General features: G+C 37.4%; 17 protein-coding genes and 3 long non-coding RNA genes across 25 annotated transcripts; 11 read left to right on the top strand and 9 right to left on the bottom strand.

Moving 5' to 3' along the window:
• Nucleotides 1-3,387: 3,387 nt before the first annotated feature.
• On the bottom strand, nucleotides 3,388-6,477 carry LOC120008625 (sugar transport protein 5). The gene is made up of 4 exons (XM_038859008.1): nucleotides 6,219-6,477; nucleotides 4,889-5,208; nucleotides 4,182-4,811; nucleotides 3,388-4,084 (listed from the first exon to the last, which is right to left on the bottom strand). The coding sequence occupies exons 1-4, from the start codon at nucleotides 6,349-6,351 to the stop codon at nucleotides 3,650-3,652; spliced, it is 1,518 nt and encodes a 505-aa protein (XP_038714936.1). The 5' UTR covers nucleotides 6,352-6,477; the 3' UTR covers nucleotides 3,388-3,649.
• A 4,647-nt stretch (nucleotides 6,478-11,124) lies between these two features.
• Nucleotides 11,125-14,523, top strand: LOC120009720 (MDIS1-interacting receptor like kinase 2-like). Its single transcript, XM_038860410.1, has 2 exons — nucleotides 11,125-13,951; nucleotides 14,051-14,523. The coding sequence occupies exons 1-2, from the start codon at nucleotides 11,140-11,142 to the stop codon at nucleotides 14,353-14,355; spliced, it is 3,117 nt and encodes a 1,038-aa protein (XP_038716338.1). The 5' UTR covers nucleotides 11,125-11,139; the 3' UTR covers nucleotides 14,356-14,523.
• A 944-nt stretch (nucleotides 14,524-15,467) lies between these two features.
• LOC120009521 lies at nucleotides 15,468-16,271 on the bottom strand. The gene is made up of 2 exons (XM_038860142.1): nucleotides 15,998-16,271; nucleotides 15,468-15,910 (listed from the first exon to the last, which is right to left on the bottom strand). Exons 1-2 carry the CDS (start codon nucleotides 16,269-16,271, stop codon nucleotides 15,468-15,470), a joined length of 717 nt encoding a protein of 238 aa, XP_038716070.1.
• Nucleotides 16,272-21,489: 5,218 nt separating this feature from the next.
• LOC120009721 (MDIS1-interacting receptor like kinase 2-like) lies at nucleotides 21,490-24,982 on the top strand. Its single transcript, XM_038860411.1, has 2 exons — nucleotides 21,490-24,420; nucleotides 24,514-24,982. The coding sequence occupies exons 1-2, from the start codon at nucleotides 21,612-21,614 to the stop codon at nucleotides 24,816-24,818; spliced, it is 3,114 nt and encodes a 1,037-aa protein (XP_038716339.1). The 5' UTR covers nucleotides 21,490-21,611; the 3' UTR covers nucleotides 24,819-24,982.
• Nucleotides 24,983-30,829: 5,847 nt separating this feature from the next.
• LOC120009722 (MDIS1-interacting receptor like kinase 2-like) lies at nucleotides 30,830-34,305 on the top strand. Its single transcript, XM_038860412.1, has 2 exons — nucleotides 30,830-33,792; nucleotides 33,886-34,305. The coding sequence occupies exons 1-2, from the start codon at nucleotides 30,984-30,986 to the stop codon at nucleotides 34,188-34,190; spliced, it is 3,114 nt and encodes a 1,037-aa protein (XP_038716340.1). The 5' UTR covers nucleotides 30,830-30,983; the 3' UTR covers nucleotides 34,191-34,305.
• Nucleotides 34,306-39,095: 4,790 nt separating this feature from the next.
• Nucleotides 39,096-42,663, top strand: LOC120009723 (MDIS1-interacting receptor like kinase 2-like). The gene is made up of 2 exons (XM_038860413.1): nucleotides 39,096-42,127; nucleotides 42,227-42,663. Exons 1-2 carry the CDS (start codon nucleotides 39,325-39,327, stop codon nucleotides 42,529-42,531), a joined length of 3,108 nt encoding a protein of 1,035 aa, XP_038716341.1. The 5' UTR covers nucleotides 39,096-39,324; the 3' UTR covers nucleotides 42,532-42,663.
• Nucleotides 42,129-43,511, bottom strand: LOC120009724. The gene is made up of 2 exons (XR_005470732.1): nucleotides 43,299-43,511; nucleotides 42,129-42,406 (listed from the first exon to the last, which is right to left on the bottom strand). It is a non-coding gene; the product is annotated as an uncharacterized LOC120009724 (long non-coding RNA).
• A 636-nt stretch (nucleotides 43,512-44,147) lies between these two features.
• Nucleotides 44,148-48,835, top strand: LOC120009342 (MDIS1-interacting receptor like kinase 2-like). The gene is made up of 2 exons (XM_038859896.1): nucleotides 44,148-47,168; nucleotides 47,268-48,835. The coding sequence occupies exons 1-2, from the start codon at nucleotides 44,273-44,275 to the stop codon at nucleotides 47,570-47,572; spliced, it is 3,201 nt and encodes a 1,066-aa protein (XP_038715824.1). The 5' UTR covers nucleotides 44,148-44,272; the 3' UTR covers nucleotides 47,573-48,835.
• A 1,976-nt stretch (nucleotides 48,836-50,811) lies between these two features.
• LOC120009350 (annexin D1) lies at nucleotides 50,812-53,921 on the top strand. The gene is made up of 5 exons (XM_038859908.1): nucleotides 50,812-50,970; nucleotides 51,760-51,905; nucleotides 52,175-52,393; nucleotides 52,781-52,993; nucleotides 53,390-53,921. The coding sequence occupies exons 1-5, from the start codon at nucleotides 50,895-50,897 to the stop codon at nucleotides 53,684-53,686; spliced, it is 951 nt and encodes a 316-aa protein (XP_038715836.1). The 5' UTR covers nucleotides 50,812-50,894; the 3' UTR covers nucleotides 53,687-53,921.
• A 697-nt stretch (nucleotides 53,922-54,618) lies between these two features.
• Nucleotides 54,619-61,097, bottom strand: LOC120009343 (putative pumilio homolog 7, chloroplastic). 2 transcript variants are annotated; one of them, XM_038859899.1, is made up of 6 exons: nucleotides 60,050-61,097; nucleotides 59,359-59,965; nucleotides 59,117-59,279; nucleotides 56,993-57,156; nucleotides 55,087-55,342; nucleotides 54,619-54,995 (listed from the first exon to the last, which is right to left on the bottom strand). In XM_038859899.1, the coding sequence occupies exons 1-6, from the start codon at nucleotides 60,738-60,740 to the stop codon at nucleotides 54,891-54,893; spliced, it is 1,986 nt and encodes a 661-aa protein (XP_038715827.1). In that variant the 5' UTR covers nucleotides 60,741-61,097; the 3' UTR covers nucleotides 54,619-54,890. The 2 variants fall into 2 exon arrangements, with proteins under 2 accessions (XP_038715827.1, XP_038715826.1); XM_038859898.1 differs by having other exon boundaries at nucleotides 59,359-61,097.
• A 735-nt stretch (nucleotides 61,098-61,832) lies between these two features.
• LOC120009351 lies at nucleotides 61,833-65,054 on the bottom strand. Its single transcript, XM_038859910.1, has 5 exons — nucleotides 64,615-65,054; nucleotides 64,456-64,529; nucleotides 63,103-63,238; nucleotides 62,682-62,972; nucleotides 61,833-62,331 (listed from the first exon to the last, which is right to left on the bottom strand). The coding sequence occupies exons 1-5, from the start codon at nucleotides 64,741-64,743 to the stop codon at nucleotides 62,071-62,073; spliced, it is 891 nt and encodes a 296-aa protein (XP_038715838.1). The 5' UTR covers nucleotides 64,744-65,054; the 3' UTR covers nucleotides 61,833-62,070.
• A 1,734-nt stretch (nucleotides 65,055-66,788) lies between these two features.
• Nucleotides 66,789-70,873, top strand: LOC120009346 (uncharacterized methyltransferase At1g78140, chloroplastic). 2 transcript variants are annotated; one of them, XR_005470687.1, is made up of 9 exons: nucleotides 66,789-67,032; nucleotides 67,589-67,692; nucleotides 67,777-67,917; nucleotides 68,424-68,505; nucleotides 69,001-69,194; nucleotides 69,345-69,456; nucleotides 69,950-70,057; nucleotides 70,339-70,584; nucleotides 70,625-70,873. XR_005470687.1 is itself a non-coding variant. In XM_038859903.1 (8 exons), exons 1-8 carry the CDS (start codon nucleotides 66,853-66,855, stop codon nucleotides 70,477-70,479), a joined length of 1,062 nt encoding a protein of 353 aa, XP_038715831.1. In that variant the 5' UTR covers nucleotides 66,789-66,852; the 3' UTR covers nucleotides 70,480-70,721. The 2 variants fall into 2 exon arrangements, 1 of the variants encoding a protein (XP_038715831.1); XM_038859903.1 differs by having other exon boundaries at nucleotides 70,339-70,721.
• On the bottom strand, nucleotides 70,568-74,541 carry LOC120009345. Of its 2 annotated transcripts, none has more exons than XM_038859901.1 (3): nucleotides 74,145-74,541; nucleotides 71,955-72,706; nucleotides 70,568-71,412 (listed from the first exon to the last, which is right to left on the bottom strand). In XM_038859901.1, exons 1-3 carry the CDS (start codon nucleotides 74,430-74,432, stop codon nucleotides 70,884-70,886), a joined length of 1,569 nt encoding a protein of 522 aa, XP_038715829.1. In that variant the 5' UTR covers nucleotides 74,433-74,541; the 3' UTR covers nucleotides 70,568-70,883. The 2 variants fall into 2 exon arrangements, with proteins under 2 accessions (XP_038715829.1, XP_038715830.1); XM_038859902.1 differs by having other exon boundaries at nucleotides 71,955-72,781; nucleotides 74,145-74,283.
• Nucleotides 74,542-77,129: 2,588 nt separating this feature from the next.
• LOC120009348 lies at nucleotides 77,130-79,810 on the bottom strand. 3 transcript variants are annotated; one of them, XM_038859905.1, is made up of 2 exons: nucleotides 78,597-79,810; nucleotides 77,130-77,846 (listed from the first exon to the last, which is right to left on the bottom strand). In XM_038859905.1, exons 1-2 carry the CDS (start codon nucleotides 79,461-79,463, stop codon nucleotides 77,736-77,738), a joined length of 978 nt encoding a protein of 325 aa, XP_038715833.1. In that variant the 5' UTR covers nucleotides 79,464-79,810; the 3' UTR covers nucleotides 77,130-77,735. The 3 variants fall into 3 exon arrangements, with proteins under 3 accessions (XP_038715833.1, XP_038715835.1, XP_038715834.1); XM_038859907.1 differs by lacking the exon at nucleotides 77,130-77,846 and adding an exon at nucleotides 78,191-78,488 and having other exon boundaries at nucleotides 78,597-79,809; XM_038859906.1 differs by lacking the exon at nucleotides 77,130-77,846 and having other exon boundaries at nucleotides 78,191-78,749; nucleotides 78,831-79,808.
• A 2,585-nt stretch (nucleotides 79,811-82,395) lies between these two features.
• Nucleotides 82,396-85,596, top strand: LOC120009352. The gene is made up of 4 exons (XR_005470688.1): nucleotides 82,396-82,821; nucleotides 84,005-84,055; nucleotides 84,358-84,671; nucleotides 85,062-85,596. It is a non-coding gene; the product is annotated as an uncharacterized LOC120009352 (long non-coding RNA).
• Nucleotides 85,597-93,113: 7,517 nt separating this feature from the next.
• LOC120009344 (inactive TPR repeat-containing thioredoxin TTL3-like) lies at nucleotides 93,114-96,009 on the top strand. The gene is made up of 5 exons (XM_038859900.1): nucleotides 93,114-93,564; nucleotides 93,731-94,638; nucleotides 94,738-94,933; nucleotides 95,040-95,212; nucleotides 95,289-96,009. The coding sequence occupies exons 2-5, from the start codon at nucleotides 93,776-93,778 to the stop codon at nucleotides 95,752-95,754; spliced, it is 1,698 nt and encodes a 565-aa protein (XP_038715828.1). The 5' UTR covers nucleotides 93,114-93,564; nucleotides 93,731-93,775; the 3' UTR covers nucleotides 95,755-96,009.
• A 2,081-nt stretch (nucleotides 96,010-98,090) lies between these two features.
• On the bottom strand, nucleotides 98,091-99,533 carry LOC120009347. Its single transcript, XM_038859904.1, has one exon. It carries the CDS (start codon nucleotides 99,373-99,375, stop codon nucleotides 98,314-98,316), a length of 1,062 nt encoding a protein of 353 aa, XP_038715832.1. The 5' UTR covers nucleotides 99,376-99,533; the 3' UTR covers nucleotides 98,091-98,313.
• A 1,682-nt stretch (nucleotides 99,534-101,215) lies between these two features.
• LOC120009353 lies at nucleotides 101,216-103,033 on the top strand. Its single transcript, XR_005470689.1, has 2 exons — nucleotides 101,216-101,636; nucleotides 102,188-103,033. It is a non-coding gene; the product is annotated as an uncharacterized LOC120009353 (long non-coding RNA).
• Nucleotides 103,034-104,338: 1,305 nt separating this feature from the next.
• LOC120009519 (NDR1/HIN1-like protein 13) lies at nucleotides 104,339-105,076 on the top strand. Its single transcript, XM_038860140.1, has one exon. The coding sequence runs from the start codon at nucleotides 104,339-104,341 to the stop codon at nucleotides 105,074-105,076; it is 738 nt and encodes a 245-aa protein (XP_038716068.1).
• A 4,883-nt stretch (nucleotides 105,077-109,959) lies between these two features.
• LOC120008630 (probable trehalose-phosphate phosphatase D) lies at nucleotides 109,960-112,432 on the bottom strand. Its single transcript, XM_038859013.1, has 8 exons — nucleotides 111,988-112,432; nucleotides 111,749-111,889; nucleotides 111,585-111,656; nucleotides 111,375-111,464; nucleotides 110,922-111,080; nucleotides 110,624-110,842; nucleotides 110,401-110,493; nucleotides 109,960-110,314 (listed from the first exon to the last, which is right to left on the bottom strand). The coding sequence occupies exons 1-8, from the start codon at nucleotides 112,258-112,260 to the stop codon at nucleotides 110,255-110,257; spliced, it is 1,107 nt and encodes a 368-aa protein (XP_038714941.1). The 5' UTR covers nucleotides 112,261-112,432; the 3' UTR covers nucleotides 109,960-110,254.
• Between the last annotated feature and the right edge of the window lie 4,616 nt (nucleotides 112,433-117,048).

The raw sequence follows: 117,048 nt of genomic DNA, 5'->3' as shown, positions 1-117,048 counted from the left end.
TAGAAAACGCAAAAAGTAAAATCACTTCAAAACAGTTTGAAAATGGAAAAGGGAAAAAAATACGTACGTGAAACAGATGAGAAAGAATTAAAAGCTTCCTGGGAGGGCTGAGCCACCCCTTGGATGAAGAAAGCGGTTCATTGCATTTAATTATGATCGAAGCTGCTGCGCGCAGTTATGGTTATGGTTTGTATGGATGGATGGGGGGTCGACGTATTTAGGTACACAAGATCTAACAGCATGGGTCCCATCTTTATTGTACAAAACCAGAATACCTGGATAGGGTTATTATATGCACACGATACTACACTTCCACTTAGTTTTTTATGGTCTCCTCATTCTCTAACCACGATGTCACCCCTCTTTTTCTACCCACAATATTATTAATATATATATATATATATACACACACACATACACACTCCTCATTCTCTTGGATAAAATGCAAGAACAGATCCGTTTTGCTAACTGATTTTTTTACTTGTTAAATTTATATTTATAATGCTTTCCCAGTAAGAAATGTTAGGGCATGGCAGTCACATTTTAGTGAGCCACACATTCTCCATAATAAATAAATGGTCACATTGATTTGATTGGACCAAATATTTTTATGGTGCTTGTGACCAAACTATATGTCCAGATTATTAATAACTAAGCCGGTTGACTACCCTTAAATGTCTAGGGATTGTGAACCTTCCGTTGAATGTAACAGATGTGCACGGCGGATAGCTCATCGAGGGCCTACCTGGTTAAATTCAAAGCGGCCCAAAAGAGTGATTGTGGACCAATGTCATAACCTTAAATGGGTTAGCATTTACGGGACATTTGGCTCATAATTGTGTGAGGTGGGCATGAGTGTGAGATGAGTGCGGGATGAGCGTAGTCATGTTTGGTATAAAATAAAGAGTGAGCATGAAATGAGGGTGAGAATATTAATAGTACAATTTTCATATTACTATTTTTTTCCTTTTTAGAAAATAAGACAATATTTCATAATAAGCATAAAATAGTTTTTTACACATCAAAACTCATTCTCCTATGTGGACAATAGCAAAGCTCACCAAAATTGATATTCTCCACAAGGGAAAATAGAGGGTGGAATGAGTTTAAGATTTTACTCCCCAAAACTCAACCAAACAAGAGAATATATTAATTCCACCCTCATTGCCCCTCGAAACACGAATCAAATGTCCTGTTCGGACTTCAGGTCTTATTTATATCGATACATCAATCTTCGTCTTAAATTAGAAAAATACTCGAGACACCAAGTTATGATCATAATTTTACCCACAATTCATGTGGAGTATTGGATATTAAGTGGGTTCTACATATGTATTCATAACTAATTTATCACACATGCCACATAGGATTGGGACTAAAATTGGGGTTTGTAACATTACTAAATTAATGACCATTTTCACTCCTATATATTCCTTATTGTTATGGCAAATCATATTTCACAGCCACTTGGATCATTTTAGGGCAAGAAGTGTAGCCATCCTTGGAAATACAGAAGTTATATACTTATATGTATATATAAAAAAAAAATTCTTCTTAACTATGCACTTTTACAGTATATACATATGGGGCACACTCTAAAACCATAATTCTAGATATATAGGTGATAGTATACTCCCACACCATATATGGAGAACTTGAATCAAAACTTGTGAAGTGCCACCCAATTAATTATCACATGTATGGCAAAATGTGAATTAATGATCAGTGGGGATCAGACTTCTGAACAGTCCAAATTGATTGTAAATCTTAATTAAAGCTCAACAAACATTTCATATTCATATGGTAATTTCTTCTTATTCACATTGGGTATCACTAAATAGGGATACTATAAGAGGGAAATGAGAGTGACCCAATTAAGTTAGGTGGGTATGGTTGGGAGGGATTTTAATATTGGTTGCAGCCTTCATACCTGAAACCAATTATCAGCTTAATTAATTACACTACTACTCTATTATTAGTTCTGGTAAACATCTTTTTAAGCTTTTCTTCCACACCTCTTTGAAAATGAAATTTGGGGAAAGAACAGATGCACAAAGGTAGTTTGAGTATAACAATTCAACTTCTATTAGCCAACCGGCCAAAATAATTAATGCTGCTTGGTATCAACATCCTAGAACAGATTTTTCGGAACATAACAGTGTTTTCAATCGATCTGTAGCCTTTGCAGACAACCGAAACGTGTGTTACATTAATTATTCAACTAAGCAATCAACCAACATTTTTGAGCTTAACCGAGCTCGACTGTCAAAGAAAAAGCCAGCAAGTGTACTGAAGCATGCATCAACACAACAAAGAAGTTTCGGTTGAGATTGTGAAGTGAACTGTGATAACTCCTTGTAAATGCAAAAGGCCACAAGTTCAACTTTCAAATCCGACAATTTTCCGTATTATTTACTTGCATGGGCCAAATGCGCATGAGAAGTTTTGTACGGACTACGGAGTAAACTATCATTTGAAGGCATTGACCTCGTTTTTCCCGTAAGGGTTTCAATCCGGTTTTACATATCACTAACATAGTAGGTTAGGTTCTCAGCCCGAGTTTAAAGTCAGCCCAACTATCTAATGGACGTGTTGAGCTGGGGAATTGCTGGTTAAAAAAAAAAACATAGCATGAACACAAACTGAATTACCTGCAAATTGGGCTTTTGAGCCCTTTCATTTTTGGGCCGGCAGCTTATGCATTCTTATGTTAGCCCAACTTAGTTCCCTGTCACCGATCCAGTAAGCTTTCTCAAACTTTAGGCCTGCAAATGATGTCCGACCCAATAAGGCCCATCACTACCTAAACAAAGCCCAATTCAGTATCTTGTTAGTTATATATAATAATTAGGGGTGTCCATTCGGTTTTTAACCATAACCGAAATGATAAGGCTGCCATGAGTTTCAACTAATCAATCTTAATTTATAATTTGTGTAATAATTAGGTTAATTGGTATCTAAATTTATAATTTGTTATGAAAATATAATCAGAGTTTTAATCTAAATATGTAACTTATATATATATATAAAAATATTTTTTCGGTTTTTTGTTATAACCATAACCGTAACCGAAAAAATATCCGAAATTTTATTAAAATCATAACCATATCCGAAACCGTAACCTAAAAAACCGAACCGAAAATCGAATAACCACGGTTATGGATAGGTTTTCGGTTTTCGGTTTGCGGATCGATTGTGGACATCCCTAATTGGTACTTCTTCTTCCGGCTTCAAAATGCTGTTATGTTTTCAGAAATACCCTGATCTCCTGCTCTACTCTAACCTTGAATTTTCTTGAGTTCTGCTTCTTTTTATCAAAATTCACATTCACAGTAGTTGAAAATGTATTCGAAGGCCTGAAATCTAACTTCATCCATGATCAACTGATCAAATTAAAATAGGAGGTTCATAAGCATATGCATAAAACAGCCGCAAGAGTTGTGACATAATTAATCAGTCTAGTGTTCTTGGACACATACAAACTATAGAGTACAGAACTACACAGCATACATAGAGACAATGACTCCAATGGAATCCCTATCGTCTCTGGTCAATTTACAAAACAATAGTACAGAGTACAGATTTCTTTAATAATCATGCCCTATTGTTGAGCAGGATGTATCTACACAATACAGAAACATATGATCAGCTACATTTCGTCAATCGCTGCCTTTCGAACAAACCGATTCCAGTACCAATGCTGCTCCCAGACAGCATTCATAGACTCCAATGGGATCCCTTTTGTCTCTGGCAAGAAGAGTACAACAAAGACAGTCATTACTGCAATCCAACCACCATAGAACAGGAATGTCCCAAATTTGAAGTGACATAGCATTGTCAGAAATGTTTGTGATAGCACAAAGGTTGTCCCAAAATTTACTGCCACACTTATGCTTTGTCCGGTTGGCCTAATCTTCATAGGAAATATTTCACTAGGAATTAGCCAACTTAATGGACCCCAAGACCACCCAAAACCAGCTGCATAGATGCACATTAGTACAAGCACTAATATGGTATAACCCTTGGAGATTTGCTTGTCCCCTGAAACCCCCGTCGTAGCAGCAAGAACACAAGCCAACGCAACCTTAACGGAAAAATAAACAAACCCAGATCAAGAAATGAGTGAGATTTTCCAACACAGTTGTTAACTAGACTAAAAAATAAAACAAATATGTTCATACCTGGCAAACACACATCACAGTACCACCAACTATGAACAAAAGTCTACGGCCATAGCGATCAACCACGCCCGTAGAAACAAGGATGGAGCCAAGATTAACCAGTCCTAATATAATTGCAGCTAATAGAGCTGCATTATTTCCGAAACCAACTGATTGAAAAAGTACTGGAGCATAGAAGGCAATAATGTTAATCCCGGTAACTTGTTGAAAAAATGGTATGGCAATTGACATTACTAGGTGAGGCCTATATTGCCTCTCAAATATTGTCACACAAGGTTCTTGATTTGCAGCTTTGGCTACTTCGCTTGCCTTAATAAGATCGTTCAGCTCTGCTTCCACATTCGTTGTATCTCCTCGTACTTTGATGAGAGATTTCTTAGCTTGCGCGATCTTGCCTCGCTCAACTAGACTGCTAGGCGTATCAGATATAAAGACTGCACCTAGAGTCATAATTAAAGCAGGTACTATAGCAAGGCCAAGAGAGAGTCTCCATCCCCAGCTATGCTTCGCAGTTCCATAGTTTATGCAATTCGCTGAAACAACTCCAATGCCTATAAAGAACTGAAATCCTGTATTGAATGCGCCACGCCATTTCGATGGAGCGACCTCCGAGAGATAAACAGGAGTTGCCTTCATTGAAACACAAAGGAATGAATAATGCTAATTAGCTTAAATTGATGAAAAGTTGAAATTTTGCTAACACTAACCTGGTTGGTAAAACCAACTCCGAAACCAAGAAGAATCCGGCCTAATAAGAGCATGGCTACATTGGCGGCACCACCATTTACTGCTGAGCCGGCGAGGAAGGTGCAGCCTCCAATTACCATAATGTTCTTACGGCCAAATGCAGCTGTAAGGCGACTAGCAGCCAGGGATGCTGCTAGTCCTGCTATGTAAAGTGAGGATGTGAATGCTGTTAAAATATGGCTATCATACATACAATACAAATTGGTTTTAGCCTCTGTTGCTTTCCTTAGCACTGATGGAAAAAACTTCTCCAGAAAAGCTTGCATTGTTGTTACACCTCCTGTAGATTGGTGGAGCCATAGAAATTAGAAACAAGATATTAGCAAATGTTTTTTGCAAACTGAAAACATCATTCGAAAGTGGTGTCCAAGCCCAAACAGCCCAGTTGTCAATTGGGCCAAAATATGCAGGCCTTTTAAGAGTTTAGGGCCTTGACTTGGCCCACTAGAGATATTTCACTTTTAAGAGATTCCTAGTGAATTGAAAATTCAGATTTTCAGTGCAGCCATTGGACAATAGCTAGACGACAGATAGTGATTTGATTTTAGTGACGAATGATAATGAAATCTGGGGCCGGATATCGATGCATCTACCAGTCACTCAGTCAGCACCCCATTGGTTTTTTTAAAGTTCATCCTAGCTAGCTACAATTCAACGGGTGCCCGGCTCAGCTGTAGCTTTAATGGTGTTTAAAAATATTTCTGAAAAATTTTAAAAATTATATTCATATTTTGATTGTTTTTATGACTCTATTAATATATTTTTTTGTTTGAAATAAAAATTAAATTCAACATGAAAATTGTATAAAATATTTTTGGTTTAAATATCCAATAATACAAAATTATCATGCATTTTTAATGTTAAATTTAATTTTTGTTTCAGAAAAAAAATATTATTGAATCCCTTAGGTTGTTGAATAGTACACATTTTTTATTTCTTTAAAAAATAAAAAAATTTGGTGCCCTAGAGGTTACTATAGTGGGAAGAAGAAGAAGTGCCTGCCCGCCTCCATAGCTGAATAATGATAACAGCTAAATTTGAGTGAGATTTTCGTGAATTTCTGCTAACTTATTATTAACCAATACGGCAATACGTTATCTACAACCTCCCAAGTTTCCCTTCCTTAAAACGTGGAACTGATTAATCTGCAACTATTTATAGTTTTCAGGAAGAAAAAAAACAATTTGTGGTTTATCTTCAAAGTCCAAAAATAAGTTGTAATTTTGAGAAAAATATGGAGAAGCGAATCATTGAGACTGCTCTTGACTTGACAATGTAAGGAAAAGGTACCTGATATTCCGATGTCGTAACCGAATATGAGGCCACTGGTGGCGGCGACGATGCAGGTGATCACCACGGACGTCGTTAGTTTGCCGTTATAATTACCGACTGGTCCATCGGTAGCGAAACCCCCCACAGCCATTCGCTCTTTCTGTATTTACAACAGAACAAAGGGTTGCGTTGAGACCAAAATTGGTAGAAAAACTTGTTGATTTGATGTCAGAGAGAAGGTGAAAGAGTAGAGGTTATTAATTTATAATCGATGAGAAAGCTAAAGATGGGGTGTGTTCAACTATTTGGTTATTTTAGTTTGAGGTTGGTGTATTTTAAATTAAAAAATAGAAAAATAATATATATTTGTTACTAGTTAAGTATTTGATTGTCACCTAAAGTAGTAATTAAGTGTATTTTTTTTTTCAAATTCAATAGGAGATTTAAAATTCCACATTGAATAGGAGAGGAAAATGAGAGACCAAAATCCCACAAGTTATTGTGTTTCAGAGGGGTCGAGTCAAGAAAATCATATTGCACCTATTCTGACGATAAAAAGGATTTGAAGAGAGCTCGAATTTTCTTAAATAGAGCAACATATTTGTGCCTAAGTCTGTTACGATCGTAATTCCATTTTAACGACAAATTTTCTATTGTAATTTGTTTCTATTTTTTATATTATTGTACATTATGCACTAATATTTGGGTCGTGATTTAAAATATTTTGGGTTTATGTTTTCTCATCATTATATTTTTATTTAATAATATATGTGATCAATGTTAATATATTAATATTGATTAATGTAATCAAGCGTCTCTTATGAAGAATTTCAATTTGATTAAGACCTTAAACTATTTAACTGATAAAATGAACCGAATAAATTTTGGTTTCGTTTTTTAGTTCAATCAACAAAATAACTTTTGTCTGAAAAAATTATTTTTAAATTTGGAATCTATATTTAATTTTTTTGAATTAATTAATGCAAAATTGTTCTTAATATTGTCATTATTGGATTAAAAAAAATCTGTTTTCTCGATAAGTTTTTTTTTTCCCAAAATTTAATTCCAACACCAAAATAAATTTTCTAAAAAGATCACCTTTATTTCTTAAAACACCATGATTAAAAGGAAAAAAGAAGTAGTTTTTTTCCCCACAAGTTGGAGATTTAAATAATACTACTTCTGAAATCATTGAAGTAGTTTGGTTTGGTTTGGTTTGTTCATGAGATTTTTGTGCATCTTCCATTCCTTCATAAGATTAGGTGGTGGAATAAGAGCAACGTGGTGCCATGGTTAATCTAACAAATAAGCTCATCCAACAAAACTTATAATATATTTAATTAATTAATGTGGACGTTTTTATAATTTTCCTCTAGAGTTGTTAATAGGTCAATTTTATATTCTAGACTTGTAGTAAGTGTCAAAATTAAGAGGAAAATGATCACCAATATCATTTTCTATATAAGCCCTATGATTGTAATGGTGATATGGTGGTTTCTTCCCTTCTTTCTATCCTTTTAAATAATATGGTCTTCCTCTTCTTTCTGGCCCAAACCCAACCAGAAAACCCAGTACGTGGGAGTGGTCATATCAAACTGGAGGAAGGAATCAATATATCAAAATAGACCCATAGCGAAAATTCCAAGTAGAGGCCCAATATATTGTTCATGGGCCGAATAGGCCCAAAGCCCTTTACTGTTCTCAATTTCACTCATGCTCTTCCTATTTAAGTCCTATTTGGTAGAGCGGTTGCCCGCGCAATGCAAGGCAAGCTGTGCTTCGAAACGGGTCAAAAACGGCAGCGTTTTACGTTAAAAAATAAAATCGATGTGGCTTACACCAAACTGATGTGGGATACAAGTATGAATACTCCCCTCCGAATTGTGGGCTTGCGTGGTTATGTGAGGCCCAAGAAATAGACACGAGGTAGAGGTTTTAAGATCGAGTATTCCCTCTGACATTATGTCATAGATCAGATACTTTTGAGAGCACCACATAAATTCAATCTAAACGGCTCGAAGATGTATTATCTACTTTGGACTTGAGGCTCACACGGTTTTGTCCTTAAAAGGACTCGATCTCTTTGTTGAGAATGATTGAATCTTTACTTATAAATTATATCGGTGATTTACACTAATCAATGTGACATACAATTGTTAACAGAATGTAGTATGATGGAAAATAAAATCAACGAGTCGATGACTTCCATTGCACAAGTCACAGTCGATCAATATAATTAGTCGCATTTCTCCACTCTTCACGGCAAATGGAAAGTAAGAACTACGAACCCTTAGTCAAGTCTTTACGTAGAAAAAAATGATCTTAAGTCATGTATGGCAGATTAGTTGCTCCAGTATGTGCTCTCTTTTGTCTAACTTGTATGTGCTCTCAGTTTGTTTGACTGTCCATTCACGCTGACTTCCTTCTGCAATAATAATCGTGGACTGGGTCCTAAATAAATATTCTTTTATTCAGGGCTGGTACTAATCATTTGGTGCCCAAAGCGACACAATAAAGTGGTGCCCTATTACAAAAAAATTATAAAGTGAGATGATACTTACTTGCGATATCCATTGAGAAAGAAGACTAGGAGAAGCGGGGGTGGATCTAGAAAAAGGCTTGAGGGCGGGTTAAATTAGTGGCTCTGCAAAGAATTTATAGGAGGGGGCCAAAGGTTAATAGGGGTTTGGAGATAGCTCTCCCGATTTTATTTTAAGGATTATTAATCGATATATATGTCAACAAAAAGTAATCAAAAGAAATCTACATATTAATAATATGAGGATGAAGTCTTATGATATAATTTTCAACCTGAAGAGTCCAAGTCTCTAAAACTCCAACTATATATATATATCTATAAATTAAATAAAATTTTTACAAAAAAAAAAAAAAACTACAAGGGGGCTTGTAGGAAAAATAGATGGGCTTATTCTAGAGTTTGGGTAACAAAGCCTCTAAAACTCGAAGTATACATATAAAAAACAACTAAATAAAGTATTTACAAAAAATTATTAAGACTTGTGTTAAAAATAAGTGGACTTATTTTGGGATTTGGGTATTTATTTGTATACATGAAAATTTTTTGCAAAAAATTGAGGGTGGGTGGGCATCAATTGGATTCGTCTTTGGGGAGGATGAAAGTTGGAATTTATTTTCAATTGAGCTTGTAGTGTAGCGTAGATTTTGAATTAAGTATTAAAAAAATTGGTGCCCTGGAACGGCCAAGGGTTCAAAGCCCTTGTTTTGGTGATTTTGCCCAAAGGTCGACCCTGCTTTTATTTGTGGATATATTTAATTTAATTATTTCATTCAATTTTTTTTAAAATGTAAAAAATTCACTGTTAAGACAAAATATTTCACAAAAACAACAATAACGACCGATAAATATTAAAATTAAAGAAAAATAAATAGCACAAGTAAGAATTATAAACTCTTTTTTTTGAAATAAGGGTTTGGGGAGGGGTAAGATTCGAACCCACAACTTAATGGGTGGGTGATCCCTTACATGTTCTGTGATTGTCATTTAATCAACGGCTCACTTGCAAGTAAAAATTATAGACTTGAAAACTAAGCACAAACAATAATCGATCTTTATTTATACTGCAAGCTTATAACTAATTTGAACAAAATTATAGCTTGTGTCTTGTAATCCGACAAGCCCAACCAGAAAACCCAGTACATGGGAGTGGTCATGTCAAACTGGAGGAAGGAATCAATAAATCAAAACAAACCCATAGTGAAAATTCCAAGTCAAGTCACCAAGTAGTTGCCTAGCGGCAACGCTGGGCAAGTTGTGCTGCCAAACGGGTCGAAAACGGCAGCAGTTATATTAAAAAATCCAACCGATGTCGCTTACACCTAATTTACATGGGATACAAATATTAATACTTCCCTCCGAATTGAGGGCTCAGTTATGCGAGGCCCAATAGGTAGAAACGAGGTAGAGGTTTTAAGATCAAGTCTTCTCTCTGAAACTATGTCATAGATCAAATATTCGTGAGAGTACTGCATAAATTCAATCCAAAAAAGGTTGAAGATGTATTGTCTACTTTGAACCCGAGGCTCGTACGATTATGTAGTGATTGAATCTTTACTCATATTTGTGGTTTAGACGTAATTAATGTGAGATACTAATCTTAACAAAATGCTAGTATGTAGGAAAATAAAATCAATGAGACTATGAGAGTCAATGATTTCCAGGACACAAGTCACAGTCGATCCCTATAATTAGTCGCCTTTTCCCACTCTTCGCGGCAATAGAAAGCAAGGACTAAGACCCTTAGTCTTGGGTCTTTCTGTAGAAAAAGAACAATCATAAATCAAGTAGGCCAGAATTTAGTCTCTAGCATGTGCCCTCTCTTTTGTCCAACTTGTACGTGCTCTCTGTTTGTCTGACTGTCCATTCACGCTGACTGACTTCTGCAATAATAATCCTGGACTGGGTCCTAAATAAATCTTCTTTTATTTGTGGATATATTTAATTTAATTTAATCATATCATTCTAGTTTTTTAAAATATAAATTAAAAAAAAATTTGTATTTTGAAGTCTCCCCGAAATCTCTCCCATCTACGATTTGTGGGCCTTCCATTTAGATTTTAGACAAAGTTGTGGCCAACCATTTAATGCAAGCAAAATGGAACCAAGATCTGCTCAAACCCAAGAAAGTGCATACCTTCCCTACCGGCGTGGAAATTTTGAACCAAAGAAACACGGAGACAGAGATTTTGAACCAATCATAATGAGAAATGAGAATGCCATTATTAAGTCAAAGTCTTCACAAACAATCAGTGTAGTCGCCTTCATCTTATTAACGAGAAATTGAAAAAAAAAAAGACATTATGGGACCTTCTTTGAAATCTCTGATAATCGGGTGTGAAACTATGAGTATAAAAATGGAGTTTCAACCCATAATTTTGCAAATCACACTGCCAACCAAAAATGGGGAGAAAGGAAAATTTATCTTTGGAGAAGTCACTCTCCCTCCTCTTCCTCCTCCTCCTCCTTGTTTTGCTGAATAGCAGAGTCAATGTTGTTTCTGACTCTGTTGATGAAGCCAAGGCTCTTCTCAAATGGAAAGCCAGTCTTCCTAGCCAAACCCAGTCTAAGCTAGCGTCATGGTCTCTCCTCTCTAATAATGCCACCGTCTCTGGACCATGCACTTGGCGTGGAATTTCCTGTGCAAATGGAAGTGTCAACAGATTCAATCTTTCAATTTCAGGTATTGAAGGCACACTGGATCAATTTTCATTCGCATCATTTCCTAATCTTGCATACCTTGATCTAAGCATCAATGGTCTCAATGGTTCCATTCCACCCCAAATCAGTCAGCTTACAAAGCTCATATATCTTGACTTGTCGGCTAATCAGTTTTCTGGGAATATTCCACCTCAGATAGGCTTGTTAACTCATCTTGAGGTCCTACATCTAGTTGAAACTCAGTTGAATGGTTCCATTCCTGAAGAGATAGGGAATTTAAAGTCCCTTAACGAGCTTACTCTATATAGTAACCATCTAGTTGGACCAATTCCAACTTCTTTGGGAAATTTAAGCAATCTAGTTAGCTTGTATCTCTATAACAACTCAATATCAGGTTCTATTCCTCCACAAATAGGAAACCTCTCAAACTTGGTTGAGCTCTGCATGGATACCAATCTCCTAACTGGTCCTATCCCTTTCACTTTGGGAAACTTGAAGAACCTAACTGTGTTGTATGTGTTTCACAACCAACTTTCTGGATCTATTCCCCCAGAGATAGGGAATTTGATATCTCTTCAAGTGCTAAGCTTCCATTCAAACCATCTTTCTGGTCCAATTCCAACTTCTCTAGGTGGTCTCACAAATCTCACCATTCTTCATCTTTATCATAATAACCTATCTGGGCCAATTCCTTTGGGGGTAGGAAATTTGAAATCACTCTATGATCTAGAGTTGAGCCAAAATAAACTCAATGGTTCTGTTCCAACTTCCCTTGGCAATTTGAACAACTTGGAATTTCTTTTTCTCCGTGACAACAAACTTTCTGGATCCATTCCTCAAGAAATATCAAATCTCACAAAGCTGACTGTGCTGCAACTAGATACTAACCAGTTCACTGGTCACCTGCCTGCAAAGATTTGCCAGAATGGAATACTTCAAAACTTCACTGCAAATGACAACAATTTGACAGGTCCTATTCCCAAAAGCTTGAGAAACTGCACAAGTTTGGTCCGATTGCGCTTGGATGGAAATCGCCTAGTTGGGAATGTATCAGAGGACTTGGGAGTCTACCCAAAACTAGATTACATTAATCTAAGTGGCAATAAGTTCCATGGCGAGATTTCATCCAACTGGGGAAGATGTCCACAATTACAAAGCCTACGAATATCTGGGAACAATATTACTGGGAGAATACCATTTGATATTGGAAACTCTAGTAAGCTACATGAACTTGACTTCTCTTCCAATGGTATAGTTGGCGAGATTCCAAGGGAAATAGGAAGGTTGACTTCTTTGCTGGAAGTGAATTTGAATGGAAATCTACTCTCTGGTGGAGTACCTCAAGAATTTGGATCCTTGACTAATCTTGATCATCTGGATCTGTCAGCAAATAGATTGAGCGGTTCAATCCCAAATAATTTCCAGGAGTTCATGAAGCTGAACTACTTAAATTTGAGCAATAATCAATTTGGCCGGGAAATTCCAATGCATTTACTGAAGTTAGTTCACCTTTCCCAACTAGACCTGAGTAACAACTTGCTTGTTGGTCATATACCATTGGACATAAACTCTTTGGAAGACTTGGAGAAGCTGAATCTCTCCCACAACAATCTCTCAGGTAACATTCCAAACAGCTTCACGAAGATGCCTGCCTTGTTGCAGATTGACATATCATACAATGAGTTGGAAGGTCCCATACCGGACAGCAAAGCATTTCGAGATGCTGGCTTTGAAGCATTGCGGGGGAACAAAGGTTTGTGTGGTGACGTCCAAGGACTGCAACCATGCAAACCTAAAATGCAGCAAAAAGACAACAAAAAGAAGAGCCACAAAGTCCTGTTTTTAACCGTTTCCCTCTCTCTTTCAGGATTACTTATACTTCTATTTGCCCTCTGCGGAATTTTCTTCATCAAAAGAAATAGAAAGGCATATTTCCAAGCTAAAGATGTCAGCCCACCTCAGAAAAGTTTCTTTTCCATATCAACTCACGATGGAAAGCTTATGTATGAAGAAATCATCACAGCAACCAAGGATTTTGATGACTCATATTGCATTGGAAAGGGTGGATTTGGAAGTGTCTACAAAGCCATGTTGCCATCAGCTGGCATTGTAGCCGTGAAGAAATTCCATTCTTTGTCTGATAGCCAGTATATATCCCAAAAAGAGTTCTTGAACGAGATAAACGTGTTATTGGAGATAAGACATCGAAATATTGTGAAGCTTCATGGGTTCTGCTCGAGTGCTCGACACTCATTTTTGGTCTATGAGTACCTTGAAAGGGGCAGTTTGGCCTCAATTCTGAGCAAAGATGCAACAGCTAAAGAATTAGATTGGAATAAGAGAGTGAACATTGTTAAATGTGTTGCCCACGCCCTCTCTTACATGCACCACGATTGCTTTCCTCCAATTGTCCATCGAGACATTTCAAGCGGCAATATTTTGTTGGATTCCAACTATGTGGCTCATATATCTGACTTTGGCACTGCAAAGCTTCTTAAACAGGACTCATCCAATTGGACTGCATTTGCTGGCACATTTGGATATGTCGCTCCAGGTAACGTATTCTATTGTTCTATTACTTCAAACAACCAAAATGTGTATGTACAAGAATATACATCGTAAATTTGTTGAATTTATTTAAATTCTTATGCAGAGCTTGCTTACACGAGGAAGGTAACCGAGAAATGTGATGTGTATAGCTTTGGTGTAATAGCACTGGAAGTGATCAAAGGAGAGCATCCTGGGGACATCATCGCCTCTCTACCATCTCCCTGGGCTATGGAGAACACATTACCAGAAGAAGTTTTTGACCAACGTCTTGCACCTCCTGTACTTGATGTTGTGGATGAAGTTTTCATGGTCGTGAACATAGCAACTCAATGCTTGGATGCTAATCCACAATCTAGACCGACAATGCATATGATTTCCAAGCTATTTTTATCCCAATCACCCCCATAATGAAAACTAGAAGAGGCCGAAATGTTGTTAGAAATGTGATGTTGTTCCAAAACTTTTTGAGTAGCTGAGTCGCCCACGTCCATGGTTCGGTGAGTTAAAGCATATATCCATGGAAGATTTCATTTCGTTGCATTCGATGTAAGCTCGGTTTTTTCTTTTTGATTTAAACGGGGATTCCTTTTAGATTTGATATCCTCAAATTGCTATTGTGTTGTTAGTGTTCTGGAGTCGATGCTTATGACCCCATTTCCCTGTACTGTTCTGAATTTTAATGATGCTGTTATTATGAAGTTGCATATTCTGATTCTTTGGCGTGACTTTTATGTTCAATTTATAACCCCTTTCCTGAGAAGTCTTAACCCTGGAACAAGCCTTGCTTTGATAGTAGTATGCAAGCTTTGTCTAAGGGTATGTTTGGATTGAGGGATTTAAAGGGGAATGAGGGAAGAGTAGGTAAGAGAAAATATAATATTTTTTCCTAATAAAATAAAAGAAAGATAAGGAAATTAGTTTAATTTACTAATTTATTTAAGTATTATGTACAATGATAAACTAATTCATCTTTCCCTACCATCCAAATAACCTCATTTTGGAAGGAAATATTTTGGTAAAAATATGATGAAATCTTCGCCCAATTCTCTTCAAATGCAATATCCAAATAACCCCAATTTTTTTTAAGCTATCCAAACAACGAAATTGGGAAGAAACTCATTTCCCTTCAATGTCCTCCCCTCAAATCCTTCAATCCAAACACACTAGTGTGAATGGATGCGTATACAGGTGGCAAAATTGTTGTTGTTGCTCTTGTTCTAAACTTGACTATTTGACTTATTTTTCTATGGTTTAGAATGGGTGTCTATGCTTGGTTTAATGTTAAAAATTATCTGGAAGACAAATCATCACCAAAAATTAAAAAAGAAAAAGAAAAGAAGAAGCTGGATGATCAATATTGAAAGACCCCAACTCGTCGGATCCTAGAAACAGCTAATTAAGAGGTGTATTTCTTGACCATTTATCTGTCCAAAACAACTTCACAAAAGTATATAAGAGAAAGATATAAAGAGAGGCTCGATAACAATCTTAACTCTCTTTTTTAAGAATAAAAGCTTTCATTATGAAGAACGAGCGAGACAATCAGTCCCAACTACATGGAGGAGGAAGGCGGGGTTCTCTCCAAAACACTCATAAGAGTCAGAACTAGATAAAGCATACTTAGTTAGAGTGTCAACAACATGATTTGCTGATCTTTTAACATGAGAAAACCTGACATGGGCAAAGGAATCAAGGAGGGTTTTTGCGCTCCCAATACATAGATCACTCTCCGAAAAGTCCATCTCGTTTCCAGCCAAAGCCTTGATAACCAACGGAGAGTCCCTTCCCAGAACAACATCTTGACAGTTGAGGGACTTGGCAAAAACCAGTGCCTCCCTGGCTACACTACTTTCCGCAAAAAGGGGATTCAAAGGCCCTGGAGCGCAGATTGATTTGGAAGCAATGTGAAAGCCTTTCGCATCATGGGCAATTAAGCCAATTCCCACCTTGGAGTCCCGAAGAGCTGCATCGAAATTGATCTTGATAGCTAAGGGTTGGGGAGGCCTCTAGTTTATCGAGGAATGACTATTTCTGGTTGGCCCAGACAGACTAAGGGAATGAGCTTCTTTGTAATATGCTAACAGGATTGCAATCCGCCTCCCTACCTCCTCAGGTTTAGCCGAGATGTTATTATGAAGAACTTGGTTTCTCATGCGCCAAATCTGCCAAAGGCAAGAAAATAGTCTAGTGAATTGATCCTTGGATAGTTCCTCGACAGCCTCACTCAACCATTGCTCAATTGGACTCCTCCCAGAAGAAGAAGATGGACGAGAAACTCCAGCTTCCTTGAAGGCTCTCCGAACCCAACCACACTGAAATAACATGTCTCACTGAATATGAATTATTTCCACACATAAGACACCAGGGTGATAGTCAATGAACCCCATTCTAGGACTTGAGAATGAAGGGATGAAATCGTGACAAAATCTCCATGCAAAAGATTTAATTTTTGGGGGAGCATCCATTGACCAGATGTGAGGCCATATATCAGATCCAGATTGACAACTTGAGGCAGGGGCGTAAGAGGAGAAGCGTAGCCATTGTTCATATGTATTATAACCACTTTTAACCGAATAATAGCCCTTGGCATCAAAATGCCACCTCCGAGCATCAGAGGCAGTAACATTACCCAAAGCAATATTCAAAACAACCTCAGCATCAATGGGTAGAAGTAATTTCCTAACAACACTTTCTTTCCAGCATCTTCTTTGACTATCAATAAAGTGGCTAACCCTTAGATGTCCCCAATTAGGATTAATTGGAGTAACGAGATTAAACTTCCATGGCCTGGGAATCCATTTATCGAACCAAATTGAAACTTACTGACCATTTCCCCCCTCCAAATCAAACCTAAGTCCAGAATCTGACGCCTCGCACAGATGCTTCTCCAAGATAATGAAGGCTTATTTCCCACACACGCCCTCATGAAGTCACAAGGAGGAAAATATTTGGCTTTAAGGACTTTAGAGCATAGAGAGTTTTCATTTTGAATTAGCTGCCACCCTTGCTTTGCTAATAGGGCTAAATTGAAAGATTCGAGACTCCTAAAACCCAACCCTCCTGAAGCTTTCAGGGTGCACAACTGCACATCGATTGCCATTTCGCCCAATAAATCCCCTTCTCACATTTGTTTTTCCATCAAAACTTGTTCAAAGCTACCATAATGTCCTCAAGAAAAGACTTTGGGAGTTGGAATACACTCATTGCATAGGTGGGTATACAATCTTAACTGTTTTACATGCAGACTTCTCTCTTTATGTGATTTGTGCACAATTGTCTTTTGTTTATCTTGTATGTTTCATAACACAAACCAAAGGCACTATTATAATTTTCAGCCCATATACACATCAACAATATTGTCCGTTTTGGGTTGTCCGATTCCTGTTAATACATCTGGCCTGCATGGCTTTGTCTTCCCAAGATTCAGAGGTCACCCATCCCAATAGTGTTCTCGCATAAACACACTTAACTATGGAGTTACCACATGATGTTAACCTCCAAAAAAACGCATTGTTGATAGGAAGGGCATCTCCAACAAGGGTATGCAAAATGGAGATGCATAATTGTACTTTGCATACCCTTTTACATATTTTGACAAATACTCACTCCAACAACAAAGTATAAAATGAGTTCTTATGTAGTTTTTCTATATATTTTAATGCATGGCCCATGAATATATTAATCTGGCCCAATACTATAACCCTTGGCCCATAAAATTTGTAGTTCAATAATTTGATTAATCTGGCCATTTTATTTCTAAAACCTTTTTCATAAACCCATTAAACAATTGAAGTGTATGGGACAATTTAAACAATATAAACTAGTTTAAGCCCAACTATGTGAGTTAAAACCGTGGCCCATCTAATAAAATTAGCTCAACCCAAATTACAGAACCTTAGCAAACCCTAGCAATTCCACTCCAGAGTCCAGACAGCAGCCGCCAGAGAGAAGATGGGTTTGAGTCTCTGCCGTTGTCAAATATTGACACCGTAGCCGATGATGAAGATGCTAACTGATACGAAGGAGATGGGCTTGTTTAGACAAAAATCTGTTGGGTTCGTGAAGATCTTTGTTGTATATATAATCTGCGATTTTCAGAAAATGGTGGAGACGAAGATCTGGGTTCGTGAAGGTCTCCAACGACCGACTCCATCCATAACCTCAACGTTATGAACTCCCGCTGTTTTTTGGGACTCCATCCTCTCTCCTCTCCGAGTTCGTAATTTTGGGAACCAAAACTGAGTTCGCAAATTTCCAACCCCATTTGCGAACTCTGTTGGCTTGCCAAAATCTCTGGAATGAGTATGCATATCAACGGTTATGGATATGCATATCCATTTAAGGAATTGAAATTATCTATATATGATAACAGACAATGAACCATGTATTGATGACGTATGTATTCAACCCCGGGGCATCTTATTCAGCTATGCTTATGTTGAGTAGAGTCGAGTAAGATTAAACCGTAATCTATATAATAGGATAGCTAAGTTGATCATAATGGTCAATGTATCTCTACTTTTTGCAGCTGCTAATGTTAAATATCTTACCTGTACGGTGACATTTTATTCATACTACAACCATAGATGGGGTTGAAAATACAGTATCTCAACTTTGATATTGATTTGCCACTCACTGGGTATTAGCTCAAGCAAAATGGCTGCCCAAGGTCATTTGTTATCTTGGAGAGAAATGTAGGGCTCAAATAAATTTTTTACTTGCTAGATGAACTCTTTAGCCTTTGCTGTACAATCTAATAATCTTTTGAAAATATGAAAAAGCTCAATTACGTACGTATTTATCTTTAGCTAGGGAACATAAATGATTCAATTGTGAACTCTGAAGTACTAGCTACGATAAATGGTGGAATGCAGTAATGACTTAAGATGCCCAACAGTTGATCGTCTATCGTTGACATGCTAGTTTAAAGTACTTGCTATTAAAATTTAACTAGGTTTGACACAATTTGCTTACGTCATCGGGCAAAGAACAACGAAGAATTCCATTAATATGAAGAAGACTACAAAAGAGACGAGTTCTTGAATTAACGAACTAACAAACAAATATCTGTACTGGAGTACTCTCTTTTCCTGCCTAATACCCTTGGTGCTGCGACTACCAAGCTCTCACCTCTCCCAACACATACTAAGAAAATCAAGTGCCGTGTTGCCTCCACCAAACAACAAAATGAAGAAGAAAATTCAAATTTGTTTTGTTACATTTTTTCTTCACGTAGATTCACAAGCACTTTCTTTTTTTTTTCTTTCTTTCACATTAACTTCAGCTAGGCCTCGCTAGTCTTTTCCTTTTAATGCCGGAAGACTTTGAGCAACAAACAAACTTAATTCAAAACTTTAATCAAATCCCAACATGCCCGGCCCCCTTATAGCATTCTGTGCTTCTGCGTGCTGCACGAGAGGGATAAGCCGACCAGCGACCGTCCATTATATGTTTGTGAAAAACTTCAATTAAGTAGATGCATCTATTTAAGCCACGAAATTTAGTAGCCGAGTTGACATCAAGATCAACTATTTAGAACTCTATATCAAGTATTCCCATGGAAATGTCTCTTCATAATGAGAGTATTGATGTATCATTAGTGTTAGTAGCGGAAAGAAGCTGCAAGTAAATGTCTCTTTAGTCGTCGTGAGGGATGACTTAATTGATGCCTTGATGGATTACAGTTATTGATTGTTGTATCTCACATTGGCTTACACCTAACCAATGAATGTGAGATGCAAATCTGAACAGAATGCTAGTATGTTGGAAAATAAAATCTTCATGAGAGTCAATGATTTCCAGTACACAAGTCACAGTCGATCACTATAATTTGTCGCATTTCTCCACTCTTCATGGCAATAGAAAGTGAGAACGAAGAACCCTTAAGTCAAGTCTTTCTGTAGAAAAAAATATATGTTCGTCATAAATCATGTAGGGCAGATGATTAGTTGCTCTAGGCTCCATCAGTCAATTACTTGGTGTGATCTCTGCTTGTCTGACCGTCCATTCTTCACGCCAATTAACTATGTAAAGCAGATTAGTTGGTCTAGCAATATAAATCCACTTGTATGTGCCCCCTGTTTGTCTGACTGTACATCCACTCTGACTGGGTCCTAAATAGATATTCTTTTGTTTGTGGAAACATTTCATTTAATTTGATCATTCTAGTTTTTTAAATTATAAATAAAAAAATGTATTTAACATGCTCTAATGTATCACTTTTAATTAGTCTTAATGCACTTTCGTTTTCTTACTAACAACAAGTTTATCAAGACTTTGCATGTCCCTGACTGAGGTCATAGGTTCTAGTCTCACCTCCTCCGAATATTTATAAGGAGGTGTGTGGGTTTAGTCTGCCCCTGCGTGGGCTTGATAGTTTGCCCCTGCGTGGGTTTGATTTGTGCCTCCTGCGTGGGGCCTGTTGACACCTGTACTTTCATAGGCTTGATATGGTGGTGTGTCGTATATTGTATTTGTACTTGTATTCAAAAAAAAAAGATTTTTTTTTCTAGAACCACGAGTAACTCAAATGACACTCATGTGTATGGTATCTCATAGAGGTCTCGAGTTCGAACTTCCTTATCTTCTTCCTCTGTATTAAAAAAAAAAAAGAGTTTATCAAGAATTTTATGTCGAGATTAAGTCAACTTTTCAATTATTTTGTTTTTTTTTTCTTTATCCTAATTTTCAAATTCACATTTAAATCTAGTCTACAATATCTGTTATGTTCAATGCGCAAGATTTTTTCACCACATCGTCTCCTATGGGGATGAACTTTGATTCTTCTCATCAAGCTGTCGTTGGTGTGTTCCAGCGACACATTTGCTGCATAGTGATGAGGCTCCTAGATCTGGTGAAGATGATCTTTCTTGATGAAAGGGAAGCCAAGAATATTGATTCAATTCATTTGTGTTGTTTTACTTTCTTTTTTTTTTTTTTCAATCTGTCCGAGTTTAGCCCTTTATAAAAAAATAAAATTAAAAAAAAAAACACCAACAAATATATAAGTTTTTATAAAAAAAACTAAATAGCACAATTAAGAATTATAGACTTGAAACTTAAGCACAAACAATAATCGTTCTTTTTTATTTTTGATTCAATAATCGTTCTTTAATTATACTACAATCTTATAACAAATTTCAACAAAATTATAGCACGTGTCTTCTAACCTGACAACTAGTAGAATATAGCTTGACAAATTTTGAAGTCTCCACACGACACCCACCCCAAATTCATTCCCATCTACAATAAACACGAATTGTGGGGCCTCCCACTTAGATTTTAGACAAAGTTGTGCACTAAGGAGAGGAATGAAAGGATACGGGAGTGGGGATTTTCATTATCTCATGTCTGAATCAATTGTTTATTTGGATCTTTTTCATGTGTTATGGAATTGTTCATCTGGTCTACTGCCACTACATAGTGGAACTGAAAAAAAGAAGAGAGAAAAGACTTTTGAACCAAGCCTGATGAGAATGTAATTATTAAGTCAGTCGTCCAAAGTACAAACACAACAAATATAGTCTTCATCTCAATGATGAGAAATTGAGAAAAATAAAAAGACAGTAAGGGACATTCTGCGAAATCTCTGATAATCGGGTGTGAAACTGTGAGTATACAAATGGAGCTTCAATCCATAACTTTGATCACACTGCAGACCAAAAATGGGGAGAAAGGAAATTTTATCTTTGGAGAAGCCACTCTTCCACGTCCTCTTCCTCCTCGTTGTTTTGCTGAATAGCAGAGTCAATGTTGTTTCTGACTCTGTTGATGAAGCCAATGCTCTTCTCAAATGGAAAGTCAGCCTTCCTACCCAAACACAGTCTAAGCTAGCTTCATGGTCTCTCCTCTCTAATAATGCCACCGTCTCTGGACCATGCACTTGGCTTGGAATATCTTGTGCAGATGGAAGTGTCAACAGAGTCAATCTTTCAATTTCAGGTATCGAAGGCACACTAGATCAATTTTCATTCACATCATTCCCTAATCTTGCATATGTTGATCTAAGTATCAATGCTCTCAATGGTTCCATTCCACCCCAAATCAGTCAGCTTACAAAGCTCATATATCTTGACTTGTCGACTAATCAATTTTCTGGGAATATCCCACCTCAGATAGGCTTGTTAACTCATCTTGAGGTCCTGCATCTAGTTGAAACTCAGTTGAATGGTTCCATTCCGGAAGAGATAGGCAATTTAAAGTCTCTTAACGAGCTTGCTCTGTATAGTAACCAGCTAGATGGACCAATCCCAACTTCTTTGGGAAATTTAACCAATCTAGTTAACTTGTATCTCTATAATAACTCAATATCAGGTCCTATTCCTCCACAAATAGGAAACCTCTCCAATTTGATTTTGCTCTTCATGGATACCAATCTCCTAACAGGTCCTATCCCTTCCACTTTGGGAAACTTGAAGAACCTAATTGTGTTGTATGTATTTCACAACCAACTTTCTGGATCCATTCCCCCAGAGATAGGAAATTTGATCTCCCTTCAAGAGCTAAGCTTCCATTCAAACAATCTTTCTGGTCTAATTCCAACTTCTCTAGGTGGTCTTACAAATCTCACCCTTCTTCATCTTTATAATAATAACCTATTTGGGCCTATTCCTAAGGAGATAGGAAATCTAAAATCACTTTATGATCTAGAGTTGAGCCAAAATCAACTCAATGGTTCTGTTCCAGCTTCACTTGGCAATTTGAACGACTTGGAATTTCTTTTTCTTCGTGACAACAAACTTTCTGGATCCATTCCCCAAGACATAACAAATCTCAGAAAGCTGACAGTGCTACAACTGGATACTAACCAGTTCACTGGTTACCTACCTGCAAAGATTTGCCAAAGTGGAATACTACAAAACTTCACTGCAGACGACAACAATTTCACGGGTCCTATTCCCAAAGGCTTAAGAAACTGCAAGAGTTTGGTCCGATTGCGCTTGGGAAGAAATCTTCTAGTTGGAGATATATCAGAGGACTTTGGAGTCTATCCAAAACTAGATTATATTGATCTGAGTGGAAATAAGCTCCATGGTGTGATTTCATCCAACTGGGGAAGATGTCCACAATTACAAACCCTAATAATATCTAGGAACAATATTACTGGGAGATTACCATCTGATATTGGAAACTCCAGTAAGTTACATCTACTTGATTTCTCTTCCAATGGTATAGTTGGTGAGATTCCAAAGGAAATAGGAAGGTTGACTTCTTTGCTAACGGTGAATTTGAATGGAAATCTACTCTCTGGTGGCATACCTCAAGAATTTGGATCCTTGACTAATCTTGAGCATCTAGACCTGTCAGCAAATAGATTGAGTGGTTCAATCCCAAATAATTTCCAAGAGTTCGTGAAGCTGAACCACTTAAATTTGAGCAATAATCAGTTTGGCCGGGAAATTCCATTGCATTTACTGAAGTTAGTTCACCTTTCCCAACTAGACCTCAGTAATAACTTGCTTGTTGGTCATATACCATCGGGCATAAACTCTTTGGAAAGCTTGGAGAAGATGAATATCTCCCACAACAATCTCTCGGGCAGTATTCCAGACAGCTTCACGAATATGTCTAGCTTGTTGAGCATTGACATATCGTACAATGAGTTGGAAGGTCCTATACCAGACAACCAAGCATTTCGAGCTGCTGGCTTTGAAGCGTTGCGGGGAAACAAAGGTTTATGTGGTGATGTCCAAGGACTGCAACCATGCAAACCTTCAGTGCGACATAAAGACAATACAAAGAAGAGCCACAGAGTCCTGTTTATAACCATTTCCCTACCTCTTTCAGGACTACTTTTACTTCTATTTGGTCTTTGCGGAATTTTCTTTATCAAAAGAAATAGAAAGGTAGATCGCCAAACTGAAGAAGTCAGCCTGCCTACTAAAAGTTTCTTTTCCATATCAACTTATGATGGAAAGCTTATGTATGAAGAAATCATCACGGCAACCAAGGATTTTGATGACTCATATTGCATTGGAAAGGGTGGATTTGGAAGTGTCTACAAAGCCATGTTGCCATCAGCTGGCATTGTAGCCGTGAAGAAACTCCATTCTTTGTCTGATAGCCAGTATATATCCCAAAAGGAGTTCTTGAATGAGATAAAGGTGTTACTGGAGATAAGACATCGAAATATTGTGAAGCTTCATGGGTTCTGCTCGAGTGCGCGACACTCATTTCTTGTCTATGAATACCTTGAAAGGGGCAGCTTGGCCTCAATTCTGAGCAAAGAAGCAGCGGCTAAAGAATTAGACTGGAATAAGAGAGTGGACATCGTTAAATGTCTTGCCCATGCCCTCTCTTACATGCACCATGATTGCTTTCCTCCAATTGTCCATCGAGACATCTCAAGCAGTAATATTTTGCTGGATTCCAACTATGTGGCTCATATATCAGACTTTGGCACCGCAAAGCTTCTTAAACCGGACTCCTCCAATTGGACCGCATTTGCTGGCACATATGGATATGCCGCTCCTGGTAACGTATTCCATTGCTCTATTACTTCAAACAATCAAAAAGTCAAATTGTACTAGGACATGATTTGTTGAATTTATCTTCATTCTTATGCAGAGCTTGCTTACACGATGAAGGTAACAGAGAAATGTGATGTGTATAGCTTTGGTGTAATAGCACTGGAAGTGATCAAAGGAGAGCATCCTAGGGACATCATCCCCTCTGTACCATCTCTTTGGGCTACAGAGAACACATTACCAGAAGAAGTTCATGACCAACGCCTTGCACCTCCTTCGGCTGATGTTGTGGATGAAGTTATCATGGTCGTGAAAATAGCAACTCAATGCTTGGATGCTAATGCACAATCTAGGCCGACAATGCATATGGTTTCCCAGCTATTTTTATCCCAATCACCATTTTAGATTCACCTCGCATTCCTATACTTGTATAACAAGGTAAAAATTAAGTGTTTATTCAGGACATCACAAGGCATCAAATACGGATATTTCTATGTTATTGAAGCATAGTTTTTCACAAGTAGCCAATAAATATGACGACTACTGCAACAAATTTAGCCAATCTTCAGCCTAGTTTCAGCACTTAGTTTGAATGTGATTTTCATTTATCTCCGGTTGGCAACTATCACAGAAATATCCTTTAAACAAGTAATTAATGGATTAATTTGCAACATTTTATGGTTTCCAGGAAAAGAAAATCATGACTCAACACTTTGTTTGATTTGCATTTTCACATCTACCAAACTCCAAAGATAAGCGCTAGCTTAAGTTCTAATTTGTAAGATGGTAGTAGTGGTCGATTGATTTCTAATAGCCGAGGCTGCTCTAGCATGAAATGTTAAGAAAGAAAAGGCACTTGATAATCCGATGACGTAAACCAATACGAGCCCGCTTGTGGCAGCGGCATGTAGGTCATCGCCACGGAAGCGGTAGTCTGCCGTTCAAAGAGGTTTGAAGAAATTAAGAGGATATCTCTCAAACAGGTCCACAAGATCAACTTAATAAACAAGGCTTGGAACGAGGTTGAAGTTTGTTAGTAGTGTAAGGGCTGAGCCATGGATAGCATTGACAGCCAAAAACACGAAGTTTTAAGTAGTTAGGATGTTGTTTGAAGAGAAGTTGAAATGGAGTGACCGGTGTAGTGGAGTGAATGGGTAATCTGTTGATTAAATATGTGGCTGTTTGAAAAGCACAACTCCAAAAGGTAAGAGGGAGGTTGGTTGAATGAAGGAGGGTCCGAGCGGTCTCTGTCAAGTGACAATGTTTCCTTTCAGAGAGAGCATTGTGTTGAGGAGTATAGGGAGGATTTTGGAACCAACTAATACCAGATTGTGAAAGATAGGATTTGAGTTTGACAAACTCACCACCATTATCAGTGTACAAGGTTTTAATAGAAGTTTGGAATTATTTTTCAACTATAGTTTTAAACTGAATGAACACAGATGACACCTCTGATTTTTGATGAAGCAAGAATAGCCACGTATAACGAGTGAAGTGATCAACGAAAATCACGTAGTAACGATAACCATCAAATGAAGGAGTTGGGGCGGGACCCCAGACATCACTATAAACTATTTGTAATGGAGTACTAGTGTGGACGGTGGAATCTCCAAAAGGTAATTTGTGAGCTTTATTAATATGGCAGGAATTACATGGCAGAGAGTTTGATGGAAAGTGCTGAGTACAAGGAAGCTTAAACGTGGTGAACACTTTGGCAAACAATTTGGAGGAAGGATGACCGAGACAACAATGCCAACCATCGACGGATGTACGAAGACCTTGTTGAGCAAGAAGAGTAGCATAACAGGAGATAGTGGGTGGATCAAGAAAGTAGACACCTTCACTGCATCTGCCCTTTCCCATGGTCTGTCCAGTAACCTGGTCCTTAAGAACACAATGGAAGGGGGAAAACGCAACAGATATGTTATTGCATTTGGTAAGTTCATGCACAGATAACAAATTTTTATATAGTGAGGGATCACGCAAGGTATTATTAACAATTAAGGGTCGTGTATGTGTGTGAATTTTGGAAGTGCCAAGGTGAGTAATATGCAAACCTGTACCATCACTCAGTCATGGCTCTTGGATTCGGGTGCTAGTCATAACATGACTCACGATGCTCACAACCTCTCTAATCCAACTTGCTATGACGGCATCGATGAAGTCAAACTAAGTGATGGTAAAGGTTTACATATTACTCACCTTGGCACTTCCAAAATTCACACACATACACGACCCTTAAAGATGATATCTCTCAAACAGGTCCACAAGATCAACTTAATAAACAAGGCCCAATCATCCAAGCCCATATATAGCCCTTGTAGTATACAGCCCAGTTAATTAATTGTAATTTGAGTTCTATTGTTAAGACTGGTCCAACGGTTCGTTGGTCAGACTCTGTCTTGTCTTTGCTATCTTGCTCAGAGCTCTGATACCATAAAGAGGTTTAAAGAAATTACTTTCATTGCATAGAAGATGAATTACAACCAGCTTAAATACAAATAACACTAACGGCTATAACCTGAAAGCTCTGAGCAAGATAGCAGAGACAAGACAAAGTATGTCCTAATCTATGTTGATGACCTAATATTAACAAGTTCTTCCTCTACTGTCCTTCACAGGGTCACTACCGCTTTGGCAAATCAATTCAGCCTCAAAGACCTTGGTGACCTCTCATATTTTCTAGGGGTCGAAGTCTCTCCTACTCCGAATGGCCTTTTCTTATCTCAGCAAAAATATACTCGTGATCTCTTAGAGCGAGTGAATATGGATGGTGCGAAAGCGGTCAATACTCCCCTACCCTCTCACTTTAATGTTGGCACTCCTCTTTCAGACCCCACTTTATAAAGAAAACTGTTAGGCAGCCTCCAATATTTAAGTATCATGTGGCCTGATCTCTGTTTTACTATAAATCGTCTTGCCCAGTACATGAGCAAACCTACAGATGTTCACTACTCTCTCTTAAAACGGCTTCTCTGGTATCTCAAAGGCACTCTCTCATGGCATAAACATCACAAAAGCTTCAAACCGTGCTCTCACTGCTTATACTGACTCCGACTGGGCGGGTCACCCCGACGATCAGACGTCTACCTCTGACTATATTATATACTATGGTACCAGTCCCGTCTCGTGGAAATCTCAAAAACAACGTGCAGTTGCTCGGTCATCAACAGAGGCAGAATATCGTGCACTTGCTTCCACCGCCTCTGAAGTGGTCTGGCTTACACACCTGCTTCGTGATCTTCAGCAACCGCAGTTTCTACGCCCGGTTATCTAATGTGACAATCAAGGTGCTACAGCTCTCAGTCTCAATCCCGTTCTTCACTCTCGGATGAAACATATCATTGTTGATCTCCACTTTATGCGATATTTGGTTAATCACGGCACTCTCTCCGTTCGTAAGATTTTCGCCCATGATCAATTAGCTGATCTTCTCACTAAATCGCTACTTCGTTCACGTTTTGTTCAGCTCCGTTCCAAGATTGGTATGACCTGCCGATCCCCAATCTTGAGGGAAGGTAAAGAGGATATCTCTCAAATAGGTCCACAAGATCAACTTAATAAGCAAGGCCCAATCATCCAAGCCCATATATAGCCATTGTAGTATACAACCCAGTTAATTAATTGTAATTTGAGTTCTATTGGTAAGACTGGTCCAACGGCTAGTTGGTCAGACTCTGTCTTGTCTCTGCTATCTTGCTCAGAGCTTCCAGGTTATAGCCGTTAGTGTTATTTGTATTTAAGCTGGTTGTAATTCATCTTCTATGCAATGAAAGTAATTTCTTCAAACCTCTTTACCGTTATAGTTTTCTAGGGGTCCATCGACGGCGACACGTCTCAAAGCCATTTCTCTTAACGTCAAAAGGCTCTCGACCATTTGTGTGTCAATCGGTCGGAGTCCTACGAGGGCGACAACTGATAACGGGTTAACGATAGCGTAATTTCGGCCTTTCAGAAAGAGCCCATATTGAAAATAAGAGGCCCAAAGGTTGTTTGTGGGCCGGATAGGCCCAAAACTATTTACTGACGACGTATGTATTCAGCCATGGGGAATCTTATTCAGCTGTGCTTCAGTTGAGTAGATGAGTCAAGTAAAGATTAACCAGTAATCAATGTAATAGGATATGTAAGTTGATTATATATACCGGCCATTGTATCTGTATTTTTCCTTATGGTGACATTTTATTCCTATTACACCATAGATGGTGTTGAAGATACAGTATCTCAAAAGTGATTTAACCCTTGACAATTTTCTTTCGCCAAGAGGATATTGATTTGTCATTCACTGGGTATTAGCTCAAGCAAAATGGCTACCCCAAGGTCATTTCCCAGCTCAATTACATATTTAATTTAATTTAATTTAATTTGATCATTCTAGTTTTTTAAAATATAAATAAAAAAATTGTACTTTACTGTTAAGACAAAATACTTCACAAACACAACAATAGCGACCGATAAATATCAAAATTAAAGAAAAATAAATAGCACAAGTAAGAATTGTATAGACTTGAAAACTAAGCACAAACGATAATCAATCTTTATTTATACTGTAAGCTTATAACTAATTTGAACAAAGTTATAGCTTGCGTCTTGTAATCCGACATACCCAACCAGAAAACCCAGTTCGTGGGAGTGGTCATGTCAAACTGGAGGTAGGAATCAATAAATCAAACACAGACCCATAATGAAAATTCAACTGGTTGCCTAGCGGCAACGTTGGGCAAGCTGTGCTCCCAAACGGGTCGAAAATGGTAGCAATTATATTAAAAAATCCAACCAATGTGGCTTACACTTAATTGATGTGGGATATAAATATTAACACTTCCCTCTGAACTGTGGGCTCGGTTATGTGAGGCCCAGCAAATAGACACGAGGTAGAGGTTTTAGGATTAAGTCTTCCCTCTAATACTATGTCATAGATTAGATACTCATAAGAGCATCGCATAAATTCAACCTAAAACAATTTGAAGATGTATTGTCTACTTTGAACACGAGGCTCGTACGGTTTTGTCCTTAAAAGGACTCTCTTTGTTGAGAGTGATTAAATCTTTACTTATAAATCATATTGGTGGCTTACACGTAATCAATGTGAGATACAAGGGGTTAGTGCATATAAGTCACTAAAAAATATCTCCGTTTGCAATGAAATCATTGAAAGAAAAAAAATTTCAAATTGGGTACTCAATGTTTTAAATTTAAGCAATTAGGCCACTCTGGTCCAATTCCGGTCAGATGCTCGTTGAAAATTGTTGAGCTGTCATTTAACTGTCACGGTGAAATATAAAATTAAAAATAAAAATAACACCTGGATATAAGAACAAACAAGTTGAATTAAAAGAGAATGAGAGGTAGTCTGGTTGGTCGGGTTGTCTGTCAAGGACCTTGAGGTTCAGGGTTCCATTTTCATCAGGGGGTTTGGGATTTGGGTAGTTTTCCATCCGCTGTGGTGGCCTTCATGCCCCTCGGGCATGGCTTAGCGTGTGTGTGGCATGTGGGTCTTTCAAAAAAAAAAAAAAGTTGAATTAAAAGATGAAAAAGGGAGAAAATTTTTTAAAAAAAAAATTAAACTTGTTAGATCTGAATGTCTGGATCTGGTCATTTATATTCCACTGTGACACTTAAATGACAGCTCAACAATTTCCGGCGAGTATCTGACCGGAATTGGACCAGAGTGACCTCATTACTTAAATTTAGAACATTGAGTGATCCAATTTGAAAAATTTTCCTGTCAGTGATCTAATTACAAACGGAGTATCTTTTCGTGACCTATATGCACTAAACTCGAGATACAAGTATTAACAAAATGCTAGTATGTCGGAAAATAAAATCAATGAGAGTCGATGTTTTTCCAGTACACAATTCAAAGTCGATCCCTATAATTAGTCGCATTTTCCCACTCTTCACGGCAATAGAAAGCAAGGACTAAGAAACCTTTGTCAGGTCTTTCTGTAGAAAAAATAACGATCATAAATCAAGTAGGCCAGATTAGTTTGTCTAGCATGTGCCCTCTCTCTTTTCTCCAACTTGTATGTGCTCTCTGTTTGTCTGACTGTCCATTCACGCTGACTGACTTCTGCAATAATAATCCTCGACTGGGTCCTAAATAGATCTTCTTTTATTTGTGGATATATTTAATTTAATTTAATTTTATCTTATCATTCTAGTTTTTTAAAATATAAATTAAAAAAAAATTTGTATTTTGAAGTCTCCCCGAAATCTCTCCCATCTACGAATTGTGGGCCTCCCATTTAGATTTTAGACAAAGTTGTGGCCAACCATTTAATGCAAGCAAAGTGGACCAATATCTGCTCATACCCAAGAAAGTGCATTATAATGAGAAACACAGAGACAGAGATTTTGAACCAATCATAATGAGAAATGAGAATGCCATTATTAAGTCAAAGTCTTCACAAACAATCAGTGTAGTCGCCTTCATCTTATTAATGAGAAATTGGAAAGAAAAGACAGTATGGGACCTTCTTTGAAATCTCTGATAATCGGGTGCGAAACTGTGAGAGTATAAAATGGAGGTTGAACCCATAATTTTGCAAATCACACTGCCAACCAAAAATGGGGAGAAAGGAAAATTTATCTATGGAGAAGTCTCCCTCCCTCCTCTTCCTCCTCCTCCTCATTGTTTTGCTGAATAGCAGAGTCAATGTTGTTTCTGACTCTGTTGATGAAGCCAATGCTCTTCTCAAATGGAAACTCAGCCTTCCTACCCAAACACAGTCTAAGCTAGCTTCATGGTCCCACCTTCCTAATAATGCCACCGTCTCTGGACCATGCACTTGGCTTGGAATTTCTTGTGCAGATGGAAGTGTCAACAGAGTCAATCTTTCAATCTCAGGTATTGAAGGCACACTAGCTCAATTTTCATTCACATCCTTCCCTAATCTTGCATATGTTGATCTAAGCATCAATGCCTTCAATGGTTCCATTCCACCCCAAATCAGTCGGCTTACAAAGCTCATATATCTTGACTTGTCGACTAATCAATTTTCTGGGAATATCCCACCTCAGATAGGCTTGTTAACTCATCTTGAGGTCTTGCATCTAGTTGAAAATCAGTTGAATGGTTCCATTCCGGAAGAGATGGGCAATTTAAAGTCCCTTAACGAGCTTGCCCTGTATAGTAACCATCTAGATGGACCAATTCCAACTTCTTTGGGAAATTTAAGCAATCTAGTTAACTTGTATCTCTATAACAACTCAATATCAGGTTCTATTCCTCCACAAATAGGAAACCTCTCCAATTTGGTTGTGCTCTTCATGGATACCAATCACCTAACAGGTATTATCCCTTCAACTTTGGGAAACTTGAAGAACCTAATTGTGTTGTACGTGTTTCACAACCAACTTTCTGGATCCATTCCCCCAGAGATAGGAAATTTGATCTCCCTTCAGGAGCTAAGTTTCCATTCAAACAATCTTTCTGGTCTAATTCCAACTTCTCTAGGTGGTCTCACAAATCTCACCCTTCTTCATCTTTATAATAATAACCTATCTGGGCCTATTCCTGAGGAGATAGGAAATCTAAAATCACTTTATGATCTAGAGTTGAGCCAAAATCAACTCAATAGTTCTGTTCCAGCTTCACTTGGCAATTTGAACGACTTGGAATTTCTTTTTCTCCGTGACAACAAACTTTCTGGATCCATTCCTCAAGAAATAGCAAATCTCATAAAGCTGACAGTTCTGCAACTAGATACTAACCAGTTCACTGGTAACCTGCCTGCAAAGATTTGCCAAAGTGGAATGCTACAAAACTTCACTGCAGACGACAACAATTTCACAGGTCCTATTCCCAAAAGCTTGAGAAACTGCACAAGTTTGGTCCGATTGCGATTGGGAAGAAATCTTCTTGTCGGAAATATATCAGAGGACTTTGGAGTCTACCCAAAACTAGATTATATTGATCTGAGTGGAAATAAGCTTCATGGTGAGATTTCATCCAATTGGGGAAGATGTCTACAATTACAAACCCTAATAATATCTGGGAACAATATTACTGGGAGAATACCATCTAGTATTGCAAACTTCAGTCAGTTACATGTACTTGATTTCTCTTCCAATGGTATAGTTGGCGAGATTCCAAAGGAAATAGGAAGGTTGACTTCTTTGCTGAAAGTGTATTTAAATGGAAATCTACTCTCTGGTGGAGTACCTCAAGAATTTGGATCGTTGACTAATCTTGAGCATCTAGATCTGTCAGCAAATAGATTGAGCGGTTCAATCCCAAATAATTTCCAAGAGTTCGTGAAGCTGAACTACTTAAATTTGAGCAATAATCAATTTGGTCAGGAAATTCCAGTGCAGTTGTTGAAGTTTGTTCAACTTTCCCAACTAGATCTGAGTAATAACTTGCTTGTTGGTTGTATACCATCGAGCATAAACTCTTTGGAAAGCTTGGAGGAGTTGAATATCTCCCACAATAATCTCTCAGGTAGCATTCCAGACATCTTCACGAAGATGCATAGTCTGTTGCACATTGACATATCGTACAACGAGTTGGAAGGTCCTATACCGGATAGCAAAGCATTTCGAGATGCTGGCTTTGAAGCGTTGCGGGGGAACAAAGGTTTGTGTGGTGATGTCCAAGGACTGCAACCATGCAAACCTTCAGTGCAGCAAAAAGACAAAAAGAAGAGCCACAAAGTCCTGTTTATAACCATTTTCCTCCCTCTTTCAGGTGTGTTTTTACTTCTATTTGCTCTCTGCGGAATTTTCTTCATGAAAAGAAAAGGAAAGGAAGATCCCCAAGCTAAAGAAGTTAGCCTGCCTTATAAAAGTTTCTTTTCCTCATCAACTTATGATGGAAAGATGATGTATGAAGAAATCATCACAGCAACCAAGGATTTTGATGCCTCGTATTGCATTGGAAAAGGTGGATTTGGAAGTGTCTACAAAGCCAAGTTGCCATCAGCTGGCATTGTAGCCGTGAAGAAACTCCATTCTTTGTCTGATAACCAGTATATATCCCAAAAAGAGTTCTTGAACGAGATACATGTGTTACTGGAGATAAGACATCGAAACATTGTGAAGCTTCATGGATTCTGCTCGAGTGCTCGACACTCATTTTTGGTCTATGAATACCTTGAAAGGGGCAGCTTAGCCTCAATCCTGAGCAAAGAAGCAGCGGCTAAAGAATTAGATTGGAATACGAGAGTGGACATCGTTAAATGTCTTGCCCACGCCCTCTCTTACATGCACCACGATTGTTTTCCTCCAATTGTCCATCGAGACATCTCAAGCAGCAATATTTTGCTGGATTCCAACTATGTGGCTCATATAGCAGACTTTGGCACCGCAAAGCTTCTTAAACCGGACTCATCCAATTGGACTGCATTTGCTGGCACATATGGATATGCCGCTCCAGGTAACGTATTCCATTGCTCTATTACTTCAAACAATCAAAAAGTCAAAATGTGCTAGGACATGATTTGTTGAATTTATCTACATTCTTATGCAGAGTTTGGTTACACGATGAAGGTAACAGAGAAATGTGATGTTTATAGTTTTGGTGTAATAGCACTGGAAGTGATCAAAGGAGAGCATCCTAGGGACATCATCCCCTCTCTATCATCTCCTTGGGCTACGGAGAACGCATTACCAGAAGAAGTTCTTGACCAACGCCTTGCACCTCCTTCACCTGATGTTGTGGATGAAGTTATCATGGTCGTGAAAATAGCAACTCAATGCTTGGATGCTAATGCACAATCCAGGCCGACAATGCATATGATTTCCCAGCTATTTTTATCCCAATCACCATTTTAGATTCACCTCTCATTGCTATACTTGTATAACAAGGTAAAAATAAGTGATTATTCAGGACATCACAAGGCATCAAATACGAATATTTCTATGTTATTGAAGCATAGTTTTTCACAAGCAGCCAATAAATATGATGACTACTGCAACAAATTGAGCCAATCTTCAGCCTAGTTTCAGCACTTAGTTTGAATGTGATTTTCATTTATCTCCGGTTGGCAACGATCACAGAAATATCCTTTAAACAAGTAATTAATGGATTAATTTGCAACATTTTATGGTTTCCAGGAAAAGAAAATCATGACTCAACACTTTGTTTGATTTGCATTTTCACATCTACCAAAGTCCAAAAGATAAGCACTAGCTTAAGTTTAAATTTGTAATTTGTAAGATGGTAGTAGTGGTCGATTGATTTCTAATAGCCGAGGCTACTCTAACTTGAAATGTTGTGCCAAAGAGCACGTTCCGCGGGGCGTTACCGCCCTCAAAACGGTGCGGTAACGCCCCAGTTGAAAAAGCTTCAATTTGAAGCTTTTTCAACAGCGGTTGGCCCTTCTCTTTTTCTTTTTTAATGTGGGACCCACATGGCTCCCACAAATTAAAAATTATTTTTATATTTAAAAATGATGGGACCCACCTGTATAATATTTAAATAATATTTATATAAATTAAATTAAATTCTTAATAACATAGAAAATGTACTATTAAATTAAATTCTTAATAACATATTTATATAATAAAATTAAATTCTTAATAAGATAAATTAAATTTTTAATAACATACAAAATTCTTAATAATATTTTATATTTATTAATTTATAATTATTATAATTATCTATTAGAAATTATATTTAGGGTTTAGATTATATATATATATATATATATATATTATATTTAATGTTTAGCTAAAGTAATTATAATTTTTACATAATAAATTATACTTATAAATTAATAATAATACAACTTTTTTTTTTTTTTAAACACCTTAGAAGCTACAAACAGCTTTCAGTTCACCAAACACCTTACAGCTTATTTTAGAGCTTTAAGCTCAGTTTTTTTTTTTCACAGCGTAACAGTTAGCGTTGAAAATCAACACAACCGCTCTACCAAACGGAGCCGTTAAGAAAGAAAAGGCACTTGATAATCCGATGACGTAAACCAATATGAGCCCGCTTGTGGCAGCGGCATGCAGGTCATCGCCTTGGAAGCGGTAGTCTACCGTTATAGTTTTCTAGAGGTCCATCGGCGGCGAGACGTCTCAAAGCCATTTCTCTTAACGTCAAAAGGGTCTCGACCGTCTGTCAGTCGGTCTGAGTCCTACAAGGGCGACAACTGATAACGGTTAATCATAGCGTAATTTCGGCCTTTCAGAAAGAGCTCATAATAAAAACAAGAGGCCCAATAGGTTGTTCTTGGGCCGCATAGGCCCTACCAGACTACCAGTTAAGCCCTTGAACCATGGACGGGAATCTGAGACGTTCATTTATAGACGAGATTTATTTTGCTCCCGTACGGCGTTCGGATGGGCGAAGGAGAAGGTTCCAAAACTTGCTGAGTTACCCACGTCCATGATTCGGTGAGTTTAAGCATCCATGGCATTTTTCATCTTCTTTCATTTGATGTAAGCTTTGTCTAAGTGTGAAATATATGGGATGTCTTTACTGCTGGCAAAATTGTAGTACATTGTAATGTAATTTTACTGGTGTTTGATCTAATATTGATTTGTCATTCACTGGGTATTAACTCAAGCAAAATCGCTACCCCAAGGTCATTTGCCACCTCAATTACAAATTTATCTTTAGGGTGCATAAATGATTCAAATGTGAACTGTGAATTAGGTGGGAGGAATGTAATGATGTTACTTATAGAGTATACTGTAGAAACTTGTTCAGAGTTTGTAATGGTATTATTGTTTCTGTATGAAATTGTGGAATGCAGTAATGAGTTAAAAAATGACTTGACTTGAGCATTGTCAAGTCTTGCAATACTTAACCCAAATCACTTCCCATCCATTTGTGCCCCTCTTACAGCATTCAGCCATTCAAAAAAAGCTGATCACATAAATTCAACCAAAACAACTCAAAGAGATATTATCTACTCTAGATTTACGTTCGCACGGTTCTATCCTTAAAAAGACATTTTTTATTGAGAGTGATTGAATCTTTACTTATAAATTATAAATTATATCAGTGACTTAAACCTAATCAATGTGAAATACAAGTTTTAATAGAACGCTAGTATGTTGGAAATTAAAATCAATGAGTCAATGATTTCCAGAATATAAATCATACTCGGTCACTATAATTAGTCGCATTTCTCCACTCTTCACGGCAATGGAAAGTAGGAACTACGAACCCTTAGTCAAGTCTTTTTTGTAGAAAAAAATGATCATAAATAATGTAGGGCAGATTAATTGCTCTAGCAATCAATTACTTGTTCCCACTCTCTGTTTGTCTGATAGTCTATTCTTCACGCTAACTTCCTTAGTCAATTCTTTCGTTGGAAAAAAATGACCATGTAAAGCAGATTTAGTTGGTCTAGCAATAAATCACTTTTGTGTGCTCCCTCTTCATCGACTATTCATTTACACTTAGAGTGTGTTTGGATTGAGGGATTTGGAGGGAAGGGAAGAGAATGGAAAAAGAATTTCCTTCCAATTATCTTGTTTGGATAATTTATAAAAAATTGAGGGAAGGGATTTGAGGGGATTTGGGAGGAAGATTTCATTAAATTTTTGTCAAAATTCTTTCCTCCCAAAATGGAGTCATTTGGAGGGAAGAGATTATTAATTAAGTTACTTATAAGTTTAAAACCAATTTTACCCTTTAACATAACACTTAAACATAAAAAATAAGGATAAACTAGTAAATTAAACTATTTTTCTTTCCTTTCTTTTTGTTTATCTATCCAAACATGAGAGAGGGAAATGTATTTTCCCTTCCATTCTCTTCCCTTCTCTTCCTTCCCTTTCCCTTCCCTTCCCTTCCCCCCAAATCCCTCAATCCAAACACACTCTTAGAGTTTTTGGATTGAGGAATTTTTGGAGGTCATTTGGAGGGAAGAGATTATTAATTAAGTTACTTATAAGTTTAAAACCAATTTTACCCTTGAACATAACACTTAAACATAAAAAATAAGGATAAACTAGTAAATTAAACTATTTTTCTTTCCTTTCTTTTTGTTTATCTATCCAAACATGAGAGAGGGAAATGTATTTTCCCTTCCATTCTCTTCCCTTCTCTTCCTTCCCTTTCCCTTCCCTTCCCTTCCCCCCAAATCCCTCAATCCAAACACACTCTTAGAGTTTTTGGATTGAGGATTTTTTGGGGGGGGGGGGGGGGAGGAAGGGAAAAAGAATGGATGTATCTTTCATTCTCCCATGTTTAGATAGATAAAAAAGAACGGAAAGAAAATTGATTTAATTTATTAATTTATCCTTATTTTGTATGTTAAAATATTATGTATAAGTACAAAATAGGTTTTTAACTTATAAATAAGTTAATTAGTTACTCATTCCCTCAAAATGACTCCATTTTGAGAGGAATAATTTTGACAAAAATTTAATGAAATTTTTCTCCCAAATCCCTCCCCTTACTATGTTATAAACTATCCAAACAAGAAAATTGGAAGAAAACTCTATTTCTCTTCCCTTTCCCTTCCCCCAAATCCTTCAATCTAAACAACACATTCTTAGGCATGTAAAAAATACAGGGTCTCCGCATGACTCGCCCCAAACAAACAGAAACGCCCTGTTAGTTAACGGGTCGGGACGAGTACGAGTATTTTGTGGGGAAAATACCAACGATATTATAACGGGGATTAGTAAGGATTTGTCTAATGGGTACGGAAGACGGGCAAAGAGATCCCTTGCACTAAACTCCACCTGTTGACATCCCTAATCACGTTGCTAGCTGGGTCCTAAATAAATATTCTTTTATTTGTGGAAACATTTAATTTAATTTAACCACCAACAAATATCAAAAATTTTATTAAAAAACACTAAATAGTATAAGTAAGAATTACACACTTGAAAATTAAGCACAAACAATAATCGATCTTCAATTATACTATAAGCTTATAACTAATTTGAACAAATCCACAGGTTCTTATTATTACTCTTAAGGAGGAAAAAAAACCATAAAAGAGAGAGGGAGAAAGACTTGAAGAAATTTGAAGTCTTCACAACACCAACCCCAAAGTCACTCCCATCTACAGTAAAGACGAATTGTGGGGCCTCCCACTTAAATTTTTCATCAACTGATGCGAGATGTCTGCATCAATTATTGCTTATTTAGTCTTCTTTTTGGTATGGAATTGTTCATCTAGTCTACTGCCAATATATAGTGGAATAGAAAAAATCAAGGTTTTTAAAACCGGACCGGTCATCAAACCGGAAAAGTCTTCGATTCACGGTTCAAAGGTTCAACCGGGGTTCGAACCGGGTTTGAACCGATTTTAACGTAATGAATTATTTATAAATATATTTATATTATATGCATATAATATATAAGAAAATTTCATAAAAATACAATATATTCAAATAAAGTACCATTTTAAGCAAAGAAAATCTCATAGCCTAGTTGGTTAAAGCCTTTTTTAATGAACAAAAGGTTTTGAGTTCAAACCCGACAAATAACAAAATTTCAAAAATATTTTATTAACTTTAATAAATGACCGAACCGGTCAAAACCGGTCCGGTTCTGACCGGTTCAACCGATGAACTGGTCGGTTCAACCGAAAATATCCCGGTTCATCAATTACCGGTTCTGACACCTCAACAGGACCGGACAAGTGGCCGGTCACCGGTTGGACCGGTCCGACCGGCCGGTCCGGTCCGGTTTTCAAAACCTTGGAAAAAATTTCCATTCATACAAAGACCAAGACATCAACCAAAAAAAAACAGAGAAAGAACTACCAAGCCTGTTGAAATTGTAATTAGTATGTCAAAGTCTTCGCAAACAACAAATATAGTAGCCTTCATCTCATTAATGAGAAATTGAAAGAAGAAAAAGAAACAAAAAAAAAAAAAAAACACCAGGCAGTATGTGACCTTCCATGAAATCTCTGAAAATCTAGTGTGAAGCTGCAAGTATAAAATGGAGTTTAACCCATAATTTTGCAAATCACACCGCCAACCAAAAATGGGGAGAAAAGAAAATTTATCTTTGGAGAAGTCACTCTCCCTCCTCGTCCTCATTGTTTTGCTGAATAGCAGGGTTAATGTTGTTTCCGACTCTGTTGATGAAACCAATGCTCTTCTCAAATGGAAAGTCAGCCTTCCTACCCAAACACAGTCTAAGCTAGCATCATGGTCTCTCCTTCCTAATAATGCCACCGTCTCCCAACCATGCACTTGGCTTGGAATTTCTTGTGCAGATGGAAGTGTCAACAGAGTCAATCTTTCAATTTCAGGTATTGAAGGCACACTAGATCAATTTTCATTCACATCCTTCCCTAATCTTGCATACGTTGATCTAAGCATCAATGGCCTCAATGGTTCCATTCCACCTCAAATCAGTCAGCTTACAAAACTCATATATCTTGACTTGTCGACTAATCAATTTTCTGGGAATATCCCACCTCAGATAGGCTTGTTAACTCATCTTGAGGTCTTGCATCTAGTTGAAAATCAGTTGAATGGTTCCATTCCGGAAGAGATGGGCAATTTAAAGTCCCTTAACGAGCTTGCCCTGTATAGTAACCATCTAGATGGACCAATTCCAACTTCTTTGGGAAATTTAAGCAATCTAGTTAGCTTGTATCTCTATAACAACTCAATATCAGGTTCTATTCCTCCACAAATAGGGAACCTCTCCAATTTGGTTGTGCTCTTCATGGATACCAATCACCTAACAGGTACTATCCCTTCAACTTTGGGAAACTTGAAGAACCTAATTGTGTTGTATGTGTTTCACAACCAACTTTCTGGATTCATTCCCCCAGAGATAGGAAATTTGATCTCCCTTCAAGAGCTAAGTTTCCATTCAAACAATCTTTCTGGTCTAATTCCAACTTCTCTAGGTGGTCCTACAAATCTCACCCTTCTTCATCTTTATAATAATAACCTATTTGGGCCTATTCCTGAGGAGATAGGAAATCTAAAATCACTGTATGATCTAGAGTTGAGCCAAAATCAACTCAATGGTTCTGTTCCAGCTTCACTTGGCAATTTGAACGACTTGGAATTTCTTTTTCTCCGTGACAACAAACTTTCTGGATCCATTCCCCAAGAAATAGCAAGTCTCAGAAAGCTGACAGTGCTGCAACTGGATACTAACCAGTTCACTGGTTACCTGCCTGCAAAGATTTGTCAAAGTGGAATGCTACAAAACTTCACTGCAGACGACAACAATTTCACAGGTCCTATTCCCAAAAGCTTGAGAAACTGCACAAGTTTGGTCCGATTGCGCTTGGGAAGAAATCTTCTTGTCGGAAATATATCAGAGGACTTTGGAGTCTACCCAAAACTAGATTATATTGATCTGAGTGGAAATAAGCTCCATGGTGAGATTTCATCCAATTGGGGAAGATGTCCACAATTACAAACCCTAATAATATCTGGGAACAATATTACTGGGAGAATACCATCTAGTATTGGAAACTTCAGTCGGCTACATGTACTTGATTTCTCTTCCAATGGTATAGTTGGCGAGATTCCAAAGGAAATAGGAAGGTTGACTTCTTTGCTGAGAGTGAATTTGAATGGAAATCTACTCTTTGGTGGCATACCTCAAGAATTTGGATCCTTGTCTAATCTTGAGCATCTGGACCTGTCAGCAAATAGATTGAGCAATTCAATCCCAAACAATTTTCAGGAGCTCGTGAAACTAAACTACTTAAATTTGAGTAATAATAAGTTTGACCAGGAAATTCCAATGCAATTAGTGAAGTTAGTTCACCTTTCCCAACTAGACCTAAGTAATAACTTTCTTGTTGGTCACATACCGTCGAGCGTAGACTCTTTGGAAAGCTTGGAGAATATGAATCTCTCCCACAACAATCTCTCAGGCAGCATTCCAGACAGCTTCAAGAATATGCCTGGCTTGCTGTACATTGACATATCGTACAATGAGTTGGAAGGTCCTATACCGGAGAGCAAAACCTTTCAAGATGCTGGCTTTGAAGCATTGCAGGGGAACAAAGGTTTGTGTGGTGATGTCCAAGGACTGCAACCATGCAAACCTTCTGTGCAGCAAAAAGACAATACAAAGAAGAGCCACAAAATCCTGTTTTTAGCCATTTCCCTCCCTCTTGCAGGACTACTTTTACTTCTATTTGCTCTCTGCGTGATTTTCTTCACCAAAAGAAAAGGAAAGGAAGATCTCCAAGCTGAAGAAATCATCCTGCCTGATAAAAGTTTCTTTTCCACATCAACTTATGATGAAAAGATTATGTATGAAGAAATCATCACAGCAACCAAGGATTTTGATGCCTCATATTGCATTGGAAAGGGTGAATTTGGAAGTGTCTACAAAGCGAAGTTGCCATCAACGGGCGTTGTAGCCGTAAAGAAACTACATTCTTTGTCTGATAGCCAATATATATCCCAAAAGGAGTTCCTGAACGAGATACAAGCGTTACTGGAGATAAGACATCAAAACATTATGAAGCTTCATGGGTTCTGCTCAAGTGTTCGATACTCATTTTTGGTCTATGAGTACCTTGAAAGGGGCGACTTGGCCTCAATCCTGAGTAAAGAAGCAACAGCCAAAGAATTAGATTGGAATACGAGAGTGGACATTGTTAAATGTGTTGCCCACGCCCTCTCTTACATGCACCACGATTGCTTTCCTCCAATTGTCCATCGAGACATTTCAAGCAGCAATATTTTGTTGGATTCCAACTATGTGGCTCATATATCAAACTTTGGCATCGCAAAGCTTCTTAAACCAGACTCATCCAATTGGACTGCATTAGCTGGCACATGTGGATATGTCGCTCCTGGTAACGTATTCCATTGTTCTATTACTTCAACCAGCCATAATGTGTATCTACAAGAAAATACATCATAAATTTGTTGAATTTATTTAAATTTTTATGCAGAGCTTGCTTACACGATGAAGGTAACCGAGAAATGTGATGTGTATAGCTTTGGTGTAATAGCATTGGAAGTGATCAAAGGAGAGCATCCTGGGGACATCATCCCCTCTCTACCATCTCCCTGGGCTACGGATAACACATTATCAGAAGAAGTTCTTGACCAACGCCTTGCACCTCCTTCACCTGATGTCGTGGATGAAGTTATCATGGTCGTGAAAATAGCAACTCAATGCTTGAATGCTAATGCACAATCTAGGCCGACAATGCATATGATTTCCCAGCTATTTTCATCCCAATCAGCATTTTAGATTCACATCGCACTCCTATACTCGGTATAACTAGGTAAAATAAATGAGTATTCAGTTCATCACAATGCATCAGGTACGGATATTTCTATGTTATTATAGTGACTTATTAGTTTACACAATATTTACCTTAATCATTCTTATTTGCTTAACTGCACATTATTTCTCTGCCTTGATTTACAATGTCAAGGAAAATACTACTCTTTGGAGCTACTCATATAACTAATTCAGGCCTGGATCTATGCAAGATAAGACAGTACCTAATGCAACAAATTGAGCCACTTATAAATATGATTACTACTGCAACAAATTGAGCCAATCTTCAGCCCAGTTTCAGCACTTAATTTGAATGTGAATTTCATTTCTCTCTGTTTGGCAGCAATCAGAGAAATAATTTCTAAACATGTAACAGATTAATTTGCAACAGTTATGATCCTTGGCTTGTTTTCTGTTCCCTTCCTTCCGTCTTTTCTATTTTCCTAGAAAACGTCGTCTTCTTTTTTCAAGCTGTTTCCAAGCAATTTTCTGCTTCTGTATTTCCTAAATTGCGCAACCAAACCTGTTTCCCCATTGTTTTTTTGTTTTCCAAACAATGAAAACAGCATAGAAAACAAGCAGAGAACCTGATACTTTCCACGAAAAGAAAATTATGACAACATTTTCTAATTTGCATTTTCACATCTACCACCAAAGTCCAAATATACTAGTGGTTGATTGATTTCTAATAGCAGAGGATGCTCTAACTCGAAATGTTAAGAAAGAAAAGGCACCTGATGACGAAATTGAATATGAGCGCACTTGTGGCAGCGACGACGCAGGTCATCGCCGCGGAACCGGTAGTCTGCCGTTATAGTGTTCTACAGGTCCATCGGCAGCGAAAGGTCTCAAAGCCATTTCTCTTATCGGCTACAATCAAGCTGGGCTTGCTTGCTTAGCGTCAAAAAGGTCCCGACCTTCTGTCAGTCAGTCAGACTCGCTGGTCCTACGAGGGCGACAAATGATAACGGGTTAACGACAGCGTAATTTGGGCCTTTTAGAAAGAGCCCATGATGAAAATTAGAAGAGGCCCATTATATCTTGAGTGTTATTGAGTTTAATACAAATCCACAAATTATTATTATTACTCTAGGAGAAAATTTTGTCAAATCAAGACTCATATAATAAAAAAAACATTAAAAAGAGGGAGAAAAAAAATTTATAAAGAGGTTCTGTGACATGTTGGAGAAAAAAAACCCCTCATTTTTAGGAATTTATATCAATTAAAAAATTTATATTGTTCAGAGAAAAAAACAGAAAACAAATATGAATAAAAATGTTGTGGGTCTAAGGCAATGTAGCACTTACCTTAGAATTTGGACCGGCCATGAATGGTTTAAATTTCAACAATTTTGAAGTTTCACTGTTTGAAGTCAATAGCACCAAAAACTTGCCACTTGAGAGAAATTAAAAAGATAAGGAAGTATGAATTTTTTCTTCGTATGATGTATGCATCAATTGTTTATTTAGTCTTTTTGTTTGGTATGGAATTAGTCATCGAGTCTACTGCCAATATACTACAATACAACCTTTTTCAATTGATTCAAGACAAAGACTTAAAAAAAAAACAAGAAAAAGAGACAGAGACTTGGAACCAAGCCTGATGAGACCGTCATTATTTTAAGTCAAAAGTCTTCACAAATATAAAATATGGTCGCCTTCATCCAATTATTAAAAGAGAAATTGGGGGAAAAAAAAAAGAAACGGTATGAGAGCTTATATGAAATCTCTGATAATCGGGTGTGAAGCTGCAAGTATAAAAATGGAGTTTCAACCCATGATTTTGCATATTACATTACCAAAAATGGGGACACAGTCTCACTCATCTTTGGAGAAGTCACTCTGCCTCCTCGTCCTCATAGTTTTGCTGGATAGCACAGTCAATGTTGTTTCTGACTCTGTTGATGAAGCCAATGCTCTTCTCAAATGGAAAGTCAGCCTTCCAAGCCAAACCCAGTCGAAGCTAGCTTCATGGTCTCTCCTTCCTAACAATGCCACCGTCTCCCAACCATGCACTTGGCTTGGAATTTCTTGTGCGAATGGAAGTGTCAATATGGTCAATCTTTCAATTTCAGGTATTGAAGGCACACTAGATCAATTTTCATTCACATCATTCCCTAATCTTGTATACGTTGATCTAAGCATCAATGGCCTCAATGGTTCCATTCCACCCCAAATCAGTCAGCTTACAAAGCTCATATATCTTGACTTGTCGATTAATCAATTTTCTGGGAATATCCCACCTCAGATAGGCTTGTTAACTCATCTTGAGGTCCTGCATCTAGTTGAAACTCAGTTGAATGGTTCCATTCCTGAAGAGATAGGCAATTTAAAGTCCCTTAATGAGCTTGCTCTGTATAGTAACCAGCTAGATGGACCAATTCCAATTTCTTTGGGAAATTTAAGCAATCTAGTTAACTTGTATCTCTTTAACAACTCATTGTCCGGTTATATTCCTCCACAAATAGGGAACCTCTCCAATTTGGTTTTGCTCTACATGGATACCAATCTCCTAACAGGTCCTATCCCTTCCACTTTGGGAAACTTGAAGAACCTAACTGTGTTGTTTGTGTTTCACAACCAACTTTCTGGATCCATTCCCCCAGAGATTGGAAATTTGATCTCCCTTCAAGAGCTAAGTTTCCATTCAAACAATCTTTCTGGTCTAATTCCAACTTCTCTAGGTGGTCTCACAAATCTCACACTTCTTCACCTTTATGTTAATAACCTATCCGGGCCTATTCCTGAGGAGATAGGAAATCTAAAATCACTTTATGATCTAGAGATTAGCCAAAATCAACTCAATGGTTCTGTTCCAGCTTCCCTTGGCAGTTTGAACAACTTGGAATTTCTTTTTCTCCGTGACAACAAACTTTCTGGATCCATTCCTCAAGAAATATCAAATCTCACAAAGCTGACTGTGTTGCAACTAGATACTAACCAGTTCACTGGTTACTTGCCTGTAAAGATTTGCCAGAGTGGAGTACTTAAAAATTTCACTGCAAATAACAACAATTTCACAGGTCCTATTCCCAAAAGCTTGAGAAACTGCACAAGTTTGGTCCGACTACGCTTGGAAGTAAATCGACTAGTTGGAAATGTATCAGAGGACTTTGGAGTCTACCCAAATCTAGATTACATTGATCTAAGTGACAATAAGTTCCATGGCGAGATTTCATCCAATTGGGGAAGATGTCCACAATTACAAAGCCTAAGAATATCTGGCAACAATATTACTGGGAGAATACCATCTGATATTGGAAACTCTAGTCAGCTACATGAACTTGACTTCTCTTCCAATGGTATAGTTGGTGAGATTCCAAAGGAAATAGGAAGGTTGACTTCTTTGCTGAAAGTGAATTTGAATGGAAATCTACTCTCGGGTGGCATACCTCAAGAATTTGGATCCTTGACTAACCTCGAGTATCTGGACCTATCAGCAAATATATTGAGCAGTTCAATCCCAAACAATTTCCAAGAGTTTGTGGAGCTCAACTACTTAAACTTGAGCAATAATCAATTTGGCGGGGAAATTCCAGTGCAGTTACTGAAGTTAGTTCACCTTTCCCAACTAGACCTGAGTAATAACTTGCTTGTTGGTCATATACCGTCAGGCATAGACTCTTTGGAAAGCTTGGAGCAGCTGAATCTCTCCCACAACAATCTCTCAGGCAGTATTCCAGACAGCTTCACAAATATGCTTGGCTTGTTGCATATTGACATATCGTACAATGAGTTAGAAGGTCCTATACCGGATAGCAGAGCATTTCGAGATGCTAGCTTTGAAGCATTGCAAGGGAACAAAGGTTTGTGTGGTAATGTCCAAGGAATGCAACCATGCAAAACTTCGATGCAGAAAAAAGACAAAAAGAAGAGCCACAAAGTCCTGTTTTTAACCATTTTCCTCCCTCTTTCAGGAGTATTTTTACTTATATTTGCTCTCTGCGGAATTTTCTTCATGAAAAGAGAAGGAAAGGAAGATCCCCAAGCTAAAGAAGTCAGCCTGCCTTATAAAAGTTTCTTTTCCTCATCAACTTATGATGGAAAGATAATGTATGAAGAAATCATCACAGCAACCAAGGATTTTGATGCCTCGTATTGCATTGGAAAAGGTGGATTTGGAAGTGTCTACAAAGCCAAGTTGCCATCAACTGGCATTGTAGCCGTGAAGAAACTCCATTCTTTGTCTGATAACCAGTATATATCCCAAAAAGAGTTCTTGAACGAGATAAAAGTGTTACTGGAGATAAGACATCGAAATATTGTGAAGCTTCATGGGTTCTGCTCGAGTGCTCGATACTCATTTCTTGTGTATGAGTACCTTGAAAGGGGCAGCTTGTCCTCAATCCTGAGCAAAGAAGCAGCAGCTAAAGAATTAGATTGGAATAAGAGAGTGGACATTGTTAAATGTGTTGCCCACGCCCTCTCTTACATGCACCACGATTGCTTTCCTCCAATTGTCCATCGAGACATTTCAAGCGGCAATATTTTGCTGGATTCGAACTATGTGGCTCATATATCAGACTTTGGCACCGCAAAGCTTCTTAAACCTGACTCATCCAATTGGACCGCATTTGCTGGCACATATGGATATGTGGCTCCAGGTAACGTGCTCCTTCATTCTATCACTTCAAACAATCAAAATGAATATCCACAGGAACATACATAATAAATTTGTTGAATTTATTTGAATTCTTATGCAGAGCTTGCTTACACGATGAAGGTAACCGAGAAATGTGATGTGTATAGCTTTGGCGTAATAGCACTGGAAGTGATCAAAGGAGAGCATCCTGGAGACATCATCCCCTCTCTACCATCTCCCTGGGCAACGGATAACACATTATCAGAAGAAGTTCTTGACCAACGCCTTGCACCTCCTTCACTTGATGTCGTGGATGAAGTTATCATGGTCGTGAAAATAGCAACTCAATGCTTGAATGCTAATGCACAATCTAGGCCGACAATGCATATGATTTCCCAGCTATTTTCATCCCAATCACCATTTTAGATTCACCTCGCTCTCCAACGCTCGTATAACCAGGTAAAAACAAGTGATTATTCAGGACATCACAATATATCAAGTACGAATATTTCTATGTTATTAAAATATAGTTTTTCATAAGTAGCCATAGCCTAATTCACATATTTTACCTTAATTCTTCTTATTTGCTTAACTGCACATTATTTCTCTTCCTTTTTTTCAATGTCAAGAAAAATACTACAGTATGAACTATGAAGCTACTCAGATAACTAATTCAGGCTGTATCTATGCAAGATAAGACAGTACCCAACGCAAACAACGTGAAGACAGCAAATTGAGCCAATATTCAGCACTTAATTTGAATGTGATCTCATTTATCTCTGTTTGGCAACCATCACAGAAATATCTTATAAACAAGTAACGGATTAATTTGCAACAGTTAGGGCATAGTTTCCAGGAAAAGAAAAGAAAATTATGACTCAACATTTTGTTTGATTTACATTTTCACATCTACCAAAATCCAAAGATAAGCTCTTTAGTTTTAATTTGTAAGATGATATTAGGGCTTGATTGATTTCTAATAGCAGAGGCCGCTCTAACTTGAAATCTGAAAGGAAAGGCACCTGATAATCTGATGACGTAACCGAATAAGGGCCTACATGCGGCAGAGACGATGCAGTTCATCGCCATGGAACCGGTAGTCCGCCGTTGTAGTTTTCGACAGGTCCATCGACGGCGAAACGTCTCAAAGTCAAAGCTATTTCTCTTATTGGGTCTCGAGTCTCGACCATCTGTTTGTCAGTCAGTCTCTGCCTCAGGTCCTACAAGGCCGACAACTGCTAACGAAGCGTAATTTCGGCCTTTCAGAAAGAGCCCAATATGTTGTTTGTGGGCCGCACAGGCGCCTACCAGTTAAATTCTTGAACCGTGAACGGGAATGGCGAAGGGGAAGACGCCAAAACTTGCTGAGATGCTGAGTTTCCCACGTACATGGTTCGGCGAGTTTAAGCATCCATGGAAGATTTCATTTTCTTTCATTCGGTGTAAGCTAGGTTTTTTCTTTGGATTTAAGCGAGGATTCCTTTCATATGTGATATTCTCGAATTGCTATTTTGCTGTGAGTGCTCTCACTGCTCTTGGAGTCTGGAGTCGATGCTTATGGCCCCAGTTCCTTTTACTGTCCTGAATTTCACTCATGCTGTTATTATGAAGTCGAATCAGTATTCTGATTCTTCGGCATTGTTTTGTTCTTCAATTTAAAACCGCTTGCTTGTGAACTCTCAACCCTGGAATAGTCCTTGCTTTGATAGTAGTATATGTGTAAGCTTTGTCAAGTGTGAAATATATGGCATGTCTTTAGTCTTTACTGGTGGGAAAATTTGGTTGATTGGAAAGCTCAGGCAGGAGTAGGACATTCCATAAAAATCTTTCTGACTAGTTGTTGCTCTTGTTCTGAACTTAAACTATTTGATTTATTTTTCTATGGTCCATAATAGGTTTCTGTGCTTGTTCATGTGTTAAATCTTTCTAGACAACAAATCAGCACCAAAAAAATTTTAGCACATTGTAATGGAATTTTGTTGAAGTCTGATTAAATATTGAAAGACCCCAAATCATGGAATCCAAAAAAAAGCTAAGAGGTGTTTTTCTTGACCATTTATCTGTCCAGGACAACTGCACAAAAGTGCAAGGGATATATAAACAGAGGCTCAATCTTACTGTTTTATATGTAGACTTCTCTCTTTATGTGACTTGTACCCAATTGTCTTTTGTTTTTATCTTGGATGCTTCATAACACAAACGAAGCCAATGAACCATGTATTGAGGACGTATATAACGAGGAACAAGCAATGTCATTTGATTGGATTAAAAGAGTGAATGTTGTCAAAGGTGTAGCCAATGCTATTTCCTATATGCACCATGATTGCTTGTTTCCAGGTACCAGAACATGCAATGCAATAAAGTTTGTGTAATGCCTGTTTGTCTTACTGCCCCTTGCACTACGTAGATACTGATACATCCCAATACTTGATTCTCGTTAAGGATTACTTGACTTGAGCATTGTGGAGTCTTGTTGGCCTCCCTCCTTTCCCTCAAAGAGAAAGTCGCATTGTTGGCCTCCCTGTCTCCCTTGTAGCATTATGAGAAAGCTGCGCTTCCGCATGCTGCGCAGGAGGGTTAAGTCGACCGGTGACCGTCCACTGTCCTATATGCATCCACTATGTGATTTGACTCCAAGTAATTGGAGTGGGAGGGTATGGAAAATGTCTACAAAGCTGTATTATCAACTGGACAGTTTGTGGCTGTAAAGAAACTTCACCAACTCTCAGACTGTGAAATTGCTAATTCAATATCTTTTACGAGCGAAATTTGTGCTTTGACAGAAATCTGGCATCACAATGTTATCAGGTTCTATAGTTTCTGCTCACATCACAGCACTCACTTTTGGTTTATGAGTTTTTGGATGGAGGAAGCTTGGAAAAGATACTTTGTGACGAGGAACAAGCAATGTCATTTGACTGGATTAAGAGAGTGAATGTTGTCAAAGGTGTAGCCAATGCTATTTCCTGTATGCACCATAAGTGTTCATCTCCTATAATTCAAAGGGACATATCAAGTAAAAACGTTGTGTTGGATAAAGAATATGAACCTCATATCTTTGATTTTGGCACTGCAAGAGCTCTGGACCCTACTTCATCCAATTGGACTTCTTTAGCAGGCACATTAGGGTACATAGCTTCAGGTAATTTCCATCTCAATTTTTCTTCAAATTAAGCTTCATTATCACTGTTGTGAACAATGTTGGATGGCTTGGCGCGTCAAGTAATTGATTTTGTTTGTAGAACTTGCCTACACAATGGATGTGAATGGAAAATGTGACGTTTATAGCTTCGGGGTTTTGGCAATGGAAATACTGGTGGGGGAGAAGAAAAGAAGTTGAAAAACTGTGAGAAGAAAAGGAAGCAGACGGTGAAAATGGTGATGGAGAAGAGAGTAGAGTAACTTAGCTAACAAGGTAGGTTTTCGGTTGAATTTTGTACAGTATAAAATAAAGAAATACTATTAAATAGAAATATTAAGTTATTACTAATAATGCCAGCAAGAGAAAAGGACAAACTGCCTTTTTCCTAAAGTGGCATATGTGGCACACGCGTCAAAATAAAGAGAAATAGCCAACGCAATGCATATCCGGTATCCCCGATCCCAAAGGCCAAATCCACGTCGTTGTCTTTGACCTTTGCGAATATAATAATAATAATGTCGACCACTCGCTGCTTCCTCACATTCCATTCACTCACTCACACACTCGCCCTTTCGTTTCCGCGTCTGCAACCTACAGAGACCAAAAATGTCGACTCTCTCGGTTCCTGAGCCTGTGCCTTCTGTGACTGAAGACTGTGAGCAACTGAGGAAAGCCTTTTCAGGTCTCTTTCACTATGCCTTTCCACAGTTTGATGATCCGATTCACGAAACGATTTACAAAGACTTTGTACTTTTTTTGCTGTTGTATATGGTGTTGATGTGTTATATCTTGTCTGATCTTCTTATCGTAAGACATTTTGTGTAGATCGCCACATGTTTGTGCGTGTATTGAAAGGAATGTTTTATATCTACGATAGACCAGTTTAATGGTGTTGAATCTATTTAGTTTCTTTTAAAAGGATTAGATCTGTATATTAGATCTGAATATTGATGCTTGATAATCTTATCGATGGGATTAGATGTAATCGTATCTTCATTTTCGACTAAAGCTGCATATGTATGTTGAATTTCGACATGATGCTATGTTACACTGATCTATTTTAAGTTTCTTCTTGTCTACTTCATTCGATCATGATTTTTTTCCTATCCGCAGATACGTTTCTATGATTGAATTTTTTTGGGACTCAGAGTTGGTAGGATTTCAAACCAAATATATATATATGCTTGTATATGAGAATTTGATTATTGGACTTTTGGACATGCCTCTAATTCAGAGGTGCAATTTTCATGCAAACCAGATGGATCTTCAACCATCTGGAAGGGATTTGTATGAGAAAATTACAATGTAACAGAAGCTATTTCACAAAAAGGCTTCCTGGTTTCTGTCTTTTGTCTTAAAGGGCACTATGTCTGAAGTTTTTGCTTGGCAACTAGTGGATTAATTTAGATGTGTTGCAGATCCAATGGTTCATAATACTTTTTCCGCTTCCTTTTCATTTAAACTGTTGCAGGATGGGGAACTAATGAGGGATTAATCATCTCCATTTTGGCACATAGAAATGCTGCTCAAAGGAAGTTGATTCGAGAAACATATGCTGCAACTCATGGAGAAGATCTCCTGAAAGCACTGGAGAAGGAACTTACTAATGACTTTGAGGTTTGTTTACGAATAAACTCACTTCTTGTCCAACAGTGAATAATCTAACTGTTATAGATTGCATAAGTGCTCTGCAAGAGAAAGAGAAAAAGAAAAAGAAGAAGAACATGACAAAGGCAGTACAGGCAACAATAATCTAACTTTTTTTCCTATGAGCTGTTTAGTTTATTAGATGTTAACTTATAATGCTACTTATATTTGGTGGACTAAGCAATCAGTGTTCTGCTTAACACTAACAAAATATAAGTTGATTTATTCCCCATGATCAGAGGGCAATATTGCTTTGGACTCTTGATCCTGCTGAGCGTGATGCACTTTTGGCTAATGAGGCAACTAAGAGGTGGACTTCAAGCAATCAAGTTCTCATGGAAATAGCCTGCACAAGGTCTTCCAATCAATTGCTTTTGGCAAGGCAGGCATACCATGCTCGTTACAAGAAGTCCCTTGAAGAGGATGTTGCCCATCACACAACCGGAGATTTCTGCAAGGTACTGCATCTCAACATTTTTAAAACTAAGAAGGAACATAAGTATTGATTGGGAAACAATTTGCTTGATGTATCTTTCATGCAATGTTGCTCTGCTACAGAAAAGGTCAACAAGGCTGTGGGTGAATCAAAAACACAGATGGTGATGTGATGAACTCTACTGTAATTCTGTTTGAATAAGATTGCATGATAAAAAGCTATAGACATTTTTTTTAATTTTTTTTTCTTTTGAATGGAACTATGCAATAATACACCCTTTTGAAGTTATTGAAGTGAATGTTTGGTGAGAAATGTACTGATACTCTGTGTTTATAAGTCACTTGTGACTTGTCCGTTTTTATCATAGATCGAAACTGAACAAATTTTCCATTATGTTCGGTCATCTCAGCTTTTGTTCCCTCTTGTGAGCTCATATCGGTATGAGGGAGATGAGGTGAACATGACTCTGGCAAAATCAGAGGCTAAGATTCTCCATGAGAAGATTTCAGAGAAGGCTTATAGTCATGAAGATGTGATCAGGATTTTGGCTACGAGGAGCAAATCACAGATTAATGCTACCCTTAACCACTACAAAAATGAATATGGAAATGATATCAACAAGGTATGCTAGTGAGCCATATGGTGATGGTTTTTTGGAATCTTGTGAGACTCTTCAAACCAATAGTAGTGTTGCGACTTGCAATGGCTCCCAAACCTTTAGCTTTCCTTACTGCTTCTACAGAGTCTTTCATTTTTTATTTTATTAGTATTTTTTCCTTTTAAAACAGTTTCAAATACCATAATAATAATATTATTTTTTGGTTTATAACTTCTAAGTTTAATCTGCTCTCATCCCATGAGTCCCACCACCTCCCTCTTTCGTTGTAATTTAGGGAACGACTTGTTGGCTCTGAATTAGTAAACTATATATTATCCTTACTAGTAGTATCAATCTCTCATTGTGCCTATCCATATTGGTCTTTTTGTGTAGAAGTAATCCAATGATTGCCTATTTCAGGACTTGAAAACTGATCCCAAGGATGAGTTTCTTGCACTACTGAGGGCCACAGTTAAGTGCTTGGTTAGGCCAGAGAAGTATTTTGAGAAGGTTATTCGTCTTGCAATCAACAGGCAAGGAACTGATGAAGGTGCTCTCACTAGAGTTGTCACTTCGAGAGCAGAGGTTGACATGAAAATCATAGCAGAAGAGTACCACCGAAGGAGCAGTGTTCCTCTGGATCGTGCTATCGTCAAGGACACAACTGGAGACTATGAAAAGATGCTCTTGGCACTGATAGGGCATGGAGACAATTGAGTTAGTCCTTTCATTGACTAGCTATTCTATTATGAGGCTACTTATCTGGTTTTAATGATAATCTTACTATTAAGGTGTCCTTTTTATATTTGGTTTGAACTCATTTCGTGTGTTTTAAGGGTTGCCATATGCGGTTTCTTTCATTGAGTGCTATGATACCGACTCTGAGAGCTTATAATTTACCATATTAATAAAAATAATGTACTCGTTTAGAGTTGCAGATATTGCTACTTGCAATTTACCTCTACTTTTTTGTATTTGTCATGTATTCGTAGTGCAAAAATGCGGTATGGTTCTTGCTTTGAGTGCATTCTACAAGGGTTTTCGAAACGAAATAGTATGAATCAGTGCAAAGAAAAAAGAATTTCAATAAACTCCGTAGAAATTAAGGCTATGCTGGTAGAATTCGACTTCGTACAATTTGAGAAAGCAAGGATGGTATGAGAATCAGGCAAGGTTAGAAGCAGGAAAACGAGATAAAACCATGGCACTTGAGCAAACAATACAAAAGAATTCAGTGAAAAGAATTCTTTGTGCATGGTTGTACACTTCTCAGAAGAAAATCAGGCACCTGTTTTGAGTTGTTGATAATTCTACATCTAGCAGCTAAATATAGGCGAGATCAATGAATCTCACTCTTGTAAAACCCTTGCCAAGAACATCCATATATAATGACATCACAATCCCTCACTTCGCACATTAAAAAAAAAGGAAAAAAAAAAAAAAAAGGACAATCTGGGCTGAAACGTTTTGGAATCGAACCCTGTATTCTGCAATCATCGTCGTTCCCTCACTTGTGAGGATGCCAAAATCTTATGGCATTCATGCAAACCAGACCAACCTCCTCCGGTCAAAGGTTAGGGCTTCAACTCTCAACTAAGAAGGGGGGGACCAAATCAGACCTGGGAAGCAAAATAAACGTGGAAAGGCGATATCCAAACATCCCGTTTACAAAACTCTGAAACAGACAGATGAGACTCTGGCCATGTACATGGAAGTTTAGAGCAACAACATGACAACAGAATAATACATAAAGTATCTACATCATAAACAGCTGCAATGGAAACCTTCTCTTCCTATGCAAGTTACAGTCATCTTACTCTGATGCATAATCTACATAATGGAACAAGATGGTTATAACTAGCACACATGACCACTTAAAAACTTCTGGGAATAGCATAGCTGGGCACTGGAAAACTGTACATCATTTCTTCAAGACATTCCGGGAGAAAATCCTCTTGCAGTATGGGCTCGTACGTAAAACTGCATGGGGACTAACTGCTTCAACCAGCAATGCATTTAGGTGACCCTGCATTGATAAGGACAATATAAAATCAAAAATCATAATTAAGAAAATTCTGCTTAATTGTGCAACTGACTTGAATGTTTAGTTCTCAAACCTTTGTAACTCCTAAAGCCGACTGAATTACATAGTTGGCGTATGGATCTTGCAATAACCGGTCAAAGTGAGAGACAGAGAGCAATTCATGAACAATTTTTGATCTGCTGTCTGCGAAATGCTTGAGACATTTTTCGACAACATGGCTACCAAATTTCTGCATTGAGAGCTGAACGTATTGGCCGCTGAACTGAGAAATCAAAATAGCAAAGGCAGCTGGATTCTTTAGCTCTATAATATACTGAATGACATAATTTCTGCAGCACAAGGTGGGAAAAATAGTTTCAGAATCAGAGAGCCAAACAAAGCCATGCAACACAATGAATTGTATAGTGACATTCTAAATAGTCAAGAAAAATGAATTAACGAGTAAAAAAGGTATTTATTCTTACGAAAAATTAATAGAGCATGTTTTCCCTTCAAAATTCAAAGTTTCCAGACCAAGTATGAACTGCAAAAGTTACAACTTACAAGGTCCTGATCAAGTATCATATGGATATTTACTGAAGAGGTTAATGAAGACTGACAGACAAAAAAATAACAACAATGCAAATCACTCATTGGCTAATTGAACCTAAATAACTGAAGAGCGGTCTTGAAAACCAAGTTGGATGAAGAAACCACAGTCAAGAAACTTTGGATCTACAAAGCAGTCAGGGAGAAAAGGTAGATGAGTGAGATGATAGAAATTTGTTAACAGTAGGGCTATAGCCAAAAGCGGGGATAACTTCAAGCATAGGTGAACATTCTAACACAAATTCTATATAAATAACAGCTATCCAATCAGTGAAAGAGCTACAATCTGAACTCAACTTGGTCTTGAATCTGAGTTAAGGATAGGAGAAATGCAATGTCCAAATATCTAATTCATATCATTTTAGAACGGATGGCCCTGGACTGCTTTGCCAACACCATCAACTGAGGTCCCAAACATTAAATTTCATTGAAGGAAAAGTGCCCGGGAAATGAAATTATTTCCGTACCAGCTGCTCTACAGGTAATTGACAACATGAAAAGAAGACTCAGAACTCATATATTAAAACTCATTTGAAAAATCACTGATGAACGACCATGTTAAGAAGAAAGTTGACTGGTAAAATCCCACCTATATTTAGGCAATTAAATGGAGAAAGTCAGTGTGATACTGAGATTAACAAAACGAGCTTTGTTATGATGTCATACCATATGACATTACCGACCAGAAATATGCAGCCAATCCTCCCTCAGAGCACAAACATTAAGTATTTATACCAAACGTAAACAGCTGTACATATTTTTGGGTGAAAAAACGACTTAAACAGCTCTACATTTAAAATTAAGGATACGTAAATAATGGAACAGAGTAATTCCAATGTGCAAGCAGTTATCACACTCCTACCAAAGTTGACTACTAACCAATGACAGTCCAAAGAGAAAGTGGAAGTGGTTAAATCCTCAATGAATATGGCTGGTTAACTAATGGATACAAACAGCAGCAGGACATGGAAAGTATGAACACAAGAGGCTCAATATACCATGCTAGAACTGATGTAAATGAGCTATGCTGACCACATTATATAGTGAGACAATCAAATGTGATTTATCATTAGGATTTAGCACTTAAAATGGCACAAATATTTTTCACGTGGTAATCTTTAGACAAGGATCTTTGTAAATTTTTGACTTAGTAATTTGATTATGCAACGACATTGAGTGAAAACTTGTCTTCAACTAAATATTGGGAGCATAAAAATTTAGTCGAAGCTGGATGGTGGCTTATTTTGAGGCGCAAAATAAACTTGCTGAAAAGAAATGTATTTAGTTTGTCAAACAAGACAATTAGCATCTATTTGGATAGCGAATGATACTGGGAATGTAAGTAAAACAAAGGAAAAGGAGCAAAAATATCAAGAGTTCAAATGAATTACCCAAAAGGATCTTGAGCAAGGAGAAGCCCATTCTTGGATATTTCAGTAATTAACTTATCTTGATATTTTCCAGTGGAATGTGCAATGCATCGTTGCAGCACGCAACATCCATGTCGATGAGTCGCAATATCAACAGAAAACTTTGCAGCAGTTTCAAAAATGAACTGCAAAAGATAGTAATTAACAAAGGACAGAAAGATAGGATCTGTCATGAAAAATATACTGAAGGCTCGATGAAAAGTGTGAGCTACATAAATATTGAAAAACAACTATAAACTCTGCAGATTGTAGTGTTAAAAAGTGCATGCATGAGAACACCATGTTAGGGAAACGTTTTATCTTAAAAAATCACCACTCATCATTGTAAATGCTTATGATGCACGTTGGTTGTATTGATTCTATTGAACATTTTGAGGTTAAGTTTTACATCAGTCAAACCTAGTTCATGTGAGGTCCGGAGTTGAGACAAAGATTACCTACATTTTGAAACACATCAAGAAGGAGATGCCTATCTTGAGCATTGTTTCACAAAGTTTACAATTGGAAGGAGATACATAATTATAAGAAATTTGGCAGTCTTCCTAACGAATCCAAAAGTGCCAGATATTATCCTTCCAACTGCATCAAGGATTCTCTCAAGTTCTTGCTACTGATGATCCTATGTCTGGCATTCAAACCTATATACAGATAGGCTGATCCAGATATATATTTTCTCTTTTGAATAACAAAGGATATATTAAGGAGGACAGAAAGCAGGAGCCACCCACGTACAACTAGAATGGACAGCTACAAAACTGCTGAAAAATGAAACAGAGAACTACAGTTACATCATTTACTCTCCCCGTTATTCCAAAACTAAGAGTGTCCGACCATATTTTCAGAACTCATACATCGCAATTTAGAAACAAACATGCACTTTCATTAAATCGTACGCTTCCCTTGTGGCTTTCTTAGTTCTAACGCACAGGCAACTCTACATTCATAAGGCTTATATTGTTAATCTTGGGGGAACCATGCTATTCAGCCAACAGTATGCACAGGTCTTAACATACTTGGGTGCATCACACTTTCAAGTTTCAACAATAGTTTAGAGTTTCGGTACTCTTTTCCCCATCCAGTAGTTCTAAGGAGAGGATGGGGTCTGCTTTCCTAAACTTAATTCTCCACACATTATTAGAACTACCAAGTTAAAATGGATTGCTTCAGCCCTCAAACGAGATTACAAGATTAATAACTGAAATACTTTAGAATGTTTTAATATTTACAAAACTGCTAATTGGGATTTGATTGGTACACATTCATGGTTTATGTAAGATTCACTCCATTGCTCACATTTAATGAGGGTATGAAAAGGTCCAGGTTGAAATGTTTGCCTAACAACCAGGAGTAATCACGATTTACCATTGGACCAAATTAACAGCATTTGTATAATACAACTTCCTCCCTTCTTCTTTTTCTTACACTTTTGGCATGCATGTAGAGAATAACTATGAGAAAAGTTTCATATTGCTCATTAAAAAAGCTGGTGCTTCTTTCACTCAGTGATGTTTGGCATCCTTGGATGCAAAACCCACAAGTCCCATACCGAAAACTGACTTGATAAACATACCTAATAAGGGGTGAAATATGACCTATCATAGAGCAACAACGTGAATAAAACTTCCTCAAATGTTCTGTTTGGAGCACAATATTACCAGGATATAGTCAAGATTATTCATGCAAAGAATGTTGTCTCAACCAAATAGGTTACAAAAGGCAACCATTTTTCAGCCTTACTGATATATAGTCGGCATCCTCAGATGCAATTTAGTAAATTATATAACAACAACTGAAATAGAATGCCATTTTCTTAAAACATATCTGCAAAGTGACAATGTCTATATTGCAATAATTGAATTATAGAATTTTGCTTAAATGGCTTAAACAGTAGAACTATGCTTGAAAAGTGTTTCACCTATGAAACATCAACACTCCAACACTCTAGGAGATATGTATGTTGTAACGCATGGCATTTGAGAGAACTAAAGGATGCCCAAAAGAAATAAGTAAAAGCACATTTGTTATAGAAAACATTCAATATGAAAAATAAACCCACATTTGAACTAAACAAGAGTAGATTTTCACCTTATTTTCCTCATTGCTAAGGCATTGCAAGCAACGCTGGATCACATGATTTCCATTCAAATCCATAATAAGGTCAAGAACACCAGGTTTTAGGGCTGATATGACTAACAAGATTTGTTGCCTGCTTTTGAGAGTCTCGATCAGCTTCTGCACCACACGTGTGCTGAAACACAAAGTACAACAGTTACAAAAAATATTTTGCACCTATTGAAAAGAAGTAACTCGGTATGAAAGATTATTACCCATATGTGTTCAAGGATATTCTGACTAGTTGTCCTGGTTCTCTAGCCACCATGAGCAGAATCTGCATTCTTTGTCCCTCATTGCATACATCCAACAACTTCTGCACAAGGTAATTTCCAAAAGGCTTCATAGTGAGTTCAACAACGTGATCAATAACTTCATCGAGTATTATTTGCACATCTTGACTGGTACCCTCATCAAACATCCTCTGCAAGAATCGACAACCATTCTGATCCTGTGCCATCGCATATATGTATCCCTGGACCTCAGCCAAGGAAGTGGTACTTAGCAGCGTCTGTGATGGACAAAAACTACTTGGCCTCCTGACATTTTCACAAATTCCTCCGTACCATGAAGGACTCTCCGGTAGGCTGTTTGTCTCTTGTGGATTTCCTATGACAATTTCATTGCAGGAGTGCTTCTTGGAACCCTTAGACATATCTTTTTCCCTGTTGATGATATGTTTCAAATTATTCCCTTGTATTATCAAACTCTCCTCACAGTTAAAGGCCTCTATGTCCCCAGCACATTTCATAGAAGCTAGACACTGAGGAACTATCCTGCCGTTAAGGTCCTTTTGGATTGTTCTAGTATTCGATTTTACACCTGAACAATTGTACAATGAAACGTCAGCATCCAAAGCCAGGTTTTGGTGCATCATATGAGGGGTACCAAATGAGTCTCTGATACCTGTATCTCCTAAAGAATTCATTTCACATTGTTTTGATCCACCAAAGGCACCATGAATGTAAGGCCTTGAACTCAATGGGTTCTGTAATTGAAATCCCCTACCACAGCTACAATGAGAGTCAGAACACAGATTACCATCCTGATTACGAGCAAGAAAAGACCCAAATGAATCGCCCCTCATGCCTCCACCTCGTCCATTAAGCAAAGTAGAATTTAAATCCTCATCAACACTCAATCCACTAGACAATCTAAACCCTTCAGAATCAAGAACTCCATTGTCAAAACCATTCCATGTGGCATATTTTCCGATCTGGTAATGAACATTCCCACCCAAACAACTCATTATACCTCTATCATCATTGACATCATTTGAAATTTTCATTCTGTAGAAATTTTGAGACAAACCCAGTTCATCCACTAACTTCTCATTGAAGTTGTTACCAGAATCGGGTGATTTAGAATCCATCCTCAAATGATAACTCGGTGTTTCATACCTAGACCCCTCGAAAGAACTTGAATATGGCGAAATATCGTCAGATAAACAAAACCCATCTCTGGAAGGACTTGGAAGAGAGTTCACAGACTGCAGAGTAACTCTGCTCGCCGGTGACAAACCTTGTTGATATTGTTGAAGCAAATCGAAATAGGACGCATTAGGGATCTCATTCGACCACTCTCCGTCTCTTTCCATGATCACAAAAATCCTTCCACCAACTTGAGATACAAACTATCAATATATTTAATACACCTATGTATATTGCAACATCAACAGCAAAAAACCCACAACAGAAACGATTCACGAAAGCCGAAAACAGAGATTGTACATCTACAAGGTTCAGACTACGCCGTTTCTTCGTGGGGCAAAGGAAGTTTTGAGTGGCATTATGGTATATTTTTGATGCGAGAAGGATGCGAAGGAGAGTACGATACAAATGGGTTTCTGGTTTTGTTTTTTACTTATCGTTGAAGGTTTTGCAGGCTAGAATGTGGAGTGTATACGATTCGTTGCCCGTCATGCTCACGCTCACGCCATTATAATGAAGTTGAGTCGGCGCAATATGTACCCAGAAAAAGCAGAGCAAAAAGATGATCTGACGATTCCAAACATATTTTTGTTTTTTAATTTTAATTTTTTTTTATAAATATCTTATTTTATTAGATATTATTTGATTTTGTTTGTTACCGATATTAAAACAGAATAACCTCCTCACACAAAACTTCCTTAATTCTCTCCCTTCGATGTTGATTTATTCTTAAAATTCCATTATTTAAATATTAATTAATTTTTCTATTTATCATCTTTAGTCGTTGATTCCTATCACAATTCTATTTCTACAATATCTAAATCTAAAAGGTGATAAATATATACAAAATATAAGAATTAATTAACTTTTCTTTTTTTTTTATTCAAAAAAAAATTTAATGCTGATAATTATTGGGCAGTACTATTTTCTTGGGTAGCAAGACAGTTAGACCTTGATGACTTGACTGACTCAGCTGAATGGTTGATTGAAATTACAAGGCAGTTTCCAAATCTTAATTTATTAGAAATAATATCTCCTTTTCTTTCTAACAACCAGGGAAAAAAAAATTAGGCTAAAATAGAAACCGTGTTTCGGTGAATATTAATGACATGGTTTTTGAACTATGAAGGAAACTTCACTTTTTTCCAGGAAAAAATAGTTTTAAGAACGGAAAATAAGATCACTTTGGAGACAAAAAAGTGAAAATAATTATTGTGATAAAACTAGTATTAAGAATCAGAAAGGAAAATTCTAAATAGTAAATAATCAAGAAAAACAATGGTAATAATATGTTAAAAGTAATAACATTATGAAGGGGTCAAGCATTTAGTAGGGAGTCCACAGCTCAGCTCAGTTGATATGCTAAAACCCTAAATCATAACTCAGAAACCCACAATGCAAGTCAAATAATACAATAGCACATCCCCAACTAGAAAATAAAATCAAAACCAGACACCAATGTAGTAAGATTAAAATAACTTTGTTAGACCTAAAAGTTTAGACCAGTGCAATGCTGCTCTCTCCGCCAGGGGGTTTGCGAACACCGCCTAAGTAGTCTCGAGACTCTGCCTTCCCATCAGCGAAAATGTTGCTGCCACTAATCTCTCGCAATTTAGCTGAACTCAGAGGTTTCTCGGCAGATGATGGAGGAACATCACCCTTGAATATGTTGTTTCCCGATAGTTCAGCAAATTTCTGATTGTAAATTTTCTTGGCTGTCTTGTTCACGGGTTCCTCACTTGTTTGACCTCCAGCAGGCTAACAGTCACAAAGGTTCAAAATCAGTGAGAGATGTTTTAATGCAGACATAAGCAAATGTAAATGCCAATAGTCCATACACATGAAATTCTCAGACGAAGAAGAGAAGGTTTGGTAAACCTAATAAAGTTCCGCTCCTAATGTCCACGCACTTAGAAATTTGTTGATAAAAATTAATCCAAATAATTATATGTTAATTATACAGTGTACAACATGCCAAAACCCCCAAAACATAGTCTGTAATTAGTGATGTCAATTGAGTCTAATTTTGGCACGATGCATTTACGTGCAGCAAAATGCCTAGCATGCATCCATGAACTCATGCTAGAAACTTTGATAGATTTACTTACATCACTTGGAGAAGTTTCTCCAATTTGGATGCTTTCTTTCAATGCCAATGCACGTACAGCTGTTGGTCGTGGTAAAATTTCAGGCACGGGTGCAAAGATATCATGTCCACTGAGTTCCTTGCATTTAGCATCAGAAAGCTGCCTTTTCAACCTTGCCTCGGCCTCGGCCTCACTTTCTAGTGTTCCACTTAGCTCTCGCTGCTTTGCTACCTCAGGAAGAGTAGTTGGCTTTTTGGGGGAGACACTCTCCTCCTCAGCAAAAGAAATATGACTGATACCAGCCAATGCTTGCTGACAATTCACACATTAAAATATATAAACTAACCATTTAGCATATCATATTTTGCAGCCACAATCATGATTTATGAATCTTAGCATTTCATATACTCTTGATTTTAAATTTATTGAACTTGAAAGTTACCTGGTAAATTCGTACTCCTGTTCTGCCATTCAGAGAAAGGTTAGAATCGTTGGATTCGGATACATCATTTTCACCGTCGGCTGCAAAAATGCCACTTCCAGTCATCTCTTTCATTTTATACCCTGAGCAAGGTTTCCTAGAAATGGGGAAGTTGACAGACTTAGAAATCAAATATACACCATGAACACCAAAATGACTGTCTGACACAGGAATGGATATAGCGTGGATGCATAGTGATTCCTTGGTAGAAAATTTCTTTCAGCACACAATTTGATGATAACTATAGACAGATAACTGAACAATGCAGATAAGAATTATAGACAGATATTTGAAAAATGCATTAACAGTAAGGGACAGGTATTTCAAAATTCAAACAAATCATGAGGAAAGATACTTGCAAATAAAAGAAATTTCCAATGGTGCGGCTATTAGACCTCCTTTCTAAGCTACCAAAGACTTCAATCTGTACTCTCCATTACCTGTTGTGTTGTGTGGCTTGTGCCTCTAAAATATAAATTTGCACACCTGCCCCTCCATTAAACAAAAAGGAAAAAGAGAAACAGAAGTAAAACGAAAGAGGGTATATGTGTATCCAATAGTAATTGGATGACTCTGTTTTAGCTTATATATTGTATCCAACATTGTCAAAGTGAATACGTAATTTTCAAAAATATACCAGTCTTATAATAACACCATCTTTAAAGGCCCTTTAAGCCTATCAAACCCAATGGAGACCATTTGACTATCACACAAAACTCAATCCGAAATACCAATAAACTACAGTAAAAGGCAAGATTGTTTTCTTGGACTTAAACACACAGCAGCTTGCATCATCCCCCAAAATTTTCAGAGAGACTAGAGAGAGAAGTGCGTATTACAAGTAATTTGCAGGTCATCATGAAATTGAGTGTATATGGGTCAGTAATTCGTGGGTGCCTAATTAATGAAATAAAAATCTCATTTCTCAATGTAAATTATAACCCATGAACAGATTTTCAAAGGCTGCAGCGATACATAGAAAACAGTTAAAGTTTCAACCATCGAGACACTGAATACACACCTACAGATTGAGAACTAATTTATTTGATCAGAGATATCACCCAAATTAGGAGATCGATCAAAGATTACTCAACAGATTAAAAAGCAAAGGGAAAGAAAACAAGTTTGCAAATTTTGGTGGACTAAAAGTTAACTGGAAGTTGAGAGAGAAATCCATAAAACGTTTATAAATCCAGGACATCCAGATTTTATTTCAATCCGCATTTATTGCCACAAAAGCATTTTTTTGAATTTTTAAGAAACAGAATCCCATAAAAAAAAAATTTTAAAAATGCAGAGTCAAGTAGATCTCACCTTTTGTTTAAGCTCTCAACCTCCTCGTCCGTCACTTGACCTCCAAACACCACCTTACTGATCCCATCGGACGGCTACCATTACAAAACAACAAGTTCAAAATCTCCAATCGGCAATCAGGCCAAAACAAACAAGAAACCAGCTGAAATAAAGCGGTACCTGATGTGAACGGGTAGCAGAACGAGAAGCAGAGCCACCGGGGGGCGAATCGGCGGGAGGATTCTCCGACCACGTGAGCAGATCTGCGGTGGATGTGTGTGGCTTCCTCACCGGCGTGGTCCTTTCCATTTCTAGAAATCCTCACCAAATCTACTCTCAAAATGCTTGAATTGTCAAGTGAATATTAACAGAGAATTCTCCCCTTCTTTCACAATTCTTGTGTTCTGCAAATTTCCCCTTCTTTTTTGTAAGAGCACTGTAAGAAGCTGCGCTGTACTGTGCTGTTCGTTCCTTTCTATCTCTACTGGAATGTCAGGGAGAGTATGGATCTGATCAAAATGACGAGGATATCCCTCTTCCCGATGATCTGGAACCTTCTGGGTTTTTATTGTTGGTTTGAGAGAAGGAGGTGGGTATATATATATATATAAAATTATGAGTAGCTGCTACTCTTCTGTCTTTCTTTCTGCTGTTTTAAAAGCAAAGAAAAATGAATATAACCGTCCCTCCAATAAACACTTTTTCATTCCTCTCTCTACCTACTCGAATTTTTGAATTTCGTACCGCCCTCATTGTTCTCTCTCTGATTATGCGTCGCATGTGGCATGTGCACTGAGTCCCACGCACACCTGCCCGTTTTAAATATCGTCAACCGGTTCAGCCGGTGTAGGGATAGAATAGGGCCGTTTGGCTGAAAATGCCCCTGAGATTTTTAATACCCAAAATACCCCTCCTTACGTGTCGCGAGTAAGAGCCCCTCTGCACGTGTCGGCAGGTAAATGTCCCCACTAATGGGACTTTCTTTTTAATAACAGCCACTAATGTCAATTTGGTTATGCACAAATACACTTCTCTCCCTCAACAACCCTTTAAATTTCACTTTCATCCTTAAATTATTTTTTTTTGGTTTGATACTTTGATTTTTTTTTTAATACAAGTACAAATACAATATACGACACACCACCAGATCAAGCCTATGAAAGTACAGGTGTCAACAGGCCCCACGCAGGAGGCACAAATCAAGCCCACGCAGGGGCAAACTATCAAGCACATGCAGGGACAGACTAAACCCACACACCTCCTTATAAATATTCGGAGGAGATGAAACTAGAACTCATGACCTCAGTCAGGGACATGCAAAGTCATTGTCACTCAACCAATGACTCATTTGCCATTAAAAGTCAACTCTATCAAATTAAAGTTTTAGATTTAATAACTTGGATAATAATTTAATGATACATCTATCTTAAACTAAATTTTATGAATTTGGATAGTTTTGAATTCGATTTTCATTTACCTTATCGTCATGTAAGAATTTTTGTACGCACGAGTCTCACGATCAGTGTGAGCAATCAAAATTGGTTATTTTAGCAAATAATAAGTAATTGCATTCAAAGCAATGCAATGGAGGTCGAAACGCATCATTTTCACATAGCAACACCCTCCCATGTGAGCAATCAAAATTGGTGACCATTCCTTACTAGATATGGAATCATTTTCGTGGGGCACATGCAAAACTTTCCATTGGCTTCACGTGTAGTGAATAATGACCCAGAACTCTCCATTTGCGTAAATGGCTGGACATTCACATTATTATTATCTCTCTAATCTTCTACTTTTACCCAATCAATTGCCAACTTTTTTCTTGTTTTGGAATGCTCTTGTGGCTTCGGAAGGTAATCATTTTGGTTGAATTATTGGTTCTTTGTCGTTTTGTTTTAAACGTAAAAGTTAATTTCAGGGGTATTCTCGACATATGAAATAATGTTGAGATTGATTTGTCCTCGTTGTGTGGATTATTTATTGCAATTTTTGACGTAATGAAGGTATCCGTTGGGAACGAGATCGGCTCCGACATTTGGCAATTTTTTAAATTTTGATACCTTAATTACCAAACACTCCTTCTTCGCAATAATAAAGCGAATTTTCATATTTCTCTGGTAACCTTTAACTGGAATATTTTAAATTTTTGAAAATAAGGATAAGTATGAGTTTCGTAGTGGACTGTCAATCTGTAACGATTGTGGCCCGTAAAAAAGTGTGAATGATATTCAAAGCCCAGCCCAACTTTTCCAATTTAAAATGGGCTAGGCCCTATTGATTGTTCATCAGCCCATGACTAAAATGGATTAGCCAATAGCCACCCCCATCCTCGTCCTCATATATACGTCTGTCTGTCTGGTTTGTTTGTAGCTCTCGACTCTCGAGAGTCCTGACAGAGAGCATCACAGAAAGGCAATGGCGAGCACAACACATATCATAGGCAACCTCTCCTCCTGGCTTCATCCCATTCAACCCAATAACTCGAGGCGATGTTTCTTCAAACCCTGCACTTTCCCAATCTTTAAACTCAAAGCCACCAACTTCGCGGGAACAGTTCGCGCTTTTTCCACAGCTTTTATTGATACCAAGCCTGCGGTTTACTTCATCCTTCCCTCAATTATCTTCTAACTCTATTGCTCTTAAGAATAAACTGCAACACCATTTTTCTTTCTTTCTTTTTTTTTGTAAATCATTTGAGTCTCATGTTAGCATGGGTCGTTCTTCTTCCTTAATCTTGTGAGGCGATGTCCTATGCGAAAATTTTACTTGTGTTTTTGTTTGGTTTTTGAGATTCTGAATCCACAAAATTCAAATGTATAAAAAAATTAAAAGGTTTTGTGAGATTGGTTGGCTGAATTAAGTAACCGAGCTTATTGGTTCCTCATAACTTGACAGCAAAATGTGAAGGTCGGCACCCCTATAGACCTCTTGTTTTCTTCAGTCTTTTATATCAGTTGAACACTTTATATTGGAATTAAGTTCTTTCTTGTAATTTTATCTGCTATTTAACTGGCCGGTGGCAGCAAAGAGTTTATCCCGTGATTCCGGTCAACTGCACAGAAAAATTTTGATTTGATATATATAGATATGTGTGTGTGTGTGCAAGCGGATAAGTTGTGTTGTAACTCAATTTTTCTACTTTCACTTTTAGGATGAAATTGTTGTTGAGAAGGGGGTCAGCACCAATAAGAACGTCTTAGCTTGTCCTATATGCTATGAACCGTTGACTTTGATTGGTGATTCCAGCTTATCCATGTTAGTACTTTTACATTGCGGCATGGCATGATGGTCTTCATGTTTTTCTTGTTTTTGTATTTGTAACTTTCGAATTTGCCACAGAGATTCTACATCAACATCTAAGTTGCAGTGTAAGACTTGTAAAAAGACTTACATTGGGAATAAAACGCATGTTGATCTCAGAGCAGCTAGTGGGTTGAAGGAATATGCTGATCCAATGCCACCGGCCACAGAACTTTTTAGGTGTGGTTTACTTGTGCACTCTTTATCTTTGAATAGTGTCATTCATGTTTACACTAGTTTAATAACAATCCAGCTTTTGGTTTGGGAAGAAAATCAATAAAAAAAATCATTTTAGCATTTTCAGGAGCTATATTTAGTATACATTTCATTTATGTGCAATTCTGCTAAAGGATAGGTCCAAGTTAATTATACAAATTTCAGGTGGATTTTCGAGGCTCACCATAATCTACAGTATTTATATCCTTCGTGAACTCTTTTCGCCTTTTGAAAACTGGAATATGCCAACAACAAATGCATCATCGTGTTGTTAATGATATCTGACATTGAATGTCGAAGGTTTCTATTCATATGGATCCTTCTATGTGACTTTATTTGCTTTTGATATAGCATCGTAGTGTTACCATTTCCATAGGCTCATAGGATTGATGCATCATCGGTAAGTGTTAACTTTATCTACGTTAATTTGTGCCTCTTTTGGTTTTATGGTTTCTCATTTGTTGAATCAGACTTCCGCTGGTATCATTTCTATATGAAAGGGGTTGGCGTCAAAATTTTGCATTGGGTGGTTTTCCGGGCAAAGAGAAAGAGGTGATATGATACTTGTTCTGTTTGAGGTTTCCCTGTAACTTTGTTTTTTTGAAGGTATCGTAAAATACTTACGGAGAACGAAGAACTGTGACTATATCATGGCTATCATCATCATTTGTCAACCTTTTAAAGTTCTATGATAGTCATATATACTATAGTTTCCTTTATTTATGTGGATTTCCTACGAAAATGAAGCCAATTTATCCTGTTATCTACTAGAATAGTTTAACTATAGACGATAAAGCTGCTGTCTGTTAACATAATCCATCTTGTGGTGTAGTCAAGTTTTCCTGATCAGCTTGCGTGCAGGAAGCCCCTTTTAGTACCTCCTCATGCTCAATGAGCTTACATGAAATTCAAACAAGTATCACGTCCCCCATTTTTAATGATATGTATGCTTATTACATTGAAGCAGCGTGGAATGTATTCAGATTTTGAATTTCATATTCTACACTGATGGTAAAGACACTAAATACTTAATTGTTCGTCTTGCAGTTTGAATTGGCTAAGGGCTACCTAAAGCCGGTTTTAGGTGGAAATATCATTGATGCAAGTTGTGGTAGTGGCTTATTTTCAAGACTTTTTGCTAAGAGTGGGTTGTTCTCTATGGTTGTTGCTTTGGACTACTCCGAGAACATGCTGCAGCAATGCTACGAGTTTGTTGAAAAGGAGGAAAACTTTCCAAAAGAGTACTCACTAAGCCTTACTATTGAAACTATAATATAATTGACATATATTTACTTCTTCTGGTGGCTTTTTATAGCTCTTCATATGTGCTTAATCTTTTAAACACTTGTGCTTGTAATTTCCACCACTCATTTTCATCAGTTCTTTCTCAGGAAGTTGACGTTGGTGAGAGCTGATATATCTAGACTCCCCTTTGTTTCAAGTTCCATTGATGCTGTGCACGCTGGTGCTGCTATACATTGTTGGCCTTCACCTTCCTCAGCAGTAAGAATGTCCTTCAAAAGTGTTTTTCTAAATTTGTCTTCTTGATTACAAACGAAATTTTGGCAATTTATTTGACATTGTTATGTAAAGCGTCTTCTCTGTGTGAATTAGAGTGATAACCATCAGGCTCACATCTCCAGGGAAAAAATGAGGAGATGAGAAAAAGAATTAAAGTACAAAAAACAAGGCACTTTCCATGCCTATGCTTCATACATCAGTGGCTTCTTACCTAGTTTTCTTGGTTCTTTTGATAGTTGTGTTATTTCTGTTAGATTCTGGTAGCCGAGATACATGATTGCATTTGAGTTTTCAAGGTTCCTTAAGCACTTCATATTGAGCCAGGGTGTCTACGAAAGGTTGCTTAGATGATATGCTTGATGGATGGACTTAACAAATCTATTACTGAAATTATTTGGTGCCTGTGCTTTAAATTATTTCACAAGAATCTTACGTATTATGAGCTCTGAATGATTTGGTAGCTGTTGTTGTGTAGGTAGCTGAAATAAGTAGAGTTCTGAGGCCTGGAGGAGTGTTGGTTGCTACCACCTTCATACTTGATGGGCCATTTACTTTTATTCCCTTCTTTGGGATTATAAGCCAGGTATATTTTCTCCTCCACTTTAGTAATCTAGTTCATCATTGCTCAATGGATGGGAATTGGGAAGAAAATGCTTCAATATTTCCTTTTTCTTGCCATCCCCGCTGTGTCGATAAGACTAGCAATGCAAATGAAATTTAACTATCCTGGTATGCGGATAACATTTAGGAGGGTGTCGAGTTCAATTTATCTTCCTAAATTGATAAGATTCTATGGTTTAATCATATGGCTCATCAGCAATTATTTTCTCTTGTTGCAGAATTTAACCTTTTCTCTTGTTGCAGAAATTAACTCAGATATCAGGCAATCGCTTCTTTCAATCGGAGCGTGAATTTGAAGAGCTCTGCGGAGCCTGTGGATTAGTTGGTTTTCAATGCATAAGAAATCAGCGCTTTGTAATGTTCTCTGCCAGAAAACCCAGCTAAATATCAAGTACCTTGTTGCTCCATATGTAATCATCTGTAAACACAGAGAATAGTTCCTTCAAAGCCTCGATACATTTTACACATATAATTGGAAATACAAAAGAAAGCAGATACTTGGTGTATCTGCTTTCTTTTGCTATGGTTTAGCAAATTTTCTCAGTCATTCAAATTTTGTACAAGAAAGGTTTCTGTACACTGTATTACACAGTAATGTGTTTATAATAAAGTTACTTTTCCAAGGAGATCCTCTGAATTCCCACATGTTCAAATGCCAAATAAGAGTATGAGCAAAGCCGGTCTAGCGTAGAGCAGCCATGCAGTGAGAAATCCAGATCTACATAGTCAGGGTTGAATCCATCAAAGTGGAAAATGTTGACCATATCAGAAACAAAAACCATCTACGGCTATTCACCTAAATTTCTAAGTGTCAACTCGCGATGAAGCATTGTCTTCTCATCAATGTCATCAGGATCAAGGTCATACTCTCCTTCATAATACATTTCATTGATGCTTCTTTCTTTAACATATGCTTCTCCTTGTTCAAGAAACCGAACTCGAGAGTATTCTTCTTCCACAGGTGAGTCATCTGACAATATCTGTTCCATCTCTGATCCTATTAATGCTTCCATTTGAGCTCGTTCCCTGTCTCTTGGATAGGTACGATAAAGGAATGAGTAGATGAGACAGCACAGAGCCATTGGAATTCCAATCGCTACATACAGTGCCTTAGCCAAAGAGGCAGCATTCCCTCTATCTGTGGCAATCTCCTCAGATTCACTGGATCCATTAGGAATAGGTTTATAACCATAAACGTGTTGAGCCAGTATTCCAACAACCGGAGGAGCAAATGATGATAATATCGACTCAAAAGATCGATCCAAAGCATAGACACTCGTCCGAGATTTCTCAGGAACAATTTCTGCAAAAATTGGACTGCAATACAATAACATTAGTAATAGAATCATGGATAATTACTTTTTAGCCCATTAAGAGCAGCAAAACTCTAGTAGGAAGGCAATGTATTTCACAGTAATTTTGTTAGTCTCTGCTAAGCTTTACAGTGACACAACTTCTAGTCACCTTCAAAACAGAAGGAATAACTCTGCCTTTAAAATGTACTTTCATGTATTATATAATTAGTCACCTTGCAACCACGAATATGAAATGTCCGAATTATAAATTCAAGCTAGTTGCCTCATTAATTATTTTGACTGTTCAGTAACTGCATTATTTTATGAAAACCTTGAGTCTTAGAAAGCTCCACTCGGTGGTTCATTGAAACAAAAACTTGATTTTCACAACAAGTCGAAAATGAATTAAGACATCTGAACTTATGTTATGCTTTTGTAGTTTCGTTTTCATATTCTTTTCTGTCTCTTTTCTGACTAAAATTTTCAAATATGTTCATATGTGATTTCAGTAGCAAGATAGATACTGAAAGTAGAGGAGATGACGTAAGGTTCTAGAAAACTTACTTGTTTGTAGCTGGAGCATTCCAGGATATGAAGAACCCTGTGATCATCAAGACTAAACCATGCAGCACAGATGTGGATGGATCATCAGGTAAAACCAGCAGAAGCATTGCTGCCAGAGGGATGGCTGATGCTGAACTTATCTGTGCCAGCATTATCCGTCCAGAGTGTGGGAAACGCATGGAGAGAATATCACCCATCCTACCCCCAAAGAGACCTCCAAAGGAACCAGCAATCACAAACAATGCCATGAGGACTGCAGTTTTCCCATGGGAGAATCCTATGAGTTCTAACCACATGGGTGCAAATGATAAGGCAGACCAGGGAAAGGAACCTGTGACACCCTGGGCCACTATAATCTGGAAAGATGGAATTTTTATGACTGACTTGGCTTCCTGGACCAGGTTCTTCACTTCTGATGAAAAGGATATGCTTGGGACTTGATCGGCAACTCTTTTATTATTATCTGAAAAGTGTGGATCATTTGCGAAGAGGTAGACTAAGATACCAACTACCACACTTATCAGACCAACAATATGGAACGAAATCCTCCAGCCAGGGATTCCCATGAGTGTTATTGGAGCAATCAATACTGAACAGAGCCCACCAATTATTGAACCAAAGTTGCCTGTTAACTGCAGCCATCCAAAGGCCATACCACGATTGTTATCACTAGTTGAGTCAGCAACAAGAGACTGGATTGCAGGTGCGACTATTGCAAGACCAATCCCATTTAATGCCCTAGAGATAGCCACCTGCTTATCCAAAAGGGAAAGCTTCAATTTGAAGACATTCAGCTGATAATGACAAGGTTATTGAACTCCTCATTACTGCCACCAAGAATCAGAAATTATAATTATGATAGTGTACAAACTTGACAGGCTCATTCTTTGTTGAAAACATTATAATACAGATTAAAGTGGGTTATTATAACAGTTTAAGGCCCTGTAAGTGCGTAACCGCACACAATGATGCAGTCACTCTGTAGATCTTATCTTAGAATCAAACAAGGTCATTTCAGTAGCTTTCAAATTTGACCTCTGAGGGAATTATTTGCTCACAACAAGGAGAAACAGATTCTTGATCAGATTCAAATCTACATTTTCACTGACACTTAATTCAGGAGGTATCCAACTAAAGTTGCATGATTATAGGCGAGCTTCAATGACCAGCCAAGAAAATTTCATCAAATGCACAAAAATGTTAATAACTTAATCACTTCCATCTATTGGGAATGTTCTATTGTATTCCTAAGGAAAGGGCTTCTGATCTTTCAAACCACGAATTGTGCCTGAAGGTAGCAATGAGCTACCATGACTTGTACATTTGAGATTATCATATGATAAAGGCAATCTTCTCACTGCATATACGAATCTGAATCATCTGTGGGTAAATTTGTCACATAATCTTGGGTTTCCCAAAAAATATCGTAAGTTTCATTACTGAACATCAGTTTTTATCCCAAAAAATGAAAAGATCAAGCAACAAACCTTAACTCTTAGTCTAACAATCTCAAGCAACAAAATCCTTTGAACATAAATTTTTTTTTTCTTCAGTTCCTTAGTCGAGTCTCCAGTCTTACAGCCCGTCATTAAATTTCCAAACAATTTGTTGCCCCACTTATTCCATTTTGACATATACTGAACTTATCGAGTCCCTTAATATGTTAAATGCCAGTAAAGCAGCAACAATAAACTCAATGTTGAAGACTGAACAAATTACAATGCAAAAGGGACACACTCCATTTTTTTTCTATTAGTTTCCCCCAATCAATGCTTTCCAAAGCCAATAGATAGAATGGATTGTACTAATTACTAGTGGTGGTAAGAATAGAGAATTAAATCGCTATAAGCACTCATTCCATCAAAATAACAAACTATAACGCAAAAAAAAAAAAAAAAAAAAAAAACAATTGCAAAAAATCATAACAACATTCAGCTATCAAATCAAGAATTCACCAAGTCATATTGCGCTACCACCTGTAAGATCAATGATCAGTTATCACAGCCTTTACAATCATCCACACCCAATTCAACAATGTGACTCTAATTGACTCAACTTTCCAATCTTTAGCATCACAAATAACGCTACACACACAATAATCCGAGCTCAATTTCCATAATTTTCCTTCAATTTCTCGGAAATTAAACAAACCCACAAACAATAACTTTTTTAAAAAAATCTGTTACATACCTCCAAGAAAGTGGAAGAGAAAGCAACGAGGAAAGTGGCGGCAGCCCAGAGCAAAGCACCAAGAGCGATAACGTGGGCACGATTGTGTCGCACAGCCAAGTAAGCCGCGAGAGGATAGCAAGAGGCCTGTACAATGGATCTGAACAAGGTCAAGGTGCCAAGCCTAGTCGGGTCCGCGTGCAGCGCCGCACCCACCTCTTTGTAGACTCCAGGAAGCAAAGACTCATCGGCCCTCTCCATGATCGCGGCCACGTTTACCAGAACCAGAGTCACCGTCTCCGGCTTCATGGCTGTATGTGCTTATCTTCTCTATGTCCTGCGATTCTCTCTTTCCCCTTTCTGTTCTGCTTCTGTCGTAAGCAAACGCAACTCCTACTAATAGTTTAAATCGAGGTTTTAGACACAAATTAATGGGTTTTATACTTTATTAAGGGAGAAATGTTGATGATGTAAATGACTAAGAGTACACGGGACACGTGGCGAAGTTTGATGAGTGGGGATTGCATGAAAAACGGGGTTGTTGGGCTACGCGGTGGATCCAAGGCGGGCTTGACTTTGCTGGACTGGGGGGATTGGGTAGGTTGACCGTTGACGGCTGCCTTCTTTTTGTCTAATTTATTAAATAAAACATACATTTTCCATGGAAACCCATCAAGTGGCCCAAGATTAAGAGACGAGGCATACTGAAAGCCCAGCAACAAGTTATTGAACTTGAGCCCATTTCGACTGCTTTGGGCCTGCAGCTCCTAAAAGTAAAAACTGGATCCAAAAATTTTTGTGTTATTGTATCACGTTTCATTGCATTTCGTACAAAAGTCCATGAGAGTTGTCGGAGATTGCAGCAGTAGCACCTCAGTACCTCACTAGTCACGACCTCACCCCGCACTTGGATGTGGGCCCAAATATCCATCACATCGTAATCATATGCCCCTAACCTATCCCACGTGGAATTCCAACCCCACCATACACGTTTCTTGATTCGCGCTTTTCCGGAGTTAGTGATCCTGACTGACGCGTGTCTCGTGCCGTTTCTAGACCTCTGACGTCTCTTACTACGTCACTCGTCACATGACCAATATATGCCCGTTTAACGGGTGTCCCAGTGCGGATTAACCGGAGAACCCATGAACCGGGTTTTTTTAATCCCAAGGCAGATTAATTGAATTAATTAATAACACAACTAGGAACTTGTAGTTGATTAATTTGCTGCCGCAATATTTACATATTTAAATATCTAATGAGTCTCGTCTTATATAAAATCAAAAAAGGGAGTACATTACATACATGGTGGGGGACAAGTGGGGCATATAAGAACAGTTGAGGCAGACAAATTTAATGTCTTATTGTCTGCAAGAACCCCATATATCTCAAATTTCAGGCAATGAGAGAGAAGGGGGAGAGAGAGAGTACAAGAAGAAAAGGAAAACCTATTCAAACACTGCGTTCTCCACATCAAGTAGATTATGAAATCTTGTCAGCCCCCCCCGGATACGTCCAAAGCTTACTATCTCCACCACCATAGGCCCAAGTGACGAGTCTTGAAGCACTATGAGGTCGTTTTATCGTTTAGATTGAACCTTTGTAGAATATCGATCGATCGATCGATCGCAGATATATAATTGTATCAAGTTAATGGGAAGACTTGTCAAAGGAGTCGAAACCTTTTGTGTTTCTTGGTGTCCAATATTGTGCAACAAAGAGTCTAACCACGCGCGACTACTTGTTGGTACAAACTACAAACTGTTCTTGGTAGACCAAATTGCAAGTATCTTCCATCACTGCTTACGCACATTACTTAAAAAACTAAAATATATGTGACAACACCCAATTAATTAGTGGAAGCAAAGTTAATTAATTTGATCTCTTTCAAGTGGAAGATAATTAAATATGTCATGAAAATGACTTCAATATTATAAAAATAAAATATAACCTTATCATAATGTATCCTTTACTTCATATATATATATGCAGTACAATAATATATTGGTTTGTATTATCAAATTGGAGCTGGCTCGAAATTGAAGGGACGATGATAGTGAAAAAGGGTTAGCTAGGAACTAATTAGGATCTCCAGAAATAGGACCCAGTACCAATGCATAACTGTTAGACGTCCCAACAACATTTGGGATCTCAATTGCTGAGCTGTATGGACAGCATTTAAAATACATGTAAAATCCATCATATACACTTTAATTTTAATTCATACACCTCAGCAATGAGATCAATACCAATTACTGAACTCATGAGGAAGCTACAGAGATGCATGGATAGTGAGGGGGAAAATCATGATTGCTAAAAACCAGATTATTCTGTGGCACGGGCCACCATGATTCCAAAAGAGAAATTAAGAGTCACATGTCAGTACCATATCCTCCCAATATGTCTTCATCCCTCAAATTTCCACCCCCCAATCATTCCATATATATCCATTGATTGATTTACTTATTATCATCTCTCCCTTTTCTTTTTCGTGATTTAATTCAATCTTTTACTAATCAAAATATCACGTCTCATCAGTAATTTCCTGATTTTCCTCTCTGCCTAAACGATCGCAAATTAAAGATTTTGATCACAATCTCTCCTTGATTAGAGGGCCATATATAATAATAAAGTTATTACTATATGCTTGTATTATTTAGGCTGTTTATTAATATTATTTCCCAGGGAGAATTTTTTTCCTCAAGGATAAAAGGTCTACCACGTGGAAGAAATCTAGCTAGGACAACCAATACATAGAAAAGAATTTATGATCGTTGACTTTTAGGCAACATTAACGAAGCTTTAGAATTGATCAATCAAAGTAGTGGTAGCTAGTACAAACCCACCAAATTGTTTGGGAAATAGGAACTACTTTCATTGGAACTTGAAAGTTGATGAAATGAAGCCTAAATTAAGAACCAAAACTGAAAATTAGAATATCCATTAAGTCACCATTTACTCCTCACTAAAAAAAACCACTAAAAGCGGAGTGGATTGTGGAATCACTAGAGAAAACTGAGGTCTTGTCGACCTTTTGTCTTTCTACTCATTGTACCATGGTAGCTGGGTGAGCTACAAATAAACGAAACACATGTATCATGCATGAGTGTGTAGTATACATTATATATATATATATCAAACTTTCTCACATGAGACACTTATAAAACATAATTTTACGAACTTCTTGTCTTAGCTGTTGATCCTGACGAACAGTTAAGATTAAAAGTTATCATGAGAAATTGCAAAACAATCCACATGGTTTCATCTTCCTAACCGTCGTCCAACATTGGAAGTCAGTTGTCCAGCCACCATTGAGGATCTTGACCAACCAAAATCCTTCCTTGGACTAGCAGTAGCTCATCCCGACAATCCATCACCAAAAAAATCACCAAATTCACTAGAAATCCTTTATGAAATCGTAAGTGCGCCTCACCTTTTCGTCGTCGATCCGGCAATTTAGATGTCTCCTTGACTGCCGATGGTACCATTCTACTCATTGGACCAATGCCCACCATCTCCGACCAATTTCTGGTTGAAACGGTCATCGGAGGAAGAGGAACCAATTTGGACCCGCGGGTTCCCATTTTGGCCCGGAAGTTTATGATCCATGATTCATAATGACATCTTAAACATAGTCGTTTGGTCAGATCTAGCAACTGATAATTTATGTTTTACTAGACCCCCGTGAGAAAGTCTATATGCCCTCCTAATGGACATCCCTTGCTGATCATAGAAGCAACAAATAAATTAAAATTATATTTAAAAAATAAAGAGGAAAGGAGGGTGAACAAGTACTTGACATGTTTAACTTCTAGTTCATAATTGCGGCTGGTAAGTATATATTCTTCTAGCCACCAATCAATTGCTCCATTATATCTATTGTCCCAAATCAAAAGCCAAAACCAAATCTCAAAAATCGATCTCCTACTTATAAATTAAAATATTGCTTATTAATTTATTATATATGGTTCCATGTTGCATATTTGGTTTGTAGCGTAAGCTGGATCTTGTAACGCCATTCACAAGCATGTCAAGCAAACATAGTGTATGGAAGAGAGAACTGTACATATCGCAAATATAGAGATGAAACTTCTATATATATATATATACATGGAAACAACATAGTTTACGAAGCCTCATGATTAATTCAAAAAAAAAACAGAAAAGTAAAATAAAGATCCTACATATAGCTTATATTGAAAGCAATGGTGATGAAAGATATGATATCATGAAAACAATCATCATCATCATCATCTTGACTATTTGGGCCTCGCATTAATCCCGCTAATCCGAAGAACATATATTCCACGAATCAACTGTACCTTCATGAGCACCCCTTGTAGGAACAACATTATTGTCCAAACCCTTGTGATCATTTAGAAAATCAGACGTTGAAGCTGATGAGAAGTTTAACTTGCACCCATTAAGACTACTATTATAATTCCCATCAAAACTAGCAGTTATATGCCTTACCTGATCTTGATTATTTGTTAGTCCCCCACTGAAGCAGCTTCCACTGCCCAATCCATCAACAGAAGCTAAACTCATCATACTTCCTTGAGAAAACTTTGCACCAAAACCAGACTCGTGATTAATTGGAGGAGGGTTCTGATGATGTAGAAATGACTGGAAAGAGAGAATATTATTCTGGGTTTGCAAGTTTGGCATTAACGATGATGGAGAAGACAAGAGTGGAGATTGCTGAACCTTTTGAGCCGACGGACGCAGAGGGTATGCAGGTCCATCAAAATGAGGGGACCGCAAGGCCAAACCAACGGAGCCAAACAGATCGAGCCGACGAGAATACGACGTGGCCGTAAACGGCGGCGATGGGATACCAGTGAATTCTTGGACCTTTGCTCTAAAATTGGAGGTGTCCGTCGTCAAAACGGTTGTGGGAGCTCGCCTTGACGCTCTCGTTCGCTTTTTGGGGTTTTTTCTTGGAGCTGGAGCACCGTTGTGATTGTGATTGTTTTGATCGGACGGTGCAGATGATCTTACATTACTATCATGGAGCGACCGCAGCTGCATCGATGATAACGGATCCTCGCCGTTGGATCCTACGTCAGATCTTAGGGGTTGAGAGTGAATCGCATCAAGATTTAGAAACGGATTCGGGTTGGAGACGGATTGAGAGAGAGCGTGGAAGGAGGAAGGATCGAAGAAAGTGGGTTGTTGTGGGTGGTGGTGCAGTAAAAAGGACGGTGGTTGTTGTTGTGTGTTCGATGATATGGAGTTTAAATGAGTGAGAGGATTAAAGAAAGGCCGTGAATCGTACTCTTGATCACTACCGCCGCCGCCGCTTGAGGATTGCAAACTACCACTATTACCAGAATCCATGGCTTTGATCTGCAAATGAAGACAAACAGTAGTGTCTCGGAAAGGTTCTTCTTTTGAGGCTTTCTTCTCTGTATGTGGGGAATTAGGGTTTTGGGGTGGGGAAGAAAAAGAGGAGCTAAAAGGAAGGGAAAGGTTATTTAAGCCTTTTGAGAGCTCTAAAAGATAGATAGATAGAAGTAAGAGAAAATGTCTCCACTAAGAAGATCCTCTCTAGAGAGTGCAGTGTGCCAGTGTGGGTTTTTTTTTGTGTGTGTTTGTGGGGTAGAGAAAGAAGTGCCGGTGGCTGGCAACGGGTCAAACTCAAACTGAATGTGAAAGTGAGTGAGAGAGAGAGAGAGAGAGAGAGAGAGGGGGGGGGGTTGGGGGAAGAGGGAGGGAGGGAGGTTAAATAGATATCATGAATGTGAAGGAAGAAAAGGATGTGAAGCTAATAAAGTTAAGTTTTTCTTTTTAATAAAGTTACGTTTTCAAATACGTACAATGTAAAGAAAATGGGATATTATTATTATTATCTTTAGTATATGTAAAGGTTTAGCAAATTGGCTTAACATTAACAAATAGATATTGAGACACCTAAGACATTAGTTAGAGTGACAATATTGGTGTGTAACCCTGATAACCAGGATTCAAATCTCCATCTCCCGTTTAAAAAAAAAAAACATATCGTGAGTGGACAAATTCAATGCCACTACCGCCATACAAATGTGAACCTTGAAAATATTCCATCACGTTCACATTAATGACAAGTAAACTAGTATATTTGTACGTGTAAAGTTGTAAACATGATTTTTTTTTTAACCAAGAATAACATTATATAAGTTTGTTCTTTGGACAGTCAATGTGGATCAAACTCGGGCCTTACACAAAACTTTCGCATCACAGAGTAAGTTGGACAAACATACAATGAGTGACCACAAGGATATTCTCTGTGGTAATTGAACTCAAGATTTCCCAAATTTACACAATTTGGTCCGAGAGAGATTCATGAGCTACCTTATTACTAAAGTGATTTTGAACATATTGTATAGGCAAAGCTAGACCTACACCTAGACCATGCATTAATTAATCCTTTTTTTATACAGTGCATTAATTATTCAGTTAAATATTGTTCAAATTGTAAGGTGAAATATAATCGGGCAGTAGAGTACATAAAAAAAATTTAGCCTTTGACCAAGTCAAAACTCAGAAAAAATCTAAATAATAATTATTAATAGCCCAATCAGAGAATCTTTTCGCCATTTTCGTCCTTTCCAATGAGGCCTGAAAGCATAATCTGTGATCTGCAATTCTGTCAACTTTCGTTGTTAATCTATAAAACTTGATGGTTCGGTACCACCGCAATCTGGGGAAAAATATGTGATCCCTTTTATATTCTTTCAGCTTTAGTGGAAGGCACTGTTTCATATTCTTCAAAGGAAATTAATGAAAATATACACTAGTTAGAAAGATAGTTCGGTTCATCTACCATGGAAGTTCGCTACAACCATCAAAACCAATCTAATCTAACACAAATACTTTCATCCACGATAAGATAAGGTACGTGTGTGTATATATATATAAAAAAAAATTTTCTCATGCCTACTTAAAGTAAGGACTTGATCTATATTCTCACCATTGATTGGAACATGTTAAACTCAAAATAATGACCCTCCATTTATCATTTTTTTCACTTATCCATATAATTATCCACATTGCATAGGATAATTTCTTTATATATATATATATATATATATCGAAGTTCTCTATTAGGACTATTGGCCTCCCAAAATAAGTAATTAACCAAATCCTACATAAACTAATTCCATGCAGTTGTCCTGTTGAGTTGTACCAAAGTTTGATCTTTTTTGCTCTCTCTGGTTCAGCTAATTAGGTTTGTACGTACCCTTTCCCCTCTAATTGCAAGTCTGTGAAGTGTGAAGGAGGTGACCTCTTCTCTTCCTTTTGATTTTTTTCTATATTAAAAGGCCTATTAAGGGGGAGAAGAGCTTGCTCTTATATACTGCACTTCGCATGAGTTTATACCTTAAGGGGGAGAAGAGCTTGCTCTTATATACTGCACTTCGCATGGGTTTATACCCGATGTGGGACATTTCGTCCTAACACTCCCCCGCACTCGTGGACTGGGTATCTATGCCCAAGGCCCAACGAGTGGACTTCCCAACGAGTGGACTTTTTATCGAGGACGAGTGCAAACCTGACTATGATACCATGTAAATAATTCTGGGCCCCTTGGGCCTCCCCCTTAAAAGGCCTATTAAGGGGGAGAAGAGCTTGCTCTTATATACTGCACTTCGCATGGGTTTATACCCGATGTGGGACATTTCGTCCTAACATATTTACTTCTCTTTTGACCAAATGGACCTTATAATATAGTTGTACATGAGATTTCTTTTCGTCATGCTTTGAAGAGATGACTGAAATAAATGTGAAGTAAATTCTGGGGACTGGACTTCCCTGACCCTCGCGGTTGTCGTCGGCGGAGCTCTCCGTAAGAGGTTGTGAAATGTGAAGCGAGAAGGCTTGTTCATTATTCTCTTTCTTACCTCTAAAACCTCTACCATCGTTCAAGCTTTTACATATTTTCGGGTGCAGATGTGTTTAAAGTTTGTTTGTATAAATTAAATGTGCATTGATTTAATTTATAAAGTATGTCCAACCGGGCATCCCATTTTGTGTATACAGTTTCTCCTATTTTAGATAATCCATATTCTATTATCACTCTAGTCACATACTCTATTTCAACATCACAATAAATATTTTAATATTTTTCAACATAATTCTCTTACTATCTCCGACTTTAACTTATTATAGATAAATAATATTCAAATATAAACAAATTGTTGTCTACTTTTTTTTCTTTTTTTTTTTTCCCTTCTCAAATCTCAAAATATAAAATTATAACTTGCCAACGAATTCACAAGGTCTTGGACTCCACTCTTACGTTAGCCCAATCAAATACCAGCCCAACCCAGAGTACTTTAGCCCAAATCCTCGCTGACCGGATCCCCAGTATTCCCTCATCCTCCCGAAGCACCATCTCCTCCTCCTCTCCTCTTCGCCGACTCTCCTCGTCCAGGTGCTTATCTCTGCGCAATTATGCGTTCGACATGCTCTTAATACGGAGCGAGACGATCAGAACTATGATGGAAAATTCGTTCTTCAGCTCTCCTATCCTGCGTGTCCCCTTCAAGTTCAAGATATTCTCTTCGTTTCCGTCTCTCACTTCGCACGCTGAAATGGAGACCCAATTGAGAACTATCAGTGAGAAACAGAAACCCCAATTCTCCGACGCGGTTTGTCTGTTTCACAGGGCGGTGGACTCGAGCCTCTTACCTTCAGGTTCATATTGCAATTCTAGGTAAAAAGTAATATCTCATGTACAACTATAACCCACTTTGGGGATGCAAGATCTAATGTTTTTTGTTTGGATCACCTAAAATGGATGTATTTCTATTGTGCGCAGCTCATAATTTTCATAACTATGTCGTGTTGCTGGTAAAATCGGGAAAATTGCATACCGGCGACAATGACGATTTTTTTCAGTAACAAAATATCGTATAAGTTAGGAAATTGTCATAATCGAGGTGTAACCGCGATATCAAGATCAAACCACATATTTCAACCTCTTTCTGTTTCTGGTTATTCAAGCTCTTTATGTTTCTCCATGCCCTCTCTATTTCTTGGATCCTTGTAGACTCTAACTAAATAACGATAGGTTTGATAAAGTGTATACGCTAGCTTATAACACTAACGTACACCGCTTTACCAAATGCATCATATATGTTTACGATAAAAAATATAAATTTTCCCAATGCTTTTATTTTTAAAATATGCTAGCGTATTATAAGATTATTAAGTATAAGTTAGCCTCAACTTTTAAAAGTTTCACTGAATACCCGTCAACTTATTTGACAAGTTAGCTTATTTTTGACAGCGTATAAGGTAGTTTTTTTTTTCCAAATATATAAACTCTACAAAACATACAAAATTGTTGTAAATAGGTGGTCAAGATTTTAAGACATTAATATCTATGCATGTTTTTTTGATGTATATATAATGACCAAGTTTGATTCTATGAAGGAAACTTATGTTATGGTGTGCACAATTTTCTTAATCAAAAAGTCTTTTATATTATTAATGAAGAAAAACACCATCTTGATAATAAAAATGAATATCGTACATATGATAGTTGATGTATCTATTCTTCTTCTCCCTGTGTGATGACTTCAATCTGTAGGTTCTTTCGTTTTCCTTTTCTTTTCTTATTTTCTTCGTCAGCTCGAGAATTTAGATTATACAATTTTTCAGTGATGGTTCTCTTGTTTTCGCTTAAAACATCATATTTATATAATGGGAGGTTTGGCTATTGACCACCCCTCAGTTGTTGCCTGTTCATTTCTGTTAAGTAACCTATGGTATTTATATGTCGAAAGTTCCCTCCAGATGTTTCTCAGTCCTTGCATTCTCTGTTGCGCATACACCAATTTTATTAGATTTATTGACTAATTTAGTTTTAGTACTAACATATTTTCTATGTGCAGTGTCACCATGGGATGAGGTCCTTACAGGTTACCAAGTTGCTCCAGACTCAGGTAAAATGCTTTCTGCTGCTAGTACAAAAGAATCACGTTAGAGGATGGAAGGATGTGGTCAGGAATTGAACATTTTCATTTTAATACAAAAAGAAATACGCCATGAAACCACAAAATGAAGAAAGAAAATTTGCATCTGAACATACCAGGAAAAATTATCAAATTCATGATGAATTTTAGTCAAGTGCACCTCTAGTGCCTGACTGATATAATCAATCTTGATTCTGATTTTTTTTTTCTGCTTTTCTCCCTCAAAACAGTGACAGAACCCTAAGTTGATTAAATTGGTTCTGCTTGTTCAGGGTTTCAGGAAAGTTTTTAATGTTGCTGGAGGAATACATGCATACGTTGCCTACCAAGATTGATCAATCAATCCCAACTTACTGAAAAGATAGTCTAATTATCTATCATTGAAGTCAGATCCCTAGTCTTCTGTATTGAAACAAGATATGTTGTGTGCCTTGCCAGGGGAGTTTTTGGTGTGACGCATGTCCCCAGATGTAGTCTTTTTATTGGCCTTCTCCAGATTTGGTCAGGTCCCATGATAGTTAAATTTGCAAGGAAGAAAGTTGAGCAATGTTAAATTCACAAGGAAGCGAGAAAAGAAGCGCCTGAGGTAATTTCTCTCATATCCTCTCACCCTACGTGATTAAAGGGCACTAAATAAGTAATTAACCAAATCCTACAGAAACCTAATTCCATGCAGTTGTCCTCCTGATGAATTGTACCAAAATTTGATTCTTTTTGCTCGCTCTGGTTCAGCTAATTAGATGTATACCTACTTTCTTGTTTCTAATTGCACGTCTGGGAAGTGTGAAGGATATGTATGTTATCTTCTCTTCCTTTTGATTTTTTTTATTTACTTATCTTTTGACCAAGTGGGCCTTATAATATAGTTCTACATGATATATTTTTTTTGTAATGCTTGATTGCTTTCAAGAGATAGACTATAATAAATGTGTACTTTACATAGGCTTGATTTTGAACCAATCCTTTCTTGTTACAGGAATGGAAAAGCTCAATACATGTATGTGCACACGTGTTAGTTGGGCCAGTGACGTTTTCTCCTATGTGGAAAGTGTGTGAGAAATTATTCAATGGTCCTAGCACACCATGTCATATGCTGAGGTAATGCATCACAACCAATGGGACGGTGCCAATTCACGAGCGATATGGTTGAGAATGGAGATTGGTAATTTACTAATATGCAATTCAAATTTAAAAAAAAATACACAAACGGCCTGTGAATTGACATCGTCCCATTGGTTGTTTTGCACCACATTAGCATATGATATGTATGCCCGGATCATTTAATAATTTCTCAAAGTGTGGACGAGAACAATGTAAAAGCTCAAAGGGATACAAAAATCGGTCTGCACCAAACCTGATTGCAATTTACATTGCTCTAAGAGGGGGCCAAGTACCAACTAGTCATCAATCATCACAATTTTAATTATGTTACATATAGCAAGCAATAAACACTTAAATTCGGTTTACCCTTGCTAACTTGTTGAGTGTATTGAGTTTCCGTTGTTGAGTAATGAAATGACTGATGGATATTTAACTTGATATTCTAGTTGCAACCAGGGACTGGCAGCTGCTGAACCATGTGGTTTCTTCATTATTATAAACAAATTATTGAAGATCTATGCAGATTTTTCGGTATACTGCAGGTAAAGGTAATGTTCATCTGTAAAAGTTTGTCTGTCTGGATTAAATGTGCGTTGATTTTTTTTTTCTTTCTGACTGCTTTAGTTTGTGCATAGAAGTCATGAGGACATGGAATGTCTTGTTGAGGTTGATTCCAATGTGGAGCAAACCCAGCGAGGCCCCGGCCCCGGCCCCATTATCCTTGTAACTAAAGTTAAAGTTTTGTTGATTGGTAGTTTCCAAGTGCTTTTGTTTTGATCACGTGAGTGTCTATTATCCTTTACGTAAAATGCACCTGCGGACCCTTTCTGCTACACTTGATGCATCTCTCTTAATGTTATATAACCTTGAGTCCCAACTCCCAAGCCTTGGCCTACGGAGTCGCTCCGTGTTTCTTTGTCCACACCCTCAAACCTTTGATGCTAAGCCTGCCGAATTAGAGAAAAAGTTCCTTGCGCTATTTCGTGGAACTTCAGTGAAGAATTTTCCTTTTGATTTTTCTTGCTGATTAGGAATTCGTTGGGTCCTTGTCATCATTTTGGCTTTTACTATATTGGTGTGTGTTTTATGCTTGTGACTCAATATTGAAGGAAAGTCCAGGCCTTCCACCGATGGGGAATCTCCTGCGAATATACTTTGGGTCATGCAATGCATACCCCACCAGTATTACTGGCTTGCACTTGGGCAGTGTTGAATGTATGGACGGTTTTGTCGTCTTGGTGAAGTATTATGTACATTTAGGCTAAGTTTCACTTGTCAATGGAGAGTTATGGAGTATTTGGAAGTTAAGAGTATGGCGGAAGCTAAGTTGTAGTTTAATTATAAAAGGTCTGATAGGCGGCCATGGCTTTGAGATTCTTAAATTTTCAAGGATCATATTGTCTTCTTTTAAGTTTCATGGGACCTTGACTTGGTCACAATAAAAAATATATATTGACCATCTTCGTCACTTGGTTTTGAGGAAATGGGTAATTCTTTAGTTGAAGTGAATTGACTAATCTGAATTCTGGCAAGGCCAGACCTTATCTGGTTTAAACAATTGTTGAACCAGAGTAGGAGCAATTGTAAAGGGGGCATTTTGTCATGCCCCTATGTTTGTTGTCCATGAGTGTCTCATCACTAACCCATTCATATTTTTACACAAAAATAAATGTCCGACTCGACCATTGTGATCGCTCTAACAACTAAAACACCCAAATTGGAATTTACATTAGCTGATCAAACAATCCAATACCATCTTTATTAGGCTAATTATTGGTGTGTCGGCTTTGTGGATCAACATGTTAGAAATCCATCCCAAATGCTACTAACCAATACATTATACGTTTTGTTGCAAAGCGCGAATGATTTTATTTTCTCGGTCTATGCCAATGATACTTAAGTTTAGAAAAACTTATAAACTCCTCGGTTGGGTTATTACCAATCATGTGGGATTTTTAAACAATCAGAAATCTTAGACCAAAATGCGCTCCAATTGACCTAAAATTGTTTTGGTACCCATGACTGTCGGACTGAAAGAGAACAGGGAAATCATGGTATGATGAGGAGAATGAACGTAACATGGTATTGGACGATCTCTACTTTTTCTTCTTGGCTCTCTCCCTTGTGGATCCAGTTGTAAACTTTGACTACTTTTTGAGCTTTTAGCGAGACCAGACATGATTCTGTCAGAATTTTATTTGCCTCTTTCACTTGGTATTAATTTAAATTTTAAAAAGCAATGAGAGAGAATGTTTTGAGAATTCGATCTTGTCGGCAAATGAAAAGGAATGAGAAATGTATGAAATGAGCAGTGCCCTCGAATCAAATGTCTGTCAGAGAATTAAAAGACTTAAAAAAAGTAGCTTAAAAATTCTGAAATTCATAAATTGAGAGCAAAACGGGATCCTACGACTCGATAATTTCTCCAGAGTTTAGAATTCGCATCTAATAGTTTGAGAGGTGTGTCACAATTTTTTTTCTGTACCACATTATTTTTTTCTATTATTTCAACCTCATTAGATGCGAATTCAAAACTATGTCGAATTACAAAGTTACTCAATCCGAACAAAAACATTTTTGCTGCTTGAACTTGGTACATGAACTGCAATTAGTAACATGATTTTGATAATCAGATATTAATGGTGCCTTGCCGTCCACAGCTATGGCTTTTTGCCTCTTTGGGTACCTGTGATGTGAAGAGTGAAGAGCAATGAGCCGGCACCGACTAGTACATATAGTTGGTAGATATGAGTGTAGGTCAATTCACAGACAAGAACTCCTATTCCTTGTGTCCTCTTCGCACGACAATTTAACAATGGAATTCATTTATTATTACCAACCCTTGGTCACCAAAAATGAAAGGGAAAGGAGCAAGAGAAGAAGGTCAGCTGGTCATTCCACACATGGGGGGTCCATGCAAATGCCGTCCAAATTAGCAAAGTAGCATCACCCAATCCTACTTTTGGCCAATAAATGGTGGTCACTAAAGGACAATGCCCTTCTTTTTGGGTTTCAAGCAATCCCAAGTGGCAGTTGTTACCAGCTAATACAAGACCTGTTTATCAATATTTTCCCCTAATTGAACACTGCATAGCTGTGCAAAAGCTTGCCTCAAATGGTGGAACAGCTACCTCTTGTGATTTTTCTAACATATACTGTTGAAGCCTAAGGTCCTTCTTATATTATTGTATCTACTGCATGTTTTTAATATTTATGTTGACTTTAACTTTCTATGTAAGACTTAGTCTTTGGTCGTATCCAACTTTGACTAAGGTTATTTTGGTCCTTCTCTTGGTGTATGGCTGTAATCAACTTGTACTGGTGTAACTTCCCAAGGCTTTATAGGCGAAATTACAGTCTGTATGAATTATGGTGATGTGAAATGGAGAAATCAGATTATGGAGAAACTTGCTTGATCTTTCCTTGATTTCTTGTTGTAGTCTAGGTCTGATAAGTGAGTGATTATCTGAGTTTAGTTCACAGTGGAGGAACTCTGAATTTTGACAGTGGTATCGGAGCTTCTCTGGTCTTAGAGGATCTGTGGAGAAGAAGAAAATGGCGACAAGCAGTAGTGGTTTACCTTCACCTCCTGTCTTCTCAGGGGAAGGATATGATTTCTGGTCTGTAAAGATGGAGGCTCTTCTACAAGCTCATGATCTATGGAGTATAGTAGAGCAAGGGTATACACCCACTGAACTTGCAGACACTGCTACAGTAAATCAAATCAAACAACAAAAGGAAACTCAAACCAAGAACTTCAAAGCTTTGTCTTTTATCCATGGGGCTATCTCTGAGGTAATTTTTTCTAGAGTTGTTGGTTTAAAAACTGCAAAACATGCTTGGGATAAGCTTAGAGAGGAGTATCAGGGTAGTGAAAGGGTGAGGTCAGTTAAATTGTTGACACTCAAAAGGGAGTTTGAGTTGCAGAGAATGAGGGATGAAGATTCTGTAAAGGACTATTCTGATAAATTGGTAGGGTTGGTTAACAAGATGAGGCTGTATGGTGAAGTCTTGTCTGATCAAAAGGTAGTTGAAAAAATGTTAATTAGCCTGCCAGAGAAGTTTGAGGCTAAAGTTTCAGCCATTGAGGAATCATGTGACCTTACCAAGCTCACAGTTTCTGAGTTGTGTAGCAAATTACAAGCTCAGGAGCAAAGGGCTTCAATAAGGCATGATGAAACATTTGAGGGGGCATTTCAAGCAAGACACAAAGGCTGGAAGCAGGGGTCCTCCTCGAAAGATGGGAAGAAGTCTGTTCAGGACAAGTCTGGAAAGGCTAAAACAGTTGAAAGTTCTGATCAGTCACAGAAAAAGGGAAAATTCTCTCCATGTGGTGTGTGTAATAGGACAAATCACCTGGAGAAGGATTGCAGATATAAAGGCAAACATCAGGTACAGTGCTGGTATTGCAAAAAGGTGGGGCATATAGAAAAGAATTGTAGACAGAAGCAGCAACCTTCAGGGAAGCAAGTCACACAGCAAGCCAATTGTACTGATGAACAGAAGAAGCAACATGAAGATAGCTTATTTATGGCTTATCACACTACTCACAGTGGTGAATCTAATGTTTGGCTCATTGATAGTGGATGCACAAGTCATATGGCCAAGGACATTGGATTGTTTACCTCACTTGACAAATCAGTAAAAACTAAGGTTACACTTGGAAATGGAGAAGTAGTTGAAGCTGAAGGGAAGGGTGTTGTTGCAGTAGAAACCAAGAGAGGTATGAAATATATTCATGATGTTTTATACATTCCTCAGCTGAATAAGAATTTATTAAGTGTTGCACAAATGCTGAAAAGAGGATATTCTCTTGTGTTTAAGGACTATAGTTGTGTAGTTCTGAATTCTGAAAATGTTGAAGTTGCCAAAGTTCAGATGAGTGGCAATAGTTTTCCTCTAAAATGCACCTCTGTAGTGCAGTCTAACTATGTAGCAAGGAGTGATGATACTTTGTTGTGGCATAGAAGATATGGTCACTTTAACCTTAAAGGGTTGAAGTTTGCAATGGAGAAGGAATATGTTAAGGATTTGACTGAAGTGAATGAGTGCAAGTCTGTTTGTGAAGCATGTCAAATGGGCAAGTTGCACAGGAAGTCATTTCCTACAAATTCTACATGGAGAGCTAGTGAGAAATTGGAGCTGATTCACACAGATGTTTGTGGGCCTATGAGTGTTGAGTCCCTAAGCAATAACAGGTACTTTATACTCTTTATTGATGACTTTACTCGTATGTCTTGGGTGTATTTCTTGAGCAGCAAGTCACAGGTGTTTTGTGTGTTCAAGAAGTTCAAAGCAATGGTGGAAGCTCAGTGTGGGAAGAAAATTAAGACCATTAGGTCCGACAATGGTAAGGAGTATACTTCCTCTGAGTTCAATAAGTTTTGTGAAGATGCAGGAGTTGCACATCAGCTTACGGTGGCATATTCTCCTGAACAGAATGGTGTTTCAGAGAGAAAGAATAGAACAGTAATGGAAATGGCCAGATGCATGATAATGGAGAAAAAGGTTCCAAAGAATTTTTGGGCAGAGGCTGTGTACACTGCAGTCTATTTATTGAATAGGTTGCCTACTAGATCAGTTGAGAGCATGACTCCTGCTGAGGCCTGGTTTGGCTCAAAACCTTCTGCCAATCATTTAAGGGTTTTTGGTTCACTTTGCTACACTCATATTCCATCTGTTAAAAGAACTAAGCTTGATGAGAAAGCTGAGTTGGGGATCTTTTTGGGGTATTCAGCTCAGGCAAAGGGGTATAGAGTGTACAATTTGCAAACAAAAAAAATTGTAGTGAGTAGGGATATGGTGGTGGATGAGGATGCTCACTGGGATTGGGACAAAGATGAAATTGTGAAGTCTGTTGTTTCTCAGTCTGCATCAAGTTCAGGCACAAGCTTTGATGATTCTGAAAAGCAAAATGTAGTTGACACTACTGACGAACATTCAGTAAAGAAGACAAAGTCTCTTGCTGAAGTATATGAGAGCTGTAATGTTGCAATTGCTGAGCCTAATTCCTATGAAGATGCAAGCAGGTTTGAAGAGTGGCAGCTAGCTATGAAGGAAGAAATTGATGTGATCAACAGAAATGAAACCTGGCAGCTCACTCATAAACCTCAAAACCAGAAAGTTATTGGTGTTAAATGGGTGTTCAGAGTCAAGTTGAATCCTGATGGGTCAGTGAACAAGCACAAGGCCAGGTTGGTTGTAAAGGGCTATGCTCAGCAACCAGGAATAGACTATGGTGATACATTCTCTCCAGTTGCTAGACATGATACAGTGAGAATGTTGATTGCCTTAGCAGCAAAAGAAGGGTGGAAAATCTTTCATTTGGATGTCAAGTCAGCTTTTCTAAATGGCTTTCTTGAAGAAGACATTTATGTGGAGCAGCCTCAAGGCTTCACTATTTCTGGAAAGGAGGAGATGGTTTATAAATTGAGTAAAGCTCTGTATGGATTGAAGCAGGCTCCAAGAGCCTGGTATAGTAGGGTTGATGATTACCTTCTGAAGTATGGCTTTAGGAGGAGTAGTAATGAACCAACTCTGTACACCAAGGATGATGATCACAAGCTTATAGTATCCTTGTACGTTGATGATTTTTTTATTACTGGTAGCCGTCCAGAAGCTGTACAAGAGTTCAAGGAGGTTATGATGGCAGAGTTTGAAATGTCTGACTTGGGGAAAATGTCTTATTTTTTAGGAATGGAAATAAGTCAGTGTGCAAGTGGGATCTTTCTTTCTCAAAGAAAGTATGCCCTAGATATTTTAAAAAAATTCAAGATGGAGAAATGCAATGGATCAGAAACTCCATTGGCAGTTAATGTGAAGTTGTCATTGAATGATGGGGAAGAACCAACAAATGCTTTAGAATACAGGAGCTTAGTTGGAAGTTTGTTGTATTTGACAGCATCAAGGCCTGATCTAATGTATTCAGCCAGTCTCTTATCCAGATTTATGAAGGCTCCTAGTAAAAGTCATTTTGGGGCAGCCAAGAGAGTACTTAGGTACTTGAAGAACACTCTGGATTATGGGATTTGGTATGGCAAAGATGAAAGTGATACACTTGAAGGGTATGTAGACAGTGATTGGGCTGGAAATGTGGATGATTTCAAGAGTACTTCAGGGTACCTTTTTTCTTTTGGTTCTGGTGTGTTTTGTTGGAACTCAAAGAAGCAGGATATTGTTGCTCAGTCTACTGCAGAAGCTGAATATGTCTCAGCAGCTGCAGCCTCAAATCAAGTTCTCTGGTTGAGAAAGTTAATGGTGGATGTGGGGTATGCACAAGATGAAGCAACTGTTATTTATTGTGATAATATGTCAGCTATTGCCATAGCTGATAATCCTGTCCAACATGGTAGAACAAAGCATATGAATATCAAATACCATGTTGTCAGAGAAGCTGAGAAAAATGGAGATGTGAAGATGGTGTACTGCAGGACTGAAGATCAACTTGCAGATGTGCTGACCAAGGCTCTACCAAGAGCTAGGTTTCAGATGTTGAGAACCAGAATGGGAGTTGTGAAGAAGAACCTTAAGGAGGAGTGTTGAAGCCTAAGGTCCTTCTTATATTATTGTATCTACTGCATGTTTTTAATATTTATGTTGACTTTAACTTTCTATGTAAGACTTAGTCTTTGGTCGTATCCAACTTTGACTAAGGTTATTTTGGTCCTTCTCTTGGTGTATGGCTGTAATCAACTTGTACTGGTGTAACTTCCCAAGGCTTTATAGGCGAAATTACAGTCTGTATGAATTATGGTGATGTGAAATGGAGAAATCAGATTATGGAGAAACTTGCTTGATCTTTCCTTGATTTCTTGTTGTAGTCTAGGTCTGATAAGTGAGTGATTATCTGAGTTTAGTTCACAGTGGAGGAACTCTGAATTTTGACATATACAACACATTGGCCCCAAATGGGGTGTAGAGGTCTTCTGTTCACAAGTACTATAAGCTCCATATTTTGAATCTACTATACCCTTTTGTACTCATGTACTGTTCCATACATAAAGATGTACATATATATATATATATATATATATATGTATGTATGTATAGCCATATAGGTGTATCTTCCTTATGAGTCTTGGCCTCCACCCACCTCCACTGCCTAAAAAGAGATGAACTTTTTTCTTGGAAGCCACTCTAGGAGCTCCTGAGTTGAAATAAATGCACATTCTCATGGACTTTCCTGTTGCATCATATTCTTCTCAGCCAAGCCATCTCTTGACCTTTTTATTCTTTTGTTGCTCCTTCATTTCTTTTTGATAAGTCATTGATTTTGAATCAATTGTTTGATTATATTTTAATAGGCGAAAGTTGCAGGATGTTACTTAGAGGTCATTGATTCAATTCCTAAAAATATACTCTCCAATCATTATGTAGAGGTAAGATATGCGTAAATATTGCGTGTTCCTGACGTCTACTGCGAGAGTTTTATGCACCGTGTTGTTTACTTTTTTTTTTTGTTTTGTTTAATTAGATTTTGACTTGTTGAGCATACACCCTGAATACAATAACTTTGCTCTGTTTCATTGATTACTCTGCAATTAGTATTGTCTCCAAGAAGCCACAGAAAGCTAGAGAGAGTGATCATTCATGGCAGAAACTAAGCAGTATTCGATGGAGCACGAATTGGGTTGTGGCTTTTTTGGCGGAATTTTCCAGCGGCGGATCGAGTGGCCGAAAAAGAAAACATCCATATATTCATTGCCGTCCTCAGATAGTTCTGAAAAGCCAGAGAAAAATAGTTTCAAGAAGCCTCCACAAAAACCACACCCAATGCACAACAGGAAACCTAGTGAATTTCCTCCAAAACCCACAATTTCAAATCAGAAAACTCAATCTAGAAGAAACTCTGATGCTGCAAGAACCTCAACATCATCATCTTCCAGTTCTGGTCAGTTAAAAGTGTTGAGAAGCAAAGAACTTACCAAGATTGTGTCTACACAAACAAATAGTGAAGGCAAAGCTCTTATTCGAGCCACGTCGAGTAATGTAATGCTTTTAGGCCCATTGGGTAATATAAGGCAGGCCGGGAACCGGAACTCTTTCTTAGGAAACAACAGTCCTAACGCCACCATCAAGACTGTGGATTACCTTTACAAGAATCTTCAGCAAGTGAAATCTCAACAAGGGAGTAGTCGAATTGGTGGAAATGGTGTAATGGGGAACATTGTGAGGCAATCTAGTGGCGAGTTTCGACAGAGAAGATTGGATCCTGAGGTGTTGAAATCGTTGGGAAATGAGAAGTACAAGCTGGGTAGATTTGAAGAGGCTTTAGATTTGTATGATAAGGCAATTGCCATTGATTCAAGCAAGGCAACCTATAGAAGCAATAGAAGTGCCGCTTTGATTGGTTTAGGCCGCCTTCTGGAGGCTGCCATGGAATGCAAAGAAGCAATAAGGCTCGAGCCTTCTTATCAGCGAGCGCATCGCCGCTTGGCAACACTTTATCTCAGGTTAGACCATTGGAGATTTACAGTCATGAAGTTGTGCATTCCTTTTTATTCTCTCTGATTCTCTGTGTGTTAATCATATATACTAATTGTGCCAATCAGACTGGGAGAAGCCGAGAAATCACTGCATCATTACGAACAATCGGGTAGCGATTTCGACCCTCAAGAGATTGTTAAAGCTCAGGTTCTTCAAAAGCACCTAACTAATTGTATTCATGCTCAGAAACTAAAAAATTGGACTACTTTGCTAAAAGAGACTGAGTCTGCAATTTCCTCCGGCGCAGATTCAGCTCCAAAGGTAAGCGACACTGGCACGCTTGATTGCATATTCATGACAAAAACCAAAACTTTCATATTCTCCATTGTTAATCATTCTGCTTAATTTTGTTTTTGTGTACACATAGATATATGCTATGCAAGCAGAGGCCTTGTTGAGGCTCCAGAGACATGAAGAGGCCTATGCTACCAAAGAGAGAGGACCAAAATTTCCGATTGATTCCTGTACAAAATTCTTTGGTCCTCTTAGCACTGCACTCCTATTAACAATTAAGGCACAGGTTTATATGTCTGCCGGCAGGTTGGTAATCATGTTTTGTTTCATTTGATATCAGAATATTCAATTGGATTCATCAATATCGGTTAATGTTAAACAGGTTTGAAGACGCGGTGAGAGCAGCTCAAGAAGCTGCTCGACTTGATCCGAGGGAGGTGGTTGGTGTCCTAAAGAGTGCTAAAGCTGTGTCATCAGCAAGAATGAGTGGTAACTTGCTCTTCAAGGCATCAAAATTTTCAGAGGCTTGTGTTGTCTATAGTCAAGGACTAGAACATGATGAACAGAACTCGGTTTTGCTATGTAACCGGGCCGCTTGTCGGTCCAAGCTCAGGGAATTCGAGAAGGCTGTGGAGGATTGCACTGCAGCAATTAATCTCTGGCCTTCCTATAGCAAGGCCAGGCTGAGGAGGGCTGATTGCAATGTTAAGTTAGAAAGATATGAAGCTGCAATTCAAGATTATGAGGTGGTGTTGAGTGAAACTCTTACAAATGAAGATGTGGGCCGAGCTTTGTTTGAGGCCCAGCGTCAGCTGAAGAAACAACACGGAAGCCCATTAAGGTCATGACATTGGGCTCAAACTTCAAAGTTTGGTATTTATTCATATCCAACAGTCAGCGTTTCACAAAGCAAGAAGTACGCCCAATACTTGTATAGTTGTATGGGCCTGGGCCCTAGTCTCTACGTGAATCGTTTCGCTGACACTGTCGCACTGAGAATAAAGCTACTGGGGAAAAATGGTAAGAGTTGTTCAATGGTGGCGTTTTTATTTTCTACAATTTGAAATAATATGCTCAATAAATTATTGTGCACCTTTCGAATTTGTTCCACGTACCACAATTTCAGTCGGCTAATTGTTAAAAGAAAAGGCTTTAGATGGAATAGTTGAGGGAAAGCAACCTGATTCATCAGTTAAGATTTTAACACTTCTCAATTATAGAGAGAAAAACCGTGCAGGTCTTGAGGTCCAAAGCGCACAATAATTCCACAAGTTGTTCGGGTTATATTTTCTTACATGATATCATAACAGGACTCAACTATGATGTCGAATTCACTTACTCTTCTACTCATTTGCGTTACCTATAAGTGTAGGGGGAGTATTAAGATAAAAGTCTCACGTCGAAAAGTTCAAGAAAAATAAGGTGACAATTACATCCATGACCTCAATCTTGAAAGAAAATGTTCTTATCCAACTTTTTTTTTAATAACCAAGAATGATCTCATACAAGTTTACCGATCAGATCAGTGAACATAGAAATTTCCAAACTGACGAAAAGATAAGTTAAGACAAAATCTGACGTGTGACCATAAGGCTATTATTTCCTACCCCAATACCCCATAATGAAATTAAAACGAGAAAACATAAAAAAATATAAATATCCCGACAATTGTGATTCCAATAATAAACTCGACATACACTTTAAATGATGTTCATTCAGCTCAACAATTTGGATCGTTGAAATTTCAATTACTTTGATGTCTAGCACCGCTGCCAAGACATTGAAGGTGGTGTGCGGGATAGTCTCTCGTCCGTATTACCCTTCAATCCTTGCAAACACGTGTTTGGGTCACATTTTTCCACAGTTGCTACAGTAATGAAAAGACGACATAATCATTATTCATTATTGCATATTAGGCCACCAAACATTCTCCTCTTTTACTATTTAATGAGTTATATTAGATAAAGATGAAAAAAATGCTTTGAAATCCAAATATATATATATCTATATATATTTAAAAAATTATGTGACAAAATATTCATTACATATGTATACTGAGATTTGTTGTACTCAATTCTTAATAAGTTTTTTTTTTTTTTCCCTTTCTATGCAAACCTTGATGAGATCAAGGCAATGGCGACGGTAAATGACACAAAAACCACAACAAAACGAAAACATAATTGACATATCTAATATTAGGGATGAACATGAGTCGGGTTTGGAGAGAGACCTCATCTGACCCACATAGGTTCGGATGGGAATTCCCTCACCCCTCAACTAACCTCATCTTAGGTCGGGTTGGATCAGGTTTTGGGCATACGAGTTGGATCGGATTTGGGGTTGGATCGGGTTGGTAGTGTGTGTAATAACTCTCATGGGTTAGTGGGTTGGGTTTAGGTACTCAAAGTCAAAAGGGTTAGTATCTTAGTGGGTTGGGTCATTGGGTACTCAAGCCTCATAGTCTCAAATAGTGAAGAAGAAATAGACTAATAGACATTACTACTTATAAGGGTCCGTTTGGAACAGAGGATAAGACTCCGTATATTATAAAATTATCTTTTAATAAACTCAAGATAATATAACTTTATATAAAATTATCCTTTAATGAACTCAATGTTCGGTGGTTTTTAGAAAATTTAGGATAATATAACTTTATACAAAATGATACTCTTATACGATGCAGACTATATAATATTAAAACACCTTCAACTCGTTTTAATTTTATACGGAGCATGTAGGATAAGTGATAACATGACAAATGATAAAAATACCCTCTTAAAAAAACGAATCCAAAACACTTATCACTTTATACACTGCATGTACTTTTTTTAAAAAAAATTAACCACACTAGTCACAAAAATCTAACAATTTTTATCTTTAATTTTTCATAAAAATTGATAAAAGAAAAAAATAATTAAAACGATTTTGTATTATTGAAATGAGATCGGGTCGGATTAATGCGGGTCGAGTTTAGGCAAATAACTCATTCGACCCACATAAGATCGAATTACCCTTTAATTAACCATTATCCAACCCTTAACTACGCGGGTAGAGGTCAGGTTAGCCGTGTCGAGTTATGCAGGTTTCGTGCAACCTTATCTGATATCACTGATCTCACTATTGTGGGCCTGTTTTTATGTAAATCAACATACATTTATACGCAGAGAATGGTACACTGTCAAATGCACATCGGAAGAGGAGCAAAATCTTTTCTAAACAAAGACTGTACACATGTTATACAAGTACCTCAAATCATATCAGAAAAAGTATAAAAATATATATATAAGCTAGTGTTCAATGTTTATTGGGATCCGATCCGATCTGGTTCCCTCACAAGAACTCAACATTTCATGGGGGAAAATCTGACAAACAGAAGAAAGAAAAAAGGACGTAATGAAAACAAATCATCATCTCTTCGAACTTCGACTTCTTGACAATAGGTCTCTCATTCCACTAACGACCCATGTTTCCTTTGCAATATCAGATGAAAGTTTGTAGAAATCAGTGTTGTACCTCATCACCACCAAGTTCTCTTTGTTGTTTATCTTCTCTTCTTCCATTAATGACCTTAAATTCCTGCTTTTCTTCCCTTCTTTCATTTCTTCTTCTTCTTCTTCTTCTTCTTCATTTTCTTTATCTTCTTCAGTTTCCTCGTCTACTTCTTGTTCTTTCTCTTCTAGCCAACTCTTCGCAGGAGCAGACCTACACCTCATAAGCAACAGAGCATTTGGAGGAGGGACAGAGCTTGCACTGATAGACTCTGCAGATTCCTCAAAAGATTTCTTCTGTTTTATCTCTTCCTTGCAAAACCCATTTCCCTGATTTTCCTGTAGCACCATGTACCATTTAGAGAAGACTGTTCTTGAATTCTCACTACTCCCATCACTTCCCTCGACATTTACATTGCTTTCATGAAAATCATCGTCAACTTCTTCTTCTTGGCAATCATCTTCATCATCATCACTCGTGATATCTGCTCGAGGAAAATTACCGAAACAGCGAAGATCGAATCGAATACTTCTCAAGCACGTCAAGAATTGCATTATCTCCTTCTTGAATCCGAGTGACTCAACCCAATTTGATCTCTTCTTGTGTTTCCTCCTGTTGTGAATTCTCTCAATTTCTTCCATTACGGACTGCCAGCTCTTGCAAGCACTGGACTTGGGCCTCACTTTGATCTGCCCAGCACATGTGACTTTCGGAGATGTGGGCTCAGAGATCTCTGACCCAATCTGCTTGTTTTTGGCCCATAACAGAGGACTCGCTTGACCAGCACCACTGCCTCTGGTTCCTGATTTCCTCAACTGATGATTGTGGTGGTGGTGGTGGTGGTAGCGCTTGTTGGGGTCTGACGGCCTTGCTGGGCTGCAAATGCGCTTCGGCGTCATCAATGATAAATGGGCTCGAGAAGGAAAACAAACCAGTAGATCAGCTGGTGGAGCAGCTCCTTTGCCTTCTCTTCCTTTCATGTGTTTCCTCTGGTTTAGTTTCTTTTCTCTGAGAGCTTTAAGTTGGATGATGAAAGTGTAATGTGTTTTAGGGTTAGGGGGTATTTTTAAGGAAGTAGTTGACAGCTTTAATTTTGCTTTTGGTACCTTTTATTCTGATGTTCTCTTTACCATCTGTTTGTTCTTGCCTTTTGCTTCCTCCATTGAAAATGGGGTCACAACTCTCAAGTGAGCCTTTACTTTATTTAAAAGAAAGAAAGTATGGGAAAGTATGGGAAAGTATGGGAAAGTTGAGAAAGCCCACGAGCCTTGCTTCATGATCCAATCATATCATGAACTTGTGAGGCCCATGCCAGATGGTACAGTGTACACTCACCAGTCATTGAGTCCCCCACCTTTTCTTTTTTCTTTTTTTTTTAAATGAGAAACCATCCAGTTTAACATGCTTTTTAGACAACTAGGTGTGTATAAATCTCATACATTCGAAAAGTTATACCATGCCGACAACAAATAAGATTGGTCCAAAACTCATATGTATAGGGACCCAAAAGCAACCTCGAATACCATACGCCCTTAATCCGGATAGATAAATAATTAGACTATTGCCAAGTGGTATTCTATGTATGTGGGCACCTAGCATCTATGAGGGGGTTATTGAGTCCTCCTACCTTTAACTCCTAGTCCCACCCACTCATATATTCTAAACAACTACCAAACTTCACTCATGACAAGCTTATGTAAAAACTAAATTAAAGTTGCTGAAAGTTTTAAGGGGGAAAAAATTGGGATTAATTGGTAAAGTGAGGGAGCAATGATGAGGGGGGCGACTAATGTACTTGAGAGAATGGAGGGAGGGGAATATGGGCCCTCCACCACCATAGCTTGTGTTTAGGGACCTTCCATGGGGGGGCAGTCATAGTCTACTATGATCTTCTTTTTTTTTGTATGGAGTCTACTATGATCTATCTTAGTTCATTATGTTTTATGATATACAGTAATTATTGATTGAAATGATGAGAAAGGGCATCTAAAAATGGTCCCAACGTGAAGTTATTGTACCAAATTAAGTAGCTAGGGTTCTTCTTAATTGATATTGTTAGCCATTTTTCATGCTTAGAATACACTATTCTTCCGTTAGTACCAATCAGAAGGGAGATCTTATTCATGCCATCATTTAACAGAGACCAGAATCAATGTTTAAAAAGTTTAAATAACAAAATGGAAAAGGAGGAGCCGTGCGATTCCAAACTAACTTTATTCCATACAAGGCTTATGAAATTAAGTATTTTATGCTAGAAATGACAGGAAAGATAAGACTAAGGATGGCCCACCACCAACGAGAGTTGGTTCGGTTGATAATCGGGTGAATTAAACATTTATGTGCTCAAAGTTCGATTCCGAGAGAGACTATGATGACCCTTAATAATGCCATCTTTTCCTATTAATTCAAACTTGATTGAAAAGCCATATATAGCATCATAATTTTTTGAAATAAGGTCTTCAACGACCTATATATATATTGAGAAAACTTAGTACATATAGAACTCTTGCCACTAGATTGGTGGAATACAACGCACAAAAGTGAAGACTACTCAAAACATCTGAATTGATAAACCCAAACATTTGTTTATCACTAGATATAAATCGACCTCAAGTCAAACAACAACACTCTGGTTACCATCAGTTTGTTCTCGTGCCCAATAGAGTGTGTTTGGTATACATGTTTTCTAATTGTTTTCTGTTTTCAATTTCTGGAAAATAGAAAATGCTATGAAAAACGCGTTTGGTTGAAGGATTTAGAAAACACAGAAAATGAAAATCATTAGAAAATAGAAAACAATAAATATACGTTTTCTAAAATGGAAAACAAGAAAACACGGAGTCTTCCGTCTTCGTATTTTCTCCATCTTTCGTATTTCTCTTTGGACGTCGCTCTTGCGATCCTCTGCTCCCTCCCTATCTTCCGAGACCACTCTGATCTACAAGATGATTTGTGATCGCGAGGCTCATTAGACCGCTCCCTCCTAGTTTCACGATCGTGCACCTTATCTCTGCTCTTATTCTCTCTCTCATCCCTCGGCTCATACGATTTGTCGTGCTTGTACTCTCCATCTCGAGAGCTTTCTCGAACCTCGCGTCTGGAGGATTTTTCGCGAGACTTCTCCTGCTTCGAATATCGTTTCGATCGGCGGTGCCTTTCCTCCCGGTCTCGGGTTCGATGCTTGTGGTCATGATCACGGTGTTCTTTGGTTGATTGACATTCTTCCTGGGATTGTTTGCAGGTACTCATCCTTCCAACTGTTTTTGGTTACTGCAACTTAGGGTCTTGCTTTTCGATTACTGTAACTTTCAGATTTCTCTTTAACCTTTATGCATTTGATAAGTTAATCTGGCCCCTTTAGTATATACGTGATGATACTTGTATGAGTTGGGTGGAGATTTTCTTTACAAAATAGTGCAATTATGTGACATTGAGTTGGTCATTTAATCATTGATGATGAACTGTGTTACCTTGCCCCTTTAGTTAGTGATTACTGCAGTTGACAGTTTCTCCTTTTTACGTTGAGTTGATGTTGAAGGATTATGATCTATTTGCTCATTACTTAAAAATGTGGTCAAGGGGTCTTGGATGAAAATTTTATCTGATATGATTACTATGCAATTCCATTGCTTACTATCAAATTTCCAAACGAGTTGGTTGGGATTGTTGGCGACTTGAATTTTGTTTGAGACGTACTGTGCAGATTCACCACACATTGTGGTTGGAGCACTGGGATTGTGGTGTTTTATGTTAGATACAGGCTTTGATTCGTTCATATTCTCAATTCTCTAGGTGGAGTTTCGACATTGGACGGTAATCTATAGGAGGTGGATCCAGGGGTGCTATTGGTATTTGGTGTGCAGTTATGTCTTCTTCTTCTTCCTCCTTTCTTGTCAACTTGTCAAATGTTTGATAAAGGGTGTGGAAATTGAGGGTTGTTTCCATGGGAGGATTGATGGGTTGTTGTGGTTTGGGGTTGTCTCTTAGGAATGTGGGTTTTGATTTCTTAGGGAATTACATTCCTGGGAGGGGTATGCAGAGACCCCAACCAGAGTGTACTGCCACACCAGGAGGTGGATTGAGTTGCCTTAGAATCCCTCTTGTTCAGTCTCTTGTTTGTGGAACATTAGGAGAGTTGTTAGGGAATAATGAGAACCCCTGAAAGGAAAGGGAGAGAATCTCAACTGTGTTTTTTTGTATTATGTCTATATGTCCCATTAATTAATACTATTAATCATGATTTATAGCTTCATAATTTAGTGCTTCATTGATTTAGTAGATCCTGCATTTATCATATTTTACTTTTAACCTAAAAGAATAAAAGGACATGCCTAGAACCAGAAATGCCCAGAAAATGCAGGCTAGACAGGGAGAGTGTCTAATTAGTATATTGTTTTGATGGGAAACACTTTCATTAATAAATCTTTGATTAGCCAATGGAATCATTAATGCTAGGATAAGGAGTATATGCTCTGTCATGTGATCTATTGTGTTTTCTCTTATAATGAACATTAAACACCAGCTCATTTTCTATCTAAGAAATGTGGTACATTGGATTTAGGAGTTATTGGTTGATGCTCAATTTTCTTCCTAAGCAATGTAATACATTGGATTTGGGCGTTTGAAGGACCGTTTTGCCACTGCAAAGCCCAACAAATCACTCCATTGATCTCCTGAGTTCCCGCGAATCCTATAACCATCATCAACTAGCTGCTTTCTCTTCTGAGATTTGTAGACAGTTGCTGGTACGCCTTGGTCTAAAGGTCCCCTGTATCATTCGCACAAAAAAGACTAGTTGTTAATGTCCAAACTATAATTCAACCTTTAATACACGAAATTGACTGAGCAAGAATCAAGACATAATATGTTTAATTGAAGATAGAAAATAGTTTTTCAATATTTCAAACCAAACACGTTTTCTATTCTTAGAAAATAGAAATAAAAAATGAAAATAGAAAACAGAAAATGAAAATAGAAAATAGAAAATATTTTCTAAACCAAACGCATTCAATCCAAACCTTGTATGTCGGATGATAAAAGGCATGCTTCGCTAAGGGATGAGCGTGTTGTTAGATCTTCTTCTGACATGATTAACTGACCACTGCGAGAAGGACACCAATAGACGTTTAATCTATTCTCCAGATATAGCATATATCATACTAGTACTAGAGAGTAGAGACTAGAGAGTGACTATGAAGTACAAAGGCCAATTAAAGATTACGAAACTTGGGCCTAAACTCTTCTAGGCTCTAGCCTATTACGATTTTTGATTATGTTATACGGGATTTTGAGGGACGAACGAGGTGTTTTTTCATAGTTGGGACATGAAAATTGGGGAAAAAAGAAGTTTAGGGACGAAAATGAAATCACGCCTATAGTTAATGGACGAAAAGTTATATTTTGCCATGATTCAACATTATGCACAACCTTCTACTTGGGCCAATCACATCACATGACCCAGATGAAAAGAAGGATCTCTACATTGGTACGAGCCCAAACGAGTGACTACTCAATCGTGGGCCAAGGCCCAAGATTTTTGGATCAAATTACGTCCACCAACCCTAATCCATTGCGCTTCCAACTAGGCCGGTTTGGACGGCATTGAAGCAAAAGCAAACATTTTCTTCAACAAGAAAGTTTTGATCTTTTCACTTTTGACTTTCTTTTTTTGGTTTTAATTTGGCACCTAAAGACAGTGTGTATGTGCTTCAATCAAGGTTGACCAAGTAAAAAGGAGCTGATCTAATAATAGTAAGTCACTGTGAACTTTCATTTTTTCATTTGGTAAAGAAAAATTGAACTTACCTTTCCTCTCTCTTGGCTCCCATTGATCCCCCCCCACCACATGCATGCATCCACCACCTCTTCCCATGCAAAACCTCCACCGCCATTTTCCAATTACACCATTCTCTTCTTCTCCTTAACACCGCTCCCCATCTTCCAATGGCGGAGCGGGCCCCACATTTGACGGATGAATTTTCCAATCCTACTTCCAATAATCAAATCCAAACCCTAACTCTTCCTGCCTTTCAATCCGGCACATACGTGGTCCAAATCCCTAAGGATCAAGTCTACCGCGTTCCGCCACCGGAAAATGCTCGATTTGTTGAACGTCTCTCGATTCCGGTGAAGAATAGTAAGCGTAAAAAGTGTTGTTCTCCATTTTTTTGTTGTTGTTCTATCACCATTTCCATTATCATCCTTATCGGCCTGGCTATAACCATTTCTTTTCTTTTTCTTAGACCAAAAGATCCCAAATTTTCAATCCAAAATGTCCTAGTCAAGCAAAAGAACTACCCAACTTATAACATCACGTTAAATGTCAATAATCGGAACCCTAAAGCCGGAATTATTTACAAACAAGGCGGTCATGCTTCTCTCTCTTTTCGACAACAAGAGATTGCCACAGGAAAATATCCAAAGTTCTACCAAGAGCGTGATAGTTCGAGCCTTATCGGAGTACTGCTTGATGGTTCAAAATTTGTGTTGCCTAAGGAGATTGAGAAAAGCAGGAAATCGAGAGGGATTGTTTCTTTGTCCCTTAATATGGATGTGCCAATAAGCTTGAAAAATGGGATTTTTGGGGCAAAGAATGCTAAGCTTGTTGTAGCTTGTGATTTGACGGTTGATAAGCTAGCGAAAGGTGGTCGAGTTATTTCTGAGGCATGTCAAACTGATTGACAAAAAAAATTTATGGTAGGCATTTAGCAATAACATCGATTAATTGAAATGGTGGTGTACCTGTGAAAATTTCAAAAGAAATTTTTGTTCTCTATATGTCGTCTTCAATTTCCTTCCTTATTTTTTCCACAAAGAACTACTTGTCATCAGCTATGTGAGGAACAAGATGATGATGATAATACCAAAGTAAGCATGGAATCATAATTGTTGGAAATTTCAGTCCACTCACATCAATAATATTGTACGCTTTGGATTTATTGGTTCATGTGGATGCATCGGAAACGCACGATCAACTTTATTCTTCATGGCCCATCACACTTTGATACCTAGTCAAGAAAAAGGTCTCGTTGATGGAGAGGAAGTGAGATTTTTCTTATAAACCACATTGTTTAACCCAAGCAATGTTTTTGACAAGTCTTGACAATAATAGCTCTCCCCAGTTTTGTTCATTTTCTGTTCAAGATTTTGTAGGAATTCCTTCTGTACTCTATTTTTTTTTTCCCGTCTTTTCTCCATTAGTTATTTATCATTTGTAGAGTATATATTCCCTCAATTGTATGAATATTTTTGTAATAACCTGATCCAAGCTTGCAAGGAATAATTATCCGTCTTACTCTATTTGGTCTCACTGTTTTACCCTCTCGAAAGGAGCACTCTAAGGTTAAAATGGATTTGTTTACAAGGTTTATATAGAGACCAATTAGAGGGATTCTTTGCATGTGAAAAGAAGACCAGTTGAATTGAAGTATGAGACTCCCAATTTCCACATTTAATACGTTGAGAATGACTGAATACCATTTGTATTAAATCTATATTGCCCCACGGGCGACTCTCGGGTGGGAACACATGGACCGTCGCCCACAGTTTCATATTTTTTTTAAAAAGATTAGTCCCCCGAAAACTCAAGTACGACACTGATTGCACCATTCCTGAGGTTCTCAACCTCACAATTACACATGAAAAAGAAAACCTATACATCTTTGCATGTGTGAACATGATATTTTCATTTGTCATGGATTAAAAACGTGGCTTAATTAACCCATTAAATTAATGTCCTTGAGCATGACATTTTCATTTGTCTTATATATGTGTGAACCCACAGACATCTCATCTACCTAGATAGACAAAATAACATTTCATCATTCAACTATACATTTAGTTTCATTTTCCTCCTTATATTTTTTTTGCTCTTAACTTCATCATTCAACTATGAAAGGTATCCATTTCATCCTTTAAATGAGAGAGTAGCCGGAAAAATCCAACTTAACATCTATTTGGCATATCAGAGTAATCCTAGTTGGAAAATTTTGACAAACGAGAACGATATTATCCCTAAACTATTAATGTGTAGCACTTTTAGTACTTAAACTATACAACAAAATAGTTTGGAAATTTTGAAAAGTTGGGTATTTTGAAGATTTTGTGAGATAACAGTTGTAAAATTTAAGTCAAGTGAGACGATAGGTATAAAACTTATGTTAATTGGAATGTTACGTATGATTTTTCTGATGTCGGAATCATTTGAGGGACGAATATGGTACCTTTGAATAGTTGATGGACGATTTTAAGAGGAAAAAAGTTTAAGACCAAAAATGAAATAAAGGGTATAGTTGAGGGACTGAATGCATATTTTTGCCACCTATATATCAATAATTTCCCATAAAAGCATGTTAAGATGCTAATTCTAGAATTATTCATAATCTAAATATGGGGAACACTCTAAATTTGCATCTAGTCATGGTTCCGTTCAGACGTGTTTCGGCTAGCCAGGAGACTTGTGCCATTGTGCGCCAATAATGAATTAGTGCATGTACGACTCACGACAACAAAGAGAAGCAAAGAATCGGCCGCGCGACCCTCTAAGCTGGGGAACCATGGTCACCTATGTACTTACACTGCCACGTCTATGAAAACCTTAAGATATATATATGTGTGTGTGTGACAATAATTTGAGCATCTCAAGAGTAGTAAAATCATAACAAACCATGAGAATATCTAGTGGTGTACTTAAGCATGTTGACTTTGTTGTTCAATGGAAAATTTTTGTAGGCGCATGTTTCACGACTTGAGTTTACGCACATATCGGATTTCAAAATGACAAACTTATATGATGTTGTTTCCGCTTAAAAAAAGGTTGAGATTGTATGGGATTATGATTTATTTTTTTTTGGGAATGTAAATACTAAATAATGAAAGATTTAAGATTGGTGCCTGTCAATTGAAATTATAAAAAATTGAGTGATGTGAGTGAGTCTAGTTGGATATGCTAGGGAAAGTGTTACTTTGGAGCAATAATTGGTGATACAAGGAGATTTAATTAGGTTATTTTTTGGTTTTAAGACACCAATGATGGGGTTGAATCAAGTGGGAACCATTACCCTTTACACGTTTGAAGGACTCAATATTTTTCATAGGTGTATGTATATATGATAGGGGGAGGGGTTGTCCTCTTCATCAAATCAAGCATTTTGAGTGGATTCCAACTCCACACTTCACCTTAGCTAGCTAGTGTACGTGTAGTGGGTTTCCCTTTCACCACCTAACCCTTTTTGAAAATAACCCATCAAATTTAAAAATAAATAAATAAATAAAATTTGATCCATTAAGAAACAACATTGTGATTCCTAGCTTTGTTTCTTTTCAAGTGGGCTCTCTCGAATCTAGGCACCCAATGGTATATATAATTTAGTCTCCATCTAATGAGCTAGCTAGCAATGGCATTATATATATACATAGACACATACATGCATTTAATTAAGCCTCTTTGGAGGTTTGACAGGATCAGGCTTGGTCTTTTTTCTAGGTTTTATTGGCTAGCTTTCTTAGATATGAAATTGTATTGTATATATATTTGTGCTCCTCTGCATCCTGTCTGGTGCAACACTTCTCTTTTCGACTTAATTAATGTAATATTCATTATGTTGCTTGCTTGTGTGGTGGGGTGAAGATATATATATATATATATAGACACACACACACACAAAAGATAATATACATTTGAGGGTTCTTGATAAAATTTGACTGAATGTCCACCAGTTAGTTTAACTGTAGTATCCAATAACAAATTACGTGCAATATTATAGTATTCAACTGAAAGAAACTGCCCTCCTAATTAATTAACTAATTAAGAATATGTTATAGCTTAATTGTTTGCAAACATTAAGGATCTACATTTAACTTACAGGATGTTTGGGACAAATTGTGAAATAATTAATTCATTCCGATTTAGTCCAACCAAGTATTTAATCATAAACAGTAAACCCACATGCAGATCTGCAATGATCATGGGCTATTCCAAGGCTTCAATAATTACATTTGCAATATCTATGATTATATATATGAATGTACTAACTACTAACTACTAACTAGATGTGATTGATTATCTGTAAATAATAAATAAATCCAAATTGTAAGATTTTAATTTCCATGAATTGCGGTGCCAGAGACCTAATTTTGCTGCTTATAATTAAAACCTAAATAATGGAGTTTCACAGTAAGGTTGGTTAGCATGTGCTTATCAAACCTCACAAAAAAGGTTTCCACTTTATATCCACACACTATAATTCATGCACTCTTTTATTATTATTATTATTGAGAAGATTAATTCCACTTATCAGGTGTACTTGCAGCATTCATAAATACCTTTGTTGAAGGATCAACTCGCTTCATTATTCAATACTTATTTGCAAATGCAGATTTTGCCATCAGACCAGGCCAGATGGGTTTCAGTTTCCTATGTTTCATTATATAATTTATTTATTAATTCAACCTTAAATCAAGAGAATAATGTGTATATTATTCAATACTACATATACACAGCATGAGCGTGTGTATTGGGTCTGCCTAATAAGGAATCTTTACAACTGTTACATATGCAGATATGCTCTCTCTCTCTCTCTCTCTCTCTCTCTCTCTCTATATATATATATATATATATATATATATATATATATATATATATCTTATTGAGTTCCTAAACATAGGGGACACTAAATTCAAGATTTTCACATTGTGTTGTACTTTGACTGCTCGTAATTCCATGGCATTGCATATTTCTTGGAGTTGTTGGCAGTAGAAAAAAAGGGGTTGGGAAAGGACAAATGTACCCCCACATTCACAATATGCTTCTTTAAATATAGAATGGCATATTGTACACTAATATAACGTGAAAGAATCAGTACCAATTAGTACTTTAGAAAGAGTCCATGAACCTTTATAGTATATAGCAGAAAAATAATTGCATGTTGTGAGCAATTGAATCCTTAATTGGAATGGAATTCTACGTCCCTGATTATGTCATCAATATTCATTTTTGCTAAATAAGTTAATACATAGAGTTGTTCTTTGTAAATTGTGCTCACGTTGAAAAGAATAGAGGAAAAAACTGTTGGCATATGCATGCATCAGTATCTGTATAAGAAAAAAGATGTGACTGAAATGGTGAACTTGACCATGAAAGTTATAACTCAAATTGGAGGTCGTGAGTTCAAATCGATCTCATGGTTGTTTTTATGAATGCAATTTGCGAGATAGGTCATTACTCAGGTTAACGTGTGCGAATGTCACCTTGCGTTACCTTTATGCACTCGACCCAGGTCTCAGCTGGTTCATGAAGTTGCGGTCTTCCATATGACCCGATTTACCAACAAATTATTCAATGGACAGCTGATCTGATGGATTCCACATTACAAAAAAAAAGGTATTTGTATCTCTCTTTCTTCGATATCCATCGAATAGTAAATTAATATTGCATGGGCTTGTTAGAATAATTTTGAATGAATAAATTCTCTCCCACTCAATAGGTTAGTCTATTGGTGGTTGGTAATTTAATATAGACAGATGGATATGAAATGTAAAGAAAGAAATGCAAAGAATTAAAGGAGAAAACAAGAAAAGAGCATAAATTATTTCCATTAAAATCTTAATTTGAACTAGAAGCTCAGAGGTTGGTGCCCTAGAACTAGAAGGGTTTGCCACCAACCCACCTCTCCTTGTGATTAGGTCAAGGGTTTAAACTCCCTTAACCCAAAAGCTTTTATCCTAAAAAATTAAAGAAGTCTAGAACAAGATAATACATTTATACACTCAAATGGATCCACCCTTAATTATTTTCAAGGTGATATTTTTCTCCTCGATCTATTTTGTGTCTTGCCAAATTGCCATATATGCTAGCTTTAATTAACTTCCTTTTAGGGACAATCTTTTCCATGCCACCAAAAGCCGCAGGAAGTCCTTAACCTGCAAGAATACAAGTTAATTAATTAGCATAATTATTGTAATTATTGTCAATTAATTAACTAAGTTAATTTTGACGTCTTAATTACCTCAGTTGTTTCCCGCAGAGAATAAGAGGCATTGGTTTCCTTTGGAACTTTCGAGACCAGAATCCCAAACCCTTGTCCTCTATTGCGCAAAACCTAGAGTATGATCATGAGTTACAATTAGTGAAGTTTATACTATAATTTTGTTTTGATAACCGAGTTCAGCATGCTTTTTTTGATAGTTGCGAAAAAAAATAATGAAGCGGAATTAATGATGTAATTATACCTTAAATGCATCCTCATCCGTTCGATCATCTCCAATATAAATTGGTAAAACATCATTAGAATCAGCATATCCAAATGACTCTAATAAGAATTCAAGGGCTTTGCCCTTGTCCCATTTGATGGTTGGCCTTATCTCTAGCACCTTCCTGCCTTCTGTTAGTCTAAGCTTTGGGTAATTATTGATTACTACTCTAACTTGTTCTGCTAATCCACCCCACATCTGCAAAAAATAAATAATAAATAATGACTATTTTTTATGAACATAATAATAATAATAATAGTAATAAGTCAGGTCTTACGTTTTCATCAACACAGCGGTAGTGCACAGATGCACAAAACTTGTTATTTTCCACTTTGACTCCTGGGATTGATTTTGTACACTCTAGCAATGTCTTATAAACCTCCTCAATCATGGGTAGATATTCACTTGCAGGTTGAAACAGGACTCCTTGATTGTCCTGAGCATATTCAAATGAAAATAGAATCAGTCGGCAACAAATAAACAATTAATATTGTCGAGACTTAAAATATCCTACATCGCTAAGGAAGACTCCCTCTCCATCAACCTGCAAACATTTTTCTTGGGTCTAAATACCATTAAGTGAGATGGCTTAGGAAGAATAAACGGTGCGGGTCTGGTTTCTCAACGAGAACTAATAAGCTCAAAACGAATAATATTATTGACGTGAATGAGGCAGGATTTCTAACAAATATACAACAAAGGAATGAAATTATAGTGCACTTTCACTCACTTCATTGTATGTACATTTTGATGGTCCCTTGATGTCCATGCCATGACTACCAGCATAGTAAAGCCCTGGTAGTTTTACAAACCCGCAAACCTGAAATAATTTTCACACAATCAGTAAAATAATAATTAAGTGCACAATTAATCACTTAATTAACAAAAATAATTAATAGATAAAATAAAGATATATTTTGAAGAAAAAAAAAATGGTTACCTTGTCCCTGCATCTCCCTGTCACAATAGCTGTGGGAAAGTATCTAGCAACATCCCTTACAGCTTCTCTCATCTAATTATGAGAAAAAGAAGAAGCCGTTAATGATATGAGAAAGGCAGTATAAAATCAAATCAAATCGATAATTAGAGGCGAAATTAATGAACCTCTTTTGTCATGAATGCTCGATCTGGGTCTTCAACAATGGGGGAGAGTGTACCATCGTAATCCAAGAACATGACAATCTGTTTCCCCTTGGAAGAACTCACAATTTGTTCAAACATGCTTAAGGCGGATGGATGATTGGCCTACAATTGATAATCCAACATGAGATGAGATCACACCATTATTGTAGCAAATTTAATAATTTCACTGAAGATTTGAGTTAGTATTCTTGGAGACTTACAATCCAAGAGTTGTGCTCTTGATCAGTCTCTGACTGCAGAGAAATCTTTGACCTGATTCGGGTCGGAGAAGAAGCTCTCATTGAATCAACCCAGGCATTGATTCTTGCTGTTTCTCCTCCTTCTCTTGCAGTTTCAGTCTTCTTTAAATACTTCTTTCGAGTTACAGTGACCTGCGCCGCGCCGAGCAAGGCCAGCGACTTTGGCACTGCCGCTGTTATTGCCATGCCAATACCTGATTTGGCATCAGAAACCACCACATTTGGGTTGGTCATTTTCAGATTTCTCTTCCTAGGAATGGAGAAAAAAGCACAGAGTATTTGGAGAAAACAGAGTATTAGGAGTGAAAGTGAAACAGAGGCAGAGATGGTTGTTGTTCAAATCAATGGGAGCTTAATATAAGGAACCCAAAAGTGTCGAAATCACACGCGCACTCAACACTTGCAAGACACGAACACAAATGGGGCTTCTGTAGTCAATTTATAGACTTTGGGGGCACTATTGGACGGAAACAAGTAAACAACCACTTCTTTGTTCTTTTTGGCTACAAGACCGAATTTTGAGTGGAGGGACCATTTCGGAATTTTTTAATTTTCTTTTGTGGGGGAAAAAAAAGTTCATATGTTTGTGTACAATGTTAATTTTAAATTTTAGAGCAATGCTACGTCCATTCAAAATGTGACACCCAAATCTGTGTAGCATTCAAATAATTATTGATTATAAACATACATGTAAGGTCCACTTAACGTCCAACATTCTATATTAATTGGAGGTCTTTTAGGGGTCGCATTTTAGAGAGTTTCGAGCATTTTCCTAAATTTTAAGATAACCTTTTTTTGGTAACTGAGAATGACATCATACAATTTTGTCCTTAGGATATCTGATATATATGAGCCTCAACTTGACGTGTCATGCCCACTCATATAAAAATTTTCCAGCTGACAATAGGATAAGTTGTGTCAGAGCCCAAAGCGTGGCATCAATAATATTTTTTTCAATGGGAATCGAACTCAATATCTCCCGAGTCCTTATGATTTGGTTCATAAAGATTCATCAATTAGGCAATCACCCAAGTGGTTTAAGAGGACCACTATAATAGACTTTTTTTCTTTTTTTTGTTATGAATCAATTATTTAGTTATGGAAGGGAAAAGGGGAAAACGACCCGTTTAGGATACAATGTTGGGGCACTTAGGGTTAAATGGGTTGGAGAACCACTAGATCCACACACACCAATGCCTCCATATGTTGATTGTTTTGAGGTTTGCCAAAAAGTGGCTGTGTAGACAAGTAGCTAGCAGCTCTTGTTGCAACTTGTGTTTTCCTTCCTATTACGAAATTTCAAGCTTAGAGAAATTAAAGTAATTTACGAAATCGTATTACAGTAGTTTGTATTACAATTATAATCCAAAAACCTCTAGAGTGGTGATGAACAAATATGTGGCCCCCTTTTGCATGCATGAATATTTTTCAATCATTCGAAAATTTTGGAAAAAAAATTCTTAAAATTATAGATGTGTTTGTTACAGTTTTTTTCACCAGCAAAAAAATACTACTAATATTTTTAGAAGGCTGGCTGGTTTCGGAAAAATGAGTTGAAGTACTTACTAATTACTAATTAGGGTTAAATTTCTTTTACTTAATTGACCTAGCTAGAAGAGTGTACACATAGAAAGGAAAGGTGTGACGAACATAGAAATCAAGAAATTAAATACAAAATTCAATAGTCAAAGAAGCTGACGGTTTCCCCTACTTTTTTGATTTTTTGAAAAGGAACAAGAACAATAAATGGACTAGAGAGAGAATTATTCAGGATTCATTGACTTGATAGTCTATATACATATATATATATATATATATTATATTCTTGTTTACTATGTATATTACTCGATTCTTTTTGGTGGTGCAAACAAATATAGTACAAATGAATATTAATGAAAGTTTGGCATATATTCAACAAATTGTACTAGCATGCAAAAATACTTTCACACCGCCCCTTGTAAAGGGAGAATAAAACTAGCGCCTATAAACCTAACCGCCCTCTTAATAACTTAAAACCAGCAGCGTTCTTGGTTTTTCTATATTTTTTTGACAAAAAAGAAAAAAAAAGAAGAAGAAGAGAAAGCAACGTTTTCTCGTGTTAATATACAAAAAATAAAACAGATCGATCGATTCGATCTGGCTGTTGTGCATGGCGCGTCTTGCCTTTTTCCTTTTGTTTTCATAATTTGTTTACTCTGTGATTTTGACTTGTTAACTAAGAATTCACATTACAACAGAGAGAACTTTCTGCGAACATATGCATAAACAATAAACCACCATGTCGACATTGTTGAATTTATATGAAAAGGTTCTAATTATACCTTTCAAGTTCACTTTCTTCCCTTTTTTTTTTCTAGCTATGATTATGTCGGGATCAAATTAAGGTATCGGTACAAGAAACGATGATGGAATTATGTTTCCATGTGTCAAGACTGAATTTAACATCGGTATGACATAACTAAACCGTATAGTTTCTCTTCTATTGAAAATGCATATAAATCAAAATTTGAGGGTACAATCAATGTATATACAGTGAAGGAAGCGGAGCCTAGAGATGACAATATCTTTTAGGGGCCTACTCGGTCATCCTGTCACTTTGACCCCTTGTAGACGCGTTTTTTGAGTCTAAGTACCAATGACGATGTCGATCCCATGTGATATTGAGTAGATAATATATTCAATGTGTTTGGGATGAGAAATGAACAAATATTTAATTCTTTAACCCACATTTTCTTTCGGTGGTCATTTAGATTAAGAATAGTATTGAGGAAGCATATATGAGACTTGACTAAAGACTTGAATGGATCTTAAGTGTTTTTTTAGTGAAAGCATGCATAAGCATTTACGCATATATATGACTATATGAGATTCGTATATATATAAATGTTGTCATGACGTCTCAAATAATTAGTCACATGCTTCTATACAATTCTAGCTACTTCACTCCTTTTCTGGTCAAAAGTCAAAACCGGTGGCCAAATGTGAGATGCTTTGATTCATTTGAAGCTTCGTGCTTGCTCGGGCAGGCATGTGTCAGCTCACTAGCTATAACTGGTTCAAAGTTTTGTTAAAAAGACAGAGTTAGGCAGACTAATAAAGTGAGCTTATATATATATATATTCATATATGAAATCTCTGATTCTTTCTGGGTCTGCCTAAACTTCTAGAACCATTAAGAGTTTCCTATTCTTTCAAGAAACAATCCAAGCAAGAAAATTCAATGATTCAAGTCTAGTAAATAAATTTGATTGTGTTTGGTTGTGAAATGGCCACGTCGACTGGATGGAAGGAACTGTCAACGCCACCAAGATGTCGATTGATTTTGTAGTAGGAATTTCCAAATCGTTTGGTGAGGATTCTACCTTCAATTACTATTCCTTTCTTGTGCATGCTCTAATATTGGTCACACACTTTTACTATTCCTCCATCGTTTGGACTTTTTCAATAGATTTTGCAAGCCCTTTAAAAAGATAAAAAGTCCTCCTTTTGTTACCTTTTTTTATTTCTTAATTAAATTCTTCCTGTAAATCCTCAATTTCATATATAATAGAGAACATACATAAATACAAACACACACACACATAATATATATATATATATATATGTATATATGTATATATATGAAATAAGATGATATTCATGTGACAGAAATTAAATTGAGCGACACAACATTAACATTATAAAACCTTCAAATGTTTTTGAGCCAAATCTTATGAGATCGATGCACATCATTTTTAGAAGTGTCTAAACGTATAATCTCATATCGAATTGGCATAATCTAATCAAGAGATGTATAAATAAAGTTCAAGCAATACCTCTCACACAACAAACGCATTTTATGGGCTTAAGTACTACGAAGACGGTCTAGGAGAACAAATCCGTGCAGGCCCGTAGTACATAACGAACAATATTTGTTGATATGTTTGAGTTTGGATTTCTAACAAGAAGTGAGAAATAAAACAGTAAAGAATAAAACAAAGAGACAAATGCGTTCAAATCTTCATATGTTATGGTGGATATATGGATGCTAAATGCAATGTACAAAGACAAAGTCAATAGAGAATATTTGTTAGGTCATGTTAATTTATGCGTGGCAGCTTCCTTCTTCTTTAATTTCGAATAAATATATGAATAATTGCATATGATTGACATGTATAATCGAATCAACTTAACCAAAATCTACTTCCCTCTCCCTAAAAGAACAAGAATGAAGAATAAATAGAAAAAAAAAAAAACTTCGTGGAACAATGTCATTGGCATTTTGTATAATTAAATCCCAATAACACTTGAGCCACTAACTAAAATAGTAAGGATGGCGTATCTCACCGAGATGATCAAAGTTCGAGTCCCCTATCCCGTTAAAAAAGAAATCCCAATATGCCAGAACCCACTTTAAAAAAAAGCCATGATAAGTGGCCGGGGGATACAAATTGGATCATAATTACCCACAACTCGTTAAGGAATCAATCCACTTTATCTTATTAGAGATCGAGAAAATCTTTTTTGGATTTGGAAATATTCATGGTGATTATATTGAACCAATGACGGTGAATGCCGGTGATTTCTGATAGGTATATTTAGGTTTCTATTGGTCTTTATATATATATGAAAAAAAATAGATTTTCGATTTCTTAGAGATATATGGAATATTCTCAAAACAACAAAAACAATCCAGGTTTATTTTCCTTTTCTAATTAATTCTTCATTCTTATGCACAAGATACCCATAATCCATGTAGATAGATTAATTATTTATAATTCAATATGCACAAGATACCAATTCCATGAACCAAAATCTTGTAACTTTTTTTTTTCGGTGGGAACCTGCAGTCACTGCCCTTAGAGTTTCAAATGATAAACTCATCAGACATATACCCGTCTCCCACAAGCAACGTATGTTAAATTCATAAAAATTCATATATGAGTTCGTGCTTCTACGAAAAAAAATTGAACCCTAATAAAAGAACATGACTAGCATACTCTTTACCATCATACCAACACCATCATTGGTTGACAATCAAAA

This window comes from Tripterygium wilfordii, chromosome 11, assembly GCF_013401445.1.
Source record: "Tripterygium wilfordii isolate XIE 37 chromosome 11, ASM1340144v1, whole genome shotgun sequence".
NCBI classification, from domain to species: domain Eukaryota; kingdom Viridiplantae; phylum Streptophyta; class Magnoliopsida; order Celastrales; family Celastraceae; genus Tripterygium; species Tripterygium wilfordii.
This window is presented reverse-complemented; position numbering and strand designations above follow the sequence as displayed.

Coding starts and splice junctions, on each gene's coding strand:
- LOC120008625 (XM_038859008.1), bottom strand. CDS start 6,351: ATGGCTGTGGGGGGTTTCGCTACCGATGGACCAGTCGGTAATTATAAC. Junction 5,209..6,218: donor TTACGACATCGGAATATCAG/GTACCTTTTCCT, acceptor ACCAATCTACAG/GAGGTGTAACAACAATGCAA. Junction 4,085..4,181: donor CTGTGATGTGTGTTTGCCAG/GTATGAACATAT, acceptor TTTTCCGTTAAG/GTTGCGTTGGCTTGTGTTCT.
- LOC120009720 (XM_038860410.1), top strand. CDS start 11,140: ATGGGGAGAAAGGAAAATTTATCTTTGGAGAAGTCACTCTCCCTCCTC. Junction 13,952..14,050: donor ATTTGGATATGTCGCTCCAG/GTAACGTATTCT, acceptor ATTCTTATGCAG/AGCTTGCTTACACGAGGAAG.
- LOC120009521 (XM_038860142.1), bottom strand. CDS start 16,271: ATGTTATTTCAGTGTGGTTGGGTTCGGAGAGCCTTCAAGGAAGCTGGA. Junction 15,911..15,997: donor CAAAGAAGCTCATTCCCTTA/GTCTGTCTGGGC, acceptor ATTTCGATGCAG/CTCTTCGGGACTCCAAGGTG.
- LOC120009721 (XM_038860411.1), top strand. CDS start 21,612: ATGGGGAGAAAGGAAATTTTATCTTTGGAGAAGCCACTCTTCCACGTC. Junction 24,421..24,513: donor ATATGGATATGCCGCTCCTG/GTAACGTATTCC, acceptor ATTCTTATGCAG/AGCTTGCTTACACGATGAAG.
- LOC120009722 (XM_038860412.1), top strand. CDS start 30,984: ATGGGGAGAAAGGAAAATTTATCTATGGAGAAGTCTCCCTCCCTCCTC. Junction 33,793..33,885: donor ATATGGATATGCCGCTCCAG/GTAACGTATTCC, acceptor ATTCTTATGCAG/AGTTTGGTTACACGATGAAG.
- LOC120009723 (XM_038860413.1), top strand. CDS start 39,325: ATGGGGAGAAAAGAAAATTTATCTTTGGAGAAGTCACTCTCCCTCCTC. Junction 42,128..42,226: donor ATGTGGATATGTCGCTCCTG/GTAACGTATTCC, acceptor ATTTTTATGCAG/AGCTTGCTTACACGATGAAG.
- LOC120009342 (XM_038859896.1), top strand. CDS start 44,273: ATGAGAGCTTATATGAAATCTCTGATAATCGGGTGTGAAGCTGCAAGT. Junction 47,169..47,267: donor ATATGGATATGTGGCTCCAG/GTAACGTGCTCC, acceptor ATTCTTATGCAG/AGCTTGCTTACACGATGAAG.
- LOC120009350 (XM_038859908.1), top strand. CDS start 50,895: ATGTCGACTCTCTCGGTTCCTGAGCCTGTGCCTTCTGTGACTGAAGAC. Junction 51,906..52,174: donor AACTTACTAATGACTTTGAG/GTTTGTTTACGA, acceptor CCCCATGATCAG/AGGGCAATATTGCTTTGGAC. Junction 52,994..53,389: donor ATGGAAATGATATCAACAAG/GTATGCTAGTGA, acceptor TGCCTATTTCAG/GACTTGAAAACTGATCCCAA.
- LOC120009343 (XM_038859898.1), bottom strand. CDS start 60,740: ATGGAAAGAGACGGAGAGTGGTCGAATGAGATCCCTAATGCGTCCTAT. Junction 57,157..59,116: donor TTAGCAATGAGGAAAATAAG/GTGAAAATCTAC, acceptor TATCTTTTGCAG/TTCATTTTTGAAACTGCTGC. Junction 54,996..55,086: donor CGGCTTTAGGAGTTACAAAG/GTTTGAGAACTA, acceptor TTATCAATGCAG/GGTCACCTAAATGCATTGCT.
- LOC120009351 (XM_038859910.1), bottom strand. CDS start 64,743: ATGGAAAGGACCACGCCGGTGAGGAAGCCACACACATCCACCGCAGAT. Junction 62,973..63,102: donor CAGGAGTACGAATTTACCAG/GTAACTTTCAAG, acceptor GTGAATTGTCAG/CAAGCATTGGCTGGTATCAG. Junction 62,332..62,681: donor GAGAAACTTCTCCAAGTGAT/GTAAGTAAATCT, acceptor TGTGACTGTTAG/CCTGCTGGAGGTCAAACAAG.
- LOC120009346 (XM_038859903.1), top strand. CDS start 66,853: ATGGCGAGCACAACACATATCATAGGCAACCTCTCCTCCTGGCTTCAT. Junction 69,457..69,949: donor GGCCTTCACCTTCCTCAGCA/GTAAGAATGTCC, acceptor GTTGTTGTGTAG/GTAGCTGAAATAAGTAGAGT. Junction 70,058..70,338: donor TCTTTGGGATTATAAGCCAG/GTATATTTTCTC, acceptor CTCTTGTTGCAG/AAATTAACTCAGATATCAGG.
- LOC120009345 (XM_038859901.1), bottom strand. CDS start 74,432: ATGAAGCCGGAGACGGTGACTCTGGTTCTGGTAAACGTGGCCGCGATC. Junction 72,707..74,144: donor TCTCTTCCACTTTCTTGGAG/GTATGTAACAGA, acceptor TTGGATAAGCAG/GTGGCTATCTCTAGGGCATT. Junction 71,413..71,954: donor AATGCTCCAGCTACAAACAA/GTAAGTTTTCTA, acceptor ATTGTATTGCAG/TCCAATTTTTGCAGAAATTG.
- LOC120009348 (XM_038859905.1), bottom strand. CDS start 79,463: ATGGATTCTGGTAATAGTGGTAGTTTGCAATCCTCAAGCGGCGGCGGC. Junction 77,847..78,596: donor TAACAAATAATCAAGATCAG/GTAAGGCATATA, acceptor TTCTATGATCAG/CAAGGGATGTCCATTAGGAG.
- LOC120009344 (XM_038859900.1), top strand. CDS start 93,776: ATGGCAGAAACTAAGCAGTATTCGATGGAGCACGAATTGGGTTGTGGC. Junction 94,934..95,039: donor GCGCAGATTCAGCTCCAAAG/GTAAGCGACACT, acceptor GTGTACACATAG/ATATATGCTATGCAAGCAGA. Junction 95,213..95,288: donor GTTTATATGTCTGCCGGCAG/GTTGGTAATCAT, acceptor AATGTTAAACAG/GTTTGAAGACGCGGTGAGAG.
- LOC120009347 (XM_038859904.1), bottom strand. CDS start 99,375: ATGAAAGGAAGAGAAGGCAAAGGAGCTGCTCCACCAGCTGATCTACTG.
- LOC120009519 (XM_038860140.1), top strand. CDS start 104,339: ATGGCGGAGCGGGCCCCACATTTGACGGATGAATTTTCCAATCCTACT.
- LOC120008630 (XM_038859013.1), bottom strand. CDS start 112,260: ATGACCAACCCAAATGTGGTGGTTTCTGATGCCAAATCAGGTATTGGC. Junction 111,890..111,987: donor AAGAGCACAACTCTTGGATT/GTAAGTCTCCAA, acceptor TATCAATTGTAG/GCCAATCATCCATCCGCCTT. Junction 111,081..111,374: donor CAAAATGTACATACAATGAA/GTGAGTGAAAGT, acceptor GAATATGCTCAG/GACAATCAAGGAGTCCTGTT.